The sequence below is a fragment of the Erythrolamprus reginae genome, chromosome Z (assembly GCF_031021105.1).
Source record: "Erythrolamprus reginae isolate rEryReg1 chromosome Z, rEryReg1.hap1, whole genome shotgun sequence".
Lineage (NCBI taxonomy): Eukaryota > Metazoa > Chordata > Lepidosauria > Squamata > Dipsadidae > Erythrolamprus > Erythrolamprus reginae.
In genome coordinates this window covers 42,367,580-42,494,896 of record NC_091963.1, presented here as the reverse complement: position 1 = coordinate 42,494,896, position 127,317 = coordinate 42,367,580, and the positions used below count along the sequence as shown (strand labels likewise).

Here is a 127,317-nt window from a genome sequence, read left to right as displayed (position 1 = left end):
TTGTGTGTCCAAACACATTTGGCCAATAAAGAATTCCTATTCTTTTCTTTTCTATTCTATTCTATTCTATTCTATTCCATTCCATTCCATTCCATTCCATTCTAGAACGTTTAATGAAAAAAACAATGTGTCCCATGATATACGAAGAATGGGATTGGGATACACTCTTGTTAGAGGCACTTTTGAAGATTGTACTATATCATAATATATCAATTTAAAAACAAATTAAAGTCATTATCTTTTTATAGTGAGAAATAGCAAAAAGAAAGAATATTTACTTTCTGACATACAGAATTCTCTAACCAAGACCAGTGAAAGTTAAAGACTAGGCAAAGTAATACAAGTATTTTAAGATGACCATAATTTACATTGGGTTAAATCTAATTGCAGGACAGAAATCAGCAGAATAACTCTGATGCTTTTCTGAAAGGTGCTAAAAAGTGATTATTCCACAATACCTTGGGGTAAAGTAGCAGGCTTACAAGACTTTGTCTCTCTGTTTGCTCTGACTTTTCTTGAAGAGTCACAGTTAGTTAAAATCAGAATATTTCTTCTGTTTTAAATGACCAACACAAAATGACACAAAGCATGTAATTATCATGAGGTGATTGCATTGCATTTAAAAGTTCCCCTACAATGACTTTCTGCATTCTTGCTTGTAAAATAACAAAGAAACTGGACATACCTGTATTTCTTCACATGGAAAATCACTTCCCACCAATAATGCCCAAGTGAATTAAAGTTTTCTTTGGTTTGCACTAAGAATTGGGGATTTTAAGGAAGTATGATTATTCAATTAAAGACATTTTAGTAGTAAAACTACTTTCAAGATTAACTATAGTATCAGGAAATCAGCTGTCAATACTGAAGATTAGCACTCTGTAGGATAGTAATAAAAGTCTGGGGAACGGCATTCAGATAACAAATATATCTTTATCTACAAAGATCAGAATCATTTAGGCAATGTTTCCCATTAAGAAGCTTTATTTAAAAAAAAACAGTTGAATTTTGAAGAAGGATAGAATTTTACAAATTTTGGTATTGGAGAAAATATCTGAAATTGCCATGGATACCCAAAAAACGAATAAATAAAGCATAAATGACTAGACTCAAAATGATTGAAGTCTGAACATACTAACATATTGCATCTCAGACATTAACACCCTTGAAAATGTCCAAAGATACTTCACCAGAAGAGCCCTTCATTCCTCCACTCGAAATAGAATACCCTACAAGACTAGACTTTCAATCCTGGGCCTAGAAAGCCTAGAACTAAGATGCTTTAAACAGGATCTAAGTATTGCCCACAAGATCATATGCTGCAACGTCCTGCCTGTCGACGACTACTTCAGCTTCAACCACAACAACACAAGAGCACACAATAGATTTAAACTTAATATTAAGTGCTCCAAACTTGACTGTAAAAAATATGACTTCAGTAACCGAGTTGTCGAAGCGTGGAACTCATTACCGGACTCCATAGTGTCATCCCCAAACCCCCAACACTTTACCCTTAGATTATCTACGGTTGACCTATCCAGATTCCTAAGAGGTCAGTAAGGGGCGAGTACAAATGCACTAGAGTGCCTTCCTAGTCTCCTGTCCTATTGCTCTCCTATATCTCCTATACCTTTCTTCTATTCCTATATCTCTTCTTCTATTCTTTCATTGATATGTTCTATTACTATATCTTCTTTTCTATTCTTTCTTAGATATATTTTACTATGGGTTTCTCCTCTATAACCTTCATCATGTATTTTTCTGTGTGTGTGTGTGTGTGTGTGTGTGTGTATGTATGTATGTATGTGTATATATATATATATATATGTAGATTGTTCTGAGTTCGGGTTTTGCCCTGTGTAATGTACACATTACACAGGGCAAAACCCGAACTCAGAACAATCTAAATACATATACCCGTGAAAATTTACGAAAACAAATATATATATATATATATATATATATATATATATATATATATATATATATGTCACATGTTTTTTTGCTGAATTTGAAAATTAAGGGAGACTAGGATAGATCTATTTCGGCCTTATTTTGGCCTCATCAGCTAGCCATACCCACTGGGACTTGAATATATATATGACGGTCTTGGTATATTCGGGTTTCTTCCCGTGTACGATTTGGAAATTTCTGGCGATGTTTCGATGAGGTCCCACTCATCATCTTCAGGCTGGTGTTTCTGTCCTTTGTGTACTGGACAAAATAAAATAAATAAAATAAAATAATAAAATAAAATAAAATAAAGTAAAATAAAATAAAATAAAATAAAATAAAATAAAATAAAATAAAATAAAATAATAAAATGAAATGAAATGAAATGAAATGAAATGAAATAAAATAAAATAAAATAAAATAAAATAAAATAAAATAAAATAAAATAAAAATAAACTTTCAGAAAAAATCCATTATGCAAGGAATAGTATGAGGAAAGGCAAGAAGAGGGTGACCAGCTCAATGAGCTCAATGCATGTGGTCCTCAACTAATAATCAAAATTCATTCTGGAATTATGATCTTAAGTCATGCCAGCCACTAAGTGGGTCACCATATCACTGTGTCCAATTTTATCCCCCTTTTTGCAGTGATGGTTAAGTGAAAACCATGGTCATTAAGCAAATGCAACAGCCATTCAATAAATGGCTTTTCCCCTCGAAATACTTCACATGATATGATTGCAGAACACTGCAAACATCTGTAAATGCAGTCTGGTTGCCAGACATCCAAAATGTGAATATGTGACCATGGGGGAGATGAATGTTGGAACTTTGAAGCCAGATCATAAGTAGCTCTGCAGTAGTCCATCTTGAATGATCACTAAGCAACCAATCATAAGTTGAGAACTAATTGTACAAAGACAGTGGGCATACCAGGGGTCCTCAAACTTGGCAGATTTAAGACGCATGTGTCAAGCCAGTGTAGAAGTTGGTGATAAATCAACCGCTTGCCACACTATCTGTAGAAGGCCTGAAGTTTATGGGAAATTGGGAGGGGTGATTTTCACGAGAGAACAGATGCAGCCACAAAACATTCTTTCAAGAAGTTCAAGGCCACCTTATGTCCACCACCTGGACAGAAATAGAAAGAGGAATTGCCACAGTGGCATAACCTGAGTGGACAACGTGATAAGTTTGTGAGTGGGGGGGGGGAAGGCATATGAACTTTCAACTGGGTGGGAACCTTAGATTTGGGTTTCCCAGTGGCTCTGGCAATAAATTGGAACTTAGAGGAATACTCCACTTGGACTCTGATTTAAGTTGGATGCTACCTGGAACCTTGACATCATGGTCTTCAACTCGCAGAATTCTTCAGCCAGCTATACTATGGGAGTTAAAATCCATGAGTCCCAAAATTGCCAAATTCGAAAATCTCTGGGGTATACCATGAGAGACTCAAACACTGAAAATAGTAACCGGAATAAACCAGCTTTCAGAGAAATATATTCATTGTTTCACTGAATTTCCTAAAGCCTGAATTCCTGGCAGTAAATGTGGTAATAATTAACTACAAAATTACTAGAAGTAGTGTATTTGTAATTAGTGGAAATATACAAAATTATGTCAGGTTTCAACTGCAATTTTTATTTTGTGTTATGCAACTGCATTTTCCCCTCTTCCTCCATGGTCATTAGGTTTTTGTGCAATAGCAGCCATTAGTTTGTCTGCAGCTAATATTTTTAAGACCGGTTGAAATAAAAAAGGTAGAGGGAGGAAAGGGGCATTGGTCTTACTTGATATGCCTTTTTTCATAGGGTGGAGTTAACTTCCAAGAATGGGATGACAGCATCTCTTCAACCAATAAGGACTGAGTCTGACAATTAATATGTTTGTCTCCTGCCTCTATTCCCCCACTTCTGGTAGGCGGGAGGTATCATCCCGCTTGTTCATATTGATATGATACCTCCCGCCTACCAGACATCTGGAAACCAGCCCTCAAACGTAACCAAGCCATAAAAACAGAAACTAGACTCAGAACACATATTGCAAAACAATCAAGTAGCCTGCAAGCTCCAACTACTCAGGATATCACGCCTAATCAACAACCATTAACTAATCAGCATACTTCAGCTACATCAACGACCCCAGATGTTACCCCATTGACTCACCAGGAAGTTTCTACACAGCAGGCAATTGCTGAGCCATCAAACCACACCCAGCCACCAGTATTTATAGAAGGAAGGCAGCTTAGGTCTCGCAGTGTTCGCCTTAGCACAAGGACAGAAACACCAGCCTGAAGATGATGAGTGGGACCTCATCGAAATCGTCGCCAGAAATTTCCAAATCCTATATGGGAAGAAACCCGAATATACCAAGACCGTCATACCTGTACCCGTGAAAATCTACGAAAACATATACAAAAATATTTACAGCAGCACGAAGCTTAAAACTTCAGCCTGATGATGGTGAATGTGATTTCACTGAAACGTCGCATAGACACTCAAAATATTACACGGGGCAAAACCCGAACTCAGAACAATCTACATACATATACCCGTGAAAATCTACAAAAACAAATATATATATATATATATATATATATATATATATATATATATATATATATATATTCATGCCTGGGTGGCGCTATGTATTTTGTCAATAGTTAATGAACCTAACCATAGAAGTTCTCAAATTCTGAAACAGATTCCTAAAAAGGTAAACAAATTTATGCAATCCACTTTATGAATAAATTAATGCTTTCACTGTCATAAGGACTAGGCAAGGAAATACTTTTAACTTTCATGTTATAATATATGTTAAATAAAACAATTACAGAATTGTATAATTTAATTTTAAAATATTTATTTTATTTAAAATATGATATTTATGACTATGTTTTGATGGGATGAATGAACTTGCTTACTTTTGTTGACACCTGAATTTTATTTCTTGTTCTGATCAATGTGTGATAATTGCAAAAAAAACCTGAGTCACAGAAGTAGAAATGCCACAAACCTTTATCAGCACTGTCATTGAATTGATAATTAGGATTGGGTAAGCTTTCTGAAAATACCTAAAAATGTTTCCATGCTAAAAAGCCAGAAATGTAAAAAATGATTTGGAATAGTAAATTTCACTATTAAAAAGTTACTCAAAAAATCATGGAATTACCAGTATGCTAGGGGAGATACATGACATAAACATTTCCATCAGAAGCAATGCACAGTAATATTTGTTATAATAATTTAAATGATTTAGTTGGCAGCTCATACATTTCTTGCCACTACTAAAAAAAGAAGCTGAAAATTGGTTTCTAAGCATAGCAATGCCAAAAGTTCCAAATCTGATTATCATGTCTGAAACAAATCTTTAAAAAAATTCCTACATACCACTTCCAAATCAATGTGGAACTTCTTACTTTATAGAGAAGAAAACAATTACTAGCTTTGTTTTCCAAAGCCCATAAAAATTGAAAGAATTGCTATCTCCTCTTATACATTCTGTGCAGTATTTAGAACAGTATCTAACATATATGGGAACATAATTGTTAAACTTTAGTGAGAAGTCGTCCCATGTTCAAGACAGCCTATCCATGTGAGCTGAGCATAGGTTTACAAATACTATCTTTCTAAATAAAACCATAACTGCAACTTTAACAACTTTCCACTAAGTTATACTAAATACATTCATAGTACAGTGATACCTCATCTTACGAACCTCTCATCATACAAACTTTTCGAGATACAAACCTGGAGTTTAAGATTTTTTTGCCTCTTCTTCTGAACTATTTTCACCTTACGAACACGCCACCGCCACTGGGATGCCCCGCCTTTGGACTTCTGTTGCCAGGCAAAGGCTCCACTCGTTTGGAAACCCCACCTCCGGACCTTCTGTTGGCAGCAAAGCGCCCAATTTTGTACTGCTGGGATTTCCGTGAGGCTCCTCTCGCTGGGAAACCCCACCTCCGGACTTCCATGTTTTTGCAATGCTGCAGGTAAATTCCAGCAGGAGAATCCCAGCAGTGCAAAAACGGGCGCTTCGCTGGCAATGGAAGTCCAGAGGTGGGGTTTCCCAGCGAGGGGAGCCTCAGCGAAATCACAGTATCGCTAAAACACCGAAGTCCGGAGGTGGGGTTTAAAGGACTTTGGTGTTTTTGCAATTCTGCGATTTCACTGAGGCTTCCCTTGCTGGGAAACCCTACCTCCGGACGTCTGTTGCCAGCGAAGCACCCATTTTTGCAATGCTGGGATTCTTCTGCAGCATCGCAAAAATGCAGAAGTCCTCAGGGGAATCCCAGCAGTGCAAAAATGGGCGCTTCAGCTGGCAAAAGGGGTGAATTTTGGGCTTGCACGCATTAATCACTTTTCCATTGATTCCTATGGGAAACATTGTTTCGTCTTACGAACTTTTCACCTTACGAACCTTGTCCTGGAGCCAATTAAGTTCGTAAGTATTGTAGTTTACTACTACAAAACGATATGTTTTGAAGAAGCTGAATATACCACTACAAATTTTCTTAAAGTAAAATACTTAAAATGGTATTAACTTACTGTAGGGCAAAATTTATACTGAAATGTTCCCTAACTAACAAATCCCACTATCAACTCAGTATCAACTGTCACATTTATTTATGGACAGATATAGAACAAGCACTATACAAGCATATTCCCTTGGCGGCTTGACAATAAATATGTATACACATTTATCACATGAATACAAATGCAAAACTTGACTACTTCCCAGTTAGATCATTTTGGTTGAAAAAATAAAGTCACCAGCTTTTAAATAAAGTCCATATGCCTCTGTCTTTTATTTTACACAAAGATTGCCACAAGCAAATTGCAAAAAACCAGACACAAGGTAACAAAACACCCAATCAGTACTCAGAGAAACATTCTTGGAAGTATTTAAAACTGGGTCACATACGCCAGCTGTATATGATACATTCCTGATGGTGGAGAAGCCCGGTAGTAAAAATATGCCATGGTGCTCCCCTTAGCTACTAAACAGGCTGGCCTGCTTTCCTCTCTCAGAGCTTCCCCTGTCCCTCGCTGCCCACTGGCACAGGCTATACTTGGGCACCAATGCTCCTCTTAGAGAAGACACCTGCCCCCCCCCACCTCCCCGGTGGGGAGTAGGATGAGGCCTTCAATCTGCTCCCTCCTGCTTCCTTAGTCCACCGAGGGAGAAGGGAAGAGACTGAAGTTCCACCTTCTCCCTCAGCAATTGGTGCTGCACCTGTCACCTGCATGCGGAGAGAAACCCCCTCCCCTCCGAGGGAAGCAACTCCCTGCCCTCAGCCATTAATGGTTTAAAAGAAGCCCTCCCCATGCAGAGGACAAACTGTCGGGCTTGAAATCCGCTGCTCGCTTTCCACAGAGATGCTGGCGCCCCACCCCAATCCTTCTCCACCTCCCGCCTGATTCCCCGCCCTGAATTTCCCTTATTCCCCCTGCAAACAGTGCAGGGGGAACTTGGCTTTTCACTGCCTGCTGGTTCCTGGCCATTCTTGTCCACCAGCTGTTCTCTCCACCGCCCAGGCCGGGCAGTTCAGGGAATGGTGCAGTGTTTTCCCTAGGGCCCAACCCAGCCTGGCCTGGCCTTCAGGCTGAGCAGTTTTTCAGCTGCTGGTGAGACTGTTCCCTTGGCAGGGGCAGAGTGGGGAGGAAGGGCATGACTGTGTGGCACTTTGAAAGTGCCATCACTGCCCCACTAAGCAGGGGTGGTGCCTGACCATGGCGGGTGGAAAAATATAAGTGCGCACTTGGAAAGTGCTGCGCCAAGACTCCCCATTGCATGTGCTAGCGTGCGCTGCACAGCTTACAGGGAACAGTGTTCTCAATAGGTGGAGCTAACCTTCAAGAATAGGGCATGCCAAAACCATCTGTCCATTAGGAGGGTGGTCAACTAATTATTTTGGTAGATGGCTTCCCGGAGGCCTGGAGAGTGCAAATGATGCCATCCAGAACATTGTAGTGCACTGCACAAGCACTGGATAGTCAGTTGGGACATTCTGGATCTGAATGGACCAATGACCCCTGGCTGAATGATGACTGTCGGCTGGATTTTCCAAGGCTGGCAGATGGACAGGGATTTCAAGTCCACAAACCAAGCTCTGTTGGCCCAGTGGGGGGCAAGGAAGATTACCTCAGTCCTCTTCTCCAGAATATGCCAGGTGACTTTGGGCAATAGAGGCAGGGGAGGGAAGACATACAGCAGGTTGACTGGCCAAGCCCAGAGAAGAGTGTTTATGTCCTCTACATCCTGGGTCTGGTACTTTGTAAAGAACTGGAGTAGCTTGGTATTGGCAGAAGTAGCAAAGAGGTCTATCACCAGGGCCTGAAAGAGGGATGGACGGAGACTCCATTCTGCCTGGTTGATAGTGCTGTGGCTGAGCCAATCTGCTGTCACATTGGTAGTCCCGAAGGTGTGATGTATGGAAAGGGAGAGAAGGTGGCACTCTGCCTAAAGATCCAGAGTCCTGGCCTTGCTCACCAGCTGGCCAGACATAATACCCCCTTGCCTGTTTGTGTGGGACTTTACAGCCACATTATCTGTGAGTATCAGTACATAGTGAGCAGCCAGTAGGTGTTGCAATTGGCAGAGTACCAAGTAGACTGTGTGCAGCTCCAACCTGTTAGGATACTGTGCCTCTGCCAGGAACCATCTGCTCTGAACTGCCAATGATTGGCATACAGATTGGCAGCAGGGAGGGGGTAAAGTCAGAGGACCCTCCAGCAGGCTGTCACCCTACTGGCCACATCTGGGCCAGCCGCAGCTCCTCAAGCACAGGAGGCCACAGCTCAGTTCTGCGCCACATTGGATCATGATCTAAAGAAGCTGTCCTATTACCTCCATTGAATGTAGGTCTATATTGATGAATATGGGGACTGCTACCAGACAGATAGGCAGCTGATTGACAAGATAACTGAGGGCATGAATGAGGGAAAAGCAGCAGGATGGGTGGCCAAGCTAAATGACCCTGAGTTAAATGACATGGGTGACTTCATCCAGTTGATGAGGGTCAGATTCCATGATGAGGCCCAGCAGGTAGACCCTGATGAACAGATCCAAAAGTTGAGGAAAATTAGGTGGCCAGTGAAGGAAATGGTATGAGAGAAAAGAGGTTGGAAAGGTATGAAATTGGCCCAAATGGTTCTTGGTACACTCATTCTGAGATGCGATGGATCCGGAATTGAAAGAGGTGTGTGAAATTAGGGGAATAGTGTACCAAGTCCAAGATATTCCACTGCAATGGTTCTAGACCAGGTGGTCAAAAAGCAAAAGGAAATCCCCATTGACTGGCCAGTCGGAAATCAATTGGATCATAGGGTTCAACTTAAGACTTCAGCAATGTCACACTTTGAGCCAATGAGGGCCATAAAATGCTATTGGTGAGGTCACACCACTGAGTGCCTAGCACAAGCCTCGATCCCTCAGTTGAAGGCCAGGCCACTTCCCACTTCCAGGAAGAGGGGCTCAAGACCACTGAAATCAGAATGGCTAGCACTGCAGTCAGAAGAGCACCCTTCCCCTCCAAACAATTTTGAGACCTTGCCTATGGAATAAGCGGCAACCTGTTGGGGTGAAGAAACAAGCAATGAAGACTACCTGATGCAGAGGAGGGCTGCTGAGATGGAACGGTGATATGTGCTTGCCCCCGTGGCTCCAAGCGCTAGCAGAGTCCAGCACAATTCTTCTACTGCAGCTATGCAGGTTGCGTGCAGAAACAAAAAATCATGCCGAAACATGGGTGCGCTTGCAGTAGCAGAATTGCGCTGGACTCCGCTAGCACTCAGAACCATGGGAGTGAGCACACACCACCATTCCACCTTAGCAGCCACCTCAGACCTGATGGTGAATGGACCAGTTTGCCCGTTGCTCATAAAGACAAAGATTAAAGTGCCTAAAATTGGAAAGGAGGAGGAGATAGATGCCATAATAGATACACATTTTTCACAGTGCATAATCATTAAGGTAGTGGTGGAAAAGCTAGGGATACATATCAGAGCCCTAGTGAGCGCCATCCAGTTCCAACAGCTGGATGGATCACTAATTGGGGGAGCCCCACCCACTCTCCTCAACGAACCATAGAGTTAAGGATGGGGCATCATAGCAAAAGTCTTTGTTTCATAGTAGTCAGAAGCCATCATCCTGGGCCTGGCATGGCTGGACAAGTGGGCACCACCATAAGATGGGAGGATGGGTACAGGAAGTTAACCATGCACTTCAGCCCAACACCCCCTCTGAAGAACCAGAAGCACTGAGACTCTATGCCTGGGGCACCGACCAATCTTCAACTGGCCTCCCCTGTGTGGGAGACCACTCTACCAGGTTCCCAGAAGGTGTCAAGAGAATATCAAGACTTGGAGAGGGTGTTTAGCTAGGAAAAATGTAACAAACATCTCCTCCACTGGCCGATAGTCTGCATAATAGAATTTGAACCAGATGCAACACTCCCAAAGCCGAAGATGTATTTCACGACCCCAAAGGAACTGGAAGAGCTGAGAAGGTATATTGATGCCAACTTAGAGAGGGAGTTCATCCAACCAGCAATATCAAGGGTTGCTGCCCCCATGCTAGTCAAGGAGAAGAAAGATGTGGGGTGTCAAATTATGTGTTGACTTCTGGAGGATAAATGTGGTGTGTGTGCAGAACACCTACTCCCTTCTTCTTATGAAAGACTTGCTGAACCACTTGGCCAAAGGCAATATATTCACCAAGCTAGATTTGAGAGAAGCATACTATTGCATACGAATTAGGGAGGGGGGGTTGAATGGAAAACTGCATTAAACTGCCCACTGGGAAACTTCCAATTCAAGGTGATACCTTTTGGACTGCAGGGAGTCCCCATAGTTTTCATACAGTACAGCAACAAGGTGCTCCACCATCACATGTACAAGGGGGTTCTAGTCTATTTAGATGATATTCTCATCTTTAGTGAGACATGGAAGAGCACATGAAGCTGGAGCAATAAGTCTTGAAAAAACTCCTAGCCACCAAATTATATGTGAAACATTCCAAATGCAAGTTCCACAAGACTTCACTGGACTATTTGGCATACTGTATCTCCGAGGACAGGATCAAGATGGACCTAGAGAAACTGAGAGCAGTACTTGATTGGCAGCTTCCACGCATTCGCAAGCAATTACAAAGCTTCCAGGATTTTGCAAACTTCTATAGGCAATTCATCTCAGCCTTCTCTGAAGTAGCTCTGCTGCTGGTGGAGCTGCTAAAAACAGGCCCAATGTCCACCAAGCCAAAGCCAAACCAGCCATTGGATTGCCAGAAACTCTTTGAATACTGAAGCAGCTTTTGCCCAGGAAACAATCTTACACCACCTTGACTCCGAATGACAATTCACTATTCAGTTGGATGTTAGCAATGTTGCTGTGGCAGTGGTGCTGTTGCAAAAGAACGAAGAAGGCCAACTCCTGCCATGTGCTTACATCTCCAAAAAACTGACAGCGACCAAGAGGAGATGGGCCATCTGGGACTAAGAAGTTTTTGCTGTTCATTGGGTGTTGCTAACCTGGAGGCAATTCCCAGAAGGGGCCAAGATACCATTTGAAGTATGGACAGACCATAAGAAACTTTCACCCAAGGCAAATGCGCAGTACTTTATATGGTTCAAATTTGAACTGAAGCACATCCCCATGGGGAAGAACCTATTGGCTGATGCATTATCCAGGAAGCCACAGTATGATAATCCAAGCGAAGAAAAGTTACATTCCATGATTCCCACCTCACTAGAAGAAGAAGCAGGCACTTCCCCCTCAAAGAAGGAACTGTTAGTCCCTGCCCTCACCAGAGGCCAGACTCAACAGTCGAGCAGACGAAACCAGGGAGAGTGGGCTGAGAAATTTAAGGCAGCTCTGCCTAGTGATCTCGGGCTTAATGATAACATGGATATCTTAACCATGAGAGAAGGGTTGGTGTGGAAAGGGTCCAAGTTATATGTGCCTGCCAACCTCAGATTGCAAGTGCTCCAATGGAGCCACAATCCAGGAGATCCATCATTGACTGACTGGGAGGACATTTGGGTTTCTGAAAATGCTCCACCTGATGCAGAGACAGTTTTGGTGGCCAAAAATGAAAATGACCAAAAATGAAATCAGAAGTGGGAGATTATGTGAAGAGCTGCACTATCTGTGACACCCAAGAAACTCCGGCCAGGAAAACCACCCCGTTTACTGTGATCAACAGATGGCTGATCCCAATAAACCCTGGGAAGACATAGCAGTGGATTTCACAATGGAACTCCTGGACAGCAAGAGCAACATTGTGATATGGACAGTCATTGACTTGTTCTCAAAGCAATTTTGTCTCTTGTTCCAGATTGCCATACAGCAAAGTTGTTCATCAAGGACATCTACTACTTGCATGGGGTACCCAAGAGGATCATATCCAATAGAGGCGTACAGTTGGCTGCAAAGTTTTGGAGAGAGTTCATACGTGTGATTGGATCCATGCAAGGACTTAGCTTGGCTTTCCATCTGAGTACCAACATTGCTTGGAATGGTCCAATGTGATGGTGGAACAGTACCTCCATTGTTATGTAGATTACCAACCAGATGACTTAGCAGAACTGCTACCATTTGCAGAAGTAGCTTATAACAATGCCGTTCACAGCAGCTCCAGGTTGGCCCTTTTCCAAGACACCAGCGGCCAAGAGTTCATTCCTTTGCCAGAACTTCCCACAGAAGCACCCACTTTCATGTCCCTGACTGAATGGATGGAAACCTTAAATAAAGGATGGGAAAACACCGGGAAAGCACTAACAGATGGTGCTGAAGCATACAAGGAGAAAGCTGACAATCACTGATCGCTCCAACCCACTTTCTGAGTGGAAGATAAAGTTTTCCTATCCACAAAATATATCCGATTGAGGTTGCCCTGCAAAAAGCTAGGCCCAAAATTCTTAGGGCCTTTCCCAATAGTCAAAATAATTTTAAAAACCCTTTTTTGAGGGGAGAATGCCTGTCAAGCTGGTGCCACACTATCCATGGAAGGTCTAATATTTATGGGAACTTGGGAGGATGATTTTAATGAGGGAATAGATGCAGCCACAAATCATTCTTTCGAGTGGTTCAAGGCCATTCTATGCCCACCCATCTGGGAGGAAGTGGAAGGAGAATCTCCCATGCTGGCCCAATCTGAGTGGGCAAAGTGACAAGTTTGTGGCTGGGGAACAAGAGATGTGAACTTTCAACTGAATAGGAAATTCAGATTCAGGTTTCCCAGTGTAGGTGCCAGGATGGCTCTGACAATAAATTAGTGCTTTGAGGAGTACTTTGACTTGGACTCTGATTTAGTTTGGATGCTATCTGGAACCTGACAATACCCATGTGAAGGGGTCAAATCCCTGTGCCTTCAGGTGATGATAGGCCAACCCCATGAGCATACAAGCTCCAACCATGATGTTGAAGTGCCCCTGTCACAGCTTGAGTGGAGGGCCATTTTCTTTCTTTGACATTCAGGGAAGGACCCCTAAGTGTCCCAGTTCTAATCCGAATGACCCAATGGTATTACTCAGCTGAGAGAACTGATGTATTCTGGGAATAGTGGTGGAGATATGCCTCAAAGAATGGGAGCGATGAATTAACATATGTCCTGTTCAGCCAAGGACTGAGTCAAAAGAGGGGGAGTTGAGGCAAGAGGACAAACATATATTAATTGTCAGACTCAGCCCTTATTGGCTGAAGGGATGGTGTCATTCCATTCTTGGAGGTTAGCTCCACCTACAATAGGGAATAAATCAACTTATATAAAGGAATCGGTTTTTAGAAATTGTAGTTGGTATTCTGGATACAGTTTCTTTCTTTGACTAAACACTTTCTCATTTTTCCAGCTGACACTTTCCATAAAATCCACATGGGATATTTAAGTCAAGATGAATTGGATGGCCAGGCTATACTTCTTCAAATAGAAGAGCTTAGAAATAAGTCGTGATCTGGGTGTGCCTTTTCTCTGAATAGAAATTCAAACGATTGCATAATTAATGAATACTTAGCATTACATTTTTTTTAAACTGACAAATGTTTTTGTAGTGAATGATGTTCAAGATTTAAGTGGCTTTTAAAAGGTTGCATCACAAATCTTTAGTGGTTATGAAAATAAAATTCCTATACACCACTTGCTGTAGTTAAAAGCTAACTCTTTACATTTGTAGTTCTCTTTTATGAAGCTTCCCTTCCCAAAACAAAGCAAAAATAATTAGATCCTGATAGGGAAAAAATAGTTGTGTCAGGGTTCTAGATAGCATCCAAACTTAAATCAGAGTTCAAGGCAAAGTATTCCTCAAAGCTCCAATTTATTGCCTGAGCCATGCTGGCACCATGGTGGGAAACCAGAATCTGATGCTCCCAAAGTTTTCCACCCAGTTGAAAATTCACTTCCCTTGTCCCTCATCCCCAAAATTGTTAAGTTGCCCATTCAGGTTTTGCCAACATGGCAGTTCCTCCTCCTAGCTTGCAGGCAAGTGGTGAACAAAGAATGACCTTGAACATTTTAAAAGAACGTGTTATCAATATATCTGCTCCCTCCTGAAATCACCATTCCCAGATTTCCAGTCAACAGGCCTTCTATTGATGGTGTGGTGAACCAATGTTTCCCCCCAAACTTCTGCATCAGCTAGACAGACAGCCTCCCCTCAAGAAAAGAATGTATCCTGCGGCAGAGAAAGAGAGAGAAAAAACAAGGGGCTAACAGTTTTAACCACCACCCCTCCCCTAGGGGGATCCTTTGGCTTATCTGGGTATTTGTTATGGACTTGTTTAACTAATCTGTCCACTTTCACCTTCCATTTTTTCACCCCTGTGGATTCAGACAAAGGGTACTCTTTCCAATGAATGAGTTTCTGTAATTGGCATCTAAATACTCAGGAGTCTAAGATTCTTTTCACATCATAATGCATCTTCCCCTGTATTGCTGGGGGTGGGGACAGGGGGTGGGGACAGCAGTGATAGGGCTTGTGGCCTTAAGTTAGACCTTGTCACCAGTTTTAGTAAGCTGCAATGGAATGCTGGGTAGATTTTAACCAATATTCAGGGCAATGGAAGCTATACGGTGACTGGGTTTCTTATTATGACTATTGGGAGGGGCCTAAAAATTTATCAGAGTCGTCTGGAGGGGGAGGGTGCCATCCCAATTCTAGTGGCTTTGATCCTTTCTTCCTAGGAGTAAGAGGTGGCCTAATCCTTGACTGAGGGATGTGGGCTGGCACCAGGCACTCGGTTCCCCAGTGACCAGCTTGACCACACCTATAGTACTTTACACCCTGGTCAGCTCAAAGCATTGGGTCGCTGCTGGTCTAGATGGAACCCTATGACCCAACTGCCTTCTGGGTGGCCAGTCAATGTGATTTTTTTCCAGCCTCTGACCACATGATCTAGCGCGATGGTGGTGGAATACCAATCTTGGACTTTGCAAGGGATCCCCCTGATTTTTCACACTTCTTGCAACTCTAGATCCAGTGCATCTTGGAATGTGTGCACACAGAGCCATTTGGGCCAATCCAATACTTTTCCTATTGCTCTTCTAAACTCCCATACCAGTTCTTTCACTGGGAGCCCCACTTGCTTCAAATTTTGAACCTGTTCCTTAGCATCTACCTACTGGGCCTCGTTGCAGAATCTGATCCTCATTAACTGGACAAAGACATCTGTGACATCTGGCTCGGGGACCATTTCATCATGGCCACCTACTCTGCTGCTTCTTCCTCATTCATCCCTTTGGTTATCTTGTCAAACAGCTATCTATCTGTTTCGTAGTGTTCTGGTATTCATTGATATATGCCCACACTTGATGGAGGAAATTGGACAGCTTCTTTGGCATAGAACCAAGGTGTGGCTTCCTGGGCTCATGGGACAGTGACTGGCATGGATGTGGCTGGTAGGGTGACAGCCTGCTGAGGGCCCCTCCATCCTGACTCCCTTCCTGCTGCCTCTGTTGCCCTAGCCACCATATGGTCCCATTTTCAAGGAGGGGCACGCCCATTTGGAGAAAAGCGGATGCGGCCAGACCCGACACTGCAGGGGGCGGTTGTGCTGCCCCCATCCATGGTGCAATGTTCATCTGCAGGGGATATCCCTGGGTCCATTAGCACTGGGTCCATCCCACTCCAGGAAGAAAGCCCATCCTGGTGTGACCTGCCATGGTAGCATTGCTCTTGGGCCTGAGGGGGCTGCTGGTGGTACTCCCTAAGCCTGTTTTACAGCCTGGATTCAGAGAAGGATAACAGGTTGTCCAAGTAGACTTCACCCCAGTGGAGAGGTCACCTGGAATTCCATTTGCTGCTGTGTGGAAAGAACAGGTGTCTCCGCTCAACTAGAGACCTCGGTACCACTCAGGGAAGGAGAACTTTGACGAGGCGAAGTTCCATCTAGGGGCCTCAGGCTCTGATTGGGGACTTGTCCAACTTACAGTTAAGTGTCCAAACCAGTTAGGGAGATCCATCAATGATTGATTGTGTGACAGTGGATAGGATCCCTTGCTTGTGGTGCAGTTTGTGAGCATGATCTTTTGCTACCTCCATTCTGGGGTCGAGAGAAGGTGACCCAGTTTCCCTGAAGCATTCCCGAAGCCTCCTGAGGGCAAAACAACCTTCCCCAAGGCCAAATCTTAGCTGGCCAGTGCATACATGCATGCTTGAGCTGACATAGTGTGGAACATGTGCCATAGGTTCGCCATCAGTTATATAACAAGTAATAATTAGTTTGGATCTGTAGCAGCAGGTAAAGATTGCCAAAGGAAAGAAGTTAATAATAATAGAAACATAGAAACATAGAAGACTGACGGCAGAAAAAGACCTCATGGTCCATCTAGTCTGCCCTTATACTATTTCTTGTATTTTATCTTAAGATGGATATATGTTTATCCCAGGCATGTTTAAATTCAGTTACCCACCATGTCTGCTGGAGGTTTGTTCCAAGAATCTACTACTCTTTCAGTAAAATAATATTTTCTCATGTTACTTCTCATCTTTCCCCCAACTAACCTCATATTGTGCCCCCTTGTTCTTGTGTTCACTTTCCTATTAAAAACACTTCCCTCCTGAACCTTATTTAACCCTTGAACATATTTAAATGTTTCAATCATGTCCCCCCTTTCCCTTCTGTCCTCCAGACTATACAGATTGAGTTCATTAAGTCTTTTCTGATAAGTTTTATGCTTAAGACCTTCCACCATTTTTGTAGCCCGTCTTTGGACCCCATTCAATTATTTCATAATAATTATTTCAGTAAAAATATTGAATTGGTTCATAATTATTTCTTTTTCATGAAAATTAAAATATAGAAGAATAGTGTCTAGAGATTTTCCTTAAGCTATAGTCCTACCAAATGACAGAAGGTGAATTTAGTGCATTAGGCTTTTCTTTAAAAAGAAAACTATCTGCCTAATTGAGCTCTATTCACTCTCTCCTATCAAGACAATAGGGCGTTTGAATTCTTTCTATCACCCATCTCACTTTGAATTATTTTCTCCTGTCTCAAGGTGTGTGGGGTTTCTCCCCCCCCCCCCAAGCCACCTACATCACCAATCCTGAAATATTTTTTTAAAACCTAACACTCTTTTTATCAGAGAAATTGTGAATATTACACCAAGTGCAAATGAATAAGTTTAACTAAATGGCTATTTTACTGTCTTTATTGGAAATAAATAAAAGATTCTCAATTTATACACTTCTACAGCTTGGATATCACAACCAACTGTGCCATGGATCAAGAGTGAGATAATGTTGGACATCAGTGGTGTCATTATTCTGCTCAGGATATTGGTTGACCTTTAGAAACATTGACATCAAGGTATACATATCTACCTATGTTTACAGGGTTAATAGGTTTCTGTTGCGTTTGAGGAAATAAATGATTGTAACTATTTCTGTGAATCCTTGTTTTAAAATGCTGCAGGGAATCTCTGCAGGCATTATCTTTTACTCATTTGTAACAAAGGTGATATATTTGTTACATGACTAACTGAAGTAAGAGAGGACAATGTCCCAGGAGGACACTTTCCTGGCAAACAGTTTCTCAACAGAGTCAATTTCCTTGGAGTCATTAGAGGCAAAAAGGAAGCAGCATGCTCCGTCTCATACTTAAAAAATATGGTGGCATCCACTGGCATATCTGACAGAACCAGTTCCATGACATCACCATGACATAACCAGCGGTTGTATAGAACTGGTGCGAACCAGAAGGAACCCACCTTTAATTGACACAAACATACACACATACACCCACACCCACACACTTTCTTGAATAGAATATTTGTTTGTTTGTTTGTTTATTTGATTATTTATTTATTTATTTGATTGTTTGATTGATTGATTTTTATCCCACCCCTCTCTGAGGACTCAGGGCAGCTTACAACATGTGAAAAAATAAGTTCTGAAATCCAATAAAACTAAAAACAAACAGTCTAAAACCCCAATTTAATCTAAAAACAGTCACATTCAATCCACCAACATACTTTCCATTCAACATACATTCATTCATAGGCGGGGGCTGATAATTAGTGAACCCAAGCCTGTCGGCACAGGTGCATCTTCAAATTCTTACAGAAGGCAAGGATGGTGGGGGCGGTATGAATCTCTGGGGGTAGCTGATTCCAGAGGGCCAGGGCCACCGTTCCCTGTAAGCTGCACACGTGCGCGCGCGCTCCAAAATACCCCCGCGCGCACCTTTTTCCTCGGGCATGCAGTCCCCATCCCCCTGCCAGCCCGCGGGAGGGGGGCGGGGGGCGGGCGGGGAGGCGCGGGCAGTAGAAGGGAGCCACGGCCACACCTGCCTCTCCATGGTGCCTCCGGCCCCCTTGCGCTCCTGGCCTCTCGGCCCTGCCTCCCACCCCCCCGGCCTCTCTTTCTCCTCCGCTGCAAGAGAGAGGGGAGGGGCAGGCATTCTCCGGAGGCTGGCGGGCGCGCGGGCCGGCGGGCGCTCTTCCCATCTCCCTGCCTGCGCGCCCGCCCGGAACATTCAAAGTAAGAGCGAAGGGTTTTCTTATTTTGAATGTTCCGCGCGGGTGGGCTGGCATGGAGATTTGGGGAGCGCGCGCCGGATGCCCCTCGAACACCTGGCCACCCGCCCGCCCGCCGCTCGCTGCCCGCTCCGCCTCTCTTTCTCCTCCACTGCAACACGGCGCCCGGCCACGCTCTGCCTCCCGGGAGCCCAGCTGAAAACAAAATGGCTCCAAAAGTCAGCTGGGATACTGGGAGGCACAGCGTGGCCGGGCGCCGTGTCTTCGCCTCCGTGCGCCGCCTCCGCCCGGCCAAAAACAAAACAGCTCCAAAAGTTGGCCGGGCTCCCAGGAGGCGGTGCGTGGCTGCTTCCTCTTCACTGCAGAGCCGCCGGGCAGAGGCGAAGACAACGGCGCCCTCCACTCTCTCTCCATCTCTCTCTCTCTCTCTTTTTCTCTCTGTTGCCAGCGTGGTGAACGAGAGAGAAAGAGAGAGAGAGAGAAAGGAGGGGAGAGAGAATGAGAAAGAAAGCGAGAAAGCAAGCAAGAGAGAAAGACAGGGAAAGAAAGCAAGAGAGGGGGGAAGGAGGGGGAGGGAAAGACATAGAGGGAGGGAAGGAGGGAGAGAGAAAGAACAAAAAGGAAGAGAGAAAGGAAGAGGGATGGGGAGAGAGGGAATGAAAGATGAAGGAAGGGAGAGAGAAAGGGGGAGGGAGAGATAGAAAGGAGCGACAAGGGGGTAGTTAGGAAGAGGGAAAAGAAGGGCTTGGAGAAAGGGGGAAAGAAAGATAGAAAGGAAAGAGGGAGGGAGAGATAGAAAGGAAAGAGGGAGGGAGAGATAGAAAGGAAAGAGGGAGGGAAAGATAGAAAGAAAAGAGGGAGGGAGAGATAGAAAGGAAAGTGGGAGGGAGGAAAGAGGGAGGAAGACATAGAAAGGATAGAATTATGGATGCAAGAACTTGCTCATGTGTGATAGCGCACGCCCACACTTACTTACTTACTTACTTACTTACTTACTTACTTACTTACTTACTTACTTTATTTATTTATTTATTTATTTATTTATTTATTTATTTATTTATTTATTTATTTATTTATTTATTTATTTATTTATTTATACTTATATGCCGCCCAGTGCCAAAGGGACTGCCGCTCAGACACTATACTTTTCCGCTCACCCCGAAAAAAAATTAGAGGGAACACTGGCCAGGGCCCCCATAGAGAAGGCTCTTCCCCTAGGCCCTGCCAAGTGACATTGTCTAGTCCAGTGATGGTGCGCGGAGCCATATCTGCCGGCATGTGAGCTATTGCCCTAGCTCAGCTCCAACATGCATGTCTGGCACAGAGATTCTGGGAGGGTGTTTTTGGCTTCCACAGAGTCTCCAGGGGGATGGGGAAATGTGCTTTTATGCAGACATTCCCCCACTCCTAGTGGGGCACCTCGGGGTTCTCCAAATCAGAAGGCACAGACAAGAATTTGTTCAAGGTGAGATGACCCTGACCAAGATCAGGGGACCTCCTTTTATTATAAACAGACATCTAGAGGATAGGATACATGTGGTCCAATACAAAATGATTGCACAATACTGCAGCAAAGTTCATCCAATGGGAAAGGTACAACTCAACAGGTAAGTGAGGTAGTAAAGTGAGGATTTTTACTGAACCATGCCTTTTGTGGAATGTGCTTAGGGAAGGAAAAACATCGGGGTTTGGACTTTAACATAGGTTAAACCTGAGTATGGCCCTTCAGCTATACTCAGGCATTCCCATCTGCTGAAAGTCAAACAGAGAACAACATATAAGTGTCTTACAGCAGTAGCCTGGACACTATGTTGCAACATTTTTACCCTCTCCCAGCTCCAGGGAAGCCTTTGGAGCCTGGGGAGGGTGGAACACAAGCCTACTGGGCCCACTAGAAGTTGGGAAACAGGCAGTTTTCAGCCTCCAGAGGGTGGGGGAAACTGCTTTTGCCCACCCCAGGCATTGAATTATGAGTGTAGGCACTCACGCATGTGCAATGACACATGTGCGTGCTATTTTGGCATCTGAGGGAAAAAAGGTTCACCGTCATTGGTTTTGTCAATGGGACCTGGAGAAAGCTAACTCTGTGAGACCTGACTGGTCGCTGGGATTCATGGGCAGAAGGTGGTCATAAGTAATCTGGTCCATTGCCATGTAGGGCTTTACAGGTCATAACCAACACTTTGAATTGCATTCGGAAACTGATTGGCAGCCAATGCAGCCTGGGGAGTGTTGGAGAAACATGGGCATACCTGGGGAGGCCCATCACCATTCGTGTGGCTGCATTCTGCATGATCTGTAGTTTCTTAATGCTCTTCAAAGGTGGTCCCATGTAAAGAACATTGCAGTAGTCAAACCTTGAGGTAATACGGGCATGAGCAATCATGAGTAGTCACTCCCTGTCCACATAGGGCCGCAACTGGTGTACGAGGTGAACCTGGGAAACACCCCCCTCACCACAGCCTAAAGATGGTGGTCTAACATCAGCTGTGGATCAAGGAGGATGCCAGGGTTGCAAACCCTTTCTGAGAGGGTCAGAAGTCCACCCGTCCAGGGTAATGGACGGACAGATGGAATTGTCCTTGGGAGGCAAAACCCATAGCCACTCCATCTTGTTGAAGTTCTCTCTGAGCCTGTTAACACCCATCCAAACCCTAACACTCTCCAGACACCAACACATCACTTCCACTGCTTCACTGAGTGGACACAGGGTGGAAATGTATAGCTGAGTATCATCAGCATACTGATGGTAACTCACCCTGTGTCCTCAGATGACCTTACTCAGTGGTTTATGTAGATATTAAACAGCCGAGGGAAGAGGACTGACTCCTGAGGAACCCCACATAGGAGGGACCTAGGAGTTGACCTCTGACCCCCTGTTAATACTGACTGCAACCAGAGATGTAGGAGGGGAACACTGTAAAACAATGCTTCCCACTCCTATCCCCTGCAGCCGGCATCGAAGGATACCATGATCGATGGTATCAAAAGCCACTTGATCAAAGGTCAAAAGATCAAGAAGCACCAGAATAGAGAATTGACGCTTTATCCTGGGCCTGCCAGAGATAATCCACCAGCGCGACCAAAGCAGTTTCTGTGCTGTAGTCGGGCATGAATCCTGACTGTTGAGGGCCCAGATAATCGGTTTCATCGTTTGCATAAGGTATACTGTTGCGGGTGGAGGAGTGGACGGCTCTTCTCATAAAGTATCTCTTAACACATTCTAATATATTTATGTCCAATATGCAATGTGGATTTCAGACAGACGAGCTGTATTCAAAGATTGGTCTGGTGAATGTTTTGCATGTTCTGTTTAGTAGGAGAAGAAGCTATGTAACATTAGGTTAACAACTCTTGAAGCCTTTTTGGTGATGTTCTTGCAGTCCTACTCCATTCATTGATCACTGTTCATCACTGCATTTTTAAAAAATATATATACAAGTTTACATAAGGATTTTGTTTCATCAAAAAGGTAAAACAAAGAGTTAAAGAAGAGTAAGGAAGCAGAAAATCCACCAACCACAAGTCATTGTAAATATAGTTCAGATTGAACATCAAAAAATCTTTCTGGTCAAAGGAAAGGGTGGAAATCCAGAAAAAGGATCTGATAAGATGGCTTAATTTTTAACCAGTTTACAATAGACATGCAAGACAAGCAATTGAGAGGTGCAAGTCTAAAAAATCATGGAGCTTCTTTAATTCCTTTAAACTCATGTAATCTGTGGCTCTTCTGTTTGTTTTCATAACTAAACATGATAGTACAGGATGTATTTGTATCTAGCATATACAAGTCTGCGGTTTCTCGGCCACCGGTGAGACTGTCCCCTAGGCAGGGTCGGAGTGGGGTGGAGGAGCATGACTGCCCAGCACTTTGAAAGTGCCGCTGCTGCTGCACTCAGCAGGGTCAGAGTGGGGAGGAGCCAGAGCATAGTTCCCTCTAAGCTGAGCAGTGAGCAATCGCTCACTTAAAAATCATCATCAACTCAGAGTTTTTCAAACCTGCCCAGAAGCCGAGAGGGAAAGAGTGAGAGGGAAGGAGAGAGAGAGGAAGAGAGGAAGAGAGAGAAACAGATAGAAAAAAGAGAGGAAGGAAAAGAGAAAGAAAAAGAATGGGAGTAAGGAAGAGAGAAAGAAAATCAAAATCTAGTTTGAAACTAGCTCAACTATTTAAGTGGCATTTTGATATTGATAGAGTTGCCCTATTATGAGCCCACTGTTATAGACACACAGCACAGTATTTTATTTTGAAATTCTCGGAGGCAAAACAGGGTAGGTTTTTTATTTGTTTGTTTGTTTGTTTATTTAATATTTATGTGCCGCCCAGTCCCGAAGGGGCTGCCGCTCAGACACTATACTTTTCCGCCCACCCCCCAAAAAAATTAGAGGGAACACTGAGCCAGAGGTGGAAATTATAATTGCGCGCACTTGGAAAGTTCTGTGCCAAAACTTCCCGTTGGCTGTGCTATCACACACTGCACAGCTTACAGGGAACATTGACTACTAACCAGAGCATACAAAACTTTCGGCAGACCAATCCTTGAATACAGTTCATCTGTCTGGAACCCACACCGCATTTCAGACATAAACACTTTAGAAAATGTCCAGAGATACTTTAGTAGAAGAGCCCTCCACTCACAATAGAACACCCTACGCAATTAGACTTACAATCCTAAGTTTAGAAAGCTTAGAACTACTTTGCCTTAAACACAACCTAGGCATAGCCTGTAAAACCACCTGCTACAATGTCCTTCCTGTCCACAACTACTACAGCTTCAACCACAGCAGCACACAAGCGCACAACAGATACAAACTTAAAGTAAACTTCTCCAAACTTGACTGCAGGAAATACGACTTTTGGAACTGAGTAATTAATGCATGGAACTCATTACCTAACTCTGTAGTATCATCACCTAACCCCCCCAAACTTTACTTTTAGACTATCCACTGTTGACCTCTCCTGGTTCCTAAGAGGTCAATAAGGGGTGCGCATAAGTGCTCCAGTGTGCCTACCGTCCGCTGTCCTAATGTTTCTCTCTTACTAGTATCATGTATATAAAGGTTGTTATATCTTTGTATGCTACCAATATGTACATACATACATAGATACATAGATACATAGATACATAGATACATACATACATACATACATACATACATACATACATACATACATACATAATCAATCAATGAATCAATCAATCAATCAATCAATCCAAATTATAAAAACTTAAGTAGAGAAAAAGCTGAAGGGGTTTAGAATCATATTTGTAAGTCACAATAAAGCAATATTTTATTCACTTTTATTATAGTGAATGATGTCGAGTTATAACCATTTTAGGACAAAATGTTCACACTGCTGCATTGGCTCAGCAGGGTTTGATATGCAACAATAGTATACCAGGAAAGTTCATGTAAGTGATGATTCTCATTCACAGATTCATGCCTTACGTGTGGTATCCTAGTATATTACTGTTGTCTGCATTTATCCCATGCCTAAGACCATAATCAATCCACTTGTAATAACTGAAGTTCTCAACTATAAGAATAGAGGTGCAAAGAAAAAGATATTTTTTAAAAATTGATAAAACTCCACACTAAATCACACTAAACATGCTTTGTCTAGTTTTTAAGTTAGTCAACTATTCACAGCTTAGTGTGATAACTTATCAATCAATCCTTATCAGCTAACCTAGCAATCAATATATCATCTATTAATTCTTTTTAAAGGATACTATAATAAAATATCATAAATACTGGTGGGAGGGTGTGGTTTGATGGCTCAGCAGCTGCATGCTGTGTTGAAAGAGGGAAGGCAGCTCAGGTCTTGCTGTGTTCGCCCTAGAATAAGGACAGAAGCACCAGCCTAAAGATGACGAGTGGGACCTCGTTGAAACGTAGCCAGAAATATATATATTCTGGTTTTATTGAACGGCTGGAGACCATTCTAGAGACTCCCACCTAAAAGACCAAAGACCGTCATTGCGGAGCTGACTTGGCTCTATTTACTACCTTGACAGATCTGCGGGAAGGAGAGGAATCGACACACAAGATCCTTGCACAGCCCGGACAGACACTACAAACTTAATAACTGTATACAACCCCCTGAAATAGACGACAATTGGAGCTGCCTTAAACGAACATAACTTCCAGGCTATTTACTATTCTATTTAATAGCTTGCTACAACATCGAAGCCCAAACGGAACTTTTTTTGATCGTGATCTGAAGAAACTAAGGAAGGTCTGACACACTGACCTACATATATAATCCCACTGAATTCGGAATTCGCCTTATTTACACCCACAACTAAAAATCTATGTATGTACTTCCAGTGATTATTAACTATACTATTTGATATTTATATAACTTTAATAATTTATATACTAAACTAACTAAATATAGGATTACTAGAATAGCTTATTAGAATAAGATATTAATTGATATTTATACATTATTTAATTTTATATAGTAATATACCTATTATATATTTACATACATTGACATATGAGCTAACTATTAACTAATTGGTAAACCTATGTGCATATCTCTACTGACCATTAAGGACCTCTGTATAATTTATACTCTAGTCATTTAAAGGATTACTAACATAATTTATTATAACAAGATACTTATTGATATTTACCTGCATATATTAACTTACTAGTAAACTACACTTCACCACATTGCTATTTAATATACTATTTAATATACTGTTACTATTACTATTATACTAAGAGACCCCCCCTTTAATTGTTGGTTATTAGGATTTTCTAGCTTATTGATACTATTACTTTTAAAAACACTAGCCATTAGATTTACTATTGAATGTTAGAAATGAATTGTATTAATCTTGATTAGCTTGTATATATAATCTTGCCCTAACTATTTATTTAATTTAGCATGTTTCAAAGCTCTTAAGATTTTAAGGAATTTCTCTTTCTATTCCCTTTAGATATTTACTATCTCCTATTGCTATTTGTTCTAAGGTCTTCCAATAGATATAACTGGAATTGCTTTTTTGTCTTTATAACATCTAAAAGTCCAACAATATACTCTACTTATATTAAATTCTGGATCGGACCATTAAACAATTGTATAAGTGGGCTAGCTGGTGGTCCATCGAAAAAATGACAAGTCTTTCTAATCTGTCCAGACTGGGCTCTGGGAAGAAATCAATTAATCAGTCTACCTCAGCTATACCGAGTCCTTCTACTCAGAGATCTCTGGAAGATATATTACCCAGAGAAAGGTCTAATTCCTATAAAGATCTTCAAACTACGCTGCTTCAAATGCAGGAATTAATGCTCAAGAACCATCAAGATATAAAAAAAGAATTAGGCGAGGTGAAGAACGATACATCAGAGCTAAAAGAAAGGATGCAAAACATGGATAAAAGGCATGAGGCCTTCCAACAGCAGATGATTAAACAGGAAAAAAGAATTCAGGATTTAGAAGATAGAATTGATCAGGATCATAAACAAATGGAAGACCTGACAGATAAATTAGTCCATGCCAATAAAGAATTAGAAAGTACAGTAATACAATTAGAGAACGAAAAAGCTAATCAATACCTTAGATTCCAAAATCTTAGGGAGGAGAAAAGTGAAGACCTACCAGACATTATGGCCGATATTCTCTCAAAGGCTTTGGGCATTGAAAAGGACACAATGCTAAATGAAATTGATGAAGTATACCGAATAAATACTAATTACGCCAGACGCTATAACCTCCCCAAGGAAGTACACATCAAGTTTGTTAAAAAATCTGTTAGGGACGAAATTCTGCATAGAGCACGGGAAGACCCCATAGATTACAAGGGGAGACAATTGGTAATCCTAAAACAAGTCCCAAAACACGTCAGAGATTTACGTAGGCCATACACCTTTTTGTCAGCCAAATTGACCAGGCACAATATAAACTTCAGATGGCTCGTCCCAGAGGGTATGCTCGTGACCTGGCAAGACAAAAATCTGAAAATTGACTCGGTCGAAAAAGCAGAAGAATTTTTTGATAAAAACTTTCCCACTGAATGGACTTCCGAGATACAGGATAGTAAAGGAACAAGGAACCCCCAATCAACCAGTGCACAACCTTTAGACCAGATCCCACTTAGTTCGGAAGGAACACAGGCTACTGATAACTTAACTCTAGGTAATAATGGCTATGCAGGATACCCTAAAGAAACAAGAAGCACAAGGGCAACAAGACCCAAGTATAGATAATTCAAATTTGGCACAGGATAAACCAAACAAGGGAATTGAGTTATATTCAATCAATATAAATGGATTGAATGCACCAAAAAAAGAAATCAAATTTTAAACAAAATCGCTAATTTAAATTTTGACATCATTGCAATGCAAGAAGCCCATATCAAACATAAATTTGAACATTTACTCCAAAGAAACAAACTTGGGAATCTGTTTACATCTCTTGCTGCAGAAAAAAAGAGGGGTGTAATATGTTACATCAACTCTAATATCCAAGCTAAATTGAAATACAAAGATAGGGAGGGTAGAGTCCTAATCTTAGAATTAACCATAGAACGGGATACAATAACATTAATTAATATCTATGCTCCGAATGAAGGCCAAGAAAGATTTTATAAAAGATTGTTAAATATCATTAAAGAGCACTCTACAGACAATATCTGTTTATTAGGAGATTTTAACGGTATAATTAATAATGAACTGGATTATAAGAACGACAAAACGATCAAACAAAAGAAAAGAATACTACCGAAAGCTTTTTTTGAATTAATTAAAGAACTAAAATTGAAAGATAGCTGGAGAGACAGAAACCCCAACCTTAAAAAATTTACCTTCTATTCTGACAGGCACCAATTTTGGTCAAGATTAGATATGGTCTGGGCAACAACAGAAATTAATACCAAAATTCATTCGATAGAGATAGATCCTAATTACATCTCAGACCACAATGCGCTCAAAGTAACTTGGAAAGGAACTAAACAGTGCTGTAGATGGTCTCTTCAAAAATCTATACTAAGCCAGGAAGATTTTAAGCAAAAATTCAAAACTGAAATGAACTATTTCTTTCAAGAAAACCCTAAAGACCACACTAGTCTCCAAAATGTTTGGGACACAGCCAAAGCTATTATCAGAGGGATAGCTATTTCATATATGGCCAAAGAATTTAAACTAAAAAAACAGAAATCGGCTAAATTAGAAGAAGACTATAGGGCCTTAGAAGAAGAACTACAGAAATTCCCCCCCAAAAAAGAAATTAAACAAAATATGCTACAAGTAAAACATCAACTAAATTTAATAGACCAACAAAATTTGGCACAACAAATAAAAAGAACTAACCAATATAATTTCAAAAATGCCAATAAACCTAGCAAATGGTTAGCCAATAAACTCAGAAAGCAAAAAGAAAAGAAACTTATAAACTGTCTTAAAACGAAAATGGGAATTATGCCATGATCTGGAAAGGAAAAAAAAGATTGCTGGCGATTTTTATAGTAAACTTTATGAGTATACCGATACTACACTAAACAATACTCATGATCTAAAAACTCAAGAAATTCTAGAGCAGGCTAAGTTACCCCAAGTACCACAAGAAATGGTTGATACAATTAATAAACCGATCACCGAGACAGAACTAAAAGAAGCAATAAAAAGTCAAAAAAACAATAAAGCCCCGGGTCCGGATGGGCTCCCCATAGAACTATATAAAGATCTTCCCAAAGAAATGGAAAAGGCCCTGTTAGAAACGCTAAATGAGGCTCTAGACAAAGGTAAAATCCCAACTTCATGGACAGAAGCAAACTTAGTGTTAATCCCAAAAAAAGATACAGATCATACAGATATATCTAATTACCGCCCGATTTCTCTTTTAAATGCTGATTATAAAATCTTCACCTCTATTTTAGCGAGCAGAATCAAAGGATTTCTAAATTATTTTATACATTCGGATCAAAATGGCTTTCTTCCCGGGAGACAGCTAAAGAACAATATTAGAATTGTGTTAGACACGCTGGAGTATTATGAAGCCCATAACGAAAAACAAGTGGCGTTAATATTTCTTGATGCCCAGAAGGCTTTCGACAACGTGTCTTGGAAATTCATGATTAAACAGCTTGAATATATGGAATTTGGCCCTAAATTTATAAACGCAATAAAAGCTATTTACTCTGTCCAATCAGCCTATATTATTCTTAATGGAGATACATCGACAAAAATCTCTCTTTACAAAGGTACAAGACAAGGATGTCCACTGTCTCCTTTATTATTTATCTTAACCCTTGAAGTATTAACGAGAATTATTAGAGACAAGGAAGATATAAGGGGATTAAATTGTAAGAAAGAAACCTATAAGCTTCAAGCTTTCGCAGATGACCTGGTATTTATCTTAGAAGATCCCTTAGACTCAGGTCCCAAATTATTAGAAGTTCTGGAAGACTACGGCACAGTGGCAGGCCTCAAAATAAACAAAACTAAAACCCAAATTCTAACCAAAAATATGCGACAATCACAGAAAGATATCTTATCAGCTAAATTGGATATTCAAACAGTCACAAAAATTAAATACCTCGGCATCAATTTGACAAACAGAGTGTCCAGCTTAAAATCAAATAACTATGATACTTTAATAAACAAAATACAAGCAGACTTGTTAAAATGGAGGAACTTACAACTTTCCTTACTAGGGAGGATTGCAGCCATAAAATTAAACACTCTGCCCAAAATTTTGTTTCTATTTCAAACAATCCCTATACAATTAAAACAGGAATTTTTCAATAATTTGACTAAATTAACTAACAATTTCATCTGGCAAAACAAACGTCCCCGAATCCGACTAAAATATTTACAAGGAAAGAAAGAAGAAGGAGGACTGGCTCTCCCAATTTGGAAGGATTACTATATTGCTGCATCTTTAGCATGGACGAGAGACTGGATGAGCCTAACAAATACTAGACTTCTTAACTTAGAAGGCCACGACCTCCATTCAGGGTGGCACTATTATCTCTGGGACGAAAAGCCGACAACCCACAAATACTTCTCCAACCACTTGATTAGGAAATCGCTTATCTACACTTGGAAAAAAATCAAAACTAAACTTTACAAAGGAATTCCCATGTGGTACGCCCCCTTAGAAGCCTATGTACATCCTAATTTACACAAAAGAAACAATATAATAAGATATAAAGACATTCTAAACCCAAACGGGGCAATCAAAACAAGGCTAGAACTCGAAAATCTGGGTCAAAAAGTGGAATGGTGGGAATACCTTCAGATTCAAACTAAATTTAACAAAGACAAAAAAAAATCCGAGATAAGAAAAAATGCCCTGCTAGATAAGCTATGTATAGGCCCTCAAGATAAGCTAATTAAATTTTTTTACTGCTACTTAAATTACAATGAATTGGACAACTTTAACACAAAAATTAATGTCAAGAAATGGAATCTGGACCTTAAAAATGAGATTAAAGAGGAGGAATGGCAAATACTCTGGACTAGGAACTATAAATTGACTATTGCCACTTCCTATAAAGAAAATTTGGTCAAAATGTGTTACCGATGGCATATTACCCCAATTAAGCTAACCAAATTGAATAATAAACTCTCACCAAATTGTTGGAAATGTCAACAAGAATTGGGCACCTATTTCCACCTATGGTGGCAATGTACTAAAGTTAAATTATATTGGAATAAGATTGGAATTTGGATCGACGAAATATTAAATCTGTCACTAGACAAAACTCCTGAATGTTTTTTATTGGGTATAATCAGACAAAATCTATTGAAACCCCAAGTACACTTAATCATTCACGTAACAACGGCAGCAAGACTAACCTATGCGCAGTGGTGGAAAAACGATGAGCTACCCCCAAACGAAGTAATAATTAAAAAAATAATATACTGCACAGAAATGTCGAAACTGACTTTACTAGTTAGAAATGAATCGTTGGATACGTTCAATAATTGTTGGGACCCTTTCTATAATTGGCTAGGAAGCAAAAGCGAGAACAACAGGCTATAAGAGTGAAACGTTAAATATAACCTTGAACTGTTACAAATCTGGTATAAAGTAATCAATTATCTTATAGAATAATATGAGACTTTATATATATTTAAATATGAAATTTTATTATTATTTGTTAACTTCTCTGCAATATGTTTATTTCAATTCTGGCATTTAACACTTTTGATATACTATTCGAAACATGGTAATAAGCAAATATAATTGGATCTAATTTTCGTTTTCAATACAACTCCCCTGTTTATTCGCCAATATTTTTACCTGTTTGGTTTTTGTTTGTTTGCTTTGTTTTTCTTTTTTTTCGTATTGTGTGTTTTATGTTTTGTAATGTACCATATGTTGTATTATACGATGTACATGTTTCTATTTTAATAATAAAAAAAATTTATATTAAAAAAAAAGATATTTTTTAAAAATTGATAAAACTCCACACTAAATCACACTAAACATGCTTTGTCTAGTTTTTAAGTTAGTAAACTATTCACAGCTTAGTATGATAACTTATCAATCAATCCTTATCAGCTAACCTAGCAATCAATATATCATCTATTAATTCTTTTTAAAGGATACTATAATAAAATATCATAAATACTGGTGGGAGGGTGTGGTTTGATGGCTCAGCAGCTGCATGCTGTGTTGAAAGAGGGAAGGCAGCTCAGGTCTCGCTGTGTTCGCCCTAGAATAAGGACAGAAGCACCAGCCTGAAGATGACGAGTGGGACCTCGTTGAAACGTAGCCAGAAATATATATATTCTGGTTTTATTGAACTGTTTTAAATTCACATTTTATTTTCATTTAAGGAACAATTCTTAATAAAGCAGCATATTCTTATTTCTGTTCATAAGAGGTTAATAATAGCCGAATTGAGCCGAAAATTGAGCCACAACTTTCTGATGCTCCATTTTTACAACCTTTCTTCTCACAGTTGTTAAGTGAATCACTGCAGTTGTTAAGCTAGTAACGCAGTTGTTAAGTGAATCTGGTTTCTCTACTGACTTGGTTTGTTAGAAAGTCACAAAAAGTGGTCACATGACCTCAGGACACTGACTGTCATACATTGCCAAGTGTTTGAATTTTGATCATGTGACCATGCCGATGTTGCAATAGTTGTAAGTGTGAAAAGGGTATCACGATGAATAATAATATATGTGTAAGAATATCACTATGAATAATTTCCGGTCACAATTCAAAGTGTTGGCTATGACCTTTAAAGCCCTTCATGGCATTGAACCAGAATATCTCCGAGACCGCCTCCTGCCGCACGAATCCCAGCTACCTATTAGGTCCCACAGAGTGGGCCTTCTCCGGGTCCCGTCAACTAAACAATGTCGGTTGGCGGGCCCCAGGGGAAGACCCTTCTCTGTGGTGGCCCCGACTCTCTGGAACCAGCTCCCCCCAGAGATTAGAACTGCCCCTACCCTCCTTGCCTTTCGTAAACTCCTTAAAACCCACCTTTGTCATCAGGCATGGGGGGACTGAAATATCTCCCCTGGGCCTATACAATTTATGTATGGTATGCTTGTATGTATGTCTGTTTAATAATGGGTTTTTAAAAAATATGTTAAATTGTAAATTATTAGATTTGTTATAAACTGTTTTTATTGTGTTGTGAGCCGCCCCGAGTCTACGGAGAGGGGCGGCATACAAATCTAATAAACATAAACATAATAATCTTTGAAAGCATTATATTTTTTTCATTTTTTTCAATGCCATTGTAACTTTGAATGGATATTAAATGAACGTTGTAAGTTAAGGACTATCTGTATTCTTCTGCTTGATAATTTCAGTTATTACAAATGATACTGACAGTCATTCCATGCCTTCAATTAATGATTTCATCAGCAGGGTTTGAAAAAAACCCAACATTACTGTGTTTACTGCAAATTATTTAAATATAAAATAGAATGGTTAGCTTGCTGATAATGTGGTAAGAGGTAGGTACATGTAGTTTTTTTTCTTCCGTCCAATCTTCCTTCTGAGGACAGGCTATTATAAATTCACAGTCATTTACTGAAACACAGACATTATTTACAGAAAACCTACTTTCTGAAGTTTGAGAACTTGAACTAACCTGTTTTTCAGTGTAAATCAAACCAATGAGGTAACTAACCCTTAGCATATATATGTTCATTGGAAGGTCAATGTTACTTTCATCATTCTGTCTAACGTTTAACTGTCACGAAGGTGAAATAACCTGAACAGAGTTTTGTAATACTTCCTTTTAAATTTTAATATTCTTAAGGTTCTTCAGGCCATAACAGAATTTTATACACATACAAAATTTCTAAGTGATCACATAATATGTGTCAGTGGTGGGCTCCTGCTGGTACAGCTAATTGTGAGCAGCTCTGTTGCTCTGATGGGATCGAGACCAAGGTAGCAAAATCTTGCTCGATCCTGCACTCGTACACCAGAGCCTCAGAGCTGCTCAAAATTAGCTGTAATGGAAGGAGTCCACCACTGATATGTTGTCATGCAAAAAAATGTGAAAAAGATTAAAGTCCAGTGCAAAGTTGGGGTAGCTGAGGTCTATGTTTTCATATACAGTGACATCAGGGAGGGACAGCAGCTGGAATGGTGGGGAATGCTATTCCACGAGCGGAAACAGAGCACATAGGCTTGTTCCATTGCCGCTGGGCATGCATGTGCATGCACGTGCAACTGGCGTGATTCTGGTAAAAATTGCCGGTTTTTCTGTTACCACGCATGCACAGAAGCAAACAATTTGGCATTTTTTGCCCAAATCTTGCTGCTGGAAGGATGTCCGTGTGAGATTTCAGCTGCTGAACATGCGCAGCAACCAAATATTGCTGCAGCACATAGTTCGGCAGCTGGGGCCAGCAACAATATCATCCTGTACGAACTCTGGCCACGTGGCTTGGTTTCTGCTCTCCCACGCTGCAGGCAGATGCATGTGGCATGGAGAGAACAGAACAAGCCATGCGGCTGGAGCTTGGGGCTGCACGGCCTGCTCCCAGCACCGCATGACATCTTCCTCCCCGTGCTGCATGCAAGCACCATCCATAGAAAAAGGTAAGGCAGGTGGCAGGCGGTGAAGTGCTCCGGTCTTGAGTAGCAAAGCCGCTTCTCATGGCAGGGAGGGGCAGGGGCGAAGTACTCCGGGTGTGAGCAGCAAAGCCGCTGCTCATGGCAGGGGAGTGGTGGGCGGGCAAATGGGGAGGGCAAGTGGGGGTATTACTTACCTGCAGGCTGCTTTTCACTGTTTTCGGCTTTTTTTGCTTCTGCGGAAGCAAAAAGCCAGAAATCGCGTGTCCTCACGTGAACTTCTGCTTTTGTGCATGCACAGAAGCTGAGTTGCACGCCGTGCATAAGTGGTGTGTGCATGCTCCCGGTACCATTCCGGTGGCCTCAGGAATGGTAGCTCGTTGCTGAGTGACATATACTATAATCATTTTATATAGTCCTCTACTGTTGTTTAAAAATAGGTTTTGGATATTCAGAAAAGAGCTCCAGAGAAAATGGGAACAATATTTTATGATTAATGATTAAAAAATGAAACACTGTTTTACTTCCATTCAAGTGATCTATTCCATTATTGTTATTTATAAGTATTGATTAGCTTAATGCGTCTTTTTTGCTATTAATATTTGACTTTAACTTTTTACTGTATTGTTTGACTGTTGTAAGCCGCTCTGAGTTCTGTGGGATTGGGTGGCATATAGGTCAAATAAATGAATGGATGAAAGAAAGAAAGGAAGGAAGGAAGGAAGGAAGATAGATAGAAAGAAAAAGAAAACTGGCCTGTAAACATGCAATAGACTCCTAAGGGGAAGACTCAAAATCACCCCATGGTGACCTCATAGATACCTCTGGTAATAACCTCTTTTGAAATGTATTTTTTTAAAACTTCCTGGTTTAGTTTATACTGCTGTTTTCTCAACTAAGGTATATGACCCTAATTATTTTTTTTGAGATCAGCAAACATTAAAACTTATTTCCCATCCTTATCACATTGCTAAGGTTAAAATTTGTAATTACTGAAAAGATCCATATAGCTGTACACACAAATTAATTATTGTCAGGGTCATCATTGGCAAATGCAAATTGTTTTGTCCTTATATTTTTTTGTGTGAACTTTTTTTCCAGTGATTCCTTTCCTTGTCCCTGAAGTTTTCTTGGCAAGATTTCAGAAGTGGTTTGCCATTGCCTGCCCCCTAGGGCTAAGAATGTTTTACCCAAGATGATTTTTATGGGATATCCCAATTTCTAACCTGATGTTTTAATCATTAAACCAGACAGATTTTCTAAATTAAATGTTTAACATCCTTAAATTCCCTCATCTTATTACAGAATGAAGTGATGAGAAAACACATTTTGAATTCCTTCTGCAATGAACTAATGCCAGATAAAGCAGGAACAATTTCTTGAGCATATGGATTACTATACCTTTATTCATTGGAGTGAACATAAGATAAAGCATTTAAAATACAGATACATATGAATTATGAAAATGAAAGATAATTACATAATGAAATTTACTATGCCATGTTGTGATTCCGTCTGAGGCCCCTCAGGGAACGGCTGATCCTCTGCCGGCTTCCTGCTCAGAGGGGGAGGATGAGGAACAGGAGTTTCAGGCAGACGGGGAGGAGGAATCTCAGGCTGAGGGAGAGGGAGGACAGCCAGAGTCCCCCTCGGGGGAGCTCTCCCCAGCAAGCAGCCTGGATTCCTAAGATGAAAATGCACAAGCAATCATAGATCTCCGGCAGAGAAGAGCAGCACAACGAAGGGGACAATTAGCCAGGTACTTTCAGCACTAAAGAGGCAACAGCTGGGTTTGGGTGTGGTGCTCTCTGGAAAGGCTGAAAAGGCAGACCCACCCTTCCTGGCTTGTGGAGTATTATCTTTGGGAGTCCTGGGACCTGGCTGTGATCTTTGGCGTCTTGGAATTCTGGTTTGTGACTTTGAATACTGAAACCTTGGGGGGAAAAGGTGTGGGTCTTATTCTCTACAGTGGTGGGTGTGCCAGCAAGAAGTCTGCTGTATTGTCTGGCCATCAGGACTCTGCTGTGAAGTTTCATAGCCTGCCTGTTGGGAAGAACAGGTTTTTCTCTGTGTTTATTTTTCAAACTATAAAGTGCTTTTGCTTTTACCAGCGTGTCTGGCTGCTTTTTCCAGTTGGTGTTGAAGTCTGGGGGCACCCAGACAGAACATGCCAGAACCAACCATGCCTAATGTGGCGTGTGACAGACAATAGGAACCTATAATTCCAAATATTTCTAGGGATTGTGCAAGTTGATATGCAACGTATTTGATAAACATTACAATATTAATATAATATCTATTTATGTTGTGTTGTGGTTAGCTCTGGCCTAGCCCCTGCCCCAAGGAATGTGCAGGTAGATGTGGGGGAAACATCCATATGCCGCAGGCCTGTTTTGCTCCCAATGGAATCTGACAACGAAGCCTCCTCTGACCAAGGAAGCGTGAGTGACAGGGAAGAGGAGAGTTTGGCAGACAGCCCAGGAGGAGATCAATCATCTGTACCATCCTTGGATTCTGAACAAGAATTAATGACACAACCACGCATACGTAGAGGATTACACAACTGAAGGATTATTACAAGAGGATTATTACAAGAGAAAATGAGGCCACCTGTGGTTGGGTGGAGCTCCAGTAATTAGGGCTGCTGCTATAAATAGCAGCGTGTGGGTTTGGCCGTTGTGGAAGAGTATCTGATCGCAGTTCTTCAGGAATCGTGTGTTGCTGTTTTCTGGACTTTGTTGATTTTTCACGCCTTTGAAACCAAAGCAGAGCAACGTGTGTGTGTGTCTCACTTCATTGGAAGAAGAAGGGGTGTGAAGTTTCTTCACAGCTGCTAGCTAAGTACTTAATGACTGTTTAAGGGAAATTGTACAGACTACCTGGTTGTTTTGGGATGAGTGCTCTTTGCAATACAAAAGGAGTGCTTAGTTTATTTTGAATTTTGTGATAAAGAACATTATTTTGAATTTTCAAACGTGTGTGTGTCTGAAATTTGTACCCTTGAATTTTCGGGAGGCTCCTACCAGAGAGCCCGGCAGAACATCTAGCCCCATTTGGTAAAAGAGGCTTTCCTCCTTTTCCAGCTCCACTTGGAGAAAGAGGCTCCCTCCCCAGCTTTGTTTGGGGAAAGAGGCTTCCCTCTCCACTTCTGTTTTTGGATGTGAGGCCAAAACAGGGGGGAGGGGCTGAACGTGCATGCACGGTGGGTCACACATGCATGTGCAGGGCTGGGATGTGAGGGAGCAGCCATTATGCTTTGCTCATGTCCTGCATAAATAGTTATGGACTGAGAGAATGCAGAGACCATGGAGGCACGATACAGGCATCATTTGTTCCTGGCACCTGAGATTGACAGTGCAGAAGATGTGGGATCAGAGTTAGAACAACCAGCGCTTTCTGCACTACTTGGGTTGAGTGAATCAGCACTTCCTGTGAGGAATGACTTTGCATTTCCTGGGCTGAATGTCTCAGGAGAATAGGAGGAGCCTATTCGTAGGGCATCTAGGAGACACGAGTGGTTGACTAAGAAGAGTAGTACTGCTGACTATTGGGTCATAATAACTATAGGAACTATAAAGGAAATAGTATAAGGGCAGACTAGATGGATCATGAGGTCTTTTTCTGCCGTCTATCTTCTATGTTTCCAAAAGCGGGAGAAGGCAACCAATGATCCTTTGGGCAATGACATTAACCCTCTGGAGAGCTGTCCTATCTGCCACTGTGCAATTGTGAAAACATACATAGGTGCAGTAAGTTAAAATAGTCTCTATTTTGGTGCAGCAGTAGAAGGTCACCAGTAGTTTTTCCTTCAGTTGTTGTTTCCTGAGAAGTCTCAGGTAGTATAATCTCTGCTGGGCCCTTTTGACCAGTGTTGCAATGTGAATTCACAGGTCAAATCCTCTTTTTTGTCAGGCTCCCAAGTAACAACTACAGCAGAATCAAAACTCTGAGGCAGGCATCTTCCTCAAAGTATACATTTATTAGGGATGTCATATTGGCACATCTGGGGAAAACCCGAATCTGAAAGCCACCCAAGGTAAAATTAAAATTCCTTCTCCTGCATTCACATCTGCACAACATGGTCCAATCAGGTCACTGTCCAGTTAACTTCTAATCACACCTTCCCAGGTGCTGGCTAAACATCCAAGGGAAAGAATGTTGTTATGATTACACACACCATCTTCCCTCTCATGTTCCCACAGCTACCCCAGCCACTGCTGTAGAATCTCTGTAGAATCTCATTAAAGACGGTCCAAGGCCTGACACGTTTTTTGATAACAGCCAAAAACTTTAAACTGGCCACTTGCTCTACTTGGTCTCCGTTGATAAGGAAGGGCTGGATGTCTGATCTATTCTTTCTATATCCACTATAATTTCCTTGGTCTTATTGGTGTTAAGGACCAAGTTATTGGCTCCACACCATGAAAGCAACAGGTCCACTTCATTTTATAGACAGACTCACCATTGTTGTACCATCTGCAAATGTAATAATAGTATTACTGGTGTGAATGGGAATGCAGTCATGTACATAAAAAGCATAGAGTAAGGAGCTCAATATGCAACCCTATGGTGTATCAGTGTTAAGAATAAGAACTGAGAAGATATCATTACCTCATCTAGCCCTCTGAGAGCATCCAGACAGGAAATTCATAATCCAAAAGCGCATTGAATAAGAAAGCCCAAGATCCATAAGTTTAGCCACTAGTCTAGGTGGAAGAATTATGTTAAATTGTTATTCCTAGCAATTGGAGGAGTGTTATATTTATACTCCAGCCAACCCCCGAACATTGTCTGTGTTCATTTCAGATCACAAGTCCTAAACATAACTATATCCAATTATTTGGAGTAACTAGATAGCAAATTATGCTATCATGAAATGATGAAATAAATGGTGCATACTCCAGTTTTTCCGAGTCCCACTATAGCATGTATTTAGCAAAATGGCCACTATGACCATAGTAGTCCATACAAAACCCAGGGCATAAATTAACCCATTAACTAAGTCACTGCCCACTCTTGTTCCTCTGTTACTCAGAAGCTGGTTCATAACGTTGCTGAAACTGAGAAAGAATGACATAAATCCTTGAGCTCCTATTTACTAAATTAGAATTACACTTCTTCAGCAGAATGAGAACAAGTGTATTAGAAGGAAACTTTTAAGGTGGTATAGTGTAGCCATGGATCTAAGGCAGGAAGAGCTGTGAAGTGGTATTGCTAAATAGTATTGCTGTACCTCTATACTTAAACACATATGGCTGAACTAAATAAAATCTCCAGATGACAAAACACAATGCATACCTAAATGGCACACTAATTCTAAATCAGTCTTTCCTAATAGTGTGTCCTATTAGTGTGTTTCATTATAACGTAATACCTAGTCAGCTGGTTGGAAATTCTGGAAGTTGAATTTTAGGTCAAACATACCCAGGAGGCATTGAGCTGGGTAAGGTTATTCTACATACTTAGATGTCTTTGGTCACATATAAGTTTATTCCGCTTTGTCTTCTTATCTGACAACACATATGCAATATGAAAAACAAGTTCTTGTCATACATTCCATGCAATAATATTTACCCCAAATGATCCCTGAGGGCTGTTATGAGCATAAACAGCATAATATCCATTGCACTGAATTTATAAGCAGTAATCTCTACTACCACAAGATGGCACAGTTGCTCTTTAAACCAGTTAAAGGTGAGGTTGCTTCTTTGAAATGAATGAAACCAAGGCTGTTGTTTCTTGTTCTTCCTAGCATATTCCTGAAAGTGCAGGGTCCACTTTTAGTTCATTGAATGCCATTCTGCGCGGTCAGTTGCATCTCCAGGATGCAGGCCTGCAGATTGTGGCTTGCATTATTGAATGAAATGAAACCAATGCTGCTAATCTCTCTTAATTTTTCAAATATGACATCCCCAATGCCATTCATATGAGGTCCTGCACCAGTTTAGAATTGAACATGTCAGTTTTGGTCTATGTTATAGTTTTTCTGTTCAACAATCACATTCTATTTTAGAATGAATAAAACATAGCCAAAAAGGGTGACATAGATAGTGATTTCAAGTTACAATATTCTTGCCCCTTTCTTGGACTTCTCATTTCCACCACAAACTGCCCAGGGATAATCATATTTTTAATGGAGTAAGCAGAAAGGCAAGTATTCTAATGAAGGGAAATTGTTAGGTATGCACAGTGAAGGGCTACCAAAATTTTTACTACCACACTGTGGGTGTGGTTTATGCAGGACACCCTGCATTTTCTTTCAACATCTTTCAGTGCAAATTGGGTGCTCTGGGCTGGAGCTCCATTTTCGCTATCCCACTGCATTCTCCCCCTTCCAGGCAGTAGCCCACCCCTGGGTATGCATTACATTATCTTCCTGTTCCAAAAAATTTAGAAGCTTAGATTAGCACTGAAAATTTACCCAAATTAAATAATCATTTGAACCACGTTTTTAGAGGCACATTTGCATTGCTTCATAGGTAATGTTAGAGACATTTTTAAAAACTATAAATTGATTAATATTTCAGGAGATGTATAAACCTGTATGGGTTTTCATTATATAATTGCATTCAGAAGAATTCCATTGGTCATTTGAGTTTTGTTATTCTCTGCTTGCATATTTGATTCTGTACTAATATGTTCTATACTTAGTGTGAAGGAGCTTTGCTTAATTTTTCTATACCACTTTAAGTTGTTTGTTAATTTGAATTATTGCATCAACAAAAGTATTCAAATAATATTTAATTATCCATAATTCTTCTTTTTCTTGAAGCTCCCAAAGCTAAATGAACTACATGCATTGAAAGTGGGAATATCTCTTACCAATCTGTATTGTTAAGCAAACAAAACAATCCAGACAACACAATGTTTATTAAGCACTAAGTAAATGTAATAGTAGAAAATTAATAAAACTTTATTTTAAAAAAAAGAAAAAAAAAGAAAAGAAAAAAGTGGGAATATCTCTGAAAGTACAGTATCTCTAAAAAAAAAGGAGAAGTTTGAGGAATATATGTTCCCCCGAAGAAGATTGTTACTGGGCACATTACTGTGAGCTCTTAAAGAAGTAAAAACCCAGCCCTGGTCACAAGCCTGTGCATAAAAATCAGATTTGGCCTTAAAGTGTTATGTATTAGCACTACCCCTCCTTAATTTACAAGCACATTATATTAAGATAAATTAATGAATGGGTAGCTGATCCTAGATGTGTCCTCTAATACAGTGTTTCCCAACCTTGCCAACTTGAAGATATCTGGACTTCAGCTCCCAGAATTCCCCAGCCAGTGAATGTCCAGATATCTTCAAGTTGCCAAGGTTGGGAAACACTGCTCTAATACATGAGCAGATTGTGACCAGTTTCTTAAATGTTTATGATTTTATGTCAAACTTCTAAGAAAAATTTCAGATCCATAATCTTTTTCTGGCTTCGATCTAACATACAAACAAGAGATAATTTTAACAGAATCTTGCTAGTAAGAATTATATGAACAATATCTAAGGCTAGCCACAGGAATTCATGTCATGCTAAAGAATCCTTTTGTGTTAGCTGAAAATGATGCTGTCCAGACAGGGGAGATGTTCAGGCAAAAACACAGAAACCAGTTGTTCTGGCAGTTGGGAAAGATCAAGGCATCAAGCAGCCAAGTAAGGCTACATGTAGAATATCTGGGTGAGAGAACAATATTGTAATGCAAAACTTCCCCCAACAATCTATATAGAAGATATTAGATACGGATGGGATATTTTCCTTGTTTCTATTCAGTGTAAATAAACTTACCAGAAACACAGAGTTCTTCGTAAAAACCAGGGCTGTCAAACTTCTAGGCTGGATGTATCACATGCTGGCCATGCTTATGCCTGGTTTAGGGAAGGGAAAACACCTCCCTATACATCATGTGATACTGCCATGACAAAGTGAATTTGACACCCCTGTTCTATGATCTTCAAAAAAGAATAATGGAATTTTAAGCTTATTGTATTATCTCCCTTTCATGAAAATCAAAACTAATGGATGTAACTAAACAGGTATGTTTATAAAGGAAAAATAAAAGATATTAGGTGAACATTATTGTAATAAATATCAGTGGGCAGACTTTCACTAGCCACAAAAATACTTGGCAAAAAAAAAAACCTTTGCAAAACTTAGAATTAATAACAAATTCATATTTCATTCAGTTTTCTCTTTAAAATTAATCCCTCAGAATAAAGTGGTGCATGTATATAGTGGCTGAATGTGAGAGAAATTAATATATAGGATAAAAAGATACAATATAGATACAATACAGAATATAAAGTTACAGAATAGATACAATATAAGAGATCAGTTCTGATCTATGCAAAATTATTGTGATGTTTTTAAAATTGGGAAATTGAATAAATAAAGCTTTAAACAAAGATAATAAAACATTTGATTGATGAATCCTATAGAAATAACTTTTACTAAAATTAGTAGAAATTTAGTATCCCTAATTGTCCAGGATAAGATGCAATTTAATTTACTGGCTCTTATACAGGGTTCTAAGCATTTTCATGTATAGATATTATTAAGTTTAGAAATGATAGTTCATATTAAAAACTTTATCATTTACCATCCTGGTAAAATGCAAACATCACATCCCAAGCAATGTGGTCTTGTGGTTAAGGCATTAAGTGTAGACATCTTAACTATGGCAAAGGTGTGGTACATAGTGTTGGGCGAACCCAACGAAGTTCGGGTTTAGCGGGTTCCGTCGAACTTGCCGTGAAGTTCGGGTGAGTTCGCCGAACCCAAACACGAACACTCCGTGACGTCAAAGCTCTACCCCCGGAATCCCATTGTGGGATTTCCCAGCTGCTTTTGCTGAAAGGACCTCCCTTTGCTTGCTTGGACGAGAGTACAGACGTGTTGCTGGTTCTATGGTGTAATGGTTAGCCCTCTGGACTTTGAATTCAGTGATCTGAGTTCAAACCTCGGTGGAACCTCCTTTTTTATTTTAATTTTAATTTTTTTAATTTTTATTTATTATTATTATTATCATCATCATCATCATCACCATCATCATCATCTATTAATTATTTCTACGGACATGTAGGGAAGGTTCCCTTTTGTCCCCAAAGAGCTGGAGCATCTTTTGCCATCCCCCGCAAAGCAGTGCAAGAAGCCTCACCACCACCCGGCCAATTAAAAGCAGGGTTTGGGATTTTATTTTTTTTAACCTTTAAGTGGGATGGAGTTCAACTCCCAGAATTCCCTTACAGGCAGTTTTGCTTTGCATTTTTAGGGGTGGGTGGGGCAGTTGGTAAATTCTGGGAGTTGAAATTCACCCCTCTTTTAAAAGTCCCTCCCCTTCCTGAAACATTGCAATTAGAGGCAGGCGTGGAGTTTGAGAAGACTTGATCATTAGGCCGAATTGGGAAAAACTGAAGGGAGGAAAGAAAACCTTTAGGGAAGAAAAAAAAAAGAAAGGAAAAAGAAAGGAAAGTATTGGCAGCAATACTTTATTAACAGAACCTTGGTGGTTCAGTGGTAGATTTTTAGCCTCTCTCTCTGGAGGCTGGGATTCGATTCCGGGCCAAGACAACACAGGTTTTTTTTAATCATCACCATTAATTTGGACTGAAAAAATATGGTATTTTTCTAAATAAGATTTCTTTTCTTTCTAAAAAAGCCCTTTTTAAGAGCTATCAGCCTCTATTTCTTTTTCTCCATATCCCGATTGGCAATTTGCTTCTTTATATAATAAAAGGGGTTTGGGTCCTTTTAATGCTTTCTTAGTGTGAAAATAGATCAGCATTTTAAGTTTTAAAGATGTATCTATTTTGTTTTCCAAAAGATCTGAAGTATCTTTTAAAAGGTTTAAACAAAGATGTATGCGGATGGGGAAAGAAAAGAACTATTGCTGGCAGCAGTGGGATTCAAACCCACACCTTCAAAGAGACTGGAGCCTTAATCCAGCGCCTTAGACCGCTTAACCATTGCTGCACTCTTTTCATACACTGTTCGAGTGGCTCTTATAAAAAGGAACAGGCAGCAAAACTTCAATTTTTTTTAGGGGCGGCCTTAGGCTTCACTTTTGCCTTCAGGGGTTTAGCAGGACTTTTTTTCGGCTTCTTGGCCATCATTAAGGTGGCCTTTTTGACGGGCTTCTTGACGGGCTTCTTCGCCCCGGCTGTGAAGAAATTTTTTTAATTTATTTTTTTGAAAAAAGTTTATGAAGTATGTACATTAAAAAAATACACAGCAAGGGATAACATCTTGACAGTATATAAACATAAAACAAATATAAGGGGAAAGGGAAGGGAAAAAAAGAATAAGAGAAAGTAAGAGAAAGAGAAAGAAAAATGATAAAGCATCCTGCTTTATACATAACAAATTTGCTATCATTATTTACAGTTTGCACTACTTAAAGAGTAGTGTAATTCATGTGCAGCTTATGTCTCATTTATAAAGGAATATCTTCCTTTTAACAATTGTTATATATTTAATACATAAATACAGTCTTATAGTTTCCTTGTCAATAAATCAATTCTATATCCTTTCTTTTTCTTCAATGGTATAATGATACTATAATTTTTAATATTTATTAATATTGGTTAAATTTGTTATCTCCAAATTTGGATTTTAGGTTCCTAGCTTCTTTTCATTTCAATTTATTTTGTTTTTATTTTAATTTATTTTTGGCAACCCAGATATACCATCTGTCCCAGCTTTTATGAAAGTCCTCCATATCCTTATCCTGTAGCTCGTAAGTCAATTTAGTCATTTCCACTACCTGATATATCTTAGTTATCACATTATATGTCGTTGGTGTAAGTTCCTCTTTCCAGCATTGAGTATATGTAATTCTTGCGGCTGTTGTAATATGAAGTATTACATGTCTGTCATTTTTTGAAAAGTTTTGCCTGAATATTCGAAGTAAAAACAGTTCTGGTTTTGTGTAAATTTCCTTTCCTATGATTCCTTCTGTCATATTTTTAATTTCCCCCCAGAATTGTTTTGCTGATGGGCACATCCACCACATATGATAATAGGTGCCTGTTTTTTTCCGGCACTTCCAACAGGTGGGGGGGAGTTTAGGATACATTTTGGACAGGCGAGCTGGGGGAAGATGCCACCTGTAGAACATCTTATAAATATTCTCTCTGTACGGGATTGAGAGCATTATTTTGTAGTTAACTGTCCATATTTTTTCCCATTCTGGTAAATTTTTTGTGTATCCAAAATTTTGCCCCCAGGCTATCATACTTCCTTTTACGTCTTCCTCATTCTTGATATAGCAAGTATTTGTATGTTTTTGAAATTTTTGAAATTTGTTTCTCGTCTGGGCCTAATAAAATTTTATCTAATACGCCTATTTTTTGGAATCCCCTTTCTTTGTCCTCTTTGTATTTTGACCTGATTTGATAATATTGGATCCAATCAATTTCAATCCCTTTTTGATGAAAATCCTGTTTGGACATTAGAAATTTTTATTTTTACGTGAAAGGACCTCCCATGGCTTTATTTCGGCCGGCCAGGAAGAAGTATACATGACGTCAAAGCCCCACCCCTGGAATCCCATTGTGTGATTTCCCAGCTCATTTTGCTTGCAGCGCAGCAAGCAAAAGGAGGTAAGGAAATCCCACAATGCGATTCCCCACTCTCCTCCAGGGCGGCGGCATTTCGTGGCATGTGACCGAACACCGAACGCGACCCCAAACTTTGCCCGAAGTTTTTTTTAAATTCAGGTTCATGTTCGGCATGTCGAACACTGCAAAGTTCGCACGGATCCGAACTTTGCAAGTTCAGTTCGCCCAACACTAGTGATGCAGAAAACAATGATTAGTTATCACATTATCATAGTTGTCATCTTAACTATTTTGATCATGCTCTATGGATAGTTATGAATTGCTATCAATCAGCCCCATCTACTTCGCAAAGTTGTGAAATTAAAAATGAAACTGACTAAAGGATAAGTATATCCTTTAGCTTGCTATAGCAAAGGTAGGGAATAGGCTTAATAGTCATAATTATGACTTGACAGATGTTAAACAAAATTGAATGGGTCCAAAGACGGGCTACAAGAATGGTGGAAGGTCTTAAGTATAAAACGTATCAGGAAAGACTTAATGAACTCAATCTGTATAGTCTGGAGGACAGAAGGAAAAGGGGGGACATGATCGAAACATTTAAATATGTTAAAGGGTTAAATAAGGTCCAGGAGGGAAGTGTTTTTAATAGGAAAGTGAACACAAGGACAAGGGGACACAATTTGAAGTAAGTTGGGGGAAAGATCAAAAGCAACATGAGAAAATATTATTTTACTGAAAGAGTAGTAGATCCTTGGAACAAACTTCCAGCAGACGTGGTTGGTAAATCCACAGTAACTGAATTTAAACATGCCTGGCATAAACATATATCCATCCTAAGATAAAATACAGGAAATAGTATGAGGGCAGACTAGATGGATCATGAGGTCTTTTTCTGCCGTCAGTCTTCTATGTTTCTAAAGACAATGGACAATTTGAGACAGCCTTGTAAGAGAAGGAGTGACAGAATCTGGAAAATGGAGTTAAAAGATAAATCAGCCTAGAATCCATTAAGTCTAACTTCCCCTGGAAATTCATTTACCCCTCATTTAGAATGAAAATAGTGGTGTTAGTTGAGTAAATTCCTGTGCATGGTCATGAGCAAATAAATCAGTTCAATTGGAACTTCATGTTTCTTCTTGGTCTTTTGTGCTTGACAAGAAATATAATCCAGGTACAAAAGAATAAACAACTCTTCCATGAATAAATGATTAGTTAAAAAGGAGAAAAAAGGATGTTTCTATAATGGGATTCCTCAGAGAGAAATGGCAATTTTTTTTTAAAAAAGGTGTTTTTTTTTTTTTTTAAATGAGCTCAAATACAGCTCACTTATATGAAGGTCTTGGTATATTCGGGTTTCTTCCTGTGTAAATTTCAGAGATTCCTGGCAACGTTTCAATGAGGTCTCACTCGTCATCTTCAGGCTGGTGCTTTTGGCTTGTGCTAGGGTGAACAGCTCAGATCACGCTTTGTTCACCCTAGCACAAAGCCAAAAGCACCAGCCTGAAGATGACGAGTGAGACTTTGTTGAAATGTCACCAGGAATAAGAGTCCAAGCATCTATTTGAAAACTTACTTTGTCCGTAAGCCACTCCCATCCAGTCACATGACCCTTAAACCACCCCGGTCACATGATTGTCAAGCCATTCCTACCCAATGACATGACCACAAGCCACACCCACAAAATAAACCATGCCCACAACGTGGCAGTAAAAATTTTGGCAGCCCGTCACTGTATGTATGTATGTATGTATGTATGTATGTATGTATGTATGTATGTGTGTATGTATTATGTATGTTTCTACACACACACACACACACACACACTTTTGTACAAATGTATTCCTCTGTACTCTTATTAAGAATTCAATGTTACCAATATCTTGCTTTATATTTCTATATATTTAAATTGAAGACCCTTAAATTGCAAATGTTTTCTGTTAATATATATCCCCTTTGAAATTGCCCAGAATACTTGTTATAAACCACAAAGTTTAATCCAAAAAATCTACATGTATAATTTGAAGACATATGTATCTCAACTGGCCTCCAAACTGTGATCTAATTTTTCTGGGTTGCAGTGAAGCAAGAAGTCTTGCAAGTAAGTGATCTTTCAGTTACATAACAGTAGACAAGAAAGCCTTGTGCTTGCTTAAGAATCTTAATTCAGCTTAATGTCTTTAGCTCTCATGACAAGCAGAATTCAAGAGATATACTGTATAACAAACCAAAGTGCAATACTGAGGTTGTTGGTGGCTAGGGTTTTAAATAGTAGTTAAAAAATAAAAATAAACGTAACAATGAATATTTCTTTAAGAAGCATACCCAGATGTTGCAAAACCTTTAATGTGTAGAACTTCCATGTATCCATCAGATGGATTGGGGTAGTCACATGTTTTGGTCCATATGGAGAACAAAAAAGTTCTGTTATGATAAAAGACCAAAATTCAGATATTTAATGGAAAGTAAAAAAAGCCCTGAATAAAAATGCTGAAGAATACTTCAGGGGACATCAATGGGAGAGGTGGATCAAATGTTGTCCATTTGTATTCTGTTTTTGTCTATAAAAATCAAAATGCTATTTATTTTATTTCTATCAAACTAGGGTTGATGTTAAAACATATAGGATTGCAAACTTGGTGCTGATGTTTTATTTAATTAAAATTTTATTGTTAAAAAAATAACAAGCTCCAAACACTGATTAGACACAATATTTGAGACTGCATTATCTAGTATTAATTTAATGTCAACTATTATTCATCTCATAGAAAAATAGACTTTCTCACAATATGCTAATGTGACAAATCAATAAATAAATGGAAACAAGAGTTAGTTACAGACACTACAAAATATATAGTATAGTTGTAGAATAGCAATTCAACTTTTAAAAATTATTAATTTGATAAGATATTATTCTCTGCATATTCTTTCCTAGAAAGAATCTACATAGTAAAATCTAAACCCACAAAAACATGACTGATTCACCATTTTTTTGCTTTAAAAAGTAAAACAGAACAGAACAGTACCCACTATACAAAAGCATCAGGAAACACTACAAAATATACATTTTCAGTTAGGTTTATTTTAGTTGTATCTATATAGGAAACTGTAGAAAGCCTGATCAGAAATTCTAGATATTGTACTAGACAAAATATTTTAACACTTAGTACCTTTTTGAGTGTGCAAAATAGGGACCTGAGGATAATCCAAATAAAACCACAGATAAATATTTTTCCAGTAATAGAAATTATTCTGCAGTTGTGCAATTTAAACATTAATAAGCATATGCCCAATTTCGTAGTTCTGTTAAAAATAAAAATAACCCCCAGGATATGTGCACAGTTTCAGACATTCAAATTTGTCTGAAAATTGCTATTGGTTTAAGATGCCAATAGAATATCAAAATAAATTTCATCAACATGGTATTAAAATATGAATTTCATGTATGATCAAGTCTTAAATACTATTGTATATACTACATAATTAGTCAAAAATTAAACCCCTCTGCTAAATTCAGTTGGATCTATTTTCGGGTAAAATTTGGGGCTTAAATATATTAATTTTCAGAGTCATGATCTAGATTTCTTCTCATCTGGCAAATTTTCCCCCTCACCTGCTTCTGAACAAAAGCAATAGAAAATTACTCCAACTAAATGTTTCACGATATTATTTTGCATAACAAATAAAAAAATTCTATATATTTGACTGTAACATTTTAATTTAAAAGTTCATTATATTTACTCCTGTCTTTTACAGAAAAAAAAAATCTATCTCATTTTAGGAAGACTTTGAAGCAAACTAAATGCAAATAAGAAAGTAAATACACATTATGTAGTGATCAATCATAGGATTGTGTTTCATTTGGAAACAGGGTGTTTCCAGACTATAATAATTAAAAACACACACAAAAACCTTCATAAAGATGGTGATTGCACTGGTGGTTGATGCAGAAACAGAGCAAACTTTTTCTTCTTATTATTTTTTTAGCCTTAAGGCTCCCAATGTACTTCTTTGATCAACCTTTGTAGACACCCTTCTTTAGACAAGTGGTGTGCCAGGAAGAATAGACTTGTCCAAGAGCTTCTGAACATTTGCAAGCAACATTGTCATGGAAATATGTTCCATGAGAATTACTACCGTATAAAATATGTTTGGGGCAATTGCTTCCATATATTTTTAGCAAACCGGATGAAAGCATATATTTTCACTTTCTTTCAAACTAGTGCAATTAGAAAATCCTGGGCTTCCTATCCATTGAAGTTGTAAGAATGAGGAGTCACTGTACCCTTCTAACAGAGTTTTTATAATTCATTTGTTTTCTCCCTACTTCCACTCTGTCCCGAGTGTTCAGAATAGGAAGACTCGTGGATAGCTAATTTGTTGATTTCTGTCAATTACAGTTTTCTAGAATGAGATTTGAGAGTTTGTGATTATAATTCTCATCCGTGTTAACTACTTCTAAAGTGAGAGCAGTGCATTTCTACCACAAATGTTTTAATTAATATTATATAACACAACTAAATAAATTATATTATGTTAAAGTGCTACAATACCAAATGGCCTTACAAAGCAATATAAAATCCAAGTCAAAATTAAAAAATACAAGTTCCAGAACATTTCCATGTAAGCCAATGTTATCCTATCATTATTAAATGGGATTCAACTGGCTGCTAATCCAAGTACATTTAGCTGCAACCAGTTTAATCACATTAAACAGTAGTTAGTGCACATTTGTTTTTGTTTTGAACAAGCAGCTCTTTCTGAAACCTAGAGAGTGTACAACTAGGTTCCCAAGTCAGTTTAAAAAAAAAAAATACAGTGTTCAAAATTGTAAATCCCACGGCATTTAACAATATATTTTAAAAAATATTCTCAACTGAGAAAACAAAAGATCTGAATAAACAGGTTCTTGTCTTCAAGAACTGCATTTGAATGCTTCATTTACTTGTCTCCTGTCAATGTTTATTTCTTCAGGCTTGTCGCGCCGATAAGTTACTGTTTTTGCACAAACAGTAGGCAAGAAGGTCTTATCCTTGAAGGAGAAAATATTACTGGTCAGAAGCTATAACACACAACAAGCATTATAATTATGTTCAAGAAAATAATCATGAGTTACCTTTTTGGCTGCAGGCACTCTGTAACCTGCTGATGACTTGATTCTACTATGGTCACAATATACAATTATCTGACGGATTATGCACACTTTAAGCAAACCAATCAAAAATGTTATTATAAATATAATGAAAAATATTCTGAAATAACTTGGATCATCAGAAAGGCATTCTGCAATGAAACAAAAATAAAAAATTAAAACTGATCATCCCATTTATAATATTGTGCGAAAACCCAGACGACATATTTAGACTGCAGAACAAATATCTTACTAAGTCAATTACTTAACTAACCAGTTTATACTGACAAAGTTTGTCCATGTTAAGAGGGACTCCTTAATAATAAATATGAATAAACCAATAATTAACTCTTTATTGTTTGAAGTACACCCTGTCTTTTTGCTGAAATATATTTACTACTTAAGATCACACAAAAGTATATAAAATTAAAAGAGAAACAATAAAATTACTGATTTGGTCAAAGATTTAGTAATTTTTTACTGACTTTGTAAGTAAGAACAAGTGTGATTAATGCACATCTTAAGAAGCACATATAATAATGTGTAATCTTTGCAGGAGGACATACACAAAAGATTGTTTCTATAATGTGAAGCATGGTCAAAAAACCTGCTCCTGTAGATCTTAGAATAAGGAAATATTTTATAGTCAACTAAGCCTTTAATTAAAGATCTGCGTTCCATTCTACCTGCACTCTTTCTTTCTTTCTGCCAATTATTTTCTTTTTTTAAAAAAGAATCTATTGAGGATTACTCTTCCATTACAAGTAACTAAGTTATTTTGATATACAGTGGTCCCCCGATTATCGCGAGGGTTCCGTTCCAGGACCCCTCACAATGATCGGTTTTTCGCGAAGTAGTGGTGCGGAAGTAAAAACACCAGTTTTACTTCCGCCGCAGCAGCGAGGAGCCGAAGATTGGGGTTTCCCTGCCGCCCACGCAAACTCCTCGCTGCTGCCGCGCCCGCCGCTTGTCCGCCCGCCGCTTGTCCGCCGCCTGCCTGCCCGCGCGCCCGCCCTTCGCCCGCCCACGCCGTTCGCTCGCGCCGCTTCCCAGCTGAGTCCTGAAGCGAACTTCCGGAAGTTCGCCTTTGACGTTTGGCTTCGGGACTCAGTTGGGAAGCCACGCGGCTGTTTTAAAACGTCGCCGCCGGCATGGGGGGCTTCCTAGCAGCCCCCCAAACCCGGGTTGGGGGTCCGGGGGCTGCTAGGAAGCCCCCCATGCCGGCGGCGACGTTTTAAAACAGCCGCGCCGCTTCCCAACTGAGTCCCGAAGCCAAACGCGGAAGTTCGCCTTTGACGTTTGACTTCGGGACTCAGTTGGGAAGCCGTGCGGCTGTTTTAAAACATCGCTGCCAGCATGGGGGGCTTCCTAGCAGCCCCCCAAACCCGGGTTGGGGGTCCGGGGGGTGCTGGCAAGCCCCCCATGCCGGCAGCGACGTTTTAAAACAGCCGCGCAGCTTCCCAACTGAGTCCCGAAGCCAAACGCGGAAGTTCGCCTTTGACGTTTGGCTTTGGGACTCAGTTGGGAAGCCGCGTGGATGTTTTAAAACGTCGCCGCCGGCATGGGGGGCTTGCCAGCATCCCCCGAACCCGGGTGGCCGGGCGAGCAGCGAGCGAACGGCGAGTGGCCGGGCAAAGGGCAGCTGAGCAGCGAACGGCGGGCAAGCGGGTGCTGGGGGGGGCTTCTCGCCCTCCCGCCAGCAAGAGGGGGAAGACCCAGGGAAGCCGCCCAGCAGCTGATCTGCCCGGCGCCATCTATGCATGCGTGGCCATAGAAAAAAGGGCACGCATGCGCAGATGGTGTTTTTACTTCCGGGTTGAAAAATCGCGATATAGCCGTTCGCAATGATCGGGATCGCAATACCCGGGGGATCACTGTATAAGATAAAGTTTTATTCAAGTCAAATTTACAGACATGATCGACTTGATGACATCAAGAAAAATTTCTGGGGAACAATAAGGAAATGGTTTGGCAATACGTCTTTCATTGTGTTTCTTCAAAATTCCCCATCTATATATTAAGGAGATTTGATTTACTATTCTGAGGTTAACTGAAGTCACCTAAATGCATCAATTATCTGGACGATTATATTTGTGCTTTCAAATCAGTGGTGAGTCCTGTTGACTGCCTGGATTAAAACCTGTAGGTTTATTGGCAAGATTTTTTTAGGAATAGTTTGCTATTGCCTTCTTCCTCAGATTTTTTTTTAAAAAAGTGACTGGCCCAAGGTCTGATGCTTGGTGACTTTGGGCAAATTACACTCTTTTAGTCCTAGACAACATAAAAGACAACAACATTGAACTAGATCTGAATGTAAAGAACACCTTAATTATTATTTTGAAAAGGCCTAGGAATCACAAGTGAATCCCACTATATACAGATACTAACAGAACTGGAATAATTATTAAGATGATATTTTTTCCCAAGGAAGTATGAACTGCTACAAGTGGTGCTTGTACATTGAAAAAATTCCCAGAAGGAACAAGATGAGTTTTTCTTAAAAGTTAAAAAATAGCTGCACATTTTCTTTCAACGTGACATGCAATAAGGATAGACTTATAGGCAGAAATGACAATATATAAAGATGATCTGAGAGAATCATTTCTGTTTAATAATCAACATTTTCTCAATATTACATTTACTTTATTATTGCTTTCCACAGGAAAAATATATTGCTCTTAGAACAGTTAAAGCATTAATACATATACAGTGATACCTCATCTTACAAACGCTTCATCATACAAACTTTTTGAGATACAAACCCGGGGTTTAAGATTTTTTTGCCTCTTCTTACAAACTATTTTCACCTTACAAACCCACCGCTGCCGCTGGGATGCCCCGCCTCCGGACTTCCATTGTCAGCAAAGCACCCTTTTTTGCGCTGTTTGGATTCCCCTGAGGCTCCCCTCCATGGGAAACCCCACCTCCGGACTTCCGTGTTTTTGTGATGCTGCAGGGGCATTCCAGCAGCGCAAAAATGGGTGCTTTGCTGGCAACGGAAGTCCGGAGGTGGGGTTTCCCAGCGAGGGGAGCCTCGGTGAAATCGCAGCATCGCAAAAACACAGAGGTCCAAAGGTAGGGTTTCGAGGACTTCAGCGAAGTGCTCATTTTTGCGATGCTGGGATTCCCCTGCAGCATTGCAAAAACACAGAGGTCCAAAGGTAGGGTTTCGAGGACTTCAGCGAAGTGCTCATTTTTGCGATGCTGGGATTCCCCTGCAGCATTGCAAAAACACAGAATTCTGGAGTGGGGTTTCCCATGGAGGGGAGCCTCAGGGGTGTCCCAGCAGCATAAAAATTGGCGTTTCGGCTGGCAAAATGGGTGAATTTTGGGCTTGCACGCATTAATCGCTTTTCCATTGATTCCTATGGGAAACATTGTTTCGTCTTACAAACTTTTCACCTTAAGAACCTCATCCCAGAACCAATTAAGTTTATAAGACAAGGTATCACTGTATATTTATAATCATTTCTCTGAGTTGTTAACATCAAACTGGAAATTGAATGTGATTCACATGTGTGTGGGGGAAATCTAAGCATTTAGCAACATGCTGATGAAAGATAGGGCAGAAGAAGAAAAGGATACACCAAAATATATATTCTGATTACAGTTGGAAATTAATCTACAGCCATGAATTTACAGACAGTATCTGTTTTTAACTATACGTTCTAGTAAAAGGAATTGCACATCAGTCAAATTCATATCTGAGGAAGAAGAAATAAACAAAATTCAAAAACAAAATTGATTCTTAAAACTCATAACAATGAAAGCTTTAATTTAATAATTAGGTTGAATAAGGCTGATATATAAATAATTCAGTTGATTATTTTTTTTTGGCCTACCTGATCTTTCAAGGTGATGCATTCTATAATTGCAAGTGATTTTGCATTGGGCAAGTGTATTATGTGAAGAATTGTGATGTCGGCAAGATTCACAATTGCTGTAAGACAAAATTAGGCAGACCATATTTTTAATTTTATTTTTTTTCTTCTGGACTTCATAGCAGTACAAAATTTTAGCCATGGATGTAAATCTGCACATTGATTTATGGCCTCAGTACCAATTAGAATAAGAATTATTATTTCCTGTTTAATCAAGGAACCTTGTTTGAAATGAAATATGACATCATCGGGGTTTCAGCTAGCTCTGAATAGAAAATGCTTCACAAGAAATATGATAATTTATTTTGTCTTTCTTGGAAGCCCTGCTCATTATGCTATATTTGACTGCTTGGCAATGATCCTTGGATGGAAAGGTGGAATCTATGCTGCAAGAATATATTTCAAAATATATTGCAACAATATATTTCAAAATATATTCAAAATATTTCAAAAATTTATATATTTATACATCTTCCCAGTTCTATAAGCAGTCTTGGCAAAGAGATAGAATTATGAATATTCAGCTCTTTGAAAACAAATTTAGAGAAAGTTGGTCTGACCGATCTTTTTAAAGTGTTCTGACTGCAAAACAAAATATTTATTTTTTTAAAACACTCCAAATCCCTTCCATTAAAGATTGTCCTCTGGTGGAACTTTGGAGCATACAACTTCTCTGTAGCCCTCCCAGCTCTCTGGGACAGCTTCCCACTTGATTTGAAAGACCCTCGCTCTTTTAGCTTTCTGGAAAGACATGGAGACCTAGCTTTTTACCCAAGCACTGAATTAGGAAGTGAGGAGGTCAACAGTTTGGCTGGTCTGTCTTGTGGGATCGATTAACATTTTTATTCTTCTACTTTTACGATTGTTTTTATTAGTTATTTTTTAGCCAGGATTACTTTATGAGATAAGCAGCTGATAAGTTTTAAAAAAATAAATAATGAGTATGGCAACTCTAAGCAATTATTTTTTCTCTTGGCATTTCATTTTAAGATGTCTTCTCCTCCCTTTCTTCTTCTTCCTCCTCATTACAATTAATTTACCCTCCTGAAAGTAAAAAATCTATGTCACAATTGGTATGTTTTCTATCTCCGAAACACCTAAAAAATTAAAAAGTTATATTATCAAGCCACCGCTCTAACATGGATAAAAGAATGGCTAACTCTTGAAAATCGAAGATTACTTAATTTAGAAGGCCATGATTTAATGCTTGGCTGGTATGCCTTTATATGGTATGAAAAGCTTAAAACTCACTCATATTTAAAAGTAATATTATTAGAAAAGCATTAATAGATGTTTGGAATGAAATAAGGAAAAACCATTTTTTAGTAATGCCAGAATGGATTTCACCAATTGAAGCCATTTCACACCCAAATCTTTTAAAAGATGGTGAGATATGGAAATATAGAGATCTACGGGATAATCAATTGAAATTAAGAACTAAACAAGAACTGCAAGAGATAGGTGTAGACATAGATTGGTGGCAGTACGCACAGATTAATTCTATATATCAAAAGGAAGTTAGAACTTATATCTTTAAAAAAGAAAACAATATACTTGGGAAATTATTGATTCAAAATCAAGGGAAATTAATTGGAAAGTTATATAAATATTTAATAAATTATAAAACGATAGGTTGGATATTGAAAGATAATATGATTAGTTGGTGCAAAAATTTTGGAAAGGAAATAAATTTGGAAACATGGGGAAAGGTATGGATATATAATTGTAAAATAACAAAATCAACTTCCTTTAAAGAAAATCAAATTAAGATGTTTTACAGATGGCATCTTCCACCATATAGGATCTCAAAGACGTTTCCTAATATTTCTCCTATTTGCTGGAACTGCAAAAAAGAAATTGGTACATATTTTCATATATGGTGGACCTGCCCTGAAGCTAAGATTTATTGGAATAAAGTAGAAAAATGGTTAAAGGAAATAACGAACAAGAAGATTAAAAAGATTCCGGAATTCTTCCTATTAGGCATTTGTGATACTAAATATAAAAAAAGAAATATATTATTTAATAATTCATATTTTAGTAGCGGTAAGAATTATGTTTGCGCAAAAATGGAAAGACAAGGAAATACCAAAAGATGAAGAAGTATTTTAAAAAATTATGGAATGTGCAGAATTAGATATGATGACAAGATGGTTAAATAATCAAATGGAAACAGAGTTTTATAAAACTTGGGAAAAAGTGTATGATTGGTGGAATATTAAAAAAGAGTTTTAATAATATATGGACAAATTTTAAAACATTTGAATTTATTAAACTAAATAAAGTTTTAAGGTTAGTTTTATATTAAGAAATTTAAAGGACAAGTGTTTTTAGAGTGAGTAACTGATTTTAAATACTTTATTATATTGTTAAATTAGATATAAAGAAGTAGATTTTAAAGTGTATAATTACATAGTATTGCAATATTTTAAGAAATTTCAAGTATAAGCTTTTTGGGTTTAATTAATTGGCTTTAATTAGTTTAATTGTATTATTAAAATGAAAATATAAAATTGAATGTTATATTTTAGTAGTATATTGATATTAGAATTGATTTTAACTAAATGAACTATAATATCAAAATGGAAACATAGATGAAAAATATTATTAATTGTTTTTCTGTATGGATCTGATCACAGTTAGATTTTTTTTCTTTCTGTATTAGTTAGACTTCTATGACTAGCGGAGCAACTGTAGCCCCTTTAAATGTTAAATGTTGTTTGTGTTGTTGTCTAAAGAAAAATCTATTAAAAAATTTATTAAAAAAAATTAAAAAGTGTATTTTTTGGACTAGTATATAAGACTCATCAAAATTTCAAAGAGGTAAGAAAAAAAAATCTCCTCCCTGTTGTGGTTGGCTTTGGCCCAGCTCCTGCCCCAAGGAATGTGGAGGTGGATGCAGGGGAAACATCAACATGTCATAGGCCTGTTTTATTGCCGACAGAGGCAGGTAGTGCAGTTTCCTCGGACGAACAAGAAGGTGGGAGTGATTTGGAAGAGGGGGAATTGGCACACAGCCCAGGAAACGAATCTCCGTTATCTTCGGTCGATTCGGATGCGGAAGTCTTGGACCCACGCAGGCGCAGAGTTATGCGTAGAAGAGACCAATTGAGGACATATTACATGCGTAGAAGAGACCAATTGAGGACATATTACAGGAGATAAGAGAGGCCACCTGTGTTTGGGTGGGGCTCTAGTAATTAGAGCTGCAGATACAAATAGCAGCGTGTTGGTTTGCCCGTTGTGGAACATTATCTGATCGCAGTTCTTCAGGACCATGCCTTGCTGTTTTTCCAGACTTTGTTTGTTGATTTTTCACGCCTTTGAAACCAAAGCGGAGCAAAGTGTGTTTGTCTCACTTTGTTGGAAGAAGGAGGGCTGTGATGTTTCTTCACAGCTGCTAGCTAAGTACTTAAGGACTGATTAAGGGAATTGTACAGCCTACAAGGTTGTTTTGGGACGAGTGCTCTTTGCAATACAAAAAGGATGCTTTGTTTCTTTTGAATTTTGTGACAATTTTGAAAAATTGTGTGAAAAATGGGCCCGTTTTTCAGCAAAATGGGGCACACAGAGTGCTCCTGGGAGTTGGTACTTTATGAAGCAAAGCCAAAAAATGCAGTATTTTGTGAAACAAAAAGTGCATGTAGTATTTAACATATTTGGATTTGGAATTCTTTTTTTTTAAAAGACAAATATTTCCAAAACCACAAACTTACTGCATGTCATTGCAAGCTTTTCGACAAGAAGGACAGAATTCACACAAACGTCCTAAGCTGTTGGGGTCAACACATTTGCATTCCCCACACACACAAATTCCTCTTCCACTGCAGATTTGGCCATTTGAGTTTATGCAGTGTTTTTGCAAGGATAAGGCGCACTGACAGCGATCACCTTCCCAGTCCCTAAAACACTTGCATTTGCCAGCTTCACATTCTCCATTGCCTATAAAAGCAGAGGAAAGAAAGAAAGAAAGAAGGAAGGAAAGAAAGAAGGAAAGAAAGAGGGAAGGGGGGAGAGAGAGAGAGAGAGAGAGACAGACGGACATGATTACATTATTTGCTAGAAGTCCCATTAGATTGTTCCATATTATATTTTTAGGCAGACTCTTCAGAACAAATGTCATCCATTATGAAACTGTAAAGAGTATTTTCATGAAGAAAATACTTAAAATATGAAAAATATCTTTGATTCAGCTAAGATTTTATTCCTTTTTTTTACATTTTAATTTTTTCCCATATATTTACATCACAAATATACCATTTCATTTTCTCAATAATAATATAATATATAATAATGATAATAATTGCATTATTATTGAGAAAAAGCATATATATGATTGCATACTATACATATTTTCTATTTCATTAATATAATCATATTTTATACCATCAAGGCTGCTTTTGCCATCCCTTACAACCCTTCTCTCTCTTCCCCTGCCTCTACTCTTCTTATTTTCCTTTTCCTCCCTTCCATCTCTCTACATCCCTTCTCTCTCTCCTACCACACTTCTCCTTCCTCCAATTGAAATTTTATTCCTGTACAATACACTTTGTATGAATTGTAAGTAGCACTTTAACATCAGAGGGTCAAAGCCCTTAGATTCATTCACTGGCTTCAAATTGCTTTATCCAGCACAAGAAAATAGCTATTATCTTTAAAAAGGTTCTGATACATATATATATTCCGAATCTTGTTCAACTTAATTAAAGTTTGACAATTAAACATCTCCATGTTCTTTTAAATGATCCCGGGTTGTTGTTTTTTCTGCTGCAATGTACGTTCTTTAAAATAATTGCAGTGTTTCTATTTCTTCTTGGATATAAGTACTGCCTACCTTTTTAAAAGTGGTTCAGACTCACTTCCAGAACTGGGGGAATTACTTTAAAAAAAATGGCAAACCAATTCTGCAATGTCTAGATCGGAGTATTTTGGAGACAGAAAAAATCTAGAACTTTGTTTCCACACTACCACTATTTTTGTTTATACAATTCTGTGTTTCAAAATTGCTTTTCAACAATGCAACTGTGTGTATGTGGACGTGTGTATGAGAGAGAATATGTTTCTTAGTCTGGGATTTAGTATTAAGACAGATTACAAATCATATGAGAAGGACTAAAATATTAATAAAACATTACAAAATTCCAATCTTACCAGCACAGAGGTTTCCAAGGTAATATGGGCAGGAAAAATCATCTTTTTCACAGTATTTACCATATATTGTACCATATTTGTTTTTATAGCAAATGCATTGCCCATGTACACATTCTCCCTGTCCACTGCAAAGAAGATCATCCTCTTCCATTTTACATTGATCTGAAGATAATTTTTCACTAGAACCACAGACTCCGTCTTTGCAGGTAGATATTTCATCATCATGGGGGGTTTCATTGATACAGATTTTTTTGTGTTTTCCACTGTCCTCACATTGACACATACATCTTTTATGGATGTTAATTCTAGAGGATTCATTGAAACCAAGAGGTTTTATCATCACATGGTTTCTTCTGCCAGTTGTTCCACATTCTTTCATAGCAATAGAAATATTAAAGAACACCTGTGATTAAAAATATGAAGTATTCAAATTAGTACATCATACAAAATGTCTTAATGGAGATTTAGGGGAAGTGCATGTGAGAATTTTGTGCTGATATGGAACCAACCATGGAATTCTGTCCTGGACAATTGAACTATTGCAGAGATGGGAAACCAGCATTTTGGATGAATTATATTGTACTTCTATTTTTCTACTGAGGGACTCTTGGTTTTGATTCTGTTCTGAATGATTCCTAAGCTTCACTATTCTGTAAAAAAATTGCTATCTCAACCCATTTGCCATTCCCATTTATAAATAAATGACCTCAAGTCAGTAAAACTTTTGGTAAAATGCATGAGTATTTACTATGACTTGGGAAAAAAAGCATGCAGAAATTGAGAAAACAAATGTTAACTCGATTTTAGCTTATTGGAAAGTCTGAGAATAAACCTTTTGGTTTAAGATTAATTTAAAATAAAGCTCCAAAAAATTAATCCATGGCAGAAACATGGAGAAGTTAAGAACTTTAATCCTCTGAAATGCAATTTAAAATCCAGAGAAAGGCTTCTTGTATTGAATAATACCCACAATATCATGAACAAAATATTTCATATCCCTTGTTTAAAAAAATAAATGTTCATACTTCAGTTGAGGATTTCACATTCTTGCATCCCTCTGAACCCATTTTTCTACTCCCATCAGGACAGATTGCAGTAACTTCGACATGTATATCTTTGAGGGTGTTATTGACCTGAATTTTCACTTCAGAAAGTAGCTTCTGAAACAAAATAAGAGAAAAATAAAAATATTGATAGTGCTGCAGCAACACATATTACCTATTAGCAAGCTCTATTCAATTCAATCGGAGTGAAATAACCTGTTAGTCCAGGAATAAAGGAGACAATTATTCTCTGCAATTTATTTATTTATTATTTGGATTTGTATGCCGCCCCTCTCCGAAGACTCGGGGCGGCTCACAACAAGTGAAAACAAATCATAAATAATCCAATTAATTAAAATATTTAAAGATTTAAAAAACCCCATATACTAACAGACACACACACAAGCATACCATATATAAATTAAACATGCCCAAGGGGAGATGTTTAATTTCCCCATGCCTGACGGCAAAGGTGGGTTTTGAGGAGTTTACAGAAGGCAGGAAGAGTAGGGGCAGTTCTGATCTCCGGGGGGAGTTGGTTCCAGAGAGCCGGTGCCGCCACAGAGAAGGCTCTTCCCCTGGGGCCCGCCAACCGACATTGTTTAGTTGACGGGACCCGGAGAAGGCCCACTCTGTGGGACCTAATCGGTCGCTGGGATTCGTGCGGCAGGAGGCGGTCTCGGAGATATTCTGGTCCGATGCCATGAAGGGCTTTAAAGGTCATAACCAACACTTTGAATTGTGACCGGAAACTGATCGGCAGCCAATGCAGACTGCGGAGTGATGGTGAAACATGGGCATACCTGGGTAAGCCCATGACTGCTCTCGCAGCTGCATTCTGCACGATCTGAAGTTTCCGAACACTTTTCAAAGGTAGCCCCATGTAGAGAGCATTACAGTAGTCGAACCTCGAGGTGATGAGGGCATGAGTGACTGTGAGCAATGAGTCCCGGTCCAGATAGGGCCGCAACTGGTGCACCAGGCGAACCTGGGCAAACGCCCCCCTCGCCACAGCTGAGAGATGGTTTTCTAATGTGAGCTGTGGATCGAGGAGGACGCCCAAGTTGCGGACACTCTCTGAGGGGGTCAGTAATTCCCCCCCCCAGGGTAATGGACGGACAGATGGAATTGTCCTTGGGAGGCAAAACCCACAGCCACTCCGTCTTATCCGGGTTGAGCTTGAGTCTGTTGACACCCATCCAGGCCCTAACAGCCTCCAGGCACCGGCACATCACTTTCACCGCTTCGTTGACTGGGCATGGGGTGGAGATGTAAAGCTGGGTATCATCGGCATATTGATGATACCTCACCCCATGTCCTTGGATGATCTCACCCAGCGGTTTCATGTAGATGTTAAATAGCAAGGGGGAGAGGACTGACCCCTGAGGCACCCCACAAGGGAGAGACTTCGGAGCCGACCTCTGACCCCCCACTAACACCGACTGCGACCGGCCAGAGAGTTAGGAGGAGAACCACTGAAGAACAGTGCCTCCCACCCCCAACCCCTCCAACCGGTGCAGAACGATACCATGGTCGATGGTATCGAAAGCCGCTGAGAGATCGAGGAGCACCAGGACAGAGGATAAACCCCTGTCCCGGGGCCCGCCAGAGATCATTCATCAATGCGACCAAAGCGGTTTCCGTGCTGTAACCGGGCCTGAAACCCGACTGCTGGGGACCTAGATAATCGGCTTCTTCCTACCGGCAATGTCCTACCGGTCAATGACTACTTCAGCTTCAATTGCAACAACACAAGAGCACGCAATAGATTCAAACTTAATATGAACCATTTTTTTACTGTAAAAAACGAGTTATCGAAGCGTGGAACTCATTACTGGACTCAATTGTGTCAACCCCTAACCCCCAACATTTCTCCGTTAGACTCTCCACGATTGACCTCTCCAGGTTCCTAAGAAGCCAGTAAGGAGCGTACATAAGTGCACTGGTGTGCCTTTCGTCCTGTCCAATTGTCTTTCCTTTCTTTCACCTATCATATATATTCTCTTCCTTTCATATATCCTCTCCTCTAAGTTCACTTTTACCCTTATATATATTACCACATGTGTATTTTTCTTCCTATGTATTTGTGTATTGGATAGATAGATAGATAGATAGATAGATAGATAGATAGATAGATAGATAGATAGATAGATAGATAGATAGATAGATAGATAGATTTGGGTTTCCACAACTGTGTGATTCAATGCTTAGGTTGACCTTTCCTTTTCATTCTGATGCCATAGGGTAATTTCTCATATTACCTTCTTAACTGAACATTATGCATAAGTAAGTGCTTGGTATTAAAGAGCAACTTGTATGACTTTTCTGAACTGTCTGCTATTAGTTCAACATTATGAGAATTTCTCACCTGACTCATGTCCAACTCTTTCCATTAATTCTACTTAAGGAACATAGAAAAAAAGAACACCTGCAGAAAAGTGTGTGTCATTTGAAAAGCAAGAATGCAGCAGCAATGTAAAGAGGGGATGGGGTTTGGATCATATGCTAGTCTTCCTCGCTCATCATCCCCCATTAAGTAAAATATATAATTTTAAACAGTACGGATTGTTACAAATTACTCTGATAAACATGCTGGATTGAGTCATAAAGAATGAAATGCATTCAATTTTTTCCCCCTAAAACAGTACATTAACCCAATGATATATTTTTCAATTTGCATACAATTCTATGCAATAATTGCACATATCATATATATGCTACATATTCTGTGGCTTTAAGTAGGCATTTTTTAATCTTTGAAGAAGAAGAAATAAAAAACATAGCTGGAATTTTCATAATATAAATATAACAACACAAATTTATAGGATTATAAGCAAAATGTGTTTGTTTACTATGTAATAACAAAAAATATTACTATCAAATGCACATAGTGCAATAAATCAATGCTGAAGAATAAACTGCCGAATTATACAAATCACAAAATTATAGATATGCTAAGAATTAACTATGATAAAAATGTCATATCCGCACATAATATAATACTACCAACAATACTACTAGCATAATCTAACTGAAAATTGCCATGAGGAAACAGAAACGAAAGTGTATAAAAAGAAACCTGAAGAAGTACCAGCCTTTTTCTTTAACAGTACTGAGGTAGGCAGTTTGTCTTCCAGATTTTTTGGAACATACCATCCAAAATCCTGTCATAAACCAAAGTATCTGCGATTCCAGGAAGTTGTGTTGAATTCCAAAATCATCTGCAGGATTTTTAGTTTTATTTCTCAAAACAGTCAAATGTTTCATAGTATTAAAAAACCCTTCATTGATATGAAAGTTGTAGAACTTTTAATATCTTTTACTTAGTTTATTGTTCATATATATTTCTAATGGTTATCCCAAAAAACAACTGCTTAAAGCATAAACCGAAAACACGTTAATTTATAAAGGAATTATATTTTTATTTTTATATTTTACATGTACACATTGAACATTTTCCTGTATCATATGTCTAGAATCTACAGAATATTAACTTTAATAAATACCATATTACAGTAGTACCCCTAGATACGAGCATAATTCGTTCCATAAGGGAGCTTGTATCTCAAGGCAACTTGTATTCTGGAACAAATAACTTTTTTCCCCTCCGAGATAACCAAAAGCAAGGATTCTTGCGCCACCTAGTGGACGCTCGGCTCATATCCCGAATTTCAGCTCGGGAATAGAACAGAAATGTCTCTCCCCTCCTAGCTCGTATCTGGAAATACTTGCATGTAGAGCGGCTCGTATCTAGAGGTACTACTGTATAATGATATAATAGTGTAACATGGACATACCTTGTAAGCTTCTAGTACCAAATCCCCAAGATTTGCTGTCTCTGATTCTATCTGTTTTGCAACAGTTCCTGGGAGCAGAGGCAAAAGATCCTGTCAAAATATTATTTTATAGTTATAATGCCAGTGTATATCTTATCCCCAAGCAACATATTTGTTTTATTTTAAAATATACCTTATACCAGTGATATTGGCTTCCTTGGACTGCAAATATTGCATTTATATTGTTGTCTATGAGCTTTTCAGAAAGTTGGCCAAGTGATGGGTACTCCTATAAATCAGAAAAATGATTCATAATGTGGCTTTTATAGATTATTATAATTACCAATTCTAACATTTTACTTAAATAAACTAATGTATGTTCATATATACATTATAATTTAAATAATTATTTAATCCTATTCCTTCTAAAAAATAACAAACTACATGCACACATTTAATTTAGAACCAGGACCCTTCATATAATTTACTAGCCATCTATGAACACAATAAAATTCAACCATTATACTGAACACTTACTGACATTCAACTATAGCCACAATCACTGTCAAGTAATGGAGTGGCTACAAAATTTCCTAGTAAGATAATTTTGTATAAATTATCCATTTCATATTAATAGTCCACAAGGCAGCTTAATCTAATCCTTAGCAAGATAACCTATTTTTTCCTGCTTAGTAGCACAGATGAGTTATGGAATTATTATTTATTATCCAAAGTTTGAATTCACAGAGGCTGGGAGAGGAGCTACTATTTGAATGTAAGTCTGAGTGAGAAAAGGAGAAGAAAGGTGGGGAAAAGCCATTTTCCATTGCAGTTTGAATTCACAGAAGCTGGGGAAGAGTTCCTGGCTGGGACTGTGCAGCTGAATGACAGAAGACAGACAAAGGTAGCAGCCCACATGTCTAATGGTGCATGAATCATATAACTATAAACCAAAAATAGGAATAATATATTCAGGGTTAGTGTGCTTGAGACTGTGGTTCTATTTTATTTCAAAATGTCTGGCTTAGTTCAGTGTAACACTTGTTTTACAAATGTGTTTCAAAGTACTCTTTTCAAATTTGGACACAGTCCTCTTTGTAAACAAATTACTTGTCTACATGGACATATTTCCTATCTAGAATCTCTAATCTCTGCTCTGCAAGCAGAACTCAGGTGCAAAATTCAGCCATTCCATTCTAATGAGCTGCTGCATTACCAGTCCCCTCTACCACAAAGATACTGCAGAAGGGTGGTATGGACAACTTTGGGAGGAGGGAAGAGAGCTAGAGAGAGGGGGGGGAGGGAGGGAGGGAGGGTGGGAGAGAGAGAGAGAGAGAGAGACGGGGACAGAAGCGGACAAGCTAGAAGAGAGATAGAGAGAGCAGGGGACAGAAGTAGTTAAGTGTGAGAGAGAGAGAGATGGAGACAAAGCAAGCGAGCTAGAGAGTGAAAGAGGGGGGGGGCTGGGACGGAAGCAGTACAGTCTGGATTATCCGACATTTCGACTATCCGACTATCAGCCCACTGGTTTATGTTGGATAACTGAGACTCTACTGTATTACTATTATTTATAAGGACCATAGCTGGCAACTCAGAAATCAGGGATCCATTAGACAAACATTTACCAGCTGCTTCTTGTGATTATCAAAACTCTGTCTAAGCAGCCATTTACTTGAAAAGGCGGAAGAAAAAGCCTTAAATTCTGGGAGATATAAAAAATTTGACTTTTATGCACAGTAGTGGCAAATCAGCTGTGCATACATGACTTTGTTCTTCTTTGCAATAAAGAGCCTAATTTAGCTGAATCTTGTGTAAGTCTTGTACTGTGTACTGCCAAATTCATAGCAGGAGGTAAAGTATATGGACAAACAAGGTTTAATGCCAAATCCGAGCATGGAGCTAGTCACCAAGCTTTTAAACATATAGTTGCATTAAAAAAAAACAACCCATAGGTTGCCCTGGTCAGTTTGCATGTTTTGATGAATTTTTACATGAATGAACACTGGTACTTTCTTTAAACAACATAAATACACATTTTTTACAAATAAGAAAACAATGCAAGTGCAAAATTTTGAACATTCTTTCAGTTAGTTCTTTGGGACAAATAACATATTCTAAATGTTCACTGAAACCAGCAGAGTTTGTCTAAAATATTTTTTAAGTATAATTATTTCCAGAATTCTTACGTCTCAGAAATATTTTTAGGTTTCCTTTCAGATTGTGCATGTTTCATATTGTCTTATAAATTTTAAATAATATTTAAATCTGGGGATTTTAAAGTCCATTCTAGCTTGCCACTGATATTTTCCAAGTTTGCTTCCAAACTTAATAAAGAATGGAGAAAATGAAGATGGCTACAGACTAAAGTTATGCTAACTGTTCAATACAGATTAAAGTTCAATACAGATTAAAGTTATGCTAATTTATTTATTTATTTATTCAAATTTTTAATGCCGCCCTTCTCCTTAGATTCAGGGCGGCTTACAACATGTTAGCAATATAAACAGACCTTCTCTGTAGATTTTTAAAAAACATACTCTGAAATACTTCTAATTTAAGAAATTTCATGCTATGGTAATTAAACATTCTGAACATTGTTTTTCTGAATAAACTGAAGCAAAATTTCTTCCATTCTGGATATAGTTACAATTGCTAAAGTTTCTTAAATTTAAAAAGACAAAGCAAATATTACAACGCAGAATCTAACGAGATTGGTTAATCAACCTAACCAATCATCATCAACAAAAAAGTATGCCGTCACATTTCAACCAAAGAAAAATTTCAGAACATTGAAAACCTGAAAGAGGAAATCAAGTAGGTCTATCTTTCCAGAACAATTGGGTATTCTGCAAGTCAGGAAAGGGACAACCTTGTAAAACCATGTAAATGCTTTAAGAGAGGTATTTTGTATTATGAAGAAGATGCATAAATCATCTCTGTTTGCATCATTAATGCAACTCTTTTTCTAAGCTCGTACAACTTTAGAAATTGCTTCTAGATCTCCCTGCATGCATGTCGAAGCTTAATCAAATAAACTTTATTGCAGAGAGATATATTTGGAGGGGGTGTCATAATGTTTTCTTCAGTTCTTCATATTTCAACAACTGTATAATGCCAGTTTTCAATATGTAATGCCCCTAGCATCTAAGAGAATGTTCTATACTTTTTTTGTGACTCTGACCAAGAACAAATGTATCAGGTGTTGTCTATGATCAATTAAAACCATGAAATAATTTGAATAATCATTGGAGCAGAAGTTCACATCTCTCAGAACAGGATTCTACAAAGACATTTTTAATGCTTTAGGAATTAGTCCAAAAGTAACATTACATTATGACATATACCTTACCATACTGTTTGCTTTGACATACACATTCTCTTTCAAATGACATTTTCCATCATTTGGAATTACTATCCCTGCTAATTTACTGTCAAGAGCCAAATGAGATGTCTGATCAGTCATCATGAGAAGTAGACGTTTTGCTTCTTTACGCCAACCAATATGGCTCTGCATTAAATAAAGGAATGTTAAGGTCTGTAGTTAGTTTAGTTTAGTTAGTTTAGCTTAATGTAGTTAAGCCATTTTCAGTGTATATTATAACTATAAAAATAAAACACAAACACACATCTTTCATGTGCCGTACAACTGAATTGAAAACCCAATATTACATTAATGTTGCACTATGTGGTAGAATTCAATAGTTATTGCCCTGGGATAGAAGCTTCTTTTATCCTTGTTTTTATTATCTTGTAACGTCTGCCAGATGGTAATAGTTCCCAAAAAAAAGAAGTGTGTATGTGTGCTTAGGATGAGATGGATCTTTAAGATGGATGGTTTGAACTTTCTTAAGCCAGCGGGAACTATAAAGCTCATTCAAAGAGAGAAGAGGGCAACCAATGATTTCTGGCCAATGACGACGTTAACCCTCTGGAGGCCTATCCTATCTGACACCATGCAATTGGCAAATCATGCACAGATGCAGTAAGTTAAAATAGTTTCTATGGTGCAGAAGGAGAAGGTCATCAGTGGTTTTTCATTCAATTGTTGTTTCCTGAGAAGTCTCAGATAGTATCATCTCTGCTGGGTCCTTTTGATCCGTGCTGCAATGTGAGCACACCAGGGTAGGTCCTCTTTTTATGATAACACCCATAATCTTAAAACTGGCCACTTGCTCCACTCAGTCTCCACTGATAAGCAAGGGCTGATGTTTGATCTATTTTTTTTATAGTCCTTGGTCTTACCGGTGTTAAGGACTAAGTTATTGTCTCATAGAAACATAGAAGATTGACAGCAGAAAAGGACCTCATGGTCCATCTAGTCTGCCCTTATACTATTTCCTGTATTTTATCCTAGGATGGATATATGTTTATCCTAGGCATAGTTAAATTCATTTACTGTCTCCCAGGGATGGGCTCCCAGCCCATCACTGCTGTCTACCTACTATGAAAGCAACCGGTTTATCTCATTTTGATAGGCAGACTCATCCCCTGTTGAGATGAGTCCCATTATTCTTGTATCATCTGCAAATTTAATAATAGTATTACTGGAGTGAATGGGAATGCAGTCATGCAGATGCAGCGTATAGAGTAAAGGACTCAACACACAACTCTGTTTTGTACCAATGTTAAAAATTAGGGCTGAAAAGATATGATTATGTAATCTGACCCTCTAAGAGTGGCCAGACAGGAAATCCATAATCCAAAGGCACATTTAATTAAAAACCCCAAGATTCATAAGTTTAGACACTAGTCTATGTGGAAGAATTGTGTTAAATGCAGAGCTGAAATCTATAAAAAGCATCCTCACATAGCACGCCCCCTGACCCCTGCTTCAAATGAGTCCCAGCAGTGTGAAGAGTGATGACTATAGTATAATTTGTAGATGCTCTATTTCTTCTATATGCATATTGGTGTTTATAAAATGTATGTGGATGACCAGAAATGATGTGCCAGCAGACCAATTTTTCAAAGCACTTCCTGATGACAGGAGTGAGTGCCATTGGTCTGTAATCAAAATGTAAGGGAAAATTCAACTATTAAGAAATATTGAAAGGCTTTTAAAAAATCATGGGTATGTTCCATTATGATAGGTATCTGGAATTCTGGGGACACTATGATCGTGGGGAATGAATATGTCCAATTTACAAAAATGGCTGAGAAAAATGAAATGGCCTGCAATTAAACAAAAAAACAACACTACCCACAGCAGGTTCCAAGGGAAACCAGAATCTCCACTATGGTGATCCAGTACAATTGAAAAGGGTTTAAATCAAGAGTCTGAAACACTGCTGGTTGTGTCAAATTCTTCATTTGAAGGACAATTTCTTTGTATCCATTGTTTCATTGTAAATTTGTACCTGAAAGTATTTTGATGGCTATAGAAAGCAAAAAGAGATCATAAATACAAGAAAGAATGTAAACCTGCAGGGGAAGGGAACATTTTATTTATTTTATTTTATTTATTTATTTGTCATACAAATATAGTATTGTATTGTAGTATGTTTAACATAAGTATAAAGTAGAGATAGAAAAGATAAAAAGACATTAGGACAGGAATGGTAGGCACATAGGTGAACTTATGCACGACCCTTACAGACCTTTTAGAAAAGGGGAGAGGTCTATTATAGATAATGTAAGGTTGAAGATTTTGGGACTGGGGGAAGAAACAACAAAGTCTGATAGTGAATTCCAGGCATTGACCACTCTATTGCTGAGCTTTCTGTAGTGGTTGTGGGTTCACCTTTAGTATATCTGTTTTGAACCTTCAGATCTGCTTGGTAAAGATCGTCAGAGAGTAAAGAGGAATCTCTTGGTCTTTGTTGAATTAATAAGTCACTTGGTAATGGTGGCCACTTTATTTACAAGTGGAGGCAATTACGGTTTTGAAGTTGGAATAAGACTGAAACTCCAAATTCTAAACAATTTACTCCTTTGTGCCTAACACTTCCTTTCTTCAGGGCTTTGAGATGCAGATTGAGATGGGCTAGTGGTGGGGGGTGGAGAGAGAAAATATTTTCCACTTTAAAGATTTCTTCTTGCTTGCTTGAGGTTAGTTTTAAGTCTCTGAGCTTACGGTTTGGAGTTTAAGGTTTGAGTTTAAGCTTTGGAGGAGAGAAAGAGTCTTTGTGGAGTTAAGGGGAGAAAAGCATCTGGATTCTATACCTCAGATTCAGGCTGCTGATATTCTTTGTTTTGTTATGGAGCAGCTGGAAGAAGGTAAGTGCACGTGGCTATATTTGTAGCATGTTGAAAAACTCACCAGGTCTGATGACTGCAGGTATTTGGGGCTCCATTGCTTTTCAAGCCTTGTGAAGCTGGCCAAATGCTCCTAGGCTTCTTTGTATCCTTTGTGGCTTTTTGCTCAGGAATTCTCCCCCCTAGATCGCCTGAGGTCTTTCCCTTACATTTCTCTACTTTTTTAAAAAAGATTTTAACTACTTTTCCCTATTTTTGGGTTTTTTTATCTAATTTCGTTTTTCAGCAAAGGGATAGGCATCTGCCGTCATCACCATCTGGGTAAACATGTTATATGCCATCTACTTTACCTTTCCCATGGGTTCACATCATGATGTAAATGCACATTTTATGTGCACATGTCACTTCCTGTAAATCAGTGATTTTCAATCTTTTTTGAGCCGCGGCACATTTTTTACATTTACAAAATCCTGGGGCACACCATCAACCAAAATGACACAAAATGACACTCTAATACACTCTCCTCTCCTTTTCCATCCCTGTTTCCTCTCCTCCTTGTGTGTGTATGTGTGTATACACACACTTGAACCATTTCCAAAAACAGGTGAGGGCTGGGGTTTTTTTCTTTCTTATTCTTTGGATGCTTTTTATCTTATGCTTTAAATCAGGAGTCACTTCTCTCTCTCTTGTTTCTCTTTCCTCTCATTCTCTGCCTCAATCATTTTCTCATTTCTCTTTTCGTCCCCTTCTTGCTCTCATCTCTCTCTCTCTCCCCCCTTCCTCTCCTTTTCTCTCTCTCTTGCTTTCTTTCTCTCTCTCTTTTGCTTTCTCTCTCTCTCGCTTTCTTTCTCTCTCTGACTCTTGCTTTCTTTCTCTCTCTTTCTCTCATTCTTGCTTCCTTTCCCCCCTCTCATTCTCTCTCTTGCTTTCTCTTTCTCTCTCTTACTCTATTTCTCTCTCTCTTGCTTTCTTTCTCTGTCTTTCTCTCTCTCTCTCTTGCTTTCTTTCTCTCTTTCTCTGTCTTTTTCTCTTCCCCTCTCTTTCTCTCTGTCTCTCTCTTTCTCTTGCTCTCTCTCTCTTGCTCTCTTGTACATGACGCCAGCAACAGCGGCATCGGGCAGTAGCCGCAGGGTGGCAGCAGGGCGGTCAGCTGCGAGAGGGAGCTCCATGGTGGAGGCACCAACAGCAGCAGCTGGACATGTTGCTGGACGCCGTACATGCTGGTGCTGCGCTGGACACAGGCACGGGGCTGGCACCTCCATCCCAGCCCAGCCAGTGGGCCAGTGCCAGCCCCACTGGGCCAGCATGTACGCCGTCCAGCAACATGTCCAGCCACCATCGGTGCCTCTGCACTGGAGCTCCCACTCGCAGCCAACTGCCCTGCCCCTACCCCGTGGCTACTGCCTAATGCTGCTGTTGCCGGCATGGTGTACGCTGTTGCTGACTGCTCGCAGCCGCCACCCTGCAGCTACTCACTCCCGCTGCTGGCATCCTCCTGCCAGGCACCAAAGCTCACCTGCCGCCACCGCCAGGGAAGCTCCAAACGGGCGGGGTGCTGCAGCTGCCAGAAAACTTGGAAGGCACGAAAAAGGAAGCTCACCTTCCAGTCTCACAATTTTTTGCTCTTCGTGCCCTCAGCAAAAAGTTGCAAGACTGGAACCTGAGCTTCCTTCTTCGTGGCACACCTGACCATGTCTCACGGCACACTGGTTGAAAAACACTGCTGTAACTGACTCACTGCATGTGTAGGGGCTTTTTTGCGATTGGAGGACCAGTTCGAGAGTGTGGCTTCCGATCATTGCTGCCAGTCCGGCGAGTGATGGCAAATTTCCACTACTAGTTCTAAAGAACCAGTCTGAACCAGCAACAATCCACCTGTTATTTACATATAACATTACAAGTTTTCAAGATTAAATCATTCCCAAAAGAGAAAAATAAAACATCAAATTTTCTGTTATTACTTACCTGACAAACCACTGCCTGAAGCATAGCATCAAACCCTCCTTCGGGTGTATCAATATTTCCAGAAATTTTCTGCTTATTAATTACACTTCTGAATTCTGATATTTTGTCAGTCAGTGATAAAACATGAATAAAACCATGAGGTGGCGTACAATCAACTTCATAATCACTGTTTGGAATCAAAGAATAGTAACTTGTAATTTCCACAGGGAATTTCCAAAGCGAATCTCACCAGATTTAAGGTTGATTCAGCCTTCTATAACAATAATAATTTATTAGACTTATAACATTATACTGATAACTTCAATTGCCACAGTGGGGGCAACTTGATTTTTAATGAGGGCAATTGGAACCTTGTTTAAACCAAATTAATGGCCATCTAGGCTTCCTCTGAATGAGCAGGAGTTCACTTTTTAAATAGTAAGAATTATATGTCATGGAGGGGGGAATCAGGATTTTAGGGATGCTTGGCCAAAAAACAAAGGTTTGGTACCATTGTTCTAGGCTTTATAAATAGAGATAGAAATTATCTTCACTCTTCTCTGGCAAGCTTTTATTTAAGAAGTCTTCAATTAATTCAAGTTTCTCACTATAACTTGATTATATCAGCATAGTTCAGAAGAAAAAAAAACATTTTTAACTATTTTTTGGGAAATGCTATCCTAAAAATATTTAAGAATATAAGTGTCAATTATTTACATATGGTGGTGAAGTCCCTATAATGATTAAAGAAGTGGACATTTTAATGATATCTCTATTTTTCCTATCACTGAATGTGTACAATATAGCTACATAAAATTGTGAATTTTATTTTATTTTATCTATTTATTTGGTGAATTTCTATGCCGCCCTTCTCTGTAGACACAGGATGACAGGAATAAGCTGGTTTCATAAATCCACCTCTAATTTTCTGCCTCAAAAGTAAATTATATAAATCAGAAATATGCTACTTGAGAGAGAAAATAATACAAAGATATATTTTTTCTTTTAAAAAATTATTATTTTTTAAAAATGCAACTAACCTTCTTTGTATTAATAAAAACAAACATCACTTCCATTTTCTTGCCACAAACATATATCAGCAAATGAAATCTAAAACTTTTAAAACCAGGGTTAAGTTTGTTTCCAAAATTAGTATTATAGTTAAATGATTTTTATCAACGATTATTATCTATTAATAGTATGAAAGGAGTACATCCAAAGAGCATGGTAGAAAAAGGTTGATAATGCAACCAATGATGCTACTTATATTTTTCTATTTTATTATGAACATACGTATAAACAGGCATTGTTTACATCATTGTAATTGCTCCCATGACTACCGACAGATAGTCCTGGAAAGCTGGAACTTACAATTTAAGGATCAAACAAATACATTACCCACCTTATCCATAGTACTGGAGTAGTCAGCTATCTAAAGCTCCATATTATAATATGACCATACATATTTACCTAAAACTTGTAGCAGATAAAGCAAATGCAAATTCACTCATTTGTTACTCTACTTTTCTAAAAGAGAATTAGACACTGAATATATAAATGTGTATCCATGAATGTCCCATTGAGTTATGTACATCTATTTTTTAACAATACATACCTGCACTGGTTATGGATTCTTTTTGGATGAATACTAATATAGGGTGACACTGTTTTATCTACATAGGATCCAAATCCAAGTTGCAAATCAATTGATATATTTTCCATCTTCTGAGATAATTCAAATCCAACAGAGTTTAATTGTTCTATATGTCTGTGCATAGATGCAGATACATCAACCAAATAATAAAGATCAACAGGATACTTTTCCAGTGGACGGACTTTCAGCATAAAACTTGCTTCAGAGCCTAATAATGCAAAAAAGAAGATCTACAATCAATAATTCTGAACATTCACATTATTTTAAAATCAAATCATATGCAGAATATTTTTCCAGTTTTACTGGTTTAATTTAGTTTAGCTTTTAAAACTGTAACTAAGCATTAAGTATGTGTTTTACACACACACACATACACACACACACACCTTTTCAAGCCATTCCATTTTCTATACTTTTCTCACTAACTTACTAATAAAGAGGTAATTAGGTTGAAAACCTATATAATTACACAGCATGTGTCACTAAGTATAGCAATATTTTGGATTTTAATATCTACAGGTAATCTTCGATTTACAACAGCTCATTTAGTGACTGTTCAAAGTTACAAAGTCACTGAAAGCTACCCTATCACATGGTGCTCAGGTCTCAAACCAGCCTGCTAACTTTCATATATGCATATTGTACATTACAGTATTACATACTGTATTTTTCCGAATATAAAACACACCTTTTTACCCCCCAAAAGAGGGTGTAAACTTGGGGGCATCTTACACACTGTACGTAGCCCACCCAGCCCTCCCCTATGGCCTCTGGCTCCCAGCAATTTACCTCCTTGCAGCAAAGGGCAGCAGAGCCTGATTAGCACAAGCCACTGATCAGCCTCCCAACCCATTGTTAATTCAGGAATTTGCAGGCAGGCCACCTGCTAAAACTGAAAGTGAAACTAGCTGCAAGGAGACAAATTGCTGGGAGGTAGAGGTAGAGGCAGAATTTTATTTTCTTGTGCTAATCAGACTGTTGAAACTAGATGCAAGAAGGTAAGTCTATAACTATGCATGTCTATAGAGTGTTTGAATTATTAGACTTATTTTTTAAAAGACTGCTTTATTATTTTTCTAGGCAACTTAACAAAATGAAAAAGCTTTTTAAAATAAATGCTTGAACTAAAGAGCCCAGTGCTATTATATCTTCTTTTAAATAGCAGAGAATAATGTATACTTCCCGAAAGCCACATCAATTTTAACAGCATTTAACAACATATCAATTATAATCTGAAATATAACAGTAGTTTGTTTTAGTATTAAGATAGGGAAGCTGATTTAAACCATGACTTAGTCATGTTTGGAGCAGATCTATTTCATTGGGAGGAATTAGTGTGACTACATTTAAGAAAACTTTCTGGCTTTAATATACTGCCATAATGAACATTTCTCCAATTCTTTGCTATTTCTATGGGTCAGGTACACATGCACGGAATACACAGCAAACAGTGTATACCATCTGTACTGTTTTCTGGGAGGCAAAGCCAGAGTTTTTTCCCTTTGGTTTCCTCCCCACAAACTAAGGTGCATCTTATACTCCAGCGCATCTTATACTCCAAACAATACAGTATGTACGTATATATTAATGGTATGCTGCATTTTAAGTGTTGTGAGTTGGTTCTGGACGATAAATAAGAAAAGAATAAGCAAAGTAAGCAACAGTGAGGCATAAAAGTGACATGACTATTTTTTACACTCAGGACCATTGCAGCATCTTGGGGTCATTTGACAATCTTTTGTGACCTTCTGAGAAATCAATGGGAAAGGAAGATTCACTTAACAACAGCATCACTAATTTAACAACTACAGTGATTCACTTTACCAAATATTGTAAAATGAGGCAAAATTTACTTAATTTAATGTCTCACTTGCAACGGAAAATTGGGCTTAACTATGGTTATAAGTCGAGGCTATGGACATAAACTGTATTTACAAAAATGTTTCAACCCTGAGTGAATACAATGTCCTATCAGTACAAGTCCTATTTTCTTTAGACCTTCAAAAAACTTTGGCAGAATTTAAACTGAGAGAATGGGATTTAGATATTGAGTTAGAGAGAACAAAACTTACCCCATTCCTCTTACAGTTGAATTGCTTCTTTCCTTGGACACTACTGAAACTACTTCCAGAAGATTGTCTAAGTCCTGCTCAGAAGGATCTTCTCCCTAGCCTGCATACTTTATCTACTAGAGTGACAGAACTTTCATATGAAGACTGAGAATATATTTGCTCAAATATAGAGGTTGAGTCTATTACAAATATCCTCTTAAAGTGCCTACTGCATTCTCATTGGTGATTAGAACCAATAGACCAGGTCTTAAGTCTGAAAGTCTAAACTGTTGCCTATTGACTACACTCAGATGTTTTGAAGGCAGTATCAAAAAAAATGTTTTTATTTTATTATAACCCCAGCTTATAGAAATCTGTATGTGCCTTCAATAAATTATTTATAAGATTTCTTCATTTATTTATTTAGGGAATTTATATTGCCTCCTATTCGTATATGGTGACTCAAGGAAGCTATATAAAACCTCATATAAAAACAATAAAACTAATAAAAGAAGAGTCATATAATAAATTAATATACTAAAGTCACCCCCACCCTAGCAACAATACCTCATACGTGCCATTTAATGGGTGCCATCCTGCTCTTGGTTTCCTAGCCTGCTGGCAGGACGAGGTCTTCAGCGCCTTCTGAAATAGTGCTAGAGTTGGAGCATTCTAATCACTCTGATGTTCCAGAGAGAGGGGGCCACAATAGAGAAGGCCCTTCTTCTGGGTCCTACCAGGTGCATCTCCCTAGAGAATGGGACCTGCAACATTTCCTGCCTCCCTGTCTTATAAAAAGATAAGGAATCCCTGTGGATTTTGCTCCATTGCTGACTGTAGGGCGGTGATGCTTATCTCCATTTCAAGAGCATTGAGCCAATGCTGTCTGAAGACATTTCCATGGTCATGTGGCCAGCAAGTCTTCATGGAGTGCTGTTATCCTCCCATCAGAGTAGAATGTTCCATATTGGGAACAATGCGTACAAGAATGGAGGCAAGACAGAAAGATAAAGCTAACTGTTTTTAATGCTAACAAAAAGTTGCCAATGAGGCAGCTAACTAGTGTCTACTCAGCTGCCAACAACAGCTTAGTTTAAGCAAGCCTGCTCTTTTTATATTGGACTGTCAAATAGAACAACCAATCAGAAACTAGGGTAGCGTCCTCTAGGCAATGGCCCAGAGTGAGAACTGTGAACATGGAACTCATTCCCACCTAGAATTGTGTATGTGTAGTCTTTAAGGTAGGTTGGCCGGCACTGGATTCGCGTAGATTTTCTTAGTGTGTCCTCGGCAGCCAGAGCAGGAGAATGGTCCCTGTTCTCTCCTGGTACATCACTTCGCTGCCTGGAGTCGGAGTCGACGGTAACTGGCTGACTTTGCTTGGCAAGTCCTCCACTCTATTCATGTTGCTGGGCTCTGCATCTCCTGGTGTGTCTTCGGGTGGAGTCTCTTGTAGCATTGATTGTGATAAATCTCTGGTTGAGCCTTGATCAAGTGTTTGACTTAGCCAGGTGCTTGATTTCCCCCGTATTTGATCAATGTGGTATTTCCACAACTCCTGTCCTCTAATTCTATAGTATAGAAATAGGGCCTGGTTTTTCCTACAATTTTGCCCAGTAGCCAAATGGGGTTGCCCACATAGTTACTAGCACAGACTATGGCTCCTATGATAAAAGATTTAAATTTTCTTCTTGAATCTAGGGACTTTTTCTGGATGCAGTTTATCCCGTGTGGTTCTCAGATGGTGGCCCATCCATCTTCAGCTGGGATATGGTTACTATCAGTGTGGGGCGCGACATGTTGAATTATTAGATACTTTGCTATTTTGGTCTGCCAGCCTCTAATGCCCATTTTTCCTAAGGCCTCCTTTGCTGTGTGCATCATCTGTTCCACCATGCCATTGCTGGCCGGATGAAAAGAGGCTGTTAGAGCATGGTGGATCCCATGGTTTGCCAGGAACAATTTGAAGGGGGCTGATATAAATTGCAGCCTGTTTTCGGATACACCAGGTGTGGTAATCTGCAGGTGGCAAATTATTTACTCTCTCATTATAGTTTTGGATGTGGTGGATGTCATGAGGATGATCTCTATCCATTTATTTTATTTATTGGATTTGTATGCCACCCCTCTCCAAGGACTAATAATGTCCAAAACTACTAATATGTTTAGCAATTACTAATACATTTTGTCAAATCTATGTGTACTCTAGACCACAAGCCCTGGGGAGTTCCCCATTCCTGTACCGGGGCCTGGGCAGCATTTCCTGACATGATAGGGTATCTGGAGACCCAATGAGTGACAGCTAGTTCCATGTTGGGCCACCATACATAACTGCGGCCCAACACTTTCATCCTTACAATCCCTGAATGTCCCTCGTGTAAGGTGTCAGGATTGTTTTTTGCAGAGGGGCAGGAATGACCACTCAACTGCCCCATAAAAGGCAACCCTGTTAGGAAGATAATTCATGCTGCCTGAGTTTGAACGGTCTAAACTAGTGATGGCAAACCTATGGCACGGTTGCCACAGGTGGCACGTGGAGCCATATCTGTTGGCACGTGAGCCGTTGCCCTAGCTCAGCTCTAACGTGCATGTGGGTGTGGGCCAGCTGATTTTTGGCTCACACAGAGGCTCTGGGAAGGCATTTTTGGCTTCCAGAGAGCCTCCAGGGGGATGGGGGAGGACGTTTTTACCCTCCTCTGGCTCCAGTTAAGCCTTTGGAGCCTGGGAAGGGCAAAACACAAGCCTACTGAACCCACCAAAAATTGGGAAACAGGCAGTTTCTGGCCTCCAGAGGGTGGGAGAAGCTGTTTTTGCCCTCCCCAGGCATTGAATTATGGGTGTGGGGACCATCACATGCATGAATGTGCGCACACATGCTCTTTTGGAACCTGAAGAAAAAATGGTTTGCCATCACTGGTCTAAACTCTGGGCCCATTTGGCCATGAGGCCTCCCTCTTCTCACCCAGTCCAGCACTTTAGTTAGTACCCTGTCTTTTGAAGTGTGTTTTGCGATGTCAGCGCAGGCACTGGATCATCCAACATGGTTTGGGGAATTAAGTCATATCTGGCCAGGAGGCAATGCAGTATTCAGCATGGTACTTATTTATTTACTTGCATTTGTATGCTTTCAAATTGCTAGGTTGGAGGACCTGGGGAGAGAATAGCAATAGCTTCATAGTGCTTTTACAGCCCTCTCTAAGTGGTTTAAAGAATCAGCATATTGCCCCCAACAATCTGGGTCCTCATTTTACCCACCTTGGAAGGATGGAAGGTTGAGTCGACCTTGAGCTGGTGGTGAGATTTGAACTGGTGAACTACAGCTAGCAGTTAGCTGAAGTAGCCTGCAGTGCTGCACTATAACCACTGCGCCACCCCGGCTAGGAGCTCACCCTGTCACGTGGCACTCAGGTCTCAAACCAGGCTGTCAGCTTTCATATATGTATATATTGCATATTATTACAAATGTATATATTAATGTTATGTATTTTAAATGTTGTGAGTTGGTTTTGGACCATAACTAAGAAAAGAATAAGCAAAGTAAACAACAGTGAGGCACAAAATTACAGTAAAAAAAAATCTATATATAAATATAAACTGCATGTTAATAGAAGTTCCACACTTTCTATTGAATTTGGGAAACAATGATATCCTGTATTTTCCTCTTGCTTGGGCAGTGGGATAAGTAATCTCAGTAGAGCCTCCTATGATGGCATCATTCCATGATTAAACTCTACAGTCTCAAAATTCTCACATACACAAACACTGATGTCCTAAGCAAAGCAGCTACCAATGACAAAGTGATTCCCTCCATGCTAGCTTCTCTTTTTGCTCCCAACCCCACCTTAAAAAACTAGAATCAAGAGCTACTCCTCTGGTAGTGAAACAAACTCTTCACGCAGGTGAAAATAGCCCAATGTAGCTGAAATTACTAGCCTCTAGTTATTACTTGGGGGAAAAAAAATAGGATTTCACTGCAATTCCAAAAGGAGAAATGCCCCAATTCTATTCCCTTTGCTCAATTATTTGCTAGTGGAATATTATCTAGTGATATCATTCTTCTAAAATGCTAAAAGAAATGTCTTTCTCCTTACCAAATAATTTACCTTAGAGGCAGTTCTTTTTACAACAAGGGTGAATAAATTGATATACATTTAACTGTATTTAAAAATACAAAAGTTGTGGTTTATAGGACCACAGTCCAATAAAAATGCCTGCATACCTTTCTTCTAGAAATAAAGCAGGAAAAAGACAGAAGAAACAACTTGGCCAATATTAGTGAACAAAGGCTACAAATGCATAAACACAGAGAACAGTTCCTAAGGAAATCAAAGCACAAAAGAAAGCAAATTTGCATCAAAAGGTTATGCTAAGAAATAAGGTATTTTATGACAGATTCAAACTTAATTATTTAAAAAATAAACAAGATTTACTGTAAATCTGTGTGAAACAAATGTAATGTTACAACTTATACAGTTTTAATATATAAAATACTCTAGCATCATGTGAAGAAATAATATGTATGTCTCAAATTGTGAAATATCTGCATTTAACAGTTCAGAATTGTGAATGAATCTGTTTCTTTTATTTTACTAGGACCATATGAACATTATTATATCAAATATTTCTTCTTATTTTTTTCCTGGTACTAGTATTATGTATATGAATATTATTATATCTTTACATATCTCCAATATGTACTTTACAAAACAAATAAAATAAATAAATAAGTTCGTTGCTTTTAGCATTGATCAGGAAGTTGCTGTACACAGCTTTGTTTCACAACACTGTGATTTTGATACTGCTACGGTGAATCACTTTTTCCCTTCTTATGATGGTTCTATGTCTACTTAGACTCACTTTTTTTTTTAACTGCCTGGCCTACTTCATGTGGCATGCTGTTGTTATGGTTGGAAGAAAAGCTATTATTTCAATGGCAGTTTCCCATTTGAATAGTGCATAACACATAGGGGAACTGTTGTTTTCAAGAGTTACTCAACAGAGAGATGGCAGAATATAAAAAAATAATAAATAAGTTCCTATCTCTTACTCTAGCACTGATAGTGTTACCTAGCTTGGGTAAGGAAAGGTCTGTAAGAAATCAAGCAAGCTGAGAGAGCACCAAGGACCCTTCTTACATAATTTCCCACATGATGGCAGGGGACTTACTAAAATATAGTCTACCATTAATAAGGATAATTCTCAATGAAATTTAATATATGCCCATCTGCTCTCCTCCTTTGCTGTGGTCATGCATTTAGAAAAAGTAACTGCTATCTTAGGTTATCAGCATTAGGTATGTATGTCAGTTTGACCAAAAATAAGATAGGAATAAATATTGTTTCTGCCTCTCTGCTGATAGTTGTGTCATCTGGATGTTGATCAAATTATGTAATTTTATATTATTTAAAAAATTGATATTTTGTATTTTAAAGATATCGTTAAGATGCAGTAAATCCATTTTACATCAGGGTTGGCATATTTTCCATAGTTGGGGGGAAAGTACAGCACTGTACTTCTCTAGTAATTAAAAAAAAACTACTGTAAGACATACTGTATATCCTCACTTATTACTGTTCCTGCTACTTTGAAGTATATGAGATTTCAAAATAATATTTTTCCCCTTAGCACTTCCCATCTCAATTTATGCAAACTTATTTCTTCTAGGCAGAATTAGTAACTACTTTACAACACTACTTCAATAAAATATTATTTCTGCTACAACTGTAATTTCCTGTGTTTTGTTAATGATAATAAGAAAATTATATAAGTTTATATAAGCAGAGAAACTATGTGGCTTTAGGCAACTCCTACAATTTCTAACAGGGTTGCTACAGGCCAGGGACATTGGGATAAACTCATCTATTTTATGCCAATTTCCTTGAAAAGGAATAAAATGTGAAATATGCTAGAACTTTAAAAAGCTGATTTTCAGTGGGCTGGAGATTTTCCCCCTGAAATGTCAGTTGGCTCAGAATGCTGCATTCTTTTATTTTCAGGCACATAGACATCTATTATAACGGGATAGAATGGAATTGAATAATGAATAGATTGGCCCAGTTGCCCTGAAAAATAATCTAAATTTATAAGATCATTCTGATTGGCTGAAATCAACTTAAACCTCCTTATAAGTCATCTATGGATGGATTTTAGAGCTATAGCCTGAGCTTTGCCATAGTCAACAACAGACCATTTTCATACCACTATGTGCATTTCTGCCATAAAGCAGCTTAGATGTGTGAAGACCTATGTGCATGTACAGAAATCTGCTACAACTAAGTTTAACCCATCACAGTTAACCCAGAGTAGATTCCCCTTTGCATATATTAAAGATATACATGTACTTATAGTTCCCTGAGGTAGAAATAAAACAATGATGGGCTCAGTAGCAAAGCCCTTTAACAGCACTATAGATACCTCGGCTTTTATTAAACATACCTTTTTATACCAGAAACGTGAATAGGTAGATCTTGATTTATGACCACAACTAGGCTCAACATTTCTGTTGCTAAGCAAGGCAGTTGTTAAGTGAATTTTATGACATTTTTGCCACAGCTGTTCAGTGAATCATGCAGTTTTTAAGCAAATCTAGCTTACCCCATTGATTTTGCTTGTCGGAAGCCAGTTATGAAGATTACGGATGCTAATCTCATGACCACAGGACAATACAGCTGTCATAAATATGTACCAGTTATTAAGCGTCCAAATTTTGTTCATGTGACTATGATGATGTTACAACAGTTACAACAGTTGCAAGTGTGAAACCTGGCCAGTGGCAAGTGTGAAACTATTTTCAATTTGCACTTTTGAACGGTCATTAAATGGATGGCTGAGAGGACAATCTATAATCTTTTCTTAACAGGGAAACATTAGGTAGTTCTTCCTTATAGACAGTACTGTAGATGTATTAAGTTGGTGGAAATTTCACAATGTTAACTAAGCATACTGATACATTTTTAAATTTCCATGCCCTGGCCAATGTTCATAGTTGATTGTCTACTCTAGGATATTGCGTGTGATTTTGTGTGAAGTAGATCAGTGGCCCCCAGTCTTTTGGGCACAAGGGACTCGTTCCATAGAGAACAGGCTTGGGTTCAGATGCTGCCTGAATCCCTGCTTTGCTTGTTTGTGTGGCCCAGTTTGTGGCATGCCGTGGACTGGTGCAGGACCATTAACAGAGGTACCTGTAATCAGTGTCAATTGGGCTACATATCTTTCTTCTATGCTTTCTGCATAATATATGCTGGTATTTGCTTTAATTCTACATATTCTCGGAGAGGGGCAGCATATAAATCCAATAAATAAATATGTTGAAATAACCAGAAAATCTACATTGCTTGCGACATTCAAATGACATATTTGTTATGATAATGCCAGGCGGCTGTATTAAGTGAGCTATCCGAATGCTGTCACTAAAATCAACACAGATATGAAAAAGTGGGTCTTCATACATCCAATACAATGCACAATGCATTTTATGTATTTATTAGATTTATACTGTGGTCAATTCCACATGAGTCAACACTAATCTTGCAAGGTGATGCCTACTGAAATATGAAACCCCAAGATTTTCATGCTAGGCTTGTAAATTGATTATAGTGTACTTTCTTTGATCATAGGCAAAATTAGAAATTAGCCTTTCAGTGCAGCTGGAATCATCAACTTAAAAAATATTATTATAAGCAAGTTAATTTACCAAGAAGAATGAGGAGTCTTGGTACAATGCACTAGACCAATGATGAATTGTGTTGATGCTGAAAACAATAATATTTTGATAGGAAACTTTAGGCAGATGAATAACAGTCTGAAGTTCCCCTTCACTTATAAAGTATTAGGGACAAGGTGTATGTTTGGCAAGTAAATTCTGCTACAGTTAAAAAATAGCTCAGATTAAAAAAATGTTTGCGTCTGGTTCATATATTTAGATTTTTGGAGCTAGATTTCTGAACAAACCAGAATTCAATATGTTGATGCTAAATTCACCAGCTCTCAAATGTCTAGACAATTCCCAGAAACTAAATTAGCTTTTCAGAATGGAGTTTTTGTTTTCTTTAATTTTAATAATCAAATCACATATATAAATTTCCAAACTGAAAGCATTCCGAATAAACAATGATTTCTATTCTTGTCTATATGAACATACTTTAGCACCTATCTGACATTAAAACAAGCTTATATAGCCATACTCTTAATTTAAAAAGCAGGATATTTGCAACTAACATCTGCATTCAATGCTGAAAATATATTGCTTCCAACATGCTTCAAATATTCTCATATTTTATTGATTGACTGATTGATTGATTGATTGATTGACTGATTGATTGATTGATTGAATTTATATGCCACCCCTCTACGAAGGCTCGGGGCAGCTTACAACATATAAAGAACAATAAAAAAATATCCTAAATCCAATTTTAAAATTAAACTAAACTAATCTAAAATCCCAGTTCCTTAAAAATCAATCATTCTCATTCAAACAATCAAATATACATTCCATTCATCAGCCAGAGGTTAATATCTAATGGCTAGGCTTGTTGGCACAAGTGGGTCTTCAAGCTCTTGTGGAAGGCAAGGAGGGTGGGAGTGGTACGGATCCCTGGGGGGAGCTAGTTCCAGAGGCCGGAGCCCCCACAGAGAAGGCTCCCCTCCTAGGCCCTGCTAGGCGACATTGTCTAGTTGACAGGACCTGAAAAAGGCCGACTCTGTAGGACCTGACCGGTCGCTGGGGCTCATGCAGCAGAAGGCAGGCCCATATGTAATCTGGTCCGATGCCATGTAGGGCCAAATGCATAGCTAGCTGCAACACGCACCACAACATGTAACTTTATTTGTTGACCCCTTGAGATTCTCATTCAACTTTCTTCTTCCCACTGCTTTATCCAAGTGATTGATCATTGATTGCCTTTTCTGATAATACTTCCTAGTTCAAATAAGTACACATTTTATTCAGTCTCAAACTAATGAACATCCCATCAAGTGATCGTTCATAGGGCATAATTAAATCACCTCGGTAAGGGGTCCTCAACTACAAGGCTGTAGCCTATCGGGAACTGTGTGAGTGGTGAACTAATGTGCAAGTGCACAGCTTTATTTGCATAAGCAGCAAGCTGGGGCAGTTCAATGTACACAAGTTGAGATGAATGTGCATATATTCTGCCTTCATGCAAATTGAGCTACACACACACAGGTACAAGCTCGTCGCTCATGTGGTCCAGTTCCCCTCCCAGACAGGCTGCCAACCTGCAAAAGTTGGGACCACTGACCTAGATGCTTAAGAGAATACATGCTTAACTTGTATCTAAATATAGATATGATTTAAGCTGTTATAACAGGAAACTTTGCTATGCTGTAACTATTGATTTGCAAGCTGTTCCCAGTGCATTGTAAATTCATTCCACCTTGCTTTCAATTTGTCCCCAACACCTGCAGAATGCAGATTCTTTTTAGCCTTTGCTATTAAGTGTACGTGAAACAAAATTCAAAATTGGGAGTGTGGTAAGCTTGTCAATGATCCCAGTTAAAAAGCAAGGCATACCAATAGGAAAAATGCAAGTTCCAACCAATGGGGGGGAGGGGAATGAAAGACAGGGTGGGGGGAGCTAGTTTTCCAAGTTTGCAGAGCAGCTGGAATATTTTGCTCCTGGCAATACATCAAGGCTAGTTTGTAGCCAGCACTGAATGAATGACAGGCATTGTGCAGCATAAGTGAAGTATAATGTTTACTGGTAGATCTCTACTTTGTAAGCATTGATGTGTGTGTATTTGTGTGTGTGCACATCCATGCATGCACGCACAAACAACCATTCATGCATGGGAAGGGAAGATGCATATTTGAATCAGAGTCAGGTGTCACACCTGGAAGAATATTCCTGTCTTCTCTTTTAGAAAACAAAATCTACCTAAGAAATATAAGCAATGTAAACAAAGTGTCATTTACAGAATTTGTATGTACAGAAGAATAACTAAATATGGAGTGGTTCATTTTAATTATCCAATTTTGATGAGCAGTTAGTAGAAATTAAGACAATAGATAATCACAGCAGCCAGACTAATTAGCTATTTAAGAAGACAGCTAGGACACTAAAAATTGTCGGAACCAATTATTGTAAGTAATTGTATATCAAGTCCACAACTACCATATTTTTGGACTATAAGATGCACTGCTGTGTAAGATGCACCATGATTTCAAAGAGGTAAGTAAGAAAAAAAAAGTGTTTGTCCTCCCCGCCTCGCAAGAGCACTCTGTAAGCTCTCTGGGTGCAAATGTTCCCTCTAATTTTTTTTCGGTGTGGGCAGAAAAGTATAGTGTCTGAAGGCACTTTTTCATGCCTGAGCACAAGGTAACTTATTGCATAATTATTTGGGGCTCGGTGCTGGGGCAGAATAAGGTCCCTTCTCACTATGTTATTCTGTTAGTTTATATTTCAATTAATATCATTATCCTCTTATAAATCCAGATAGTCTGTCATGCCTCCTCCTCCTTCTTATACATTCTCCTTAAAACAAACAAAAAACCTTTATACAACTGTTTCCTAATTAATAGGGGGGGAAATTCCCTTCTTTTTTAAAAAAGAAATTAATAATAAAACAAAACCAAAATCTATTACTATTAAAACTAAAACAACCAGCAAAACCAAAAACACAACTATTAATAAATCTATGCTTTAAAATCTTCATTTCTTAAATATTATAGTAATCTAATACTATGAAAACCTTTCTGAACAGCAATGCATCAATTAATATATTTCCATATTTACATTTCTATAATTTCATTCAATATTTCCAAGCTCAATAAATTTTCAGGCGCTTAGCATTTACTATTATTAACTTTCATCAATCTTCTACATTTCCAAGTATATTTTAAATGCATAATGCAAAGTCATAAAATCATACAGTATATATTGTAAACCCTTTATTTATCCTATGTATCTTCCATTAATTTTACCTATGTAATTCTATATAGTTCTAAAATTCTAATCCAATTTTACAAATTAATACATCCTAATATTAAACAACACCTAAATATATCTTTTACAATCATTCTATAGTCAATCCATATTTAATAATCAATCATCCCTCCTCAAATTTCTACCACTGTCTCATTTCTGGGTACCTCTCCTGTCTCTCACCCTTTTCTCTCTCATTTGTTTCTAATTTCTCCCTCTTCCTCCCTTTTCTCTCATTCCTTCCCCCCTCACTTCTCTCTTTTTCCATCCCTGTCTCCTTCCCCCCTTGTGTGTGTGTGTCTAAACTCTTGAATCATTTCCAAAAACAGGTGAGGGTTGGGTTTTCTCTCTCTCTTATTATTTGGGTATTTTTAACCATATGCTTTAAATCAAGAGTCACTTCTCTCTCTCTTTTGTTTCTCTCTCTTTCCTCTCATTCTCTGCTTCAATCATTTTCTCATTTCTCTTTTTTTCTCCCCTTTTTTCTCTCATTTCTCTCGCTCTTCCTTCCTCTCCTTTTCTCTTTCTCTCTTGCTCTCTCTCTCTCTGCTTTCTTTCTCTCTCTTTCTCTCTTTCTCTTGCTATCTCTCTTTCTCTCCCCCTTGCTCTCTCTCTTACTCACACTCTCTCTCACTCTTTCTCTCTCCCTCCCTCTTTCTTTCTCTCTCGCTCTCTGTCTGTTGCTCTCTTTCTCTCTCTCTCTCTTGTTCTCTCTTTCTCTGTGTTCCTTTCTTCTCTCTCTGTGTGTCAGTGGTGGGCACTCACGCTGCCTCTCTCACCTGCTTCTGAGGCGGGTGGCGACCCAGAGCAGAAGCAGAGCACGCTCAGTCGCTCCATTGGCAGCACTGGGGCGAACACTGGGCAGGGATGAAGCCATCTCTCTTCGCCAGGCCAGCTGCTGGGAAACCGCAAAGAAGGAAGCTCAGCTTCCGGTCTTGCAACTTTTTTGCTGAGTGCGTGAAAAGCAAAATGTGGTGAGATTGGAAGCTGAGCCTCCTTCTTCTGGGAAGGAGCAGATAGGGTTTTCTGCCTGGTGCAAATGCCGCTCCGCACGCACGCCTCCAAGCATAGTGCAGCGGATGTGTTAATTCTATCACCAGTGGCCAGAAAAACTTGGAAGCTATGAAGAAGGAAGCTCAGCTTCCAGTCTCGCAACATTTTGTTCTTCGTGCACTCAGCAAAAAGTTGTGAGACTGGAAGCTGAGCTTCCTTCTTCGCGGCTTTCAAGTTTTTCTGGCCACCGGCGAGAGAATCTGCCAGGGAAAAGGAGGTTTGAGACCTCTGCACTAGAATTGGAATCTCCTGCATAGAGGTCTCAAATCTAGTGTGCTATAGCGCAGCTTAGAGGGAATGCTGCTGTGTGCCCTGTTTTTTGCAAAAATGGGCCAATTTAACTGAATTAGTGTACCCAAAAGATTATGCAGTTGTAGTTTTTGAATACGTTAGAGTCCTTTCATTTGTTTTCTCAAAATCAAGTGAATCTATTTTTTATTATGAAAAAAACATGGAAGAATCTTTATCCAATGTCCTTTATCTTCAGTCTCCTAGACTGTGCCAAAAGCAAAATGTAGTTTTTATATTAAAACAATATTTCTGATAGCCAAACCTGGACGCAGGTGCACCGAAGTTTCTCCTGGTATAACTTGAATATTAGCCTCATTGCTAGGCACTGTTACATCAACTTTAGGACTTTCTATGAAATCTGGCTTGCAGCCTCTTTGGAGTAAATGTAAAACTATGTCACATCTTTCTTTCAGCCTGGTTCCAGCCATGAAATCCTGTTTGAATGGGGGGGGGGGGGGGGGAAGCAAAATACATAATAAAAGTTAAAGAAGTTGGAGAACTCTAATTTCTAGAAAATATCATATAAGCAAAAAGTTATTATCCCAAACCAACAGTAAAACCAACCTAACCAAACAATTTACAACATCACTGTTTTTGAAGACAGGGGAGATATTGCTGCACATTGCAACAAAACAGGAAGCAGGTGGAAATTAAGTATATATTCAGGCTATTTATAAGAAATCAGCATCAGTAGTAAAAGTAAAATACATAACCTTAAGACCAAATACAAATGCTGGTATTCATCTTTAATGCCTGCAATAGTAGATGAAATTTTATTTAAAGGATCATTTAGCACTACTTGAGCCTGGAAAATATGAAGCCCTTTTGTGTGCCCATGGGAGAAAGGATGAATTTTACAGAATTCCTCATTAAAGAAATAAAAATTATTTCTCTCTTTTCTTTTGGAGAAAGCATTAAACATTATTGCAGACTATTTTTAATTAGGAAATCATAAAGACGCTTATTCCTACACATTGTTCAGTCAAAGTTTCGGTTACTTGTTGGAATATAGAGACAACTAAAACATTGAATAAGAATGCATCCTGGTGGCCTCTATCTATCCGCTGACTCAAGATAGCTTCTTACTTTAATGAAGAGCTTTATTAGATGAAGCACCAGAGAATATATTTTTATTACATTTGTTTGCTGCCCATCTCACTATAATGGAGTGAGGCTGTTAGAAAAAAGGCAATAGTGACATGAGGAAAAGTTTAAGTTTGAGAATACTCTGTCTTTCATGTGTATGTGCCCTCAAATCAATGTTCAAGTCTGTTTTATGTATTTTTGTGTATGTGTGTGTGCCTTAAAGTTAGTGGTGACTCTTAGTAACTGGAATTTGCTAAGTATGAGAAATCCCAGGAATTTCCCAAGCACCATTCTGTCAAAATTGAAATGTTGCAAAATCCTTCTGTATAGGTGGAGAATGAAAGATAAACAAATAAATAAAGCTGAGTAAAACAAATAAACTGTTTACCTCTTGAACACACCAACCACATTCAGGACCCACTGCAAGACAGGCAGTACAAGTTGCTGCATTTGATACAACACATCTGTTGTCTGTTACAAAAAGAAATAAACTATTAAACTAATTGCAAACATTCAAAGGTCCAAGGCATAATTTATAAAATGTTAATCTTTGTACTTATGACGTCTTTTATTTTATAACTAGTCAGCTTTTCTGGAAAGCATGAAGACAATATTATCAGCTTTCTGCCCTTAACTAAAATAGGAAGTGAGGCAATCATAACAAACAAAAAAAGACATTCATGATGAGTTATTGATAGAAAGTCTTTGGGAAAATTCAAATCTGAAGTAAAGTTTTCATCCTCTTTCTTTTTGAAAAGCAATCAATCAGAATAATTGTGGTGACTGGGTAGTAATATCTTTGTGATTTTTTTGGAGATTGCTTCTTTATCCTCAGGGCAGAGATAAGCAATGTGTAGCACTAGAAAAGTTATTAAATTACAATCTCCAGCAATGCTTCTTAAGGATGATGAGCATTTTTGATCAACAGTTAGAATGCCATATGTCATTCACTCTGATTCATCCAGTTACATGCAAACATGCAATTTGGTTCCTGTTTAGTTCATTTATTACAATTCTGCTACAACAAACTTGTCAAACTCTCAAGCTAAAGAAAGCATGGGATACATAACTCATAAAAAAATCAACCACTATCTAACATTACTATTATATATTTTGCCTGTCATCATTTGTTACATTAAATCTTAACTATCATTTGTCATAAATGAAGCATTTATATTTCAGATTAAAAAGCTACTCTGATTTGGCCATATTACTGTGACTGCTACTGTTTACTCCCAAACCATATCCCTTGTATATTTGATATGTTGTTAGACGTTTGTACTCTACTAAAGGACAGCATGCCATCAACTATTTTCATCCCTTTGTCAGAGGATACTGGAAGACAGCCATTGAAATATAATCTGTTTTGTGTATACAGTAGTCACTTTGCAAAGTTTCAGTACAGCAACCATATGCATAAAAGATGAAAATTAAAAGCTGCATTTATTTCAAATTCTACAATAGAAATAGTAGCATTTTGTTATTAAATGATAGGTCTTTTTTTTAGTATAAGCCAAATATGAAATGAAAGGAATAAACTAAAATGTTAATGATTATTTTCATTAAAAAGTGAATAACAGTATATTAAAAACAATTTTGAAATTAAGAGCAGGTCAAAATTGAGTCAGTAAATCCTTCCAAAATATATTTTGGTTATACATACTCAAAACAATTACAAGAACTGGAGAATCTGATGGTTTAAATGGTTCTAAGTCTTCATTTCAGTCTATTTAATTGAATTCATATTTGAAAGATAACCATGTTACATAATATTTATATATTACTTCAGTTTATATGCTACATTATTTCTAGCATCGGATTAAAAACTTTTAAAAATATCATTTAGCTTTTTATCATCAACTTTATATAGTTCACAAAAGTTAGATCGTTCAAATGTATAGTGTCTGAAGACATATTATATGGCAAAGTATATAAGTAAGATGAATCATTCGCAAACAATTAGTCCATTTAATTTTGAATGATCGCTATTTGTGTTCTCCAAATTGTGGCCCCCCAAAGTGTTGGCCGATGCCTTCTAATGTTTTCTTTCACCAAGTGTACAGTTGGGAACACAGGTCTTCCCAGAAAAGGGCAATAGTTCTCCAAAATTTTAGAATGGAGTTCATCCCAGCCCTATTTACCATATTTTTCGGAGTATAAGATGCACCTTTCCCCCCCTAAAAGAAGGTGGAAATGTCAGTGCATCTTATACACAGAATACAGTCATTTTTGCTGCTCCAAACTCCCGCCCCATATCCCATTTTTGGACATAGGCTCTGAAAAGCCTGCAGAAAGCTCTTGGGTGCTGGAAGACGGCAAAAGTGGCCCCATTTTGGGGGCATTTTTTCATACAAATTGTGTGACCAAAGCATCTGGAGAGCTTGCACAGAGCTCCTGGAGAGTGGGGAAAGATAAAAGTACCTTTATTTTTGTGAAAAAATGGGCAAAAAGTGGCCCATTTTTCACAAAAGCAGAACCATTTTTGCCATCCTCCAGCACCAGGAGCTCCCTACAGGCTTCCCAGACCCTTTGCTCACCAAATTATAGCCAAAAAAAATGGGCTATAAACTGCCAATTTTTTGCAAAAATGGGGCTGTTTTTGCCTTCTAGCATGACTGGAGGAGGCATTCTGGGAGTTGAAGTCCACAAGTCTTAAAGCTGTCAAATGTGAAGTTTGTAAAAAGTGTACATGTTTGTAAAAGTACACATGTTTGTAAAAAGTATTCTGCTACACTGGTATTTTCTGCCACAGCTGGAGGGGTTGGGAGTGAGAGGCACTGTTTTACGGTGGTTCTCCTATCTCTCTGGTTGCTCGCAGTCAGTGTTAGTGGGGATGCAGAGATCCACCTCTTGGCCCCTGCTTAGTGGGGTGCCACGGGGGTCAGTTGTCTTCCCCCAACTTTTTAACATTTATATGAAGCCACTGGGTGAGATTATCGGATGGCATAGGGTGAGGTATCATCAATACGCTGATGATCACCAGTTATACATCTCCATCCCATACCAATTGAGTGAAGTGGTTGACGTGATGTGCCGGTGCCTGGAAGCTGTAAGAGTCTGGATGGGAGCCAACAGGCTCAAGCTGAACCCAGACAAGACCAAGTGGCTTTGGTCCATTGTTCTGGGGGGCAGATTCTGATCCCCTCAGATAGAGTCCGTTACCTGGGTGTCCTCTTAGATCCCCAGCTGAACCTTGAACACCATCTCTTGGCTGTGGCCACATTGACTTTTACCCAGGTTCACCTGATGTACCAATTACAGATCTATTTGAACCAGGAGGCCTTGCACACAGTTACTCAGGCCCTCATCACCTCCCATCTTGATTATTGCAATGCGCTCTACATGGGACTACCCTTGAAGAGTGTTTGGAGACTGCTGATAGTCCAGAATGCAGCTGTGCGAGCTGTTATGGGTGTACCTCGGTATGCCCATATAACACCAACACTCTGTGTGCTGCACTGACTATAACTTAGTCTCTGGTCACAATTCAAGGTGTTGGTTATCTCCTATAAATCCCTACATGGCTTAGGGCCTGATTATTTACAGGACCATCTCCTGCCACATACCTTCCAGAGACCTATTAGATTGCACAGAATCGGCCTTCTCCGGGTCCCTTTATTGTCCCATGTGTTGTACGGGGAAGCAGATTTGCTAAAGAGATCCACTTGGGATGGCAGCAGGGAAAGAAGGAGCAGGAGCAGGAGGAGAGCCAGAGTAGGAGCAGCCGCGGAGGAAAAGGAGGAAGAGGAAAGAAAGAAGAACCCTCGCCTCTTTCCTTTCCTCCTCCTCCTTTCCTTCCGTGACCACAACTGACAGGAGAAAAGAGGAAAAGGGGAAGCAGCTGACAGCAAAAGAGAAGAACGAAGTCTCCTCCTTTCTTTTCTCTTCCTCCCGGTTCTTCTTTCTTTCCTTTTCCCTCGCCTCTTTCCTTTCCTCCTCCTCCTTTTCCTCCGTGACCGCAACTGACAGGAGAAAAGAAAAGAGGAGAAGGGGAAGGCAGCCAACCGCAAAAGAGGAGAGCGAAGTTTAATAATAAATAGCAAGGTAGTGTGTATGTGTATCTTGAGCTCTCTATTGCACCGGGCTTTGGCGTGCATGTGAAAGTAGGAATCGCGGGGTGGGGAAAGTGGCTGGGTTGGAATAGGTGGGGAGAGGACGGAGAGCACAAAAAAGGAAGGAAGTGGACACATTAAAAAGCAAATAACCTTGTCCCTCTTTTGCAGCCGACAGCAAAAGAGGAGAGCGAAGTCGAGCGCAGGAGAGAAGATGCCAATTTGGGGGGAAGGAAGGGAGGAAGAGAGGGTGTGTGTGAGAGAGCAAGAGAGATCAAATGTGCGAGTGCATGGAGGGTGCGCATGTGTGAGTGGGGAGTGCATGCACGTGGTTCTTGTTTGTTTCCTTTTAACCCCCACTCCCTCCTCCCTCACCCCATCTACCTCTCTCCCCCTCCTCCTCTCGAGTTCCCCCACCCCGCTGTTCCTCCTCCGGTTTCAGCCCAGCTAAAACACCTGTCTGGCATCTAAATGGGAAAATACCCATATAGTTATCATGAGGCGGCCATCCCTTTGAAAACTTTCCCCCATAAGGAGAGCCTAAATCTCAGGGTGGAAGCGATCACACACCCGAAAGGCAACGATCCCGAGGATCCTCCCAAGGCTCCCATACCATCCCTCCCATAACTTGCCCATCAACCACCCCCAAAATCAACAGAACGATCAGTGTTGGGACGCCAGACAGACTCCTGAAAGACAGACAATAAATAAACACACACACACAAATTAAAATATAAAACCCCCACTCCTTTTCCAAAAAAGGCTCCTTTCAGACAGGGAAGGCAATGGAAAGTAACCAATCCTCTCATTGCCTGGCGGCTAAGTGTCCCCTGCATCCAAAAAGTCAGGGTGGAAGTGCTTTTGAGACCCGTTCGGCAAAAGGGCCAGGGAGAAAACGGAGCAACCAAAGGCTGGGTGGGGGCGGAAGGCTGGGGATGGAACAGGCTCAGCCAAGTGGAGGAGGCTAAATGGCCTAGATCTGTATATGTATGTATTTATATCTATACTTATATCTATATTTCTAAGCCGCCCTTCTCTAGAAACATAGAAACATAGAAGACTGATGGCAGAAAAAGACCTCATGGTCCATCTAGTCTGCTCTTATACTATTTCCTGTATTTTATCTTACAATGGATATATGTTTATCCCAGGCATGTTTAAATTCGGTTACTGTGGATTTACCAACCACATCTGCTGGAAGTTTGTTCCAAGGATCTACTACTCTTTAAGTAAAATAATATTTTCTCATGTTGCCTTTGATCTTTCCCCCAACTAACTTCAGATTGTGTCCCTTTGTTCTTGTGTTCACTTTCCTGTTAAAAACACTTCCCTCCTGAACCCTATTTAACCCTTTAACATATTTAAATGTTTCGATCATGTTCCCCCTTTTCCTTCTGTCTTCCAGACTATATAGATTGAGTTCATTAAGTCTTTCCTGATACGTTTTATACTTAAGACCTTCCACCATTCTTGTAGCCCGTCTTTGGACCCGTTCAATTTTGTCAATATCTTTTTGTAGGTGAGATCTCCAGAACTGAACACAGTACTCCAAATGTGGTCTCACCAGCGCTCTATATAAGGGGATCACAATCTCCCTCTTCCTGCTTGTTATACCTCTAGCTATGCAGCCAAGCATCCTACTTGCCTTTCCTACCGCCCGACCACACTGCTCACCCATTTTGAGACTGTCAGAAATCACTACCCCTAAATCCTTTTCTTCTGAAGTATTTGCTAACACAGAACTGCCAATGCAATACTCAGATTGAGGATTCCTTTTCCCCAAGTGCATTATTTTACATTTGGAAACATTAAACTGCAGTTTCCATTGCTTTGACCATTTATCTAGTAACGCTAAATCATTTACCATATTACAGACCCCTCCAGGAATATCAACCCTATTGCACACTTTAGAGTCATCGGCAAATAGGCAAACCTTCCCTACCAAACCTTCCCCTATGTCACTCACAAATATATTAAAAAGAATAGGACCCAGAACAGACCCTTGTGGCACACCGCTTGTAACCTGTCTCTGCTCAGAATACTCACCATTAACAATAACTCTCTGATGTCTATGCTTCAGCCAGCTTGAAATCCACTGAACTATCCAGGGATTAAGTCCAATCTTCACTAATTTATCTATCAGCTCTTTATGTGGAACCGTATCAAAGGCTTTGCTGAAGTCCAGATAGGCAATATCCACGGCACCACCTTGATCCAACACCTTTGTGACATAGTCAAAGAACTCAATGAGATTAGTCTGACACGATTTGCCTTCAGTAAAGCCATGCTGATTTGGGTCCAATAAGTTATTGTTTTTTAGATGCTGATTTATCCTCTTTTTGAGTAGAGTCTCCATCATTTTAACCACAACTGATGTCAAGCTAACTGGCCTGTAGTTACCAGCTTCTTCTCTACTGCCCTTCTTGTGGATAGGCACAACACTGGCCATTCTCCAATCCTCAGGAACATCTCCTGTTAACAGGGATTGGTTAAACAAATCAGTCAGGGGGGTAGCAATGACAGATCTGAGTTCTTTAAGAACTCTGGGGTGGATGCCATCTGGACCCATTGCCTTATTTATCTTTAATCTTTCAAGTTCTTCTAACACATCGGCTTCTAAACAAATCAATTACTCTCCATTTAGAAACTAATAATTTGCTCTCTAATAAACAATTTGGTTTCAGAAAAAAACTATCCTGCAACCTGCAGCTCCTCCACTGCAAAAATATATGGACAACTCATCTAGATCAAGGGAAATCTACAGATGCAATTTATATTGACTTCTGCAAAGCCTTTGATTCAGTGGTCCATGACAAACTACTCCTAAAACTCAAATCCTATGGCATCTCAGGATCCCTCCACAGCTGGATTACAGCATTCCTATCAAACAGACAACAAGTGGTCAAAATAGGAAGCACCATATCCACCCCCGTCCCAGTTAAAAGCGGTGTTCCCCAAGGTAGTGTACTGGGACCAACGCTCTTCATTCTCTACATCAATGACCTTTGCGATTACATCACAAGCAACTGTGTCCTCTTTGCCAATGATGTAAAACTCTTCAACACCACCGATAACACAACTACTCTCCAAAAAGACCTTGACGCTGTTTCTGAGTGGTCTAACACATGGCAACTCCAAATCTCAACTAGCAAATGCTCTGTCCTACACATTGGGAAGAAGAACCTGAACTCCAAATACGAACTGAATAATCAAATTATCACAGATAATCCCCACTGGGTTAAAGACCTTGGTATACTAATAACAAAAGATTTAAGTGCCAAAGCCCACTGCAACAATATAGCCAAGAAGGCTTCAAGAGTTGTAAACCTAATCCTACGTAGCTTCTGCTCTGGCAATCTCACACTACTTACCAGAGCTTACAAAACTTTTGCCAGACCCATCCTCGAATACAGCTCATCTGTTTGGAACCCATATCGCATCTCAGACATTAACACCCTTGAAAATGTCCAAAGATACTTCACCAGAAGAGCCCTTCACTCCTCCACTCGAAATAGAATACCCTATGAGACTAGACTTTCAATCCTGGGCCTAGAAAGTTTAGAACTAAGACGCCTTAAACAAGATCTAAGTATTGCCCACAAGATCATATGCTGCAACGTCCTGCCTGTCGGCGACTACTTCAGCTTCAACCACAACAACACAAGAGCACACAACAGATTTAAACTTAATATTAACCGCTCCAAACTTGACAGTAAAAAATATGACTTCAGTAACCGAGTTGTCGAAGCGTGGAACTCATTACCGGACTCCATAGTGTCATCCCCAAACCCCCAACACTTTACCCTTAGATTATCTACGGTTGACCTATCCAGATTCCTAAGAGGTCAGTAAGGGGCGAGTACAAGTGCACTAGAGTGCCTTCCGTCCCCTGTCCTATTGCTCTCCTATATCTCCTATATACCTTTCCTCTATTCCTATATCTCTTCTTCTATTCTTTCATTGATATATTCTATTCCTATATCTTCTTTTCTATTATTTCTTAGATATATTTTACTATGAGTATCTCCTCTATAACCTTCATCATGTATTTTACTATGTGTATATTGATATACTGTATACCCACTAAAACCCTCATTGTGTATTGGACTTTTATATCCTTTCTTTATATATAATAACTCATGTCTATCCTCTTCAATATGTATTGTGCATTGGACAAAATAAATAAATAAATAAATAAATAAATAAAATAAATAAGATCACTGGAGCTGAATCCATACAGCTGGAAGCAATGCTATATCCCTCTATAGTATTATTTTGTAAGGTGTCTTTTGAGAAAACTGAACAGAAGTAGCTATTGAAATGGTCAGCGATCTCCTTATTTCCATCAATGCATGTATTATTCCCGGTACTAAGCTTTGTGATGCTGCAGTTTTTCTTCTTCCTATCACTAATATATCTGAAGAAGGTTTTATTCCCCTTCTTTACAGATTTTGCTATTTCTTCCTCTTTTGAGGCTTTAGCAGCATATATTATCTGTTTCGCCTCCTTCTGTCTCATTTTATACACCTCTCTATCAGCTATACTTCCAGACTCTTTATACCTCCTATAGGCAGCCTTCTTTTCATTGACTATATCCCTTACATCATTGCTAAACCATAGCGGTTTCTTCTTCCTTTTACCTTTAGTTACTTGCTTTACATAAAGTCTTGTGGCTTTTAAGATGGCCTTTTTTAATACAGTCCACTGGGTGCTCGCTCCTGCCATTTTATCCCTCCCCTTTAATTCATTATTTAAATATTCCCCCTCTAGGGCAGTGTTTCCCAACATTGGCAACTTGGAAGATATTCGCTGGCTGGGGAATTTGGGAGTTGAAGTCCAAATATCTTCAAGTTACCAAGGTTGGGAAACAATGCTCTAGGGGACACAGGTTAGCTTACAAGATAAAATCAAACAAAAAGTACAAAATTTAAGAAATCCAAACATAAAATTTAAATCTAAACAATTTAAAACATTAAAGCAAATTCATCCAATCACAGTCATACTATCCTGCTGTCAACTGGAACAGAATGCCAATAGTCAAAGGCCCCAGGCAGGAGGGTAAGGACGGTGCAAATCTCTGGGCGGAGTTGATTCCAAAGGGCCAGAGAAGGCCCTTCCCCTAGACCCTGCCAGGCGTTACTTGGCTGATGGCACCTGGAAAAGGCCAACTCTATGGGATTGAACTGGCTGCTGGGATGGGTAAGCAGGAGACGGTCTCATAAGTAATTGGTCCTAAGCCATGCAGGGCTTTAAATTGTGTTCGGTAGCCATTGCAGCTCATGGAGGGATGGTGATACATGGAGGGATGGTGATACATGGGTATATGGAAGTGATGTGCCGGTGTCTGGAGGCTGTTGGGGCCTGGATGGGTGTCAATAGACTCAAACTCAACCCTGATAAGACGGAGTGGCTGTGGGTTTTGCCTCCCAAGGACAATCCCATCTGCCCATCCATTACCCTGGGGGGGAACTACTGACCCCCTCAGAGAGGGTCCGCAACTTGGGCATCCTCCTCGATCCACAGCTCACATTAGAGAAACATCTTTTGGCTGTGGCGAGGGGGGCGTTTGCCCAGGTTCGCCTGGTGCACCAGTTGCGGCCCTATTTGGACCGGGAGTCCCTGCTCACAGTCACTCATGCCTTCATCACCTCGAGGCTCGACTACTGTAATGCTCTCTACATGGGGCTACCTTTGAAAAGTGTTCGGAAACTTCAGGTCGTGCAGAATGCAGCTGCGAGAGCAAACATGGGCTTTCCCAAATATGCCCATGTTACACCAACACTCCGCAGTCTGCATTGGTTGCCGATCAGTTTCCGGTCATAATTCAAAGTGTTGGTTATGACCTATAAAGCCCTTCATGGCACCGGACCAGACTATCTCAGGGACCGCCTTCTGCCGCACGAATCCCAGTGACCAGTTAGGTCCCACAGAGTGGGTCTTCTTCGGGTCCCGTCAACTAAACAATGTCGCTTGGCGGAACCCAGGGGAAGAGCCTTCTCTGTGGCTGCCCCAACCCTCTGGAACCAACTCCCCCCAGAGATTAGAATTGCTCCCACCCTCCTTGCCTTTTGTAAGCTTCTTAAAACCCACCTTTGCCGCCAGGCATGGGGGGATTGAGATACTCTTTCCCCCTAGGCCTTTACCATTTTATGCATGGTATGTCTGTATGTATGTTTGGTTTTACAATAGGGGTTTTTAACTGTTTATATTGGATTGTCATATGCTGTTTACTACTGTTGTTAGCCGCCCCGAGTCTACAGAGAAGGACGGCATACAAATCCAATCTAATCCAATCCAATCCAATCAAATATTGTTAGGTGCATAACAGCTCATGCCGCAGCGTTTTGGATTAGCTGGAATCTCCGAACATTCTTTAAATGTAGTCTCATGTAGAGAACATTACATTAATTGAGCTGTGAGATGGTGGGGGCATGAGTGACTGTGAAAGGGATTCACTGTTCAAATATGGCCGCAAGTGGTGCATCAAGTGGACCTGTGCAAACATCCCCCTTGCCACAGATGAGAGATGTTGTTCCCAAATTGTGGACCCTCTCGGAGGGATCAAAAGTCCCCTCTCAGGATAATAGAAGGACAGATGGACTTGTCCCTGGGAGGCAAAATCACAGCCACTCTGTCTTGTCAGGGTTGAGATTGAGCCTATTAACACCCATCCCGACCCTCATAGCTTCCAGGTACCGTCCCATCACCTCCACTGCTTTACTGAATTGGAAATATACAGCTGGGTATCATCAGTGTACTGTTGTACACTGATGTCACCTCATGTCGCTGGATGATCTCATTAGCAGTTTCATGTAGATATTAAACAGCAGGAGTGGAAAGAACTGATCCCTTAGGCATCCCACAAGAAGGGACCTAGGAGCTGACCTCTGACCCCCAACTGACCGGAGAGGTAGGATGAGAACCACCATAATATTGTGCCTCCCACTCCCAACCCCTCCAGCTGGTACAGAAGGATACCATGGTCAATGGTATCAAAAGTCGCTGAGATGTCAAGAATCACCAGGATAGAGGAATAACCTCTATCCTGGGCCCACCAAAGATTATCCATCAGTGCAACCAAAGCAGTTTCAGTGCTGTAGCCGGGCCTGAAACTGGACTGATAAGGGTCAAGATAATCGGCTTTGTCCAAGGACTGTAGGACCTGGAGCACCACCACCTTCTCAACAACCTTCCCTAAAAAGAGAAAGGCCGATAATTGTTCAAAATAGCTGGATCTCGAGAAGGCTTCTTGAGGAGGGGATGCACCACTGCCTCCTTTAACAAGGATGGGAAGGACCTCTCCATCAATGAAGCATTGACCACCACCTGAATCCATCCTTGTGTCACCTCCCTGCTGGTCGAGACCAGCCAAAAGGGATATGAATTCAATGAACAGGTGGAGAAGCGCACAGCTCCCATGGTCTTGTCCACTTCATCAGGTGTCACCAGTTCAAACTCATCCAATACAACTGGACTAAGACAGGTCCCTGTCACCTCTGTCGAAATTGTCTGGTGTCCAGGTCTGTCCGGATCTGAGAAACTTATTAAAATCCTCAGTTCTGCCCTGCAAGGGTTCCTCCACTCCCCCCCACCCCTACCCCCTGTATTAAGGAGGGAGCTGTTACCCCAAACAGGACTCCTGGGATACTATTTTCACCCAAATGCACTTCTCATGTTTCCTCCAAATTGAATGAATGTTGCTCATTTTTAAGCAAAGTCCTAGTATTAAAGCGAAACTGATATGTATACTATTCAAACATGAAAATATTAATTATTATTAATCTTTGAAACATTTTGGAAAATGTTTATTCCATTTGGTGTTCCTTCGGGATTATTATAAACTTTTCTCATGCACCTTAATCTTTCTCTTGCAATATCAAAATTTTAAGAAATTATGAACTGAAATAATTCATGTAACACTTCTCTATTCTTCAGATATAGCAATACAACTCTTTAACTTTTTTCTGTCTTGCTTGAGTGACAAGGAGTTCGAAAATAGCAATGAATTTGGAATTTGAGTTTCCTAGCAAGTCAATATCTTGTTTCTTGTGAGTATAGCAAAAACAATAACAATGACAATGACAGCAACCAGCTGCCAAGCTTTTTTATACTAGTCCTGCTTATTCAATCATGTTAGACTCTGAACTAATATGCACTTGAATCCATCAATTGTTGATTGCCAAATCACATGATATCCTCATAAACATTGATGCAACACTATTGTAGGTGGCATTATACAGTGATATCTCGTCTTACAAACTTAATTCGTTCTGTGACCAGGTTCGTAAGATGAAAAGTTTGTAAGATAAAGCAATTTTCTCCATAGGAATCAATGTAAAAGCAAATAATGCGTGCAACCCCATCCCAAAAGTCACCCCTTTTGCTTTGCGCCGCTGGGAATCCCTGCCTCTGGACTTCTGTTGCCAGCCAAAGCACGGGGATTCCCCTGAGGCTCCCCTCACTGGGAAACCCCACCTCCAGAGTTCCGTTGTCAGCCAAAGCGTGGGGATTCTCCTGAGGCAAATCATTTTTGCCGGCGCTGCTTTGAATCCCAGTGAGGGGAGTCTCAGGGGAATCCCCGCGCTTCGGCAGACAACAGAAGTCCAGAGGTGGGGCATCCCAGCAGTGGTGGCTTGGGTTCGTATGATGAAAATAGTTCAGAAGAAGAGGCAAAAAAATCTTAAGCACCGGGTTCGTATGAAGAGTGGTTCGTAAGACCAGGTATCACTGTAGTCTTCAAAGAGTCAACAGAAATACCACAAAGATTTCCTTGTTGGCTATACCCACCAAGAAACCCACTGGCAAAGCTTATGTAAGTGGTGCTGAGAACTAGGAAGAAACCATATTCCACTACATGCTGCTGGTGTTCTTTTACACTATGGTAAATATGTGCAACAAACTCCTAACTCTACCCTATTATTTCTAGAAGTTTTCTTAAACTCTTTGCAATTTGTTTAAGGAAAAGGTCTGCTGACTATGCCAAATTAACCCATTTTCATATTTAACTGTAATAGTTTGGTAATGTAAATACAATCTGTTTATTTTAAATATAAAAAGTATATGAGGTAAAAGTACTTGATGTAAAAAGAGAGCCAGTTTGATGTAATGGTTAAGAAACCACATTAAAAAATGAGAGACTGTGATTTCAAGTCCTACCTTAGACATTAAGTAGGACTTGATTGACTTCAAGTCCTTCCTTAGCTAATCACACTTTCTCACCTCACAGGATTGTTGTGATGAAAATAGGAGGAGACAGATGTGTTGGAAAATAATGATACAAATAAATAAGTAAATGTGTATCTCTGTGTTGTAATCTTAGCTATCATCCTGCAAACTGTGAAAATTCATTTCTGGTTTATAATAATGAACTTTCTAAACAGATTAAGAAAAGGAAACTCTTTTTGGGTTTGTCACTTTAAATTCCAAACCTGGCACGTTTTGCTGTAAGTGAAGCAATTTAAAATGGCCGCCAGCAGATAAAATGGCCGTCAGAACTGTTGTTACTCCTCAGTAATCTGACTGGTGGTCTTCAACAGCCTAAACAGCAGTTCCATGAGCTAAAGCCCAGCTATTTAAAATGAGGCTCCCTCTTGCTCCAGAATTAGGTGGGCTGCTTGAATATAACTAATTTACCTGAAGGGTGTTCAAATAGCTAGGGATGAAATCCTACCTGAGGCAGACCGAATCTGGCCTCAAGTCTAAACAATGAAGAAAACTTACAGTATGTAGTCCAATAAGGAATTAACTTTGTGAGAAGTAGAAATCCATGGCAAAACTAAACTAATACAACTCAGGGCTACCAAGATGGAAAAGAACCCAAAAATAGGTTAATTTGGCAGGAGGAAAGATTGGACACAATCGTACTTGCTGAGTGATTGTGTAAAAGCTGTCAAGCATAGTGACAAGTGTGGGACCTGAACAGCTTTTGACAGACTCAGTCCAATAAATACACAGCAGAAAGATTTAACCATTCCTGGATGGTGTAGCCACCTTGTGGGAGAATAAATTAGTTTAACTTGAACAGCTGAATACTTTGTTTCAGAACTGAAATTACTTAAATCATATGTCTGAGTAAACTGGCTTCAGAAATGTGGTTCATGGTCCTGAATCTTTGAATTAAATCATTGTCAAAACTGTGCCTACATATTCAAATTTAGACAAACTACATTCACCTGGAAATAATAGACAAATGACTTTATTTCTCTTTTGGACAAAGATGAATAGCTCCTTCTCTGACTACTAAACTGTGCCTTAAATTATATGCAAGCATAACCAAAAAATGTGTATTCAAATAATATAACTATTAATAAAGACTAACAGTTCAATGTTATCCCTAAGATACAGCATGTGGGGATGATCTTGGATGGCAAGAGATAAAGTCACCATTGGAACGTACAACCTGTAAAGCCTATCTTAGCCCATAAAAGTAGAAATTGACTTTTCAGAAGAGACTTTCTTCATTTTTCAGAGAGTAAAAGGAAAGCAGAGGAGAAATATTTTAGGTTTTGCAAGATTCTGTTTGCGGCTGCAATGGTTGTAAACATGACTTTATAACCTCAAATGGTCACTAGGTGAAATCTTTTAAAGATCATGAAAATGCTACAGTCCATTCTGTTCTTGAAAAGATTTAAAAGATACACTGAAAATTGCTGTCTTTCTACCAAGGAAAGGATGAAATGCCAATAAACTCCCCATGGGTGAGATCATCCAAGGGCACAGGGTGAGTTACCATCACTATGTTGACGATTCTCAGCTCTACATTTCCACCCTATGTCCACTCAGTGAAGCAGTGGAAGTAATGTGTCGATTTCTGGAGGCTGTTAGGGTTTGAATGGGTGTTGAAAGGTTCAGACCCAACCCCGACAAGACGGAATGGCTGTGGGTTTTGCTTTTCAATGACAACTCCATCTGTCCATCCATCACTCAGTGGGGGAGGTACTTTTGACCCCCTCTGAGAGGGTCTGCAATTTGGGCGTCCTCCTCGATCTACAGCTGACCTTTCAGCTGTGGCGAGGGGGGGCATTCACCCAGGTTCAGCTGGTGTCCCTATCTGGACAGGGAGTCTCTACCTGGCTTTTCCGGCAGGCCAGGTATTAGGAATGATTGTATGTATGCATGGCTTTTTAGGGTATTTTATTTCTATTATTGTTGTATTTTATTGTTTCCATATTTGTTAGCCACCGAGTCTTTTTTGGAGTGGGTGACATATAAATACAAATACTAAATAAATAAATGAACAAATTATAGCAGCAAATGGAAATAATAGAAGATAAAAGGTATCCCTAGACAGAGTAAGCCCATTTTTTTTTTGCTTAAAACTTGCTTCCCTTCCAACGAATCATCCTTCCATTTTTCTTCTTCTGTGTAATCTACATGCATTTTGAATCTCCTAAATTCTCCTATTACCATTATAACTGGGCAATTTTTGCTTATTATACATGTTTTTATATTAAACATTTATAGAATATTTATAGAATTTTACATTAAACATTTATAGAATTCTAGTAAGCTTTGAATCATTATACCTGCCAAACCAGATCATTCCCAAATTTTAAATTAATGTAGTTAACATCAGACAATTATCTTTGTTCTTGCTATTAAAATATATTCATTTTAAAAATTGAAATTACTGGAAAAAATCAAAGGCAAGTTGTTGTGAGAAATGATTTTGGCATTCACCTGTGTTTTCATCTCAGCACCAGATATTTGTTTCATTTGGCTGAACTAAGTTACCATTTGGTGAAAGTCACAGAACTGGAGATTCTTTGTCACTGGGCCATAAAGCTGTTCTTGCTTGTCAGCTTCAAAACTTCCCAGAATTGCCAGATTTGGGGTCTATTTTCACATTGTGTTTCTTTTCATAAATTAAACACTCTATTTTGTTTTTTATCAACATGTTTTCATGTTTCACGTAAAGGTTTCAAGATTAACAAATGTATTTCAAAGTAAAATTCAGAACATTAAAAATACAGATATGGTTCCAGCTGGTTTAAACTTGATGGCATACCACTGAAATGGCAGAATCTACTACAAAAGCTGCATTTAAGCATCACAACAAAAGATGTGTCATCTTATGGATATGAGTGTACTGCAGGCTTTTACAAAGTCTCCTCTGTCTTCCTTCCTCCTTTACAAGAAAGTAGGTATTAAATGTCATTAATTAGCCATTCAGAACAGTTTTCCATTCTTTTTGAGTGGGATAAATAATGATACCAAAATCAGATCTAGTTTTATAATTAAATCTGGCTTAAAACCAGTTTGATTTACATTTCCTTTCAATTTAATTTTTAAAAGCAGGCATTATATAAAATGGGAAGACATAGAATAACATTTTGGACAAATGATCAATATATCTTTAATTATTAATTATAAAAGTTAGCATATTGTGACACCTTGAAAAAAAGTGAATTTTGGGTTTTCATATTCCTCTTCTGTGGCATAACAATAGGAAGGAAAGTTTAATGTTGCTTCCATATTTTATTAAGCATAATTAAATATTATATCTGAATAAATCTAATAAAACTAATTTGTCATTATTTAAATTATGAGGGTTGCCCAGAAAGTAATGCACCACATTTTTTTTCTCAGCCTACAATAATGGTACTAATGGGAAACTTTAGATATACATTACAGTGTTCCCTCGATTTTCGCGGGTTCGAACTTCGCGAATAGCCTATACCACGGTTTTTCCCACACAATGATGTCATACGTCATTGCCAAACTAATAATTTTTGCAAATAAATAACAAAAAAAATAATTATTGTTAATAAATAATTATGTTTATAAATATCAGGATCACTAAGTGTCTTATTCAATGGTGAGTACCAGTAATAATGGTGAGTAAATGGTTGTTAAGGGAATGGGAAATCGCAATTTAGGGGTTTAAAGTGTTAAGGGATGGCTTGTGATACTGTCCATAGCCAAAACTGATGTATTTACTTCCGCATCTCTACTTCGCGGAAATTCGACTTTCGCGAGTGGTCTTGGAACGCATCCCCCGCGGAAATCGAGGGAACACTGCATTTGAAATGTCAGGCATGCATGTGTAAATGTTGCATTTTTTCAGACAGATAGCGTAGTTGCAGCAGTGTTTCGAAATGGCGTCTGTAAGTGATGTATGTTACAAGCAGTGTGTTGTCATTGAATTTCTGACTACAGAGAAAGAAACTGTTGGGAACATTCACAAATGTTTGTGTACAGTTTATGAAGAATATGTAGTCAACAGAAGTACGGTTAGTTGCTGGGCACAGAGGTTGAGGCGAAGAGGTGATTTGCACAGTGCAGAAATGGCTTTGTGGCCAGAACAAGGAATAGTACCAACAGGGCATACATGCCCTTATGTCTCACTGGAGGAAGGCCATAGAATGGGACGGAGATTACATGGAAAATTAGGGAATGTAGAAGAACCATCATTCTTTTTTTTGTGTAAATTTCATTGTGTTCAATAAATAATTGTTGAAGAAAACAAATGTAGTGCATTACTTTCTGGGTGACCCTTGTAGTAAAAGGAAGCTAGCATTAGTTTTTGATAGCTCAGGCCATGAAATAGATCACAGCTTATACTTGAGGCACACTATATAATTCTGATTAATTGAAATCTGAAGCAAGCATTCCCAAATTCTCTCCCATAGCTACACTGGAAGAGAAAAGGGAGGGGTAGAATAGAAGCCAGAGACTTCTTCCACAAACCTTTGTTTATTGTTATATCGAATATGAGCTAATAACTTGTCAAATATGTAACAACATATTTGTTCCAGCATGAATATTTTAATTGACTCCAGGCAGAAACTCTATGTATAAACTAAATGCAAAGAAAAACATTTACTATCCTCCAACAAGTATTGTTATGTTTTAAATCAAGAAATGAAATATGATATTCACTACATCAATAATAAAAATGTTAGCTTCAATTTCTATATTAGATTAATTTGGTGTTTCAAGAACAATTACAAATGTAATGAATAAATTAATCTGGAATCCACATGTCATGATGATGTAATCTATATACAAATCTCATTCTTAGCTTCATAACTATCATGATTAAAAGGCACATTCTCCATGGTATTTAGGCATGCAATGATTTAGATGTTTACCAGAAATGATGATTTTTCTACATGTAATACAATTCTGCTCTTTCACCAAACACTTTAGACATGTTCCCATCATGTTCCCATCATGTTTAGAAAAGAAAATTTTATTTCACAGATAAATTATTTGGGAACTTGAGTCTTTATTTCAGGTAAATAGATATTATAGCATTTAATTCAAATATCATAGAAATATAGAAACATAGAAGTCTGACGGCAGAAAAAGACCTCCTGGTCCATCTAGTCTGCCCTTATACTATTTTCTGTATTTTATCTTAGGATGGATATATGTTTATCCCAGGCATGTTTAAATTAAGTTACTGTGGATTTATCTACCACGTCTGCTGGAAGTTTGTTCCAAGGATCTACTATTCTTTCATTAAAATAATATTTTCTCATGTTGCTTTTGATCTTTCTTGGATTTCAGTTACTGCTGGGTTCTTCCTGATCAAATCAGAAGCTAAGTAATATGTAAATAAAAGCACATTTTTAATTGGATCTAATTTACACATTTTTTAAATTAAATACTGTATGCCACAAGTCATTTTCATACTAGATGGATCAGTATACCAATGTAATAAATAAATAAAATAAGGTACATTCCTAATATCCAGTCACATTTCAAAACATGATTCCTCAATGTAAGCATCCCAGATATATTGGAATCCAACTTCTGACTAGAAATTCTGAGTGGTAATCTCAACACTTCTGGACAACATCAGATCAGGAAAAGTTTACTTTACAATAAGGAATCAGAAAATAGGCCAAAATCTTACAGATCTAAATGGACAACTCTAAATATGCAGGAACCTTTTGGTTTCTTTCATGTAAGAGTCTTCCTGCCAAATCCAAATATTTATTTCTTTATCCGAGCAGAGGGATTTAAGCTTCTAGTGTAGTGCCAGTTCATAGAATAGAAATTATAATTAAGAAAGTATCAACTTAAAACCATCATAAGGGTTTCACAACAGAGCAAGTTTTTAAATACAATTCTTCTTTTCCAAAAATACCTAAGAGTCCAATAGATTCTCTAAAAATATATGATAGAATATTTTAGAGAAGTATTTGAAATTATCATAGTGCTGATGAAGTTTGCAACTGTTAACCTTGTGCTGATCACCAAAAGACATACATCGCACATATGATTGTACATGATGATTGAAGTCTAGTGAAATAATTTTATGAGGAAGAGAAAGAGGTAAAAGATTTTTTCCATGTAGGTTAGATTCTTCAAAAGGCTGACTTGTTTCTAAAAATGTCTAACCAATCTTCTATTGAAACTCTTTCATTATTATTATCATGACAAGTTTGGAAACATTTGCTCAGATTTTATTTAGATAATGAATTATTACATCTGTGGAGAAAATCTAACATCCTTGTCCTGTTTATAATTGATTTATCAAGTTCTACTCAGTGCAACATGCAAATACCCATATAGTCGTCATGAACCAATAACATTCCTCAATCTGTCATAGTTTTTAAAACACAGGGCCAATCATATTTTCTTATTCCACTATCCCAAACTCCTGGGCTCAATGGAGGAGAGAAGACTTTCCAAGCAAAATATCCTGAAATTTGATGACACCTATTCAAAGGATTCAGGAGGAAGAGATATAACCAATGGAACTGAAGAGCAATAGTATGCAAAAAGTAAAGTCTATGACTATTATCCACAGTAAAGACATGCTTTCAAAAGGTGGTAATTAGAGATAAAATCTCACATTTTTCATATCATGCATATGGAAAACATGAACTGCAAATAGTTAAAATTAGTGATACATCATGTTGTTTGTTTTCCAGAAGTTTAAATTTCATTTGTTTGTTATCTACAAGCAGAACTGAGAAAGAAGGCCTTCTAAAATTTGCCAAAGTGCTATCACTACACAAACATTTAGTACTGAACCAGCTGAACCAATGTTTCTGACCATGTGTAACATGTCTTAAATCCTGGTAACAGAATTTGTATACATTTGAAAGATGCCTTGAACAGAGAGCAGAGAATACCAGAGTTGGAAGGTGTTTTCTAGTTCATCCCCCTAAGCAGGAGATCCTATTCAACCCATCTGGCAATTTTTTAAAAATCATTGACAATGTCTCTCCAAAGTCAGGATAAGCAGTTGCTAGGACTTCAAAATCAAAACACCAAACATTATTTAGGATGACTTTTCAAAGAAAGTTACTTTTCTCTTCAAAGAATGGATATGAAGTTCCTGTCTCTTCTAAGTTCGACTTTATTTATTTTATTATTTATTTATTTATTTATTTATTTATTGGATTTGTATGCCGTCCCTCTCCGCAGACTTACTTTATTCAGTCACTCCTGCTATGTTTATAAGGTTACACCCCTTTAGAAGTGTATAAAAGAGACCGTGATAGCATAAATTTATATAACTGTAATTTTATATTAGAGCTACACTCTAAGAAAACTCAGATTTGGGATTCTCGGGTTCAATGTAACTAAAGCTGCGTGTTTAGCCCAAGTCCCACTATGTTATAACGAGGCTGACGCGGATACAAGTACCAGCAGTCAGTCAGGTGCATCTCAAAGATTACGTGTGGACAGGCAGGCAGAGAAGAATGAAGAAGAGTGAGGAAAACGTGGTGCGATTCGGGATGGGAAGAAGAAACTTACGGCGCTGCCCCGAACCTGGCACAATCACCGCGAGCAGGCGACTCATTCCCAAAACCGGACCGGGATGCCGCTGGCATTTGTGCAGCGAGACGAGCCCAGCCGTTAGGAAAGCCAGGAGTGAGATCCACATAATGCTGTTTTGTTCTCCTCGGAGGTAGTACATAGTCCCGGTGCAGTAGCTCGTCGCGGAGTCGTTAACCCTGTGGAGACCACGGTGGAGACGGCACGGGTATGAACTACCACTCCGACCGAGACGCAGGTAGGAAGAAGCGGAGCTGGAAGGGGAGGGCGGCCGCATGTTAGGGCCATCTCTCGGCCGAAATCGCAGGACGAGGGCAGCAGAAGCGGCGCCCTGCTTTTCCGGAGAAACTCTCCATCCGTCTCGGCGTCCCGTTTAACTTTCTTGGATGCTGCTGCTGCCGCCGCCGCCGCCTGCAAAGCAGCTGTTGACAAAAGCCTTTTGTCCGCCTGTCCTCCGCTTGTTCTGGCAACCAAAAGCAAGTTCGCAGCAGAGGAATTAGAAAGAAGAAAGGAAGGTGAAGAACGAAAGAGTATCTGTGCCAAGGTCTCTCTTCTCTGATCCCCGGCGTGCTGGGGAAACTGTGGAAGAATGGCGCGGGTGCTTGGACATCGAAAGGCTCGCTTGATGCCGGCGGAGCTCCCGACCGGCTGCTCTCTTCCCTTCCAGCAGGTTAAAGCAAAACCGAAGAGACGTGAGGGAGGGAAGACGGGGAGTGGGTGGAGAGCGGGGCGTGGACCTGTCTCCAGTCGCTCTTTGTTTTGTAGCAGCGGCTCAGGCTTTCGCCCCTGCCTCTATTGTTCCATTCTGGGCTGCAAAGCTGCGAGCCGTTCTCTCCGCCCTCCTCTCCGTTGCCGCTTGGCAATCAACCCACGCTCTGCTCTCCGAGAGCCGCCTAAAGCCCAGATTAGACTTCTCCGTCATTGCCCGTCAGCGAATGTGTGCGTCTACCGTTCAGAGACGGTTGCATAGCCGTTTCGTGTATACTTTTCGGCTAGGGGGCGCTCAGACAGACAAGAAGTTGCATCAACCAATAAGCAATCAAAACGCGCACCTCAGGATAACGCACAATTGGGATTTGTTTTTGTGTTGGTCATTTGCAGCCATCTGCAACGTACAACTCCTTTGCAGTGCAGGTATGCAGCAATGGGATGCAACTGTGTATAGTCATCCCTTCGTACCTGTGCTGCCAAGGCAGCAGATGCCTGCAGGTGGGCCAACACAAAGGCCTCCAAATCCCAACTGCACTATGCAGAAATATGCATCCTGTGGTTCACCCAAATTCCTGCTGTGTTATCCTTGAGCATCCCCAAAGCGTTAACAGAGATATAATTGAAACAGCTAAGAAACTGTCTCAAAATGACAGACACATACGTTTCCAGATGTGCCGTGACAAAGATATCTAATCCAGGCTTAAACCAAGATAAGGCCACCTGTGTCCAGCATGTTGATTTCATCCAGAAAAGTCACTTCCCAGAAAAGTGAAAGGAAAACTTACAATGTTTGAACAGTGGAATTCTTCCTCCCACATTCTGAATAGTAATGCAACAGCAGGCAGAAATGTGGAAAACCCAGTTGTTGAAATCATGCCTATTAAACTCCTCCCTGTCTGATGGCTTTCCCAGGACTATGCCACCAAAACTGGGATTCCAGCCAGTTCATAAGGAAAAAGAAACCATGCTTAACCTAACATGAAAAGCTTTTTCTATAATGGAGGTGTAGTTGAACAACATATTGTTATTTTTGATTGTGTAATTTAAAGCAGAATATTGACAAGAGGTTGCAAAGCTGGAAATTGGGTGGTATGAAGGATCAATTTTTTTTCTTCTGCTTGTCAGTTCTGATCTCTGGTGTTAAAGTTCATTAAATATAATTAGGGGTAGGCAAGCCAGCATTGTAGGAGACCCATTCTCTATGATTTTATGAGTGGGAGGTATGAAAATTGCACTCTGTTAGTAATTTATTTGAAGTGATTGCTTCATATTGCCTTAGGGTAAATCAAGCCTGTATATTCTTACATCAGTCAGAAATTAGGTTTTGCTGCATTTATAAACAATGCTGTGAAAATTTTCCACTAAGTAGAGTGGTATTCACTTCCACTATTTTAACCAAGATTTAACTCAGTATATTTTGGATTAATTATATTGTATAAGTTTCAGCTTTAAAATTGTACCTAATATAGGCCCAACTCATTTCTGTATTCCAATTACACAAGCCAGTTTTTAATGTGGTTTCAACTCTGCAGTCTAATTCTGGCATATATTTAAGATATAATGATTAGCAAACTACAGTAACAAGATTTAAACTGTGTTAAATGAAACAAATTATTTTATATCTTAGCACAATGTATGAATACAGCCAGAATATTTGCTTTAAGTTGTTCTAGAACATCTACATCTCAGTATTTACTTTGGTTCAATAACTGACTCATTCTATCACAATAATTCTATCACAGGAATAAGTCAGGTTTCAGATATGTATGGATGGATGGACAGCAGGATAGATAATAGACAGGCAGACACTGTAACAATTATTGCTCATCTTTATTATTTTTGTAGCTTGCAAGCTGGCTTTCATGCCTAAGGCAAGGTTAGACTCTAGCCTGCTGTCTTAACACTAAGCTGGCCCCCGAATATGCTTTTGATATCCAAATGCATACCTATATCCACAAATCTTCTTTGGCTTGCACAGAAAACCTTAAAGCGAAGTTTCTAAAACTAATATTGTGAAACTTCCCCTTCTTTGAAGAAAAGCATCCAAAAAATCCTAATCACATTAATGCAAATAACCTTAGACTTACGACCACAATTGAGCAAGAATGAAATGCTACTGATTCAGATTGGTTCAGGGGAACCAGTAGTTGACATTTGGCCTGGTTGGTGGAACCGGTAGTGACTGCTGGCTGGCCACATGCCCATATTGGTTCCCTGGTCACTGCTCGCATGCCCTGCCCCACCCAGTCTCTGCTCTGCCTGCCTGAAGCACTACACCCTTGATCTACCTGCTAGGTAAGCCTGCAAGTTGCGGCTTACCTAGTTGTTCCTGCCCCACCACCATTTATTTATTTTATTTTATTATTGATTGATTGATTGATTGATTGATTGATTGATTGATTTTGTCTATTGCACAATGAGAGTTTTATTGGGTATACATATAGTAAATATATAATGAAGGTTATAGAGGATATACTCATAGTAAAATATATCTAAGAAAGAAGAGAAGAGAAGAAATAGGAATAAAATATATCAGTGAAATAATAGAATAAATATAGGAAAGAAGAATGGTATAGAAGATATAGGAGAGCAATAGGACAGGGGGCGGAAGGCATTCTAGTGCACTTATGCACAGCCCTTACTGACCTCTTAGGAATCTGGAGAGGTCAACCATGGATAGTTTAAGGGTAAAGTGTTGGGGGTTAGGGGATGACACTACGGAGTCCGGCAATGAGTTCCACACTTTGACAACTCGATTACTGAAGTAATATTTTTTACAGTCAACTTTGGAGCGGTTAATATTAAGTTTAAATCTGTTGTGAGCTCTTGTGTTGTTGTGGTTGAAGCTGAAGTAGTCGCCGACATGCAGGACGTTGCAGCATATAATTTTGTGGGCAATACTTAGATCATGTTTAATGCATCTTAGTTCTAAGCTTTCTAGACCCAGGGTTGAAAGTCTAGTCTCATATGATATTCTGTTTCGAGTGGAGGAGTGAAGGGCTCTTCTGGTGAAGTATCTTTGAACATTTTCAAGGATGTTAATGTTTGAGATGTGATATGGGTTCCAAACAGATGAGCTGTATTCGAGGATGGGTCTGACGAAAGTTTTGTAAGCTCTGGGGAGTAATGAGAGATTGCCAGAGCAGAAGCTACATAGGATTAGGTTTACAACTCTTGAAGCCTTCTTGGCTATATTGTTGCAGTGGGCTTTGGCACTTAAGTCTTTTGTTATTAATATACTGAGGTCTTTAACCGAGTAGGGGTTATCTGTGATAATTTTATTATTCAGTTCATATTTGGAGTTCAGATTCTTTTTCTCAATGTGTAGGACAGAGCACTTGCTGGTTGAGATTTGGAGTTGCCATGTGTTAGACCACTCAGAAACAGCATCAAGGTCTTTTTGGAGAGTAGTTGTGTTATTGGTGGTGTTGAAGAGTTTTACATTGTCGGCGAAGAAGACACAGTTGCTTGTGATGTAATCACAAAGGTCTTTGATGTAGAGAATGAAGAGCGTTGGTCCCAGTACACTACCTTGAGGGTAGTGCTTCACCTACTTCTTTCCCTGTGGCCCATAGCCCTGCCATGCGTGGCTGCCTTCCATGTGGCCTTCCCAGAGTCCCCGTGGCCAGCTGGCGAAGGCAGGCAAACAGAAGGCCACATGGAAGGCAGGCAAGCATGTTGGGACTGAGAGGAGGAGAGCCAGCAGCCTATTCCCTTCCCCAGAAACAATTTTGATCACATTATCATGAGGAAGCTGCAACAGTTGCAAGTATGAAAGATAGTCATGAATCAGTTTTTTCAGTGCTGTTGTAACTCTGAATGTTCATGAATGAAGTATTGTAAGTCAAGGACTACCTGTATATATTATCACATCAGGTTTGCCCCTCTCATTCTTGCTTTCATCCCTGCAGGGAGCAGAAATCAAGGATTTGGGTGCAAATCCCCACCCGCCCAAATTTTTCTGGCTCTTGTTTAAATCCAAATTAAGTCTCAGCTATACTGATTCTCTCCAGACCATGAGAAATCTCTGCTTGAATGAGTTTTATAATTGTGGAATGCCTTCAAGACTATATCCCATTCAAATGAATCACACAGCTTAATATGTAACAGGATATAGAAAACAATTAGTACCGTTATTCAGTTTATTAAGGGCCATAATTAGTGGGTCCTGATTTATATCCGGAAGCCACTATAATCTAGATCATATTGCTTGTCTAACCCAGTAATGTTTACTTTGATTGCAGTTATTTTCTCCCAACCCCTTATATCTAACTGATTAGTGCATACAGCTTAACTGGGATTATCTACATGGGTTTAGCATTGAGCTATAATGGTTCTTCCCATAATTCAAAGCGTAACTAACTCTGTTCCAAATTGGGCTGCAATTGAGAGCTTGTGCAAAGTTTTCTTGGTTGTAACATTAAGACCGCAGAATAATTAACTTGGACTGAAAGACTCCATAAACATTGGAAAACTACACAAAGACACAGACACAGACATTCACACACACACAACTTCAGAGAAATACACAAATACTTGCAGAGAAAAATAGATATAGACATTATTGCTAGATATTTCCAAAGTGAAAGGAAAGGAAAGGAAATAGAAGATAAAAGGTGTTGTATTTTTCCTTCCACTTTTAGGAGTGAGTAATATGATTCTTTCTGTCTTTTTTCTTACTAATTCTTCTAACAATTATTAACTATGGATGTCTTCCTTCACATCCCACTGTGAAGCTGAGTATAATGCTTTTTCTCCATGTCTTATAAATTATTTTAAATAATATTTCAATAAGTCTTATTGGGCTACTTTGGATTAAGGATACAAATGAAAAACAATGCATGGATGGTTTTCCACATTACAAATTTATTATTCTCATTTGATGAGAATAGTACTTGATGAGCAAACCGCAAGGAACAAAGGTTTCTTTTGATAGATGAATGAATGGAAAGTACCTTTTTTCAAACCAAGGAAATTCCCTCCCTTTCCCCCAGGTATTTACTCCATTAAAATGTTGGCTGAACTTGCATACATGTAACAAAAAGGCAGATTTTGTAAAACTGGATTAATGAATAGGTCATAATAGCCTGGTTTACTTATAACGCTAAGCTAAAATCAAACTAATTATAGCTTGCAACTTAGCCACTGATTTCTCAGTTTATATACTATTCCACATTTTGTGTCTAGCACAGTCTTTTGGCATCTTGGAATATTTTCTCTCTAGTCACACATAGTATCCAATCCATGTTACCTAAATTATACATACATACAATATCTCCGGGACCGCCTTCTGCCGCACGAATCCCAGCGACCAGTTAGGTCCCACAGAGTTGGCCTTCTCTGGGTTCCATCGACTAAACAATGTCATTTGGTGGGACCCAGGAGAAGAGTCTTCTCTGTGGTGGCCCCGACCCTCTGGAACCAGCTCCCCCCAGATATCAGAGTTGCCCCCACCCTCCTTGCCTTTCGCAAGCTCCTTAAAACCCACCTCTGTCGTCAGGCATGGGGGAATTGAAATTTTTCCCTTCCCCCTACGCTTATAGAATTTATACATAGTATGCTTGTTTGTATGATTGGTCTCTTAAATTGGGGTTTTTTAAGATTGTTTTTAATATTAGATTTGTTACATTGTCTTCTTTATTGTTGTTAGCCGCCCCGAGTCTTCGGAGAGGGGCGGCATACAAATCTAATAAATAATAATAATAAATAATAATTCTACAATCCATGTTACCTAAATTATACATACACACATACATGAAAAATAATGCTTACTATAAGCCAAAACTAAGTACCATGGCTTATCATGCTGTGTGAATAAAGAATAACAGAATAATAGAATTGGAAGGGATTTTGGAGGTCTTCTAGTCCAACCCCCCTGCTCAAACAGAAGATCCTATACCCATATGCCACTTGTGCAAGAAGTGGCACACAGTGTCCTTTTTGTGGGCCACGTACCATCGGCAGCTGCTCTTCCAGGTTCCATTGCTTGCATGCGCGCTAGCCAGCTGCTCTCTTCTGGGTTTCATCGCACACATGCATGCGGGACAGCTGCTTTCTTCTGGAGAGCTTGCCTTCAGAATTTGTGAGTGGTCCATCACCTTTTAACCAAAACTGGAGTGAGTGTGCATGCTGGCATACCGGAACCCGGAAGGGAGCAGCTGGCTGGCACACATTTATTTGCTTGTTCATTCGTTTGTTTGCTTCCTTGCTTGCTTGCTTGTTTTCTATGCCACCCTAGCCAGCTGTTTTTTCCAGGTTCCAGCATGCGCATAAAACCTGGTCTCTTCCAGGTTTCGGCATTCCAGCATACGTGCACGCTCCAGTTTTGCCATGGAAAGGTTAAGCATCACTGTCCTATACCATTTCAGACAATTAGCTGCCCAGTTTCTTCTTAAAAATCTTTAGTGATGGACCATTCACAATTTCTGAAAGCAATTATTAAAGTTCTAAATATGTTCTCTCCTTGATTATCTCGATTAGATTAGAAAGCACTGATTCATAATTCATAACAACTTCTCAAGTTAGTACATTGTACAAAAAGTAGAAATGAATACAAATTCAATACTTTTAACAAAGATCTATACTCCTAAAATAAACGCAGCAAAACCTAATTTCTGTTTATAAATGCAGCAAAATGTAATTTCTGACTGATGTAAGAATCATTTCAGTTATTCATTTGAGTAGGAAATCAGTATTGGGTTCCTACCTGGACAGGTGGGGACAGTATTCCAATAGCAAAAATGGAGCTGTGCACATAGCAGGCAGGCGGGCGCATCAGAGTGAGATTTAGCTTCTGTGCATGCACAGGAAGCAAGATCTTGTGAAAGGATGCACGGGCGTGTGATATTTTGGCGATTTTAAGCGATTTTTGCTTCCACGCATGCGCGGAAGCAACCCCCCGGCAGAAATCTCATGTGCCGCACGTGAGTGCAGAAGCCAAATCTTGCTCCAATGCATGCGCACACCTGCCACAGCTGTGCATGCAACCACAGCAGTAGCAGAGGAAAGTTGGAACTACCACCTGTAGGAAATGCTTTTTGATTAATCTATGTTTAGGATTAAGTGTCTGGTGGACTATTTTATTGGAAGGGTGAGAGAATAACAGTATCTCACGCATAGTATATTTCAAGGTAAAACAATGTTCTTTCTTCTCCCTCATACAGAATGCGTACTCACAAGAGTATCTTCAACTGATAAAATTGCCAACTTTCTTCTCTTAAAAATATATTTAGCTATGTTTCAGAAAAAGTTTTTATTTGTAATGTTTTATTAATCTCAGTAAGAAAGTTTTAGGTTTCAGTCCTAAACAAAGAAATATTATTGTTGTTGTTGTTGTTTATTAGATTTGTATGCTGCCCATCTCTGAAGACTCAGGGAGGCTCACAGGATAAAATATAAAACAGTGAATACAATGACAAGTCTAATTAATAATTATTATTATTATTATTATTATTATTATTATTATTATTTATTAGATTTGTATGCTGCCTCTCTCTGAAGACTCGGGGTGGCATACAAACTACATAAGTTAAAAACCCCAATATATTAAAATCAATCAAACAAATTCAATCACAGCCATATATCACATTTATTGGCCAGGGGGTCTAGATCTAATTACCCCAAGCCTGGCAACATAAATGAGTCTCTTGCGAAAGGCGAGGAGGGCGGGGCAGTGTGACTCTCTGGGGGGAGCTGATTCCAGAGGGCCAGGGCCCCCACAGAGAAGGCTCTTCCCCTCGGCCCCGCCAAACGACATTGTCTGATTGATGGGACCTAGAGAAGGCCAACTCTGTGGGACCTAACCAGTTGCTGGGATTCATATGGCAGAAGGTGGTCCCACAAGTAATCTGGCCTGATGCCATGTAGGGCTTTGTAGGTCATCACCAACACTTTGAATTGCATCCGAAAACCAATTGGTAAACATTACAGGCCAATGTTGGAGAGACATGGATATGTGTGGGAAGATCCATGACCGCTCACACGGCTGCATTTTGCACGATTTGAAGTTTCTGAACACTTCAAAGATAGTGAAGTGTAGTGTAGAGAGCATTGCAGTAGTCGAACCTCAAAGTGATAAAGGCATGAGTGACTGAGGGTAGAGACTCCCTGTCCAGGTAGGGCTGCAACTGGTGATCCTGGGCAACCCCCCCCCCCCACCACAACTGAAAGTCCAAAGTCAGCTGTGGATCAAGGAGGATCCTCAAGTTGCAGATCCTCTCTGAAAGGGGTCAGATGTTCCCTCCCTCCAAGAGTAATTTACGAACAGATGTAAGTGTCCTTGGAAGGCAGAACCCAGAGCAAATATGCTCTACCAGTCTTTCAATTTAATTAAAATGTAAAGACTTTTTAAAATATTAATTATTTATTCAATTATTGCAGTACAATACAAATAATGCAACAAATATTCTGAATTTAAATTTTTTTGGAATCAAATCAAATAAATCTTTATTTGATAGTAGATCAGCAAATAAAACAATTAATAAAGATAAAAGAAAAATAGTTATGTTAAAATATTTTAAAGGGGTTGAAGTTAATAGTATATGTAATATTGTGCAGATTATACAACAGCAAGCACTGTATTTTTCAGTGTATAAGACGCACCGGTGTATAAGACGCACCCAGATTTTAGAGGAGGAAAACAAGGAAAAAAAGTATTCTGAACCAAATGGTGTAGTATTATATTGTTTAATAAAATATCAGTGTAGCAGAATACTTTTACAACCATACATACCTATTACAAACTTCAAACTTGACAGTTTGTGGACTTTCAAAACTTGTGGACTTCAGCTCCCAGAATTTCTCCACCAGCCATGCTACTTTAGGAATGGGAGTTGAAGTCCACAAGCCTTAAATTTGCCAGGTTTTAAGATCCTTGCATGCCTAACCCCTAACCCAGGGGCCTTCAAACTTGACAGCTTTAAGACTAGTGGACTTCAACTCCCAGAATTCATCCACTACTCATGTTACCTTAGGAATGGGAGTTGAAATCCACAAGCCTTAAACTTGCCAGGTTTGAAGACCAATGTCAAGTTCCACCCAAACCCAACTTATTTGACCCCTATGACAATCATTAAGTGTTGTACCTCATGATTCTTGTCAAATATATCTTTTCTTTTATGTACCCTGAGAGCATAGGCACTAATGACAAATTCCTTGTGTGTCCAATCACAGTTGGCAAATAAAGATTTCTACTCTACTCTATACACTAATCTAGTCTATTCTGAAACCTTGTGTAAAGCCTTAAATGATCTTGAAAAAGCTAAAAAGGTTAGATGGGATTCTCCTGCTTACTTGGATAGGAGACTACAGGGGAAAACTGTAAATATAGACCCCCACCTGGAAATAACACATAGGCCAGAAGAAGGTAATGAACCCCCCCCCCCAAATTTCTCCATTGTTTCCAAGAAAATAACCTAAAGCCATCCATGTGATCCTTCCTAGAAGTGGTGCCCCATTTTGAAGCCTTGTCTACTTTTAACCACAGGCATTCCCAGGCGCGAGTCATTCCCTTTCATGTGTTTTCTTTGACCGAATTCATGGAAAATGCTTCATTTGAACCAGCTGAAACCCACTGCAATTCTCCCATATCCCCAATGCATTCGGATCCCAGTCCACCTGCAACAATTGGGGGCCGTAGGAAAAACCACCCCTAGGAAAGCCTATCTACTTTTTGGCAGAAGTGGGTGAAACGTGGAAATGTATCAATCTGGATTCCCTCGCCAACTCTCCCAAGGCTGCTGGGCTTATCTTTCCCAACCCTGCTTGGAAGAATTAACTAGCATGTGAACTCTAATAACTCTAATAATACTCTTGATTTACAGGCATTAAATAAAATCATAAAATAAGTTCCCCAAATCAATGTTGTACTACCCTGATCTTTCAGATTTAGCCACCTGTTATTATGTCATATATTTGACAAAGTGATGCAGAAAAAACTTTTATTCACAACTATGTATTATTTTCTTTACGTGTTATTGCCATAAGGATATTATTATCTGCTATTTGATTCTTCATTGCTCTGGTAATTTAATAGGCATTTGATAGCCTCCTCCTCTTACTCCTGTTCCTCTTGCTCCTCCTCCATCATATACCATATTATTAAAACTGCATACTACTGTAGCATGCAAAAATAGTTCCTACACTTCTATAACTAGAAATGAATTTGCTATGTTTAAAATCATTAGGAAAAATCTTTGGATTCTACATGAACATTTTGCTTAAAATCAATGTGAGCTTCAATGAATGTATATAATCTTTCATTTTGTTAAAATAATTGAAAAGATGATAAAGGAAATTTTTTTAGAGTGTCTAATCATGCTCTGTCCAAACTTCATATGCTTTTGCTTCCTTCCCATCTCTCTATAAAATCAAAGACCCTAAGAAATACTTCAAAGAGAATTGTTTTTTAACTGGAGCTTCCAGGTTTTTTAATCTACTCATTCGCTTTAATCAGAAGCCAATCATAACAATGGCTTACTTAATGCAACTTCTCTTAACCTCAGATCTACTGATTGCAATGTTTTTCAATGTTAATAGGAACATTCTAAAGGAAAGAATCTAGGAATCAAGATGCAGCAAAGTTATTCAAATAACATCAAATTTAGCATCATGTTACTACCCAAAATAGTGCTCCAGTAAAAAGAATTCCGTTTTATATATTGCACAATATTCTTCCCACACATGTTTAATATCATTGGTCCATGTCAGTGAATAAATCTTTTTTTGAATTACACAGGATATTCTTATTGGGATAGTAAAAGCACTGTGCTTTCATTTTTGACTGTTTCAGCACTTTCTTGGTTGAAAGTCAACAACAGGCTTCTGTAAATCACATATTCAAAGTTTGCATTCAAGTTGGCGCCTGCAGCATGATGGAAAAACAGTGTGAAGGACAAATAATAGTCCACTACAATGTTGTTAACCTCTTTGACCAATATGATTTAATAGTTGTATTAAGTAACTATGCCACATGGTTAAATTTACATGCTGTATATTTATAAACTTTTTTCCAATTTACTAAGGCATGCTAAAATATATTTACAAGTTTAACATATGATTTTAATTCTACTGCCTCTTCATGTCCATATTCTTGATCTCTTTTCTTATCTATTTTTTTCTGCTTTCATGCATTGAACAATGATAATTTAACAATACAGTATTCTGAATCTGGCACATATAACCGTTTCTCCTTTTGTCCTCCATAAATAAAGTCCCACTCCAATTTAAAAAGGACTTACCACTCAGGGGGGAAAAACTAAAAAAGTAGAAAGAGAAAAGAAATAACAAACTTTTAAAATATGGGCAGGCGGAAAAGGAAGAAAGAACATAGAAATAAAAGCAAAAGAAAATTTAGAGAGCTAAGAATAACCAATGGGAATACAGTGGTCCCTCGATCATCGCGAGGGTTCCGTTCCAGGACCCCTTGCGATGATCGATTTTTCGCGAAGTAGCGGTGCGGAAGTAAAAACACCATCTGCGCATGCGCAGATGGTGTTTTTACTTCCACCGCCGCCCGCCCTTCGCCCGCCCACCCCGTTGCTCGCGCCTGGGGTTTCCCCGCGCGCGTGCCGCCCGCCCGCCCACGCCGTTGCTGGGGCCGCTTCCCAGCTGGGAAGCGGAGCTGGGATGTCCCCAAGCGTGTGCGCGTTGCTGGGGCAGCTTCCCAGCTGGGAAGCGGAGCTGGGGTTTCCCCAAGCGCGCGTGCACCGCCCGCCGGCCCACGCCATTGCTGGGGCTGCTTCCCAGCTGGGAAGCGGAGCTGGGATGTCCCCAAGTGCGCGCGCGTTGCTGGGGTGGCTTCCCAGCTGGGAAGCAGAGCTGGGGTGTCCCCGCGCGTGCCGCCCGCCCGCCCACGCCGTTGCTTGCGCCGCCGCTGGGGTCTTACCGGGGCAAGAGGGGGAAGACCCAGGGAAGCCGCCCAGCAGCTTATCTGCCCGGCGGGAAACTCCACCATCTACGCATGCGTGGCCATAGAAAAAAAGGCACGCATGCGCAGATGGTGTTGTTTACTTCCGGGTTGAAAACTCGCGATATAGCGTTTCGTGAAACTCGAGATCGCGAAACTCGAAACTGTAAATGAAAATAGACAAAGGCCTTTTCTTTCTGTTGATCATCACATCCACAATACAGCATCTATTGCTGTTTGAGGAGTACAAAACATAGAATCTCAAACAGGAAAAATAAGAGAAGAAGTGAGGGAGAATAGGTAAATAGTGAAGATATATGAAGTTTTGGTTACATGTGCATAGATTAAATTATAGACTCAGTAATTGAAAAACTGCACTAAAGACTTTGAATATACAATTTTGATGGAAGGTTTGGAGTAGCAAAAATGGTATAATTAAAAGAAGTAGCATCACCTAGATCTTTATTTTGATTCTGCAGAGGTAAAACATTTTCTTCCAATGATGAAATATCATAGAACTGGTATCTACAGTAGGCTTTTCTGAGATATGCAGTCTACTACATGAGTATTATAATATTATTATTATTATTATTATTATTATTATTATTATTATTATTATTATCATCATCATCATCATCATTTTCATTATCATTATTATTTTCACAAAAAAATCAATAATACACCTCTAACAAGATTTATATGCTGCATTTCATATCACAATATCACAAGTCGAACACTTCTTAAAAGTCTAGAACTGTGTGATGTATTTTCATATGATGCGTGCAGATACAAGTATGGTGGCCTTTTGCAACTGACAGATCGTGATTTTGTCAATGTTCCTTGTTTTCAAACAATAAACCAACTGAGGTCTTTTGGGCCACCATCTGTACTGCTTTCTACCATCACAGGCACTAGACCTGCCCCCCCCCATTCCTTCCCTTCTACCATCACAGGTACTAGACTTGCTTCCCCCTCCACATTCCTTCCCTGCCTTATACCATCAGAGGCACTAGGCGTACTTCCAGGGATGAGCCACAAGCCAGTGTGGCGGGAATGCCATTCTGGTGGTGGAAATGGAGCGTGTAGCCTTGTTACATTGCCGTAGGGCATGCATGGGCGTGCACACGCAACTGGCACAATTCAGGTAAAAATTACCAGGCTTTTGCCCAAATCTCGCTACCGCAGGGATGTCCACACAAGATTTCTGCTGCTCTCCTGCGCCGCAGGCATCTCTTGGCACATGTGGGGGAGCAGAGAGCAGGCCATGCGACCAGAGCTTGGGGCCACCTAGCCTGGCCCATCAACCTGCAGGAGATCACAGAAGAGTAAGGTAAGGGCTGGGCGGACCACTCACGGTGCGGTGGGTGGCAGTGTGGTGGAGGGGTGAGTGGATGGAGCCACCAGTCACAATGTAGCGGGCAGGCCACTCATAGTGGCACTGTCATGAGTAGAGCGGCAAGACAGTTGAGTGGGTGGAGTCAGAGTAGGCAGGCAGCAGGCCACGAGTGGACTCGCACAGGCGAACGGATGGCAGTGGAGTCAGAGCGGGCAGGCTGCTCATGGCAGTGCCACCACAAGTGGACAGGTCATGAGCAGCAGAGCTGCTGTGAGCGGCGCAGCAGAATGACTGGCAGCTCTTATTTGTTTTGTCCAGTTTCTGGGCCTTTTTGCTTCCGCGTATGGCAGAAACACACCATGTCAGAGAATCATATATCATCATCATCATCATCATCATCATCATTACTACTACTATTACAACTACTACTACTACTACTACCTCTACTACTACACTGATCAACACAAAAAAAATCATAGCAAAGGTAGTATGCCTGTTTTATGGAGATGGATGTGTTGATTCCAAAAATATGCTTAGTTTGCTCTATCACAAAGTTTCTGATATAGAAGAATTTTTGTTATTATTTTTACATTTTCAATGTATGTGGTTTTTCTATGTTATCCCCATTTCTTTGCTTGTCATACTTAATTGTGAATTTTCGTACAGGGACATCAGTAAAATGTTTAGTGAGTTTTATGGGAAGGAATATTGACAGTGGATGTTAATATGTACTATTGTAGCAGGACAAGAACTACTTGTTGCCAATAAGGGAGCAGAGACCACAAGGAGATTTGAGATACACAGGTTTATTGCATGCGGTTCAGAATGATATCAAAGGACTTCTGAACAGTTATAAAACTGTCTCCTGGGAGTATTTATACATATGCAAAAGCGGAGAGTGAAATAACCAATCATATATCAAAGAAACAAAGTTATATGATGTAAAAACACAGAAACGAAAATTACAAAGTTGAAAGTACCTGTGGTAGGCATAAAGAAGAACTTGCGGTTAATAAGTGGTTATATTCGTGTCAAGCTATATGCCAGTCTATCTGCCTAGAGTGCAGGTGACAACCTATTTACACCATCAAAGCTATGTTCCTTTTCCTGAGTACATTTCTTGGTTACGCTTTTAGCACTACAGCTGTATCTCAACCGGGCACAGAGGAAGCAAAAGTGTAAGAGCAAAGATTTGCCCGATTGTCAGCACTTTAAAAATGTCAAGCGTATATCAGATATATGTAGGACAAAGGTCATATATAAAAAGAGCATAATTCAGGCACAAATTGTAGTAATAAGTAAAGACGCATATATCAGGCCTTAGCCTAGCTTCCTCACTATAACACTATACTTGTTTGACAAATAAATAAATAAAAATAAATAAATAAATGCGAGTCAATCAGAAAAGGATGGTAAATGCAGCAAGGACTGGTATGTGATACTGTGACAGGAGTCAGGCCTCTACATGCCTTTTACAGGCTTCTATGGGCCATTTACAGGTGTAACTGAGTGAGGGTCTCCACATAGAGAGGACCTGGAAGCAGCTAATATGATACTGAGAAACTGCCTGTCTACAAGCGTTCATCTGTAAGGAATAGGTTGACCCGTTTACCTCACAACTGTATATAGTTATCTACTAGATTACCACCAGTAAAATCAGTTCTAAATACAAGCTGCCTCTGTCATCTCTGGGGAAATATCTACATACCAGCTCATCACATTTTTATTTTTATTTTTCCCCATCATTGAACTGAACTTACTCTTCTGTTTGATCTGATTTAAAGGAGAAAATGCCCCCAAAGTGTATCAATCATCCAGACAGATTCTGCTATGTGTGTGGTTCTTTTATACCAAAAGGCCAAGTACGTTCAATCACTCATGATATTAAAATGATGTACCAGATGTACTTTAACTTCCACTTGGTGATCAAGACAAAAGCTGGCCCCTCATGTGATACGGTCAAGTTGTTCAAATGTTCTTCGTGACTGGTTGAATATGAGGCAAATGGCTATGCTATTTGCTGTTCCCATGATTTGGAGAGAACCCAAAAATCATAGTGATGACTGCTACTTTTGTTGTGTCAAACTGAAGGGCTTTTCTACAAAGAGCAAACATAAGATTAATTACCCTGAACTTGAATCTGCAATTAGGCCAGTTCCACATGATGATACCTTGCCAGTTGCTGTAAACCATTGTCTGGATTGCATAAAATAAAAAGTAGAATGGGGAGCTGAAGCTACAAGCGAAGGCATGGAGACCTTAAATCAAGATCAGTATGTATCTCATAGAGAAGCCAAGCAGCCAGAACATTTTACTCAACATGAATTAAATGATCTCATGAGAGACATTTCATTGTCAAAAGATTTTTATTTTATTTATTTATTGAAAGGGACCATGCAGGTCATCAAGTCCAATCCCCTGCCTGAGCAGGAATCCTAAAGCACCCCAGCCAAATGGCAGTCCAATCTCCTCTTGAAAGTGTCCAGAGTTGGGGAGTTCACAACCTCCGCAGGCAGGTTGTTCCACTGGTTGGTCGCTCTGACCGTCAGGAAGTTCTTCCTTACTTCTAGGTTGAATCTCTCCTTGGTCAGCTTCCAGCTGTTGTTCCTCGTCCAGCCCTCTCGTGCTCTGGAGAATAGAGTGGCCCCCTCCTCTCTGTGGCAACCCCTCATATACCTATATACAGTTATCATGTCCCCTCTGGCCCTCCTTTTCTCTAGGCTATCCATGCCCAGAAACCAAGACTCTCTTTTCGTAAGTCTTGGTTTCAAGTCCCCTAATCATTTTGGTTGCTCTTTTCTGCACCTTCTCCAGAGTTTCAATGTCTCTTTTGAAGTGTGGTGACCAGATAAAGCCTAACTTCTTGCATCTATGTTGAAACAGAAGAATCTTCTTC

At 39.3% G+C, this 127,317-nt stretch overlaps 1 protein-coding gene across 1 annotated transcript; it reads right to left on the bottom strand.

Moving 5' to 3' along the window:
- Positions 1-48,191: 48,191 nt before the first annotated feature.
- On the bottom strand, positions 48,192-110,825 carry ITGB8 (integrin subunit beta 8). Its single transcript, XM_070729668.1, has 14 exons — positions 110,449-110,825; positions 90,066-90,148; positions 88,854-89,025; positions 74,215-74,461; positions 72,621-72,786; positions 67,810-67,968; positions 64,654-64,749; positions 64,482-64,571; positions 60,667-60,801; positions 59,642-60,044; positions 58,207-58,432; positions 54,452-54,549; positions 50,595-50,761; positions 48,192-50,510 (listed from the first exon to the last, which is right to left on the bottom strand). Exons 1-14 carry the CDS (start codon positions 110,744-110,746, stop codon positions 50,394-50,396), a joined length of 2,457 nt encoding a protein of 818 aa, XP_070585769.1. The 5' UTR covers positions 110,747-110,825; the 3' UTR covers positions 48,192-50,393.
- Between the last annotated feature and the right edge of the window lie 16,492 nt (positions 110,826-127,317).

Bases quoted from the DNA above. Each gene is read 5' to 3' on its own strand.
- ITGB8 (XM_070729668.1), bottom strand. From the start codon at position 110,746: ATGCGGCCGCCCTCCCCTTCCAGCTCCGCTTCTTCCTACCTGCGTCTC. The intron at 90,149-110,448 runs GTAAGTTTCTTC...TTTTTGTAACAG, and splicing joins GCCAGGTTCGGGGCAGCGCC to ACAACAGATGTGTTGTATCA. The intron at 54,550-58,206 runs GTAAGTTTGTGG...TTTGTCTTACAG, and splicing joins AAAGCTTGCAATGACATGCA to CAATTGTGAATCTTGCCGAC.